At 42.5% G+C, this 143,721-nt stretch overlaps 1 protein-coding gene across 1 annotated transcript; it reads left to right on the top strand.

Moving 5' to 3' along the window:
• Positions 1-67,728: 67,728 nt before the first annotated feature.
• LOC145337414 (putative G-protein coupled receptor 139) lies at positions 67,729-118,596 on the top strand. The gene is made up of 3 exons (XM_080182188.1): positions 67,729-67,760; positions 79,572-79,645; positions 117,275-118,596. The coding sequence occupies exons 1-3, from the start codon at positions 67,729-67,731 to the stop codon at positions 118,186-118,188; spliced, it is 1,020 nt and encodes a 339-aa protein (XP_080038314.1). The 3' UTR covers positions 118,189-118,596.
• The last annotated feature ends 25,125 nt before the right edge of the window (positions 118,597-143,721 follow it).

Here is a 143,721-nt window from a genome sequence, read left to right as displayed (position 1 = left end):
ATATACTCAGTGTTACAATGCTGTGTCTATTCAGACTAGAACCACCCAGATATACCCAGTGTTATAATGCTGTGTCAATTCAGACTAGAATCACGCAGATATACTCAGTGTTATAATGCTGTGTCTATTCAGACTAGAATCACCCAGATATACTCAGTGATATAATGCTGTGTCTATTCAGACTAGAATCACCCAGATATACCCAGTGTTAAAATGCTGTGTCTATTCAGACTAGAATCACCCAGATATACCCAGTGTTATAATGCTGTGTCTATTCAGACTAGAATCACCCAGATATACTCAGTGTTATAATGCTGTGTCTATTCTGACTAGAATCATCCAGAAATACTCAGTGTTATAATGCAGTGTGTATTCAGACTAGAATCACCCAGATATACTCAGTGTTATAATGCTGTGTGTAGAATCACCCAGATATACCCAGTGTTATAATGCTGTGTCTATTCAGACTAGAATCACCCAGATATACTCAGTGTTATAATGCTGTGTCTCTTCAGACTAGAATCATCCAGAAATACTCAGTGTTATAATGCTGTGTGTATTCAGACTAGAATCACCCAGATATACCCAGTGTTATAATGCTGTGTGTATTCAGACTAGAATCACCCAGATGTACTCAGTGTTATAATGCTGTGTCTATTCAGACTGGAATCACCCAGATATACTCAGTGTTATAATGCTGTGTTTATTCAGACAAGAATCACCCAGATATACCCAGTGTTATAATGCTGTGTCTATTCAGACTAGAATCACCCAGATGTACTCAGTGTTATAATGCTGTGTCTATTCAGACTAGAATCATCCAGAAATGCTCAGTGTTATAATGCAGTGTGTATTCAGACTAGAATCACCCAGATATACTCAGTGTTATAATGCTGTGTGTAGAATCACCCAGATATACCCAGTGTTATAATGCTGTGTCTATTCAGACTAGAATCACCCAGATTTACTCAGTGTTATAATGCTGTGTCTATTCACACTAGAATCACCCAGATACACTCAGTGTTGTAATGCTGTGTCTATTCAGTGTAGAATCACCCAGATATACTCAGTGTTATAAATGCTGTGTGTATTCAGACTAGAATCACCCAGATATACTCAGTGTTATAATGCTGTGTGTATTCAGACTAGAATCACCCAGATATACCCACTGTTATAATGCTGTGTGTATTCAGACTGGATTCACCCAGATATACCCAGTGTTATAATGCAGAGTCTATTCAGTGTAGAATCGCCCAGATGTACTCAGTGTTATAATGCTGTGTGTAGAATCACCCAGATATCCCCAGTGTTTCTAATGCTGTGTCTATTCAGACTAGAATCACCCAGATATACTCAGTGTTATAATGCTGTGTCTATTCAGTGTAGAATCACCCAGATATACTCAGTGTTATAATGCTGTGTCTATTCAGTGTAGAATCACCCAGATATACCCAGTGTTATAATGCTGTGTCTATTCAGACTAGAATCACCCAGATATACTCAGTGTTATAATGCTGTGTCTATTCAGACCAGAATCACCCAGATATACTCAGCGTTATAATGCTGTGTGTAGAATCACCCAGATATACTCAGTGTTATAATGCTGTGTCTATTCAGACTAGAATCACCCAGATATACTCAGTGTTATAATGCTGTGTGTATTCAGACTAGAATCACCCTGATATACTCAGTGTTATAACGCTTTGTGTAGAATCACCCAGATATACCCAGTGTTATAATGCTGTGTCTATTCAGACTAGAATCACCCAGATATACTCAGTGTTATAATGCTGTGTCGATTCAGTGTAGAATCACCCAGATATACCCAGTGTTATAATGCTGTGTCTATTCAGACTAGAATCACCAAGATTTACTCAGTGTTATAATGCTGTGTCTATTCAGACTAGAATCACCCAGATACACTCAGTGTTGTACTGCTGTGTCTATTCAGTGTAGAATCACCCAGATATACTCAGTGTTATAAATGCTGTGTGTATTCAGACTAGAATCACCCAGATATACTCAGTGTTATAATGCTGTGTCTATTCAGACTAGAATCACCCAGATACACCCGGTGTTATAATGCTGTGTCTATTCAGACTAGAATCACCCAGATTTACTCAGTGTTATAATGCTGTGTCTATTCAGACTAGAATCACCCAGATACACTCAGTGTTTTAATGCTGTGTCTATTCAGTGTTGAATCACCCAGATATACTCAGTGTTATAAATGCTGTGTGTATTCAGACTAGAATCACCCAGATATACTCAGTGTTATAATGCTGTGTCTATTCAGACTAGAATCACCCAGATATACTCAGTGTTATAATGCTGTGTCTATTCAGACTAGAATCACCCAGATATACCCAGTGTTATAATGCTGTGTGTATTCAGACTGGATTCACCCAGATATACCCAGTGTTATAATGCTGTGTCTATTCAGTGTAGAATCACCGAAATATACTCAGTGTTATAATGCTGTGTGTAGAATCACCCAGATATACCCAGTGTTATAATGCTGTGTGTATTCAGACTAGAATCACCCAGATATACTCAATGTTATAATGCTGTGTCTATTCAGTGTAGAATCACCCAGATATACTCAGTGTTATAATGCTGTGTGTAGAATCACCCAGATATACCCAGTGTTATAATGCTGTGTCTATTCAGACTAGAATCACCCAGATATACTCAGTGTTATAATGCTGTGTGTAGAACCACCCTGATATACCCAGTGTTATAATGCTGTGTCTATTCAGACTAGAATCACCCAGATATACTCAGTGTTATAATGCTGTGTCTATTCAGACTAGAATCACCCAGATATACTCTGTGTTATAATGCTGTGTGTAGAATCACCCAGATATACTCAGTGTTATAATGCTGTGTCTATTCAGACTAGAATCACCCAGATATACTCAGTGTTATAATGCTGTGTCTATTCAGACTAGAATCACCCAGATATACTCAGCGTTATAATACTGTGTGTATTCAGACCAGAATCACCCAGATATACTCAGTGTTATAATGCTGTGTGTATTCAGACAAGAATCACCCAGATATACTCAGTGTTATAATGCTGTGTGTATTCAGTGTAGAATCACCCAGATATACCCAGTGTTATAATGCTGTGTGTATTCAGACTGGAATCACCCAGATATACCCAGTGTTATAATGCTTTGTGTATTCATTGTAGAATCACCCAGATATACCCAGTGTTATAATGCTGTATCTATTCAGACTAGAATCATCCAGATATACTCAGTGTTACAATGCTGTGTCTATTCAGACTAGAATCACCCAGATATACCCAGTGTTATAATGCTGTGTCTATTCAGACTAGAATCACGCAGATATACTCAGTGTTATAATGCTGTGTCTATTCAGACTAGAATCACCCAGATATACTCAGTGTTATAATGCTGTGTCTATTCAGACTAGAATCATCCAGAAATACTCAGTGTTATAATGCTGTGTCTATTCAGACAAGAATCACCCAGATATACTCAGTGTTATAATGCTGTGTCTATTCAGACTAGAATCACCCAGATATACCCAGTGTTATAATGCTGTGTCTATTCAGACTAGAATGACCCTGATATACTCAGTGTTATAATGCTGTGTCTATTCAGACTAGAATCATCCAGAAATACTCAGTGTTATAATGCTGTGCCTATTCAGACAAGAATCACCCAGATATACTCATTGTTTTAATGCTGTGTCTATTCAGACTAGAATCACCCAGATACACTCAGTGTTATAATGCTGTGTCTATTCAGACTAGAATCACCCAGATATACTCAGTGTTATAATGCTGTGTGTCGAATCACCCAGATATACCCAGTGTTATAATGCTGTGTGTATTCAGACTGGATTCACCCAGATATACCCAGTGTTATAATGCTGTGTCTATTCAGTGTAGAATCACCCAAATATACTCAGTGTTATAATGCTGTGTGTAGAATCACCCAGATATACCCAGTGTTATAATGCTGTGTGTATTCAGACTAGAATCACCCAGATATACTCAATGTTATAATGCTGTGTCTATTCAGTGTAGAATCACCCAGATATACTCAGTGTTATAATGCTGTGTGTAGAATCACCCAGATATACCCAGTGTGAAAATGCTGTGTCTATTCAGACTAGAATCACCCAGATATACTCAGTGTTATAATGCTGTGTGTAGAACCACCCTGATATACCCAGTGTTATAATGCTGTGTCTATTCAGACTAGAATCACCCAGATATACTCAGTGTTATAATGCTGTGTCTATTCAGACTAGAATCACCCAGATATACTCTGTGTTATAATGCTGTGTGTAGAATCACCCAGATATACTCAGTGTTATAATGCTGTGTCTATTCAGACTAGAATCACCCAGATATACTCAGTGTTATAATGCTCTGTCTATTCAGACTAGAATCACCCAGATATACTCAGTGTTATAATACTGTGTGTATTCAGACCAGAATCACCCAGATATACTCAGTGTTATAATGCTATGTGTATTCAGACAAGAATCACCCAGATATACTCAGTGTTATAATGCTGTGTGTATTCAGTGTAGAATCACCCAGATATACCCAGTGTTATAATGCTGTGTGTATTCAGACTGGAATCACCCAGATATACCCAGTGTTATAATGCTTTGTGTATTCAGTGTAGAATCACCCAGATATACCCAGTGTTATAATGCTGTATCTATTCAGACTAGAATCATCCAGATATACTCAGTGTTACAATGCTGTGTCTATTCAGACTAGAATCACCCAGATATCCTCAGTGTTATAATGCTGTGTCTATTCAGACTAGAATCACCCAGATATACCCAGTGTTATAATGCTGTGTCTATTCAGACTAGAATGACCCTGATATACTCAGTGTTATAATGCTGTGTCTATTCAGACTAGAATCATCCAGAAATACTCAGTGTTATAATGCTGTGCCTATTCAGACAAGAATCACCCAGATATACCCAGTGTTATAATGCTGTATCTATTCAGACTAGAATCATCCAGATATACTCAGTGTTACAATGCTGTGTCTATTCAGACTAGAATCACCCAGATATACCCAGTGTTATAATGCTGTGTCTTTTCAGACTAGAATCACGCAGATATACTCAGTGTTATAATGCTGTGTCTATTCAGACTAGAATCACCCAGATATACTCAGTGTTATAATGCTGTGTCTATTCAGACTAGAATCATCCAGAAATACTCAGTGTTATAATGCTGTGTCTATTCAGACAAGAATCACCCAGATATACTCAGTGTTATAATGCTGTGTCTATTCAGACTAGAATCACCCAGATATACCCAGTGTTATAATGCTGTGTCTATTCAGACTAGAATGACCCTGATATACTCAGTGTTATAATGCTGTGTCTATTCAGACTAGAATCATCCAGAAATACTCAGTGTTATAATGCTGTGCCTATTCAGACAAGAATCACCCAGATATACTCATTGTTTTAATGCTGTGTCTATTCAGACTAGAATCACCCAGATACACTCAGTGTTATAATGCTGTGTCTATTCAGACTAGAATCACCCAGATATACTCAGTGTTATAATGCTGTGTGTCGAATCACCCAGATATACCCAGTGTTATAATGCTGTGTCTATTCAGACTAGAATCACCCAGATATACTCAGTGTAAAAATGCTGTGTCTATTCACACTAGAATCATCCAGAAATACTCAGTGTTATAATGCTGTGTGTATTCAGACTAGAATCACCCAGATATACCCAGTGTTATAATGCTGCGTGTATTCAGACTAGAATCACCCAGATGTACTCAGTGTTATAATGCTGTGTCTATTCAGACTGGAATCACCCAGATATACTCAGTGTTATAATGCTGTGTTTATTCAGACTAGAATCACCCAGATATACTCAGTGTTATAATGCTGTGTGTATTCAGACTAGAATCACCCAGATATACTCAGTGTTATAATGCTGTGTCTATTCAGACTAGAATCACCCAGATATACTCAGTGTTACAATGCTGTGTCTATTCAGACTAGAATCACCCAGATATACTCAGTGTTATAATGCTGTGTGTATTCAGACAGAATTCACCCAGATATACTCAGTGTTATAATGCTGTGTCTATTCAGTGTAGAATCACCCAGATATACTCAGTGTTGTAATGCTGTGTCTATTCAGTGTAGAATCACACAGATATACTCAGTGTTATAATGCTGCGTGTAGAATCACCCAGGTATACTCAGTGTTATAATGCTGTGTCTATTCAGACTAGAATCACCCAGATATACTCAGTGTTATAACGCTGTGTGTATTCAGACTAGAATCACCCAGATATACTTAGTGTTATAATGCTGTGTGTATTCAGACTAGAATCACCCAGATATACTTAGTGTTATAATGCTGTGTCTATTCAGACAAGAATCACCCAGATATACTCAGTGTTATAATGCTGTGTGTATTCAGACTAGAATCACCCAGATATACTCAGTGTTATAATGCTGTGTCTATTCAGTGTAGAATCACCCAGATATACCCAGTGTTATAATGCTGTGTCTATTCAGACTAGAATCACCCAGATTTACTCAGTGTTATAATGCTGTGTCTATTCAGACTAGAATCACCCAGATACACTCAGTGTTGTAATGCTGTGTCTATTCAGTGTAGAATCACCCAGATATACTCAGTGTTATAAATGCTGTGTGTATTCAGACTAGAATCACCCAGATATACTCAGTGTTATAATGCTGTGTGTATTCAGACTAGAATCACCCAGATATACCCAGTGTTATAATGCTGTGTGTATTCAGACTGGATTCACCCAGATATACCCAGTGTTATAATGCTGTGTCTATTCAGTGTAGAATCGCCCAGATGTACTCAGTGTTATAATGCTGTGTGTAGAATCACCCAGATATCCCCAGTGTTTCTAATGCTGTGTCTATTCAGACTAGAATCACCCAGATATACTCAGTATTATAATGCTGTGTCTATTCAGTGTAGAATCACCCAGATATACCCAGTGTTATAATGCTGTGTCTATTCAGACTAGAATCACCCAGATATACTCAGTGTTATAATGCTGTGTCTATTCAGACCAGAATCACCCAGATATACTCAGCGTTATAATGCTGTGTGTAGAATCACCCAGATATACTCAGTGTTATAATGCTGTGTCTATTCAGACTAGAATCACCCAGATATACTCAGTGTTATAATGCTGAGTGTATTCAGACTAGAATCACCCTGATATACTCAGTGTTATAACGCTTTGTGTAGAATCACCCAGATATACCCAGTGTTATAATGCTGTGTCTATTCAGACTAGAATAACGCAGATATACTCAGTGTTATAATGCTGTGTCTATTCAGACTAGAATCACCCAGATATACTCAGTGTTATAATGCTGTGTGTAGAATCACCCAGATATACTCAGTGTTATAATGCTGTGTCTATTCAGACTAGAATCACCCAGATATACTCAGTGTTATAATGCTGTGTGTATTCAGACTAGAATCACCCTGATATACTCATTGTTATAATGCTGTGTGTAGAATCACCCAGATATACCCAGTGTTATAATGCTGTGTGTATTCAGACTAGAATCACCCAGATATACTTAGTGTTATAATGCTGTGTGTATTCAGACTAGAATCACCCAGATATACTTAGTGTTATAATGCTGTGTCTATTCAGACAAGAATCACCCAGATATACTTAGTGTTATAATGCTGTGTCTATTCAGACTAGAATCACCCAGATATACTCAGTGTTATAATGCTGTGTCTATTCAGTGTAGAATCACCCAGATATACCCAGTGATATAATGCTGTGTCTATTCAGACTAGAATCACCAAGATTTACTCAGTGTTATAATGCTGTGTCTATTCAGACTAGAATCACCCAGATACACTCAGTGTTGTAATGCTGTGTCTATTCAGTGTAGAATCACCCAGATATACTAAGTGTTATAAATGCTGTGTGTATTCAGACTAGAATCACCCAGATATACTCAGTGTTATAATGCTGTGTCTATTCAGACTAGAATCACCCAGATACACCCGGTGTTATAATGCTGTGTCTATTCAGACTAGAATCACCCAGATTTACTCAGTGTTATAATGCTGTGTCTATTCAGACTAGAATCACCCAGATACACTCAGTGTTTTAATGCTGTGTCTATTCAGTGTAGAATCACCCAGATATACTCAGTGTTATAAATGCTGTGTGTATTCAGACTAGAATCACCCAGATATACTCAGTGTTATAATGCTGTGTGTATTCAGACTAGAATCACCCAGATATACCCAATGTTATAATGCTGTGTGTATTCAGACTGGATTCACCCAGATATACCCAGTGTTATAATGCTGTGTCTATTCAGTGTAGAATCGCCCAGATGTACTCAGTGTTATAATACTGTGTGTAGAATCACCCAGATATCCCCAGTGTTTCTAATGCTGTGTCTATTCAGACTAGAATCACCCAGATATACTCAGTGTTATAATGCTGTGTCTATTCAGTGTAGAATCACCCAGATATACTCAGTGTTATAATGCTGTGTCTATTCAGTGTAGAATCACCCAGATATACCCAGTGTTATAATGCTGTGTCTATTCAGACTAGAATCACCCAGATATACTCAGTGTTATAATGCTGTGTCTATTCAGACCAGAATCACCCAGATATACTCAGCGTTATAATGCTGTGTGTAGAATCACCCAGATATACTCAGTGTTATAATGCTGTGTCTATTCAGTGTAGAATCACCCAAATATACTCAGTGTTATAATGCTGTGTGTAGAATCACCCAGATATACCCAGTGTTATAATGCTGTGTGTATTCAGACTAGAATCACCCAGATATACTCAATGTTATAATGCTGTGTCTATTCAGTGTAGAATCACCCACATATACTCAGTGTTATAATGCTGTGTGTAGAATCACCCAGATATACCCAGTGTGAAAATGCTGTGTCTATTCAGACTAGAATCACCCAGATATACTCAGTGTTATAATGCTGTGTGTAGAACCACCCTGATATACCCAGTGTTATAATGCTGTGTCTATTCAGACTAGAATCACCCAGATATACTCAGTGTTATAATGCTGTGTCTATTCAGACTAGAATCACCCAGATATACTCTGTGTTATAATGCTGTGTGTAGAATCACCCAGATATACTCAGTGTTATAATGCTGTGTCTATTCAGACTAGAATCACCCAGATATACTCAGTGTTATAATGCTCTGTCTATTCAGACTAGAATCACCCAGATATACTCAGTGTTATAATACTGTGTGTATTCAGACCAGAATCACCCAGATATACTCAGTGTTATAATGCTATGTGTATTCAGACAAGAATCACCCAGATATACTCAGTGTTATAATGCTGTGTGTATTCAGTGTAGAATCACCCAGATATACCCAGTGTTATAATGCTGTGTGTATTCAGACTGGAATCACCCAGATATACCCAGTGTTATAATGCTTTGTGTATTCAGTGTAGAATCACCCAGATATACCCAGTGTTATAATGCTGTATCTATTCAGACTAGAATCATCCAGATATACTCAGTGTTACAATGCTGTGTCTATTCAGACTAGAATCACCCAGATATCCTCAGTGTTATAATGCTGTGTCTATTCAGACTAGAATCACCCAGATATACCCAGTGTTATAATGCTGTGTCTATTCAGACTAGAATGACCCTGATATACTCAGTGTTATAATGCTGTGTCTATTCAGACTAGAATCATCCAGAAATACTCAGTGTTATAATGCTGTGCCTATTCAGACAAGAATCACCCAGATATACCCAGTGTTATAATGCTGTATCTATTCAGACTAGAATCATCCAGATATACTCAGTGTTACAATGCTGTGTCTATTCAGACTAGAATCACCCAGATATACCCAGTGTTATAATGCTGTGTCTTTTCAGACTAGAATCACGCAGATATACTCAGTGTTATAATGCTGTGTCTATTCAGACTAGAATCACCCAGATATACTCAGTGTTATAATGCTGTGTCTATTCAGACTAGAATCATCCAGAAATACTCAGTGTTATAATGCTGTGTCTATTCAGACAAGAATCACCCAGATATACTCAGTGTTATAATGCTGTGTCTATACAGACTAGAATCACCCAGATATACCCAGTGTTATAATGCTGTGTCTATTCAGACTAGAATGACCCTGATATACTCAGTGTTATAATGCTGTGTCTATTCAGACTAGAATCATCCAGAAATACTCAGTGTTATAATGCTGTGCCTATTCAGACAAGAATCACCCAGATATACTCATTGTTTTAATGCTGTGTCTATTCAGACTAGAATCACCCAGATACACTCAGTGTTATAATGCTGTGTCTATTCAGACTAGAATCACCCAGATATACTCAGTGTTATAATGCTGTGTGTCGAATCACCCAGATATACCCAGTGTTATAATGCTGTGTCTATTCAGACTAGAATCACCCAGATATACTCAGTGTAAAAATGCTGTGTCTATTCACACTAGAATCATCCAGAAATACTCAGTGTTATAATGCTGTGTGTATTCAGACTAGAATCACCCAGATATACCCAGTGTTATAATGCTGCGTGTATTCAGACTAGAATCACCCAGATGTACTCAGTGTTATAATGCTGTGTCTATTCAGACTGGAATCACCCAGATATACTCAGTGTTATAATGCTGTGTTTATTCAGACTAGAATCACCCAGATATACTCAGTGTTATAATGCTGTGTGTATTCAGACTAGAATCACCCAGATATACTCAGTGTTATAATGCTGTGTCTATTCAGACTAGAATCACCCAGATATACTCAGTGTTACAATGCTGTGTCTATTCAGACTAGAATCACCCAGATATACTCAGTGTTATAATGCTGTGTGTATTCAGACAGAATTCACCCAGATATACTCAGTGTTATAATGCTGTGTCTATTCAGTGTAGAATCACCCAGATATACTCAGTGTTGTAATGCTGTGTCTATTCAGTGTAGAATCACACAGATATACTCAGTGTTATAATGCTGCGTGTAGAATCACCCAGGTATACTCAGTGTTATAATGCTGTGTCTATTCAGACTAGAATCACCCAGATATACTCAGTGTTATAACGCTGTGTGTATTCAGACTAGAATCACCCAGATATACTTAGTGTTATAATGCTGTGTGTATTCAGACTAGAATCACCCAGATATACTTAGTGTTATAATGCTGTGTCTATTCAGACAAGAATCACCCAGATATACTCAGTGTTATAATGCTGTGTGTATTCAGACTAGAATCACCCAGATATACTCAGTGTTATAATGCTGTGTCTATTCAGTGTAGAATCACCCAGATATACCCAGTGTTATAATGCTGTGTCTATTCAGACTAGAATCACCCAGATTTACTCAGTGTTATAATGCTGTGTCTATTCAGACTAGAATCACCCAGATACACTCAGTGTTGTAATGCTGTGTCTATTCAGTGTAGAATCACCCAGATATACTCAGTGTTATAAATGCTGTGTGTATTCAGACTAGAATCACCCAGATATACTCAGTGTTATAATGCTGTGTGTATTCAGACTAGAATCACCCAGATATACCCAGTGTTATAATGCTGTGTGTATTCAGACTGGATTCACCCAGATATACCCAGTGTTATAATGCTGTGTCTATTCAGTGTAGAATCGCCCAGATGTACTCAGTGTTATAATGCTGTGTGTAGAATCACCCAGATATCCCCAGTGTTTCTAATGCTGTGTCTATTCAGACTAGAATCACCCAGATATACTCAGTATTATAATGCTGTGTCTATTCAGTGTAGAATCACCCAGATATACCCAGTGTTATAATGCTGTGTCTATTCAGACTAGAATCACCCAGATATACTCAGTGTTATAATGCTGTGTCTATTCAGACCAGAATCACCCAGATATACTCAGCGTTATAATGCTGTGTGTAGAATCACCCAGATATACTCAGTGTTATAATGCTGTGTCTATTCAGACTAGAATCACCCAGATATACTCAGTGTTATAATGCTGTGTGTATTCAGACTAGAATCACCCTGATATACTCAGTGTTATAACGCTTTGTGTAGAATCACCCAGATATACCCAGTGTTATAATGCTGTGTCTATTCAGACTAGAATAACGCAGATATACTCAGTGTTATAATGCTGTGTCTATTCAGACTAGAATCACCCAGATATACTCAGTGTTATAATGCTGTGTGTAGAATCACCCAGATATACTCAGTGTTATAATGCTGTGTCTATTCAGACTAGAATCACCCAGATATACTCAGTGTTATAATGCTGTGTGTATTCAGACTAGAATCACCCTGATATACTCATTGTTATAATGCTGTGTGTAGAATCACCCAGATATACCCAGTGTTATAATGCTGTGTGTATTCAGACTAGAATCACCCAGATATACTTAGTGTTATAATGCTGTGTGTATTCAGACTAGAATCACCCAGATATACTTAGTGTTATAATGCTGTGTCTATTCAGACAAGAATCACCCAGATATACTTAGTGTTATAATGCTGTGTCTATTCAGACTAGAATCACCCAGATATACTCAGTGTTATAATGCTGTGTCTATTCAGTGTAGAATCACCCAGATATACCCAGTGATATAATGCTGTGTCTATTCAGACTAGAATCACCAAGATTTACTCAGTGTTATAATGCTGTGTCTATTCAGACTAGAATCACCCAGATACACTCAGTGTTGTAATGCTGTGTCTATTCAGTGTAGAATCACCCAGATATACTAAGTGTTATAAATGCTGTGTGTATTCAGACTAGAATCACCCAGATATACTCAGTGTTATAATGCTGTGTCTATTCAGACTAGAATCACCCAGATACACCCGGTGTTATAATGCTGTGTCTATTCAGACTAGAATCACCCAGATTTACTCAGTGTTATAATGCTGTGTCTATTCAGACTAGAATCACCCAGATACACTCAGTGTTTTAATGCTGTGTCTATTCAGTGTAGAATCACCCAGATATACTCAGTGTTATAAATGCTGTGTGTATTCAGACTAGAATCACCCAGATATACTCAGTGTTATAATGCTGTGTGTATTCAGACTAGAATCACCCAGATATACCCAATGTTATAATGCTGTGTGTATTCAGACTGGATTCACCCAGATATACCCAGTGTTATAATGCTGTGTCTATTCAGTGTAGAATCGCCCAGATGTACTCAGTGTTATAATACTGTGTGTAGAATCACCCAGATATCCCCAGTGTTTCTAATGCTGTGTCTATTCAGACTAGAATCACCCAGATATACTCAGTGTTATAATGCTGTGTCTATTCAGTGTAGAATCACCCAGATATACTCAGTGTTATAATGCTGTGTCTATTCAGTGTAGAATCACCCAGATATACCCAGTGTTATAATGCTGTGTCTATTCAGACTAGAATCACCCAGATATACTCAGTGTTATAATGCTGTGTCTATTCAGACCAGAATCACCCAGATATACTCAGCGTTATAATGCTGTGTGTAGAATCACCCAGATATACTCAGTGTTATAATGCTGTGTCTATTCAGACTAGAATCACCCAGATATACTCAGTGTTATAATGCTGTGTGTATTCAGACTAGAATCACCCTGATATACTCAGTGTTATAACGCTTTGTGTAGAATCACCCAGATATACCCAGTGTTATAATGCTGTGTCTATTCAGACTAGAATCACCCAGATATACTCAGTGTTATAATGCTGTGTCTATTCAGACTAGAATCACCCAGATATACTCAGTGTTATAATGCTGTGTGTAGAATCACCCAGATATACTCAGTGTTATAATGCTGTGTGTATTCAGACTAGAATCACCCAGATATGCTCAGTGTTATAATGCTGTGTGTATTCAGACTAGAATCACCCTGATATACTCATTGTTATAATGCTGTGTGTAGAATCACCCAGATATACCCAGTGTTATAATGCTGTGTGTATTCAGACTAGAATCACCCAGATATACTTAGTGTTATAATGCTGTGTGTATTCAGACTAGAATAACCCAGATATACTTAGTGTTATAATGCTGTGTCTATTCAGACAAGAATCACCCAGATATACTCAGTGTTATAAATGCTGTGTGTATTCAGACTAGAATCACCCAGATATACGCAGTGTTATAATGCTGTGTCTATTCAGTGTAGAATCACCCAGATATACTCAGTGTTATAATGCTGTGTCTATTCAGACTAGAATCACCCAGATATACTCAGTGTTATAATGCTGTGTCTATTCAGTGTAGAATCACCCAGATATACCCAGTGTTATAATGCTGTGTCTATTCAGACTAGAATCACCAAGATTTACTCAGTGTTATAATGCTGTGTCTATTCAGACTAGAATCACCCAGATACACTCAGTGTTGTAATGTTGTGTCTATTCAGTGTAGAATCACCCAGATATACTCAGTGTTATAAATGCTGTGTGTATTCAGACTAGAATCACCCAGATATACTCAGTGTTATAATGCTGTGTCTATTCAGACTAGAATCACCCAGATACACCCGGTGTTATAATGCTGTGTCTATTCAGACTAGAATCACCCAGATTTACTCAGTGTTATAATGCTGTGTCTATTCAGACTAGAATCACCCAGATACACTCAGTGTTTTAATGCTGTGTCTATTCAGTGTTGAATCACCCAGATATACTCAGTGTTATAATGCTGTGTGTAGAATCACCCTGATATACCCAGTGTTATAATGCTGTGTCTATTCAGACTAGAATCACCCAGATATACTCAGTGTTATAATGCTGTGTCTATTCAGACTAGAATCACCCAGATATACTCAGTGTTATTATGCTGTGTGTAGAATCACCCAGATATACTCAGTGTTATAATGCTGTGTCCATTCAGACTAGAATCACCCAGATATACTCAGTGTTATAATGCTCTGTCTATTCAGACTAGAATCACCCAGATATACTCAGTGTTATAATACTGTGTGTATTCAGACCAGAATCACCCAGATATACTCAGTGTTATAATGCTGTCTGTATTCAGACAAGAATCACCCAGATATACTCAGTGTTATAATGCTGTGTGTATTCAGTGTAGAATCACCCAGATATACCCAGTGTTATAATGCTGTGTGTATTCAGACTGGAATCACCCAGATATACCCAGTGTTATAATGCTTTGTGTATTCAGTGTAGAATCACCCAGATATACCCAGTGTTATAATGCTGTATCTATTCAGACTAGAATCATCCAGATATACTCAGTGTTACAATGCTGTGTCTATTCAGACTAGAATCACCCAGATATACCCAGTGTTATAATGCTGTGTCTATTCAGACTAGAATCACGCAGATATACTCAGTGTTATAATGCTGTGTCTATTCAGACTAGAATCACCCAGATATACTCAGTGTTATAATGCTGTGTCTATTCAGACTAGAATCATCCAGAAATACTCAGTGATATAATGCTGTGTCTATTCAGACAAGAATCACCCAGATATACTCAGTGTTATAATGCTGTGTCTATTCAGACTAGAATCACCCAGATATACCCAGTGTTATAATGCTGTGTCTATTCAGACTAGAATGACCCAGATATACTCAGTGTTATAATGCTGTGTCTATTCAGACTAGAATCATCCAGAAATACTCAGTGTTATAATGCTGTGCCGATTCAGACAAGAATCACCCAGATATACTCATTGTTTTAATGCTGTGTCTATTCAGACTAGAATCACCCAGATACACTCAGTGTTATAATGCTGTGTCTATTAAGACTAGAATCACCCAGATATACTCAGTGTTATAATGCTGTGTGTAGAATCACCCAGATATACCCAGTGTTATAATGCTGTGTCTATTCAGACTAGAATCACCCAGATATACTCAGTGTTATAATGCTGTGTCTATTCAGACTAGAATCATCCAGAAATACTCAGTGTTATAATGCTGTGTGTATTCAGACTAGAATCACCCAGATATACCCAGTGTTATAATGCTGTGTGTATTCAGACTAGAATCACCCAGATGTACTCAGTGTTATAATGCTGTGTCTATTCAGACTGGAATCACCCAGATATACTCAGTGTTATAATGCTGTGTTTATTCAGACTAGAATCACCCAGATATACTCAGTGTTATAATGCTGTGTGTATTCAGACTAGAATCACCCAGATATACTCAGTGTTATAATGCGGTGTCTATTCAGACTAGAATCACCCAGCTATACTCAGTGTTACAATGCTGTGTCTATTCAGACTAGAATCACCCAGATATACTCAGTGTTATAATGCTGTGTGTAGAATCACCCAGATATACTCAGTGTTATAATGCTGTGTCTATTCAGACTAGAATCACCCAGATGTACTCAGTGTTATAATGCTGTGTCCATTCAGACTAGAATCATCCAGAAATACTTAGTGTTATAATGCTGTGTCTATTCAGACAAGAATCACACAGATATACTCAGTGTTATAATGCTGTGTCTATTCAGACTAGAATCACCCAGATATACCCAGTGTTATAATGCTGTGTCTATTCAGACTAGAATGACCCAGATATACTCAGTGTTATAATGCTGTGTCTATTCAGACTAGAATCATCCAGAAATACTCAGTGTTATAATGCTGTGCCTATTCAGACAAGAATCACCCAGATATACTCATTGTTTTAATGCTGTGTCTATTCAGACTAGAATCACCCAGATACACTCAGTGTTATAATGCTGTGTCTATTCAGACTAGAATCACCCAGATATACTCAGTGTTATAATGCTGTGTGTAGAATCACCCAGATATACCCAGTGTTATAATGCTGTGTCTATTCAGACTAGAATCACCCAGATATACTCAGTGTTATAATGCTGTGTCTATTCAGACTAGAATCATCCAGAAATACTCAGTGTTAAAATGCTGTGTGTATTCAGACTAGAATCACCCAGATATACCCAGTGTTATAATGCTGTGTGTATTCAGACTAGAATCACGCAGATGTACTCAGTGTTATAATGCTGTGTCTATTCAGACTGGAATCACCCAGATATACTCAGTGTTATAATGCTGTGTTTATTCAGACTAGAATCACCCAGATATACTCAGTGTTATAATGCTGTGTGTATTCAGACTAGAATCACCCAGATATACTCAGTGTTATAATGCTGTGTCTATTCAGACTAGAATCACCCAGATATACTCAGTGTTACAATGCTGTGTCTATTCACACTAGAATCACCCACATATACTCAGTGTTATAATGCTGTGTGTATTCAGGCTGGATTCACCCAGATATACTCAGTGTTATAATGCTATGTCTATTCAGTGTAGAATCACCCAGATATACTCAGTGTTGTAATGCTGTGTCTATTCAGTGTAGAATCACACAGATATACTCAGTGTTATAATGCTGTGTGTAGAATCACCCAGATATACTCAGTGTTTTAATGCTGTGTCTATTCAGACTAGAATCACCCAGATATACTCAGTGTTATAATGCTGTGTGTATTCAGACTAGAATCACCCAGATATACTTAGTGTTATAATGCTGTGTCTATTCAGACAAGAATCACCCAGATATACTCAGTGTTATAATGCTGTGTGTATTCAGACTAGAATCACCCAGATATACCCAGTGTTATAATGCTGTGTCTATTCAGACTAGAATCACCAAGATTTACTCAGTGTTATAATGCTGTGTCTATTCAGACTAGAATCACCCAGATACACTCAGTGTTGTAATGCTGTGTCTATTCAGTGTAGAATCACCCAGATATACTCAGTGTTATAAATGCTGTGTGTATTCAGACTAGAATCACCCAGATATACTCAGTGTTATAATGTTGTGTCCATTCAGACTAGAATCACCCAGATACACCCGGTGTTATAATGCTGTGTCTATTCAGACTAGAATCACTCAGATTTACTCAGTGTTATAATGCTGTGTCTATTCAGACTAGAATCACCCAGATACACTCAGTGTTTTAATGCTGTGTCTATTCAGTGTTGAATCACCCAGATATACTCAGTGTTATAAATGCTGTGTCTATTCAGAGTAGAATCACCCAGATATACTCAGTGTTATAATGCTGTGTCTATTCAGACTAGAATCACCCAGATATACTCAGTGTTATAATGCTGTGTCTATTCAGACTAGAATCACCCAGATATACCCAGTGTTATAATGCTGTGTGCATTCAGACTGGATTCACCCAGATATACCCAGTGTTATAATGCTGTGTCTATTCAGTGTAGAATCAACCAAATATACTCAGTGTTATAATGCTGTGTGTAGAATCAACCAGATATACCCAGTGTTATAATGCTGTGTGTATTCAGACTAGAATCACCCAGATATACTCAATGTTATAATGCTGTGTCTATTCAGTGTAGAATCACCCAGATATACTCAGTGTTATAATGCTGTGTGTAGAATCACCCAGATATACCCAGTGTTATAATGCTGTGTCTATTCAGACTAGAATCACCCAGATATACTCAGTGTTATAATGCTGTGTGTAGAACCACCCTGATATACCCAGTGTTATAATGCTGTGTCTATTCAGACGAGAATCAGTTAGATATACTCAGTGTTATAATGCTGTGTCTATTCAGACTAGAATCACCCAGATATACTCAGTGTTATAATGCTGTGTGTAGAATCACCCAGATATACTCAGTGTTATAATGCTGTGTCTATTCAGACTAGAATCACCCAGATATACTCAGTGTTATAATGCTCTGTCTATTCAGACTAGAATCACCCAGATATACTCAGTGTTATAATACTGTGTGTATTCAGACCAGAATCACCCAGATATACTCAGTGTTATAATGCTGTCTGTATTCAGACAAGAATCACCCAGATATACTCAGTGTTATAATGCTGTGTGTATTCAGTGTAGAATCACCCAGATATACCCAGTGTTATAATGCTGTGTGTATTCAGACTGGAATCACCCAGATAGACCCAGTGTTATAATGCTTTGTGTATTCAGTGTAGAATCACCCAGATATACCCAGTGTTATAATGCTGTATCTATTCAGACTAGAATCATCCAGATATACTCAGTGTTACAATGCTGTGTCTATTCAGACTAGAATCACCCAGATATACCCAGTGTTATAATGCTGTGTCTATTCAGACTAGAATCACGCAGATATACTCAGTGTTATAATGCTGTGTCTATTCAGACTAGAATCACCCAGATATACTCAGTGTTATAATGCTGTGTCTATTCAGACTAGAATCATCCAGAAATACTCAGTGTTATAATGCTGTGTCAATTCAGACAAGAATCACCCAGATATACTCAGTGTTATAATGCTGTGTCTATTCAGACTAGAATCACCCAGATATACCCAGTGTTATAATGCTGTGTCTATTCAGACTAGAATGACCCAGATATACTCAGTGTTATAATGCTGTGTCTATTCAGACTAGAATCATCCAGAAATACTCAGTGTTATAATGCTGTGCCTATTCAGACAAGAATCACCCAGATATACTCATTGTTTTAATGCTGTGTCTATTCAGACTAGAATCACCCAGATACACTCAGTGTTATAATGCTGTGTCTATTCAGACTAGAATCACCCAGATATACTCAGTGTTATAATGCTGTGTGTAGAATCACCCAGATATACCCAGTGTTATAATGCTGTGTCTATTCAGACTAGAATCACCCAGATATACTCAGTGTTATAATGCTGTGTCTATTCAGACTAGAATCATCCAGAAATACTCAGTGTTATAATGCTGTGTGTATTCAGACTAGAATCACCCAGATATACCCAGTGTTATAATGCTGTGTTTATTCAGACTAGAATCACCCAGATATACTCAGTGTTATAATGCTGTGTGTATTCAGACTAGAATCACCCAGATATACTCAGTGTTATAATGCGGTGTCTATTCAGACTAGAATCACCCAGATATACTCAGTGTTACAATGCTGTGTCTATTCAGACTAGAATCACCCAGATATACTCAGTGTTATAATGCTGTGTGTATTCAGACTGGATTCACCCAGATATCCTCAGTGTTATAATGCTATGTCTATTCAGACTAGAATCACCCAGATGTACTCAGTGTTATAATGCTGTGTCCATTCAGACTAGAATCATCCAGAAATACTTAGTGTTATAATGCTGTGTCTATTCAGACAAGAATCACCCAGATATACTCAGTGTTATAATGCTGTGTCTATTCAGACTAGAATCACCCAGATATACCCAGTGTTATAATGCTGTGTCTATTCAGACTAGAATGACCCAGATATACTCAGTGTTATAATGCTGTGTCTATTCAGACTAGAATCATCCAGAAATACTCAGTGTTATAATGCTGTGCCTATTCAGACAAGAATCACCCAGATATACTCATTGTTTTAATGCTGTGTCTATTCAGACTAGAATCACCCAGATACACTCAGTGTTATAATGCTGTGTCTATTCAGACTAGAATCACCCAGATATACTCAGTGTTATAATGCTGTGTGTAGAATCACCCAGATATACCCAGTGTTATAATGCTGTGTCTATTCAGACTAGAATCACCCAGATATACTCAGTGTTATAATGCTGTGTCTATTCAGACTAGAATCATCCAGAAATACTCAGTGTTATAATGCTGGGTGTATTCAGACTAGAATCACCCAGATATACCCAGTGTTATAATGCTGTGTGTATTCAGACTAGAATCACCCAGATGTACTCAGTGTTATAATGCTGTGTCTATTCAGACTGGAATCACCCAGATATACTCAGTGTTATAATGCTGTGTTTATTCAGACTAGAATCACCCAGATATACTCAGTGTTATAATGCTGTGTGTATTCAGACTAGAATCACCCAGATATACTCAGTGTTATAATGCTGTGTCTATTCAGACTAGAATCACCCAGATATACTCAGTGTTACAATGCTGTGTCTATTCAGACTAGAATCACCCAGATATACTCAGTGTTATAATGCTGTGTGTATTCAGACTGGATTCACCCAGATATACTCAGTGTTATAATGCTATGTCTATTCAGTGTAGAATCACCCAGATATACTCAGTGTTGTAATGCTGTGTCTATTCAGTGTAGAATCACACAGATATACTCAGTGTTATAATGCTGTGTCTATTCAGACTAGAATCATCCAGAAATACTCAGTGTTATAATGCTGTGTGTATTCAGACTAGAATCACCCAGATATACCCAGTGTTATAATGCTGTGTGTATTCAGACTAGAATCACCCAGATGTACTCAGTGTTATAATGCTATGTCTATTCAGACTAGAATCACCCAGATGTACTCAGTGTTATAATGCTGTGTCCATTCAGACTAGAATCATCCAGAAATACTTAGTGTTATAATGCTGTGTCTATTCAGACAAGAATCACCCAGATATACTCAGTGTTATAATGCTGTGTCTATTCAGACTAGTATCACCCAGATATACTCAGTGTTATAATGCTGTGTCTATTCAGACTAGAATCATCCAGAAATACTCAGTGTTATAATGCTGTGTCAATTCAGACAAGAATCACCCAGATATACTCAGTGTTATAATGCTGTGTCTATTCAGACTAGAATCACCCAGATATACCCAGTGTTATAATGCTGTGTCTATTCAGACTAGAATCACGCAGATATACTCAGTGTTATAATGCTGTGTCTATTCAGACTAGAATCACCCAGATATACTCAGTGTTATAATGCTGTGTCTATTCAGACTAGAATCATCCAGAAATACTCAGTGTTATAATGCTGTGTGTATTCAGTGTAGAATCACCCAGATATACCCAGTGTTATAATGCTGTGTGTATTCAGACTGGAATCACCCAGATATACCCAGTGTTATAATGCTTTGTGTATTCAGTGTAGAATCACCCAGATATACCCAGTGTTATAATGCTGTATCTATTCAGACTAGAATCATCCAGATATACTCAGTGTTACAATGCTGTGTCTATTCAGACTAGAATCACCCAGATATACCCAGTGTTATAATGCTGTGTCTATTCAGACTAGAATCACGCAGATATACTCAGTGTTATAATGCTGTGTCTATTCAGACTAGAATCACCCAGATATACTCAGTGTTATAATGCTGTGTCTATTCAGACTAGAATCATCCAGAAATACTCAGTGTTATAATGCTGTGTCAATTCAGACAAGAATCACCCAGATATACTCAGTGTTATAATGCTGTGTCTATTCAGACTAGAATCACCCAGATATACTCAGTGTTATAATGCTCTGTCTATTCAGACTAGAATCACCCAGATATACTCAGTGTTATAATACTGTGTGTATTCAGACCAGAATCACCCAGATATACTCAGTGTTATAATGCTGTCTGTATTCAGACAAGAATCACCCAGATATACTCAGTGTTATAATGCTGTGTGTATTCAGTGTAGAATCACCCAGATATACCCAGTGTTATAATGCTGTGTGTATTCAGACTGGAATCACCCAGATATACCCAGTGTTATAATGCTTTGTGTATTCAGTGTAGAATCACCCAGATATACCCAGTGTTATAATGCTGTATCTATTCAGACTAGAATCATCCAGATATACTCAGTGTTACAATGCTGTGTCTATTCAGACTAGAATCACCCAGATATACTCATTGTTATAATGCTGTGTGTAGAATCACCCAGATATACCCAGTGTTATAATGCTGTGTGTATTCAGACTAGAATCACCCAGATATACTTAGTGTTATAATGCTGTGTGTATTCAGACTAGAATCACCCAGATATACTTAGTGTTATAATGCTGTGTCTATTCAGAGAAGAATCACCCAGATATACTCAGTGTTATAAATGCTGTGTGTATTCAGACTAGAATCACCCAGATATACGCAGTGTTATAATGCTGTGTCTATTCAGACTAGAATCACCCAGATATACTCAGTGTTATAATGCTGTGTCTATTCAGACTAGAATCACCCAGATATACTCAGTGTTATAATGCTGTGTCTATTCAGTGTAGAATCACCCAGATATACCCAGTGTTATAATGCTGTGTCTATTCAGACTAGAATCACCAAGATTTACTCAGTGTTATAATGCTGTGTCTATTGAGACTAGAATCACCCAGATACACTCAGTGTTGTAATGCTGTGTCTATTCAGTCTAGAATCACCCAGATATACTCAGTGTTATAAATGCTGTGTGTATTCAGACTAGAATCACCCAGATATACTCAGTGTTATAATGCTGTGTCTATTCAGACTAGAATCACCCAGATACACCCGGTGTTATAATGCTGTGTCTATTCAGACTAGAATCACCCAGATTTACTCAGTGTTATAATGCTGTGTCTATTCAGACTAGAATCACCCAGATACACTCAGTGTTTTAATGCTGTGTCTATTCAGTGTTGAATCACCCAGATATACTCAGTGTTATAAATGCTGTGTCTATTCAGACTAGAATCACCCAGATATACTCAGTGTTAAAATGCTGTGTCTATTCAGACTAGAATCACCCAGATATATTCAGTGTTATAATGCTGTGTCTATTCAGACTAGAATCACCCAGATATACCCAGTGTTATAATGCTGTGTGTATTCAGACTGGATTCACCCAGATATACCCAGTGTTATAATGCTGTGTCTATTCAGTGTAGAATCACCCAAATATACTCAGTGTTATAATGCTGTGTGTAGAATCACCCAGATATACCCAGTGTTATAATGCTGTGTGTATTCAGACTAGAATCACCCAGATATACTCAATGTTATAATGCTGTGTCTATTCAGTGTAGAATCACCCTGATATACTCAGTGTTATAATGCTGTGTGTAGAATCACCCAGATATACCCAGTGTTATAATGCTGTGTCTATTCAGACTAGAATCACCCAGATATACTCAGTGTTATAATGCTGTGTGTAGAATCACCCAGATATACTCAGTGTTATAATGCTGTGTCTATTCAGACTAGAATCACCCAGATATACTCAGTGTTATAATGCTCTGTCTATTCAGACTAGAATCACCCAGATATACTCAGTGTTATAATACTGTGTGTATTCAGACAAGAATCACCCAGATATACTCAGTGTTATAATTCTGTGTGTATTCAGTGTAGAATCACCCAGATATACCCAGTGTTATAATGCTGGGTGTATTCAGACTGGAATCACCCAGATATACCCAGTGTTATAATGCTTTGTGTATTCAGTGTAGAATCACCCAGATATACCCAGTGTTATAATGCTGTATCTATTCAGACTAGAATCATCCAGATATACTCAGTGTTACAATGCTGTGTCTATTCAGACTAGAATCACCCAGATATACCCAGTGTTATAATGCTGTGTCTATTCAGACTAGAATCACGCAGATATACTCAGTGTTATAATGCTGTGTCTATTCAGACTAGAATCACCCAGATATACTCAGTGTTATAATCCTGTGTCTATTCAGACTAGAATCATCCAGAAATACTCAGTGTTATAATGCTGTGTCTATTCAGACAAGAATCACCCAGATATACTCAGTGTTATAATGCTGTGTCTATTCAGACTAGAATCACCCAGATATACCCAGTGTTATAATGCTGTGTCTATTCAGACTAGAATGACCCAGATATACTCAGTGTTATAATGCTGTGTCTATTCAGACTAGAATCATCCAGAAATACTCAGTGTTATAATGCTGTGCCTATTCAGACAAGAATCACCCAGATATACTCATTGTTTTAATGCTGTGTCTATTCAGACTAGAATCACCCAGATACACTCAGTGTTATAATGCTGTGTCTATTCAGACTAGAATCACCCAGATATACTCAGTGTTATAATGCTGTGTGTAGAATCACCCAGATATACCCAGTGTTATAATGCTGTGTCTATTCAGACTAGAATCACCCAGATATACTCAGTGTTATAATGCTGTGTCTATTCAGACTAGAATCATCCAGAAATACTCAGTGTTATAATGCTGTGTGTATTCAGACTAGAATCACCCAGATATACCCAGTGTTATAATGCTGTGTGTATTCAGACTAGAATCACCCAGATGTACTCAGTGTTATAATGCTGTGTCTATTCAGACTGGAATCACCCAGATATACTCAGTGTTATAATGCTGTGTTTATTCAGACTAGAATCACCCAGATATACTCAGTGTTATAATGCTGTGTGTATTCAGACTAGAATCACCCAGATATACTCAGTGTTATAATGCTGTGACTATTCAGACTAGAATCACCCAGATATACTCAGTGTTACAATGCTGTGTCTATTCAGACTAGAATCACCCAGATATACGCAGTGTTATAATGCTGTGTCTATTCAGTGTAGAATCACCCAGATATACTCAGTGTTATAATGCTGTGTCTATTCAGACTAGAATCACCCAGATATACTCAGTGTTATAATGCTGTGTCTATTCAGTGTAGAATCACCCAGATATACCCAGTGTTATAATGCTGTGTCTATTCAGACTAGAATCACCAAGATTTACTCAGTGTTATAATGCTGTGTCTATTCAGACTAGAATCACCCAGATACACTCAGTGTTGTAATGCTGTGTCTATTCAGTGTAGAATCACCCAGATATACTCAGTGTTATAAATGCTGTGTGTATTCAGACTAGAATCACCCAGATATACTCAGTGTTATAATGCTGTGTCTATTCAGACTAGAATCACCCAGATACACCCGGTGTTATAATGCTGTGTCTATTCAGACTAGAATCACCCAGATTTACTCAGTGTTATAATGCTGTGTCTATTCAGACTAGAATCACCCAGATACACTCAGTGTTTTAATGCTGTGTCTATTCAGTGTTGAATCACCCAGATATACTCAGTGTTATAAATGCTATGTCTATTCAGACTAGAATCACCCAGATATACTCAGTGTTATAATGCTGTGTCTATTCAGACTAGAATCACCCAGATATACTCAGTGTTATAATACTGTGTGTATTCAGACCAGAATCACCCAGATATACTCAGTGTTATAATGCTGTGTGTATTCAGACAAGAATCACCCAGATATACTCAGTGTTATAATGCTGTGTGTATTCAGTGTAGAATCACCCAGATATACCCAGTGTTATAATGCTGTGTGTATTCAGACTGGAATCACCCAGATATACCCAGTGTTATAATGCTTTGTGTATTCAGTGTAGAATCACCCAGATATACTCAGTGTTATAATGCTGTATCTATTCAGACTAGAATCATCCAGATATACTCAGTGTTACAATGCTGTGTCTATTCAGACTAGAATCACCCAGATATACCCAGTGTTATAATGCTGTGTCTATTCAGACTAGAATCACGCAGATATACTCAGTGTTATAATGCTGTGTCTATTCAGACTTGAATCACCCAGATATACTCAGTGTTATAATGCTGTGTCTATTCAGACTAGAATCATCCAGAAATACTCAGTGTTATAATGCTGTGTCTATTCAGACAAGAATCACCCAGATATACTCAGTGTTATAATGCTGTGTCTATTCAGACTAGAATCACCCAGATATACCCAGTGTTATAATGCTGTGTCTATTCAGACTAGAATGACCCAGATATACTCAGTGTTATAATGCTGTGTCTATTCAAACTAGAATCATCCAGAAATACTCAGTGTTATAATGCTGTGCCTATTCAGACAAGAATCACCCAGATATACTCATTGTTTTAATGCTGTGTCTATTCAGACTAGAATCACCCAGATACACTCAGTGTTATAATGCTGTGTCTATTCAGACTAGAATCACCCAGATATACTCAGTGTTATAATGCTGTGTGTAGAATCACCCAGATATACCCAGTGTTATAATGCTGTGTCTATTCAGACTAGAATCACCCAGATATACTCAGTGTTATAATGCTGTGTCCATTCAGACTAGAATCATCCAGAAATACTCAGTGTTATAATGCTGTGTGTATTCAGACTAGAATCACCCAGATATACCCAGTGTTATAATGCTGTGTGTATTCAGACTAGAATCACCCAGATGTACTCAGTGTTATAATGCTGTGTCTATTCAGACTGGAATCACCCAGATATACTCAGTGTTATAATGCTGTGTTTATTCAGACTAGAATCACCCAGATATACTCAGTGTTATAATGCTGTGTGTACTCAGACTAGTATCACCCAGATATACTCAGTGTTATAATGCTGTGTCTATTCAGACTAGAATCACCCAGATATACTCAGTGTTACAATGCTGTGTCTATTCAGACTAGAATCACCCAGATATACGCAGTGTTATAATGCTGTGTCTATTCAGTGTAGAATCATCCAGATATACTCAGTGTTACAATGCTGTGTCTATTCAGACTAGAATCACCCAGATATACCCAGTGTTATAATGCTGTGTCTATTCAGACTAGAATCACGCAGATATACTCAGTGTTATAATGCTGTGTCTATTCAGACTAGAATCACCCAGATATACTCAGTGTTATAATCCTGTGTCTATTCAGACTAGAATCATCCAGAAATACTCAGTGTTATAATGCTGTGTCTATTCAGACAAGAATCACCCAGATATACTCAGTGTTATAATGCTGTGTCTATTCAGACTAGAATCACCCAGATATACCCAGTGTTATAATGCTGTGTCTATTCAGACTAGAATGACCCAGATATACTCAGTGTTATAATGCTGTGTCTATTCAGACTAGAATCATCCAGAAAGACTCAGTGTTATAATGCTGTGCCTATCCAGACAAGAATCACCCAGATATACTCATTGTTTTAATGCTGTGTCTATTCAGACTAGAATCACCCAGATACACTCAGTGTTATAATGCTGTGTCTATTCAGACTAGAATCACCCAGATATACTCAGTGTTATAATGCTGTGTGTAGAATCACCCAGATATACCCAGTATAATAATGCTGTGTCTATTCAGACTAGAATCACCCAGATATACTCAGTGTTATAATGCTGTGTCTATTCAGACTAGAATCATCCAGAAATACTCAGTGTTATAATGCTGTGTGTATTCAGACTAGAATCACCCAGATATACCCAGTGTTATAATGCTGTGTGTATTCAGACTAGAATCACCCAGATGTACTCAGTGTTATAATGCTGTGTCTATTCAGACTGGAATCACCCAGATATACTCAGTGTTATAATGCTGTGTTTATTCAGACTAGAATCACCCAGATATACTCAGTGTTATAATGCTGTGTGTATTCAGACTAGAATCACCCAGATATACTCAGTGTTATAATGCTGTGTCTATTCAGACTAGAATCACCCAGATATACTCAGTGTTATAATGCTGTGTCTATTCAGACTAGAATCACCCAGATATACGCAGTGTTATAATGCTGTGTCTATTCAGTGTAGAATCACCCAGATATACTCAGTGTTATAATGCTGTGTCTATTCAGACTAGAATCACCCAGATATACTCAGTGTTATAATGCTGTGTCTATTCAGTGTAGAATCACCCAGATATACCCAGTGTTATAATGCTGTGTCTATTCAGACTAGAATCACCAAGATTTACTCAGTGTTATAATGCTGTGTCTATTCAGACTAGAATCACCCAGATACACTCAGTGTTGTAATGCTGTGTCTATTCAGTGTAGAATCACCCAGATATACTCAGTGTTATAAATGCTATGTGTATTCAGACTAGAATCACCCAGACATACTCAGTGTTATAATGCTGTGTCTATTCAGACTAGAATCACCCAGATATACTCAGTGTTATAATGCTGTGTCTATTCAGACTAGAATCACCCAGATATACTCAGTGTTATAATACTGTGTGTATTCAGACCAGAATCACCCAGATATACTCAGTGTTATAATGCTGTGTGTATTCAGACAAGAATCACCCAGATATACTCAGTGTTATAATGCTGTGTGTATTCAGTGTAGAATCACCCAGATATACCCAGTGTTATAATGCTGTGTGTATTCAGACTGGAATCACCCAGATATACCCAGTGTTATAATGCTTTGTGTATTCAGTGTAGAATCACCCAGATATACTCAGTGTTATAATGCTGTATCTATTCAGACTAGAATCATCCAGATATACTCAGTGTTACAATGCTGTGTCTATTCAGACTAGAATCACCCAGATATACCCAGTGTTATAATGCTGTGTCTATTCAGACTAGAATCACGCAGATATACTCAGTGTTATAATGCTGTGTCTATTCAGACTAGAATCACCCAGATATACTCAGTGTTATCATGCTGTGTCTATTCAGACTAGAATCATCCAGAAATACTCAGTGTTATAATGCTGTGTCTATTCAGACAAGAATCACCCAGATATACTCAGTGTTATAATGCTGTGTCTATTCAGACTAGAATCACCCAGATATACCCAGTGTTATAATGCTGTGTCTATTCAGACTAGAATCATCCAGAAATACTCAGTGTTATAATGCTGTGCCTATTCAGACAAGAATCACCCAGATATACTCATTGTTTTAATGCTGTGTCTATTCAGACTAGAATCACCCAGATACACTCAGTGTTATAATGCTGTGTCTATTCAGACTAGAATCACCCAGATATACTCAGTGTTATAATGCTGTGTGTAGAATCACCCAGATATACCCAGTGTTATAATGCTGTGTCTATTCAGACTAGAATCACCCAGATATACTCAGTGTTATAATGCTGTGTCCATTCAGACTAGAATCATCCAGAAATACTCAGTGTTATAATGCTGTGTGTATTCAGACTAGAATCACCCAGATATACCCAGTGTTATAATGCTGTGTGTATTCAGACTAGAATCACCCAGATGTACTCAGTGTTATAATGCTGTGTCTATTCAGACTGGAATCACCCAGATATACTCAGTGTTATAATGCTGTGTTTATTCAGACTAGAATCACCCAGATATACTCAGTGTTATAATGCTGTGTGTACTCAGACTAGAATCACCCAGATATACTCAGTGTTATAATGCTGTGTCTATTCAGACTAGAATCACCCAGATATACTCAGTGTTACAATGCTGTGTCTATTCAGACTAGAATCACCCAGATATACGCAGTGTTATAATGCTGTGTCTATTCAGTGTAGAATCACCCAGATATACTCAGTGTTATAATGCTGTGTCTATTCAGACTAGAATCACCCAGATATACTCAGTGTTATAATGCTGTGTCTATTCAGTGTAGAATCACCCAGATATACCCAGTGTTATAATGCTGTGTCTATTCAGACTAGAATCACCAAGATTTACTCAGTGTTATAATGCTGTGTCTATTCAGACTAGAATCACCCAGATACACTCAGTGTTTTAATGCTGTGTCTATTCAGTGTTGAATGACCCAGATATACTCAGTGTTATAAATGCTGTGTCTATTCAGACTAGAATCACCCAGATATACTCAGTGTTATAATGCTGTGTCTATTCAGACTAGAATCACCCAGATATACCCAGTGTTATAATGCTGTGTGTATTCAGACTGGATTCACCCAGATATACCCAGTGTTATAATGCTGTGTCTATTCAGTGTAGAATCACCCAAATATACTCAGTGTTATAATGCTGTGTGTAGAATCACCCAGATATACCCAGTGTTATAATGCTGTGTGTATTCAGACTAGAATCACCCAGATATACTCAATGTTATAATGCTGTGTCTATTCAGTGTAGAATCACCCAGATATACTCAGTGTTATAATGCTGTGTCTATTCAGACTAGAATCACCCAGATATACTCAGTGTTATAATGCTGTGTGTAGAACCACCCTGATATACCCAGTGTTATAATGCTGTGTCTATTCAGACTAGAATCACCCAGATATACTCAGTGTTATAATGCTGTGTCTATTCAGACTAGAATCACCCAGATATACTCAGTGTTATAATGCTGTGTGTAGAATCACCCAGATATACTCAGTGTTATAATGCTGTGTCTATTCAGACTAGAATCACCCAGATATACTCAGTGTTATAATGCTCTGTCTATTCAGACTAGAATCACCCAGATATACTCAGTGTTATAATACTGTGTGTATTCAGACCAGAATCACCCAGATATACTCAGTGTTATAATGCTGTGTGTATTCAGACAAGAATCACCCAGATATACTCAGTGTTATAATGCTGTGTGTATTCAGTGTAGAATCACCCAGATATACCCAGTGTTATAATGCTGTGTGTATTCAGACTGGAATCACCCAGATATACCCAGTGTTATAATGCTTTGTGTATTCAGTGTAGAATCACCCAGATATACCCAGTGTTATAATGCTGTATCTATTCAGACTAGAATCATCCAGATATACTCAGTGTTATAATGCTGTGTCTATTCAGACTAGAATCACCCAGATATACCCAGTGTTATAATGCTGTGTCTATTCAGACTAGAATCACGCAGATATACTCAGTGTTATAATGCTGTGTCTATTCAGACTAGAATCACCCAGATATACTCAGTGTTATAATGCTGTGTCCATTCAGACTAGAATCATCCAGAAATACTCAGTGTTATAATGCTGTGTCTATTCAGACAAGAATCACCCAGATATACTCAGTGTTATAATGCTGTGTCTATTCAGACTAGAATCACCCAGATATACCCAGTGTTATAATGCTGTGTCTATTCAGACTAGAATGACCCAGATATACTCAGTGTTATAATGCTGTGTCTATTCAGACTAGAATCATCCAGAAATACTCAGTGTTATAATGCTGTGCCTATTCAGACAAGAATCACCCAGATATACTCATTGTTTTAATGCTGTGTCTATTCAGACTAGAATCACCCAGATACACTCAGTGTTATAATGCTGTGTCTATTCAGACTAGAATCACCCAGATATACTCAGTGTTATAATGCTGTGTGTAGAATCACCCAGATATACCCAGTGTTATAATGCTGTGTCTATTCAGACTAGAATCACCCAGATATACTCAGTGTTATAATGCTGTGTCTATTCAGACTAGAATCATCCAGAAATACTCAGTGTTATAATGCTGTGTGTATTCAGACTAGAATCACCCAGATATACCCAGTGTTATAATGCTGTGTGTATTCAGACTAGAATCACCCAGATGTACTCAGTGTTATAATGCTGTGTCTATTCAGACTGGAATCACCCAGATATACTCAGTGTTATAATGCTGTGTTTATTCAGACTAGAATCACCCAGATATACTCAGTGTTATAATGCTGTGTGTCTTCAGACTAGAATCACCCAGATATACTCAGTGTTATAATGCTGTGTCTATTCAGACTAGAATCACCCAGATATACTCAGTGTTACAATGCTGTGTCTATTCAGACTAGAATCACCCAGATATACTCAGTGTTATAATGCTGTGTGTATTCAGACTGGATTCACCCAGATATACTCAGTGTTATAATGCTGTGTCTATTCAGTGTAGAATCACCCAGATATACTCAGTGTTGTAATGCTGTGTCTATTCAGTGTAGAATCACACAGATATACTCAGTGTTATAATGCTGTGTGTAGAATCACCCAGATATACTCAGTGTTATAATGCTGTGTCTATTCAGACTAGAATCACCCAGATATACTCAGTGTTATAATGCTGTGTGTATTCAGACTAGAATCACCCAGATATACTTAGTGTTATAATGCTGTGTCTATTCAGACAAGTATCACCCAGATATACTCAGTGTTATAATGCTGTGTGTATTCAGACTAGAATCACCCAGATATACTCAGTGTTATAATGCTGTGTCTATTCAGTGTAGAATCACCCAGATATACCCAGTGTTATAATGCTGTGTCTATTCAGACTAGAATCACCCAGATTTACTCAGTGTTATAATGCTGTGTCTATTCAGACTAGAATCACCCAGATACACTCAGTGTTGTAATGCTGTGTCTATTCAGTGTAGAATCACCCAGATATACTCAGTGTTATAAATGCTGTGTGTATTCAGACTAGAATCACCCAGATATACTCAGTGTTATAATGCTGTGTGTATTCAGACTAGAATCACCCAGATATACCCAGTGTTATAATGCTGTGTGTATTCAGACTAGAATCGCCCAGATGTACTCAGTGTTAAAATGCTGTGTGTAGAATCACCCAGATATCCCCAGTGTTTCTAATGCTGTGTCTATTCAGACTAGAATCACCCAGATACACTCAGTGTTATAATGCTGTGTCTATTCAGTGTAGAATCACCCAGATATACTCAGTGTTATAATGCTGTGTCTATTCAGTGTAGAATCACCCAGATATACCCAGTGTTATAATGCTGTGTCTATTCAGACTAGAATCACCCAGATATACTCAGTGTTATAATGCTGTGTCTATTCAGACCAGAATCACCCAGATATACTCAGCGTTATAATGCTGTGTGTAGAATCACCCAGATATACTCAGTGTTATAATGCTGTGTCTATTCAGACTAGAATCACCCAGATATACTCAGTGTTATAATGCTGTGTGTATTCAGACTAGAATCACCCTGATATACTCAGTGTTATAACGCTTTGTGTAGAATCACCCAGATATACCCAGTGTTACAAAGCTGTGTCTATTCAGACTAGAATCACCTAGATATACTCAGTGTTATAATGCTGTGTCTATTCAGACTAGAATCACCCAGATATACTCAGTGTTATAATGCTGTGTGTAGAATCACCCAGATATACTCAGTGTTATAATGCTGTGTCTATTCAGACTAGAATCACCCAGATATACTCAGTGTTATAATGCTGTGTGTAGAATCACCCAGATATACCCAGTGTTATAATGCTGTGTGTATTCAGACTAGAATCACCCAGATATACTTAGTGTTATAATGCTGTGTGTATTCAGACTAGAATCACCCAGATATACTTAGTCTTATAATGCTGTGTCTATTCAGACAAGAATCACCCAGATATACTCAGTGTTATAAATGCTGTGTGTATTCAGACTAGAATCACCCAGATATACGCAGTGTTATAATGCTGTGTCTATTCAGTGTAGAATCACCCAGATATACTCAGTGTTATAATGCTGTGTCTATTCAGACTAGAATCACCCAGATATACTCAGTGTTATAATGCTGTGTCTATTCAGTGTAGAATCACCCAGATATACCCAGTGTTATAATGCTGTGTCTATTCAGACTAGAATCACCAAGATTTACTCAGTGTTATAATGCTGTGTCTATTCAGACTAGAATCACCCAGATACACTCAGTGTTGTAATGCTGTGTCTATTCAGTGTAGAATCACCCAGATATACTCAGTGTTATAAATGCTGTGTGTATTCAGACTAGAATCACCCAGATATACTCAGTGTTATAATGCTGTGTCTATTCAGAATAGAATCACCCAGATACACCCGGTGTTATAATGCTGTGTCTATTCAGACTAGAATCACCCAGATTTACTCAGTGTTATAATGCTGTGTCTATTCAGACTAGAATCACCCAGATACACTCAGTGTTTTAATGCTGTGTCTATTCAGTGTAGAATCACCCAGATATACTCAGTGTTATAAATGCTGTGTCTATTCAGACTAGAATCACCCAGATATACTCAGTGTTATAATGCTGTGTATATTCAGACTAGAATCACCCAGATATACCCAGTGTTATAATGTTGTGTGTATTCAGACTGGATTCACCCAGATATACCCAGTGTTATAATGCTGTGTCTATTCAGACCAGAATCACCCAGATATACTCAGTGTTATAATGCTGTGTCTATTCAGTGTAGAATCACCCAGATATACTCAGTGTTATAATGCTGTGTGTATTCAGTGTAGAATCACCCAGATATACCCAGTGTTATAATGCTGTGTCTATTCAGACTAGAATCACCCAGATACACTCAGTGTTGTAATGCTGTGTCTATTCAGTGTAGAATCACCCAGATATACTCAGTGTTATAAATGCTGTGTGTATTCAGACTAGAATCACCCAGATATACTCAGCGTTATAATGCTGTGTGTAGAATCACCCAGATATACTCAGTGTTATAATGCTGTGTCTATTCAGACTAGAATCACCCAGATATACTCAGTGTTATAATGCTGTGTGTATTCAGACTAGAATCACCCTGATATACTCAGTGTTATAACGCTTTGTGTAGAATCACCCAGATATACCCAGTGTTACAAAGCTGTGTCTATTCAGACTAGAATCACCTAGATATACTCAGTGTTATAATGCTGTGTCTATTCAGACTAGAATCACCCAGATATACTCAGTGTTATAATGCTGTGTGTAGAATCACCCAGATATACTCAGTGTTATAATGCTGTGTCTATTCAGACTAGAATCACCCAGATATACTCAGTGTTATAATGCTGTGTGTAGAATCACCCAGATATACCCAGTGTTATAATGCTGTGTGTATTCAGACTAGAATCACCCAGATATACTTAGTGTTATAATGCTGTGTGTATTCAGACTAGAATCACCCAGATATACTTAGTCTTATAATGCTGTGTCTATTCAGACAAGAATCACCCAGATATACTCAGTGTTATAAATGCTGTGTGTATTCAGACTAGAATCACCCAGATATACGCAGTGTTATAATGCTGTGTCTATTCAGTGTAGAATCACCCAGATATACTCAGTGTTATAATGCTGTGTCTATTCAGACTAGAATCACCCAGATATACTCAGTGTTATAATGCTGTGTCTATTCAGTGTAGAATCACCCAGATATACCCAGTGTTATAATGCTGTGTCTATTCAGACTAGAATCACCAAGATTTACTCAGTGTTATAATGCTGTGTCTATTCAGACTAGAATCACCCAGATACACTCAGTGTTGTAATGCTGTGTCTATTCAGTGTAGAATCACCCAGATATACTCAGTGTTATAAATGCTGTGTGTATTCAGACTAGAATCACCCAGATATACTCAGTGTTATAATGCTGTGTCTATTCAGAATAGAATCACCCAGATACACCCGGTGTTATAATGCTGTGTCTATTCAGACTAGAATCACCCAGATTTACTCAGTGTTATAATGCTGTGTCTATTCAGACTAGAATCACCCAGATACACTCAGTGTTTTAATGCTGTGTCTATTCAGTGTAGAATCACCCAGATATACTCAGTGTTATAAATGCTGTGTCTATTCAGACTAGAATCACCCAGATATACTCAGTGTTATAATGCTGTGTATATTCAGACTAGAATCACCCAGATATACCCAGTGTTATAATGTTGTGTGTATTCAGACTGGATTCACCCAGATATACCCAGTGTTATAATGCTGTGTCTATTCAGTGTAGAATCGCCCAGATGTACTCAGTGTTATAATGCTGTGTGTAGAATCACCCAGATATCCCCAGTGTTTCTAATGCTGTGTCTATTCAGACCAGAATCACCCAGATATACTCAGTGTTATAATGCTGTGTCTATTCAGTGTAGAATCACCCAGATATACTCAGTGTTATAATGCTGTGTGTATTCAGTGTAGAATCACCCAGATATACCCAGTGTTATAATGCTGTGTCTATTCAGACTAGAATCACCCAGATATACTCAGTGTTATAATGCTGTGTCTATTCAGACCAGAATCACCCAGATATAAACAGCGTTATAATGCTGTGTGTAGAATCACCCAGATATACTCAGTGTTATAATGCTGTGTCTATTCAGACTAGAATCACCCAGATATACTCAGTGTTATAATGCTGTGTGTATTCAGACTAGAATCACCCTGATATACTCAGTGTTATAACGCTTTGTGTAGAATCACCCAGATATACCCAGTGTTATAATGCTGTGTCTATTCAGACTAGAATCACCCAGATATACTCAGTGTTATAATGCTGTGTCTATTCAGACTAGAATCACCCAGATATACTCAGTGTTATACTGCTGTGTCTATTCAGACTAGAATCACCCAGATATACTCAGTGTTATAATGCTGTGTGTATTCAGACTAGAATCACCCTGATATACTCATTGTTATAATGCTGTGTGGAGAATCACCCAGATATACCCAGTGTTATAATGCTGTGTGTATTCAGACTAGAATCACCCAGATTTACTTAGTGTTATAATGCTGTGTGTATTCAGACTAGAATCACCCAGATATACTTAGTGTTATAATGCTGTGTCTATTCAGACAAGAATCACCCAGATATACTCAGTGTTATAAATGCTGTGTCTATTCAGACTAGAATCACCCAGATATACGCAGTGTTATAATGCTGTGTCTATTCAGTGTAGAATCACCCAGATATACTCAGTGTTATAATGCTGTGTCTATTCAGACTAGAATCACCCAGATATACTCAGTGTTATAATGCTGTGTCTATTCAGTGTAGAATCACCCAGATATACCCAGTGTTATAATGCTGTGTCTATTCAGACTAGAATCACCAAGATTTACTCAGTGTTATAATGCTGTGTCTATTCAGACTAGAATCACCCAGATACACTCAGTGTTGTAATGCTGTGTCTATTCAGTGTAGAATCACCCAGATATACTCAGTGTTATAAATGCTGTGTGTATTCAGACTAGAATCACCCAGATATACTCAGTGTTATAATGCTGTGTCTATTCAGACTAGAATCACCCAGATACACCCGGTGTTATAATGCTGTGTCTATTCAGACTAGAATCACCCAGATTTACTCAGTGTTATAATGCTGTGTCTATTCAGACTAGAATCACCCAGATACACTCATTGTTTTAATGCTGTGTCTATTCAGTGTAGAATCACCCAGATATACTCAGTGTTATAAATGCTGTGTGTATTCAGACTAGAATCACCCAGATATACTCAGTGTTATAATGCTGTGTCTATTCAGACTAGAATCACCCAGATATACTCAGTGTTATAATGCTGTGTCTATTCAGACTAGAATCACCCAGATATACCCAGTTTTATAATGCTGTGTGTATTCAGACTGGATTCACCCAGATATACCCAGTGTTATAATGCTGTGTGTATTCAGACTAGAATCACCCAGATATACTCAATGTTATAATGCTGTGTCTATTCAGTGTAGAATCACCCAGATATACTCAGTGTTATAATGCTGTGTGTAGAATCACCCAGATATACCCAGTGTTATAATGCTGTGTCTATTCAGACTAGAATCACCCAGATATACTCAGTGTTATAATGCTGTGTGTAGAACCACCCTGATATACCCAGTGTTATAATGCTGTGTCTATTCAGACTAGAATCACCCAGATATCCTCAGTGTTATAATGCTGTGTCTATTCAGACTAGAATCACCCAGATATACTCAGTTTTATAATGCTGTGTGTAGAATCACCCAGATATACTCAGTGTTATAATGCTGTGTCTATTCAGACTAGAATCACCCAGATATACTCAGTGTTATAATACTGTGTGTATTCAGACCAGAATCACCCAGATATACTCAGTGTTATAATGCTGTGTGTATTCAGTGTAGAATCACCCAGATATACCCAGTGTTATAATGCTGTGTGTATTCAGACTGGAATCACCCAGATATACCCAATGTTATAATGCTTTGTGTATTCAGTGTAGAATCACCCAGATATACCCAGTGTTATAATGCTGTATCTATTCAGACTAGAATCATCCTGATATACTCAGTGTTACAATGCTGTGTCTATTCAGACTAGAATCACCCAGATATACCCAGTGTTATAATGCTGTGTCTATTCAGACTAGAATCACGCAGATGTACTCAGTGTTATAATGCTGTGTCTATTCAGACTAGAATCACCCAGATATACTCAGTGTTATAATGCTGTGTCTATTCAGACTAGAATCATCCAGAAATACTCAGTGTTATAATGCTGTGTCTATTCAGACAAGAATCACCCAGATATACTCAGTGTTATAACGCTGTGTCTATTCAGACTAGAATCACCCAGATATACCCAGTGTTATAATGCTGTGTCTATTCAGACTAGAATGACCCAGATATACTCAGTGTTATAATGCTGTGTCTATTCAGACTAGAATCATCCAGAAATACTCAGTGTTATAATGCTGTGCCTATTCAGACAAGAATCACCCAGATATACTCATTGTTTTAATGCTGTGTCTATTCAGACTAGAATCACCCAGATACACTCAGTGTTATAATGCTGTGTCTATTCAGACTAGAATCACCCAGATATCCTCAGTGTTATAATGCTGTGTCTATTCAGACTAGAATCACCCAGATATACTCAGTGTTATAATGCTGTGTGTATTCAGACTAGAATCACCCAGATATACCCAGTTTATAATGCTGTGTGTATTCAGACTAGAATCACCCAGATATGCTCAGTGTTATAATGCTGTGTCTATTCAGACTGGAATCACCCACATATACTCAGTGTTATAATGCTGCGTCTATTCAGACTAGAATCACCCAGATATACTCAGTGTTATAATGCTGTGTCTATTCAGACTAGAATCACCCAGATATACTCAGTGTTATAATGCTGTGTGTAGAATCACCCAGATATACTCAGTGTTATAATGCTGTGTGTATTCAGACTGGAATCACCCACATATACTCAGTGTTATAATGCTGCGTCTATTCAGACTAGAATCACCCAGATATACTCAGTGTTATAATGCTGTGTGTATTCAGACTAGAATCACCCAGATATACTCAGTGTTATAATGCTGTGTGTAGAATCACCCAGATATACTCAGTGTTATAATGCTGTGTGTATTCAGAGTAGAATCACCCAGATATACTCAGTGTTATAATGCTGTGTCTATTCAGACTAGAATCACCCAGATATTCTCAGTGTTATAATGCTGTGTGTATTCAGACTGGATTCACCCAGATTTTCTCAGTGTTATAATGCTGTGTGTATTCAGTGTAGAATCACCCAGATATACTTAGTGTTCTCATGCTGTGTCTATTCAAACTAGAATCACCCAGATATACCCAGTATTATAATGCTGTGTGTATTCAGACTAGAATCACCCAGATATACCCAGTGTTATAATGCTGTGTCTATTCAGACTAGAATCACCCAGATATACTCAGTGTTATAATGCTGTGTCTATTCAGTGTAGAATCACCCAGATATACAGTGTTATAATGCTGTGTGTATTCAGACAAGAATCACCCAGATATAAGAACATAAGAACATAAGAAATAGGAGCAGGAGTAGGCCATCTAGCCCTTCAAGCCTGCCCCACCATTCAATAAGATCATGGCTGATCTGTTGTGGCTCAGTTCCACTTTCCCGCCCTCTCCCCATAACCCTTAATCCCCTCTCTTATTGTTATAATGCTGTGTGTATTCAGACTGGATTCACCCAGATATACCCAGTGTTATAATGCTGTGTCTATTCAGTGTAGAATCACCCAGATATACTCAGTGTTATAATGCTGTGTGTAGAATCACCCAGATATACCCAGTGTTATAATGCTGTGTCTATTCAGACTAGAATCACCCAGATATACTCAGTGTTATAATGCTGTGTGTAGAATCACCCAGATATACTCAGTGTTATAATGCTGTGTCTATTCAGACTAGAATCACCCAGATATACTCAGTGTTATAATGCTGTGTGTATTCAGTGTAGAATCACCCAGATATACCCAGTGTTATAATGCTGTGTCTATTCAGACTAGAATCACCCAGATATACTCAGTGTTATAATGCTGTGTCTATTCAGTGTAGAATCACCCAGATATACTCAGTGTTACTCAGTCAGAATGTATCTGTGATATCTTCCTTGAACAGTATGTCATGGAATCTACAAGGGAGCAAGCTACCCTAGATTGGTTTCTGTGTAATGAGACGGGAATAATTAATGATCTTGCAGTTCGGGATCCTCTTGGAAGAAGCAATCACAACATGGTTGAATTTAAAATATAGATGGAGCATGAGAATGTAAAATCCAATACCAATGTTTTGTTCTTAAACAAAGGAGACAACAAAGGGATGAGGAAGGAGTTGGCTCAGGGAGACTGGGAGCAAAACTTTATGGTGGGACAATTGAGGAACAGTGAAGGACTTTCAAAGTGGTCTTTCACAGTGCTCAGCAGAAGTATGCACCAGCGATAAGGAAGGACCGTAGAAAAAGATAATGAGCCATGGATAGTGAAAGAAATAAAGGAGGATATCAAATTGAAAGAAAATACATATAAAATGGCAAAGATTAGTAGGAACCTAGAGGATTGGGAAATCTTTAAAGGTCATCAGAAAGCCACAAAAAGGTATAAAGAAAAGTAAGATGGATTATGAGAGTAAACTAGTTCAGAATAAAAAAATAGCAAATGTTTCAACAAATATATAAAATGAGAAAGAGTGGCTGAAGTAAACATTGGTCCTTTAGATGATGAGAAGGGGGATGTAATAATTGGAAATGAGAAAATGGCTGAGGCATTGAACAGGTATTTTGTGTCGGTCTGCACAGTGGAAGACTCAAATAACATGCCAAGAATTGATGAATGGAAAGCTATGGCAGGTGAGGACCTAGAAACTATCATTATCATGAAAGAAGTAGTCTTGGGCAAGTTAATGGGGCTAAAGATAGACAAATCTCCTGGCCCTGATGGAATGCATCCCCGGATACTAAAATAGATGGTGGCGGAAATAGCAAATGCACGACTGGTAATTTACCAAAATTCACTGGACTCTGGAGTGGTTTCTACAGATTGGAAAACAGCAAATGTGACACCACTGTTTAAAAAAGGAGGTAGACAAAAGGCAAGTCGAAAAAAGGAGGCAGACAAAAGGCAGGTAACTATAGGCCAGTTAGCTTAACTTCTGTAGTGGGGAAAATGCTTGAATCTATCATCAAGGAAAAAATAGCGAGGCATCTGGATATAATTTGTCCCATTGGTAAGATGCAGCATGGCTTCATGAAGGGAAGGTCATGTTTGACTAATTTGGTGGAATTCTTTAAGAACATTACATGTGTAATGGACAATGGGGAACCTGTGGATGTGATGTATTTGGATTTCCAGAAGGCACTTGGCAAGGTGCCGCAGCAAAGACTGCTGCATAAGACAAAGGTGAACGGTGTTACAGGTAATATGTTAGCATGTATAGAGGAATAGTTAACTAACAGAAAGCAAAGAGTGGGGATAAATGGGTATTTTTCTGGTTGCCAATCAGTGACTAGTAGTATACCTCAGGGATCAGTGTAGGGACCACAGTTGTTTACAATTTACATTGATGATTTGGAGTTGGGGACCAAGTGTAGTGTGCTAAAATTCACAAATGACATTAAGATGGGAGGCAGAGCAAAGTGTACAGGGGACACTGAATGTCTGCAAAAGGATATAGATAGTCTAAGTGAGTGGATGAGGGTCTGGCAGATGGAGTACAATGTTGGTGAATGTGAGGTCATCCATTTTGGTAGCAATAACAGCAAAATGGACTATTATTTAAATGGTAAAAAAATTGCAGGATGCTGCTGTGCCAAGAGACCTTGGTGTCCTTGTGCAGGAATCTCAAGGAGTTGGTTTGCAGGCGCAGCAGGGGATTAAGAATGCAAATTAAATTTTGTCCTTCATTGCTAGAGGGATGGAGTTTAAAAACAGCGAGGCTATGTTGCAGCTGTATAAGGCACTGGGGATGCTACACCTGGAGTACTGAGTACAGTTTTGGTCTCCTTACTTGAGAAAGGATATACTGGCACTGGAGGGGGTGCAGAGGAGATTCACAAGATTGATTCCGGAATTGAGAGGGTTGGCTTATGAGGAGAGACTGAGTAGACTGGGGCTACACTCATTGGAATTTCAAAGAAATGAGGGGAGATCTTATAGAAACATATAACGTTATGAAGGGAATAGATAAGATAGAAGCAGGGAAGTTGTTTCCACTGGCGGTGAAACTAGACCTAGGGAGCATAGCCTCAAAATAAGGAGCAGCAGATTTAGGACTAAGTTGAGGAGGAACTTCTTCACACAAAGAGCTGTGAATCTGTGGAATTCTCTGCTATCTCGTTGAATGTTTTTAAGGCAAGACATTTTTGAACCATAAAGGAATTAAGGGTTATGGTGAGCAGCTGGGTAAGTGGAGCTGAGTCCACGGAAAGATCAGCCATAATCTTACTGAATGGCAGAGCAGGCTCAAGGGGCCGAATGACCTCTGCCTGCTTCTCATTTCTATGTTTCACATATAACCCCCATGCAGGCAAACACTTACACACTCAAGCACAGAATCACACACACATGCACACACACTCGCACATAGGCACACACCCCTCCCATGCACATACACACACACATGCTTGCAGAATATACACACACTTTTACACACACCCAAATACACCTATGCAGACCACCTCATACCCTGATACACTGATCTATACACCAACACACACAATCTCCCATTTCATTGTTTCATCAAACAAGGACATGGCAGTTCAGAAAATGCAGTTAGAAACAGGTGAAAACTCCCTCCACATCAGCCTCTCTTTCCCACTCTCCATCCAGCTGGAGCAGGCAAGAGAGAAACAGGGATGGAGATAGAGTAACAGAGAGAGGAGAGGAATGAGGTGAGAGTCACAGAGAGGGAGAGGAAGTGATTGAGATGGAGTGTGTTAGGCAGAGTTCCTGCAACACTGAGTACAGTGGCCTTTGAAGGTACCACACAGGACACAACAAATAGGAGCAGAAGTAGGCCATTCTGCCCCTCGAGCCTGTTCCTCCCATTGATAAGATCATGGCTGATCTGACTGTGGCCTTAACTCCAATTTGCTGCCTGTCTCCCCATAACTCTCAACTTGGTCTCTGTGGAAAGTGGTTAGCACTGCTGCTTCACAGCCCCAAGGACCCAGATTTGATTCCCGGCTTGGATCGCTGTATGGAGTTTGCATGTTCTCCCTATGTCTGCTTGGGTTTCCTCCAGGTGCTCCAGTTTCCTCCCACATTCTGAAAGACATGCTGGTTAGGTGCATTGACCCGAACAGGCGTCAACTAGGGGAATTTCACAGTAATTTCATTGCAGTGTTAATGTAAGTCTGAGTTGTGACCAGTAAATGAATTTTACCTTTGAATTCTAAACACTAACCACCCCCTGAGAGAAAAAAAATTCCTCCTCATCTCCACCTTAATGGCAGCTGTATGAATTTAAAATGGTTCCCTCCCTGATACTAGATTCCCCCATGTTGGCCCTGTTCTGTGATAATTAATACAGATGTTTAAAGATGATTCAGTAGTTCTTTAAGGGTAGCAGACACAGTGAAAAAAAGAAATGTACACAACAGATATATTTCAAGGGGATATTGCAGCCAGCTGTGTCTGAGTGGGCAGTAATCTTCTCTCAGAATCACAAAGATTGTGGGTTCAGCTCAGAGCCTCAAATACTAGGCCCTGAGCATCGATCAGAGACTCTGAACACAGCATGATGGGAGAGGGGACAAAGGAAAGTGGGGTTGAATTTGTGAACCTTGCCTTGTGGAAAGCTTTAGTGCTTGGGGAGAATGTCAACTTTTCAATGGACCCACCATATATTAAGCTGATCTTTCTCTATACCCTATCGGTAACTGCAACATTATGTTCTGCATCCTCTCCTCTCATTCTCCCCTGTGTATTCTGTGTACGGTATGTTTTGTCTGTACAGCGCACAAGAAATAATACTTTTCACTGTATCCCAATAAGTGTGGCAATAATAAATCAAATCAAATTAACATGGTGAAGTTTAGATTCTGTGGGGTGACAGTTGTCTGAATACAGATTCTATCTTATTGTAATATTAAGGTACCACATGTGCTGAGCTCACCAGCATTCAGTCTGTATTGTGTGAATCCAGTCTTGAAATTTCCACTAATGTTGCTAATTCTGCCAAGACAGAAACAGAAAGTGTGTTTGCATTCTCTGTAATTAGACTCCTTAATGATAAACAACATGGTGGATGAGAAGGATAGAGAGAGAGGAAGAGATGCGAGTAACAGAGAGGTGGGGAGAATGAGAGAGAGCAATGCAGAGAGTAACAGTTGTCTGAATACAGATTCTATCTTATTGTAACATTAAGGTATCACATGTATTGAGCTCACCAGCATTTACAAAAGCCATCATATAAATACCGTTCTGTCTGTATGGTGTGAATCCAATCTTGACGTTTGCACTCATGTTGCTAATTCTGCCAAGACAGAAACAGGAAGAGTGTTTGAATTCTCCATGATTAGACCCCTTAACGATAAACAAACTGCACTGATATTCTCAACAAGGGCAAGAGGTGTCAGTGTTTAAAAATGTAAACATTTAAAAGCAAAACTAGACCGGGTTTGGTTAAAACTCACAGAACCCAGGGTGAGATAGCCAAACGGATACAAAATTGGTTGATTGTAGAGGGTTGTTTTTCAAACTGGAGGCCTGTGACCAGTGGTGTGCCTCAGGGATCAGTGCTGGATCCACTGTTATTTGTCATTTATATTAATGATTTGGATGAGAGTTTAGTAGGCAGTAATTTTGCAGATGACACCAAGATTTGTGGCATTGTGAACAGTGAAGAAGGTTATCTAGGATTGCAATGGGACATTGATCTTTGATCGAGTGGGCTGATGAATGGCAGATGGAGTTTAATTTCGATAAATGCAAGGTGATGTATTTTGGTAGATCAAACCAGCGCACTACTTAGTTAATGGTAGGGCGTTGGTGAGAGTTATAGAACAGAGATCTGAGGGGTACAGATTCATAGCTCCTTGAAAGTGGAGTCACAGTGGATAGAGTGGTGAAGAAGACATTCGGCGTGCTTGGTTTCATTGGTCAGAATATGGAATAGGAATTGGGACATCATGTTGAAGTTACACAACATTGGTAAGGTCACACTTGTAACACTGTGTATTGTTCCAGTCCCTATTATATAAAGGATATTACTAAACTAGGAAATGTGCAAAAAAGAACTATTGGGCTACTGCAGGGTCTTAATGATTTGAGTTATAAGCAGAGGCTGCATAGACTGGTACATTTTCCCTGGAGCACAGGAGACTTAGGGGTAGTCTTATCGTGGACTCGCTGGATTCAGTGTCCTTTGAGATTCAGTGTCACAGGCCTGGCTGGGTTCACTCTGTCCTTTGAGATTCAGTGTCACAGGCCTGGCTGGGTCACTCTGTCCTTTGAGATTCAGTGTCACAGGCCTGGCTGGGTTCATTCTGTCCTTTGGGATTCAGTGTCACAGGCCTGGCTGGGTTCACTCTGTCCTTTGGGGATTCAGTGTCACAGGCCTGGCTGGGTTCACTCTGTCCTTTGGGGATTCAGTGTCACAGGCTTGGCTGGGTTCACTCTGTCCATTGAGACTCAGTGTCACAGGCCTGGCTGGGTTCACTCTGTCCTTTGGGGATTCAGTGTCACAGGCCTGGCTGGGTTCACTCTGTCCTTTGGGGATTCAGTGTCACAGGCCTGGCTGGGTTCATTCTGTCCTTTGAGATTCAGTGTCACAGGCCTGGCTGGGTTCACTCTGTCCTTTGAGATTCAGTGTCACAGGCCTGGCTGGGTTCACTCTGTCCTTTGAGATTCAGTGTCACAGGCCTGGCTGGGTTCATTCTGTCCTTTGAGATTCAGTATCACAGGCCTGGCTGGGTTCACTCTGTCCTTTGAGATTCAGTGTCACAGGCCTGGCTGGGTTCACTGTGTCCTTTGAGATTCAGTGTCACAGGCCTGGCTGGGTTCATTCTGTCCTTTGGGATTCAGTGTCACAGGCCTGGCTGGGTTCATTCTGTCCTTTGAGATTCAGTGTCACAGGCCTGGCTGGGTTCACTCTGTCCTTTGAGATTCAGTGTCACAGGCCTGGCTGGGTTCATTCTGTCCTTTGAGATTCAGTGTCACAGGCCTGGCTGGGTTCACTCTGTCCTTTGAGATTCAGTGTCACAGGCCTGGCTGGGTTCACTCTGTCCTTTGAGATTCAGTGTCACAGGCCTGGCTGGGTTCATTCTGTCCAGTGAGATTCAGTGTCACAGGCCTGGCTGGGTTCATTCTGTCCTTTGAGATTCAGTGTCACAGGCCTGGCTGGGTTCACTCTGTCCTTTGAGATTCAGTGTCACAGGCCTGGCTGGGCTCATTCTGTCCTTTGAGATTCAGTGTCACAGGCCTGGCTGGGTTCATTCTGTCCTTTGAGATTCAGTGTCACAGGCCTGGCTGGGTTCACTCTGTCCTTTGAGATTCAGTGTCACAGGCCTGGCTGGGTTCACTCTGTCCTTTGAGATTCAGTGTCACAGGCCTGGCTGGGTTCACTGCCAGGTTCATAGTAGTGCCCTCTATCTCGATTTGAAGTCCCAACTATCTCAATTTGGAGAGCCCCCTATCTTGATTGTGAATGCCCCACTAACGATTAGGAGTAGCCCCATCTCGATTTTTGGAGTGTCCCTACCTGCAATAAGAGAGCCTTCTATCTCAATTAGGAATGCCCCCCTGTTTAGATTTGGACCAGTGACTATTTCAGTTAGGAGAGCTCTCTGTCATTTCTGAGTCAATCAGGAATGCTGCCTACCTCGATTAGGTCTGTCCCTCCCTCGATTAGGAGTGACCGTATCTCGAATAATAGAGCCTTCTATATCAATGAGGGGAGCCCGCACTTAGATTGGGAGCAGCAACTAATTCAATTAGAGCCCCCCCCACCGCCCCCCATCACCGTTAGCAGTGACCCCCCCTGTCACCGTTAGCGATGCCTCATTCCCCCATCATTAAGAGGGAAGGTGCTGGAACGGGAGCACCAAGAGCACCCGTGGGTGCTGCCAATGGAAGAAATAACAAGAAGCTGTTTGTGGTGCTGCCCAAATGGAGGAGAAAGTGGGACGGTGCGAATGCTGCTCTTGGGGACGGGAGGTGCTGCCTCTCGCTGGCTGGGATTGTCCCCAATGGCAGCGAATCCACGGCGAGTCGCTGCTTCATCACAATCTTGATGTGGAGATGCCGGTGTTGGACTGGGGTGGACACAGTAAGATGTCTCACAACACCAGGTTACAGCCCAACAGGTTTATTTGGCAGCACGAGCTTTCGGAGTGTGGCTCCTTCTTCAGGTGAGCGGGAGATGTGTTCACAAACAGGGTGTATATAGGCACAGACTCCATTTCCAGGATAATGGTTGGAATGTGGGTCTTTCCAAGTGTTAAAGGTGCAGACAGTGTGAGTGGAGAGAGGGTTTGAGCAGCAGCTTACAGAGGCTGTGCTGTTATCTCCAGCCAGGACACTGACTCATCACAATCTGCCCGAGTCCACTCAGACCAGCTGTCAATCATTTTGCTGGAGCGGGCTCCTATTGGCTGTCTCCATCTGATGGACAGCGCTGTTGACCAATGAAGAATGTGAACGCCGTGTGGTCCCGCCCACTGACGTGTCGGGAAGCGGCCGTTAAACGGTTTCTGCGCGCGGCGGGGGCGGGGCGGACTGGTGTCACGTGACCGGAGAAGCGGGAATCTTCTTCTTGGGCGGGAACTGACCGGCGTCGAGCGGAGCGCGCGGATTTGTGAATAACGGTAAGGAATTAACGGCCCAGAAAAAGGTTCAACATTCAGCTTCAGGATTAAAATGGTGATTTACTGTGTAAATACAGCGTGTCTCTGTATAATATTAACAGAGCCGGGGGGATGGTCAGTTACACTGTGAGGCGGCACGGTGGGGGCTCAGTGGTTGGTGCTGCGCTCTCACAGCGTCAGGGAGGCCCCGGCTTCAATTGGCGGCCTTGGGCTCAGTGTCTGTGTGGAGTCTGTACATTGTCCCCGTGTCTGCGGGGGGAGCCTTTCCTCACACTCTCCAAACATCAGCAGCATAGGGAGACTGGGCAGGATCAGGGGGATAGGATCTGTCTGGATGGACTGAATGGCCTCCTCCTGCCCTGCAGGAACTGGATATTTCATAGAAAGATCTGTTATTACAATCTAGTCCTTGTTTGTGTAAACACTGTGCTGCACCATCTCAGTCACTACAATCAAGCACTTGTATGAATAAACACAGCACCAGATTTTTCCCCATTATTTCAGTCTGGGCCCTGCTCCGGTTTCTTCCCGCAGTCCAAAGATGTGTGGGTTAGGTTCACTGGCCATGTTAAAAATCACCCTTTAGTGTCCTGAGATGTGTAGGTTAGAGGGATTAGTGGGTAAATGTGTAGGGATAAGGGGGTAGGGCCTGGGTGGGATTGTGGTCGGTGCAGACTCGATGGGCCGAATGGCCTCTTTCTGTGCTGTAGGGTTTCGATGATTCTCTGATATTAGAGGGAGGGGGAGGGATTGTTATGGGAGATGAAAAGGCCCCCAATGTGTCATATGGTCTCAATCTGATGTCTCTCTGCCTCAGAATGATTCAATACTCGGCTCGGAGTGTGTACATCACCAGAATCAAACACACGCCGCTGTTCTTTACATCCAACTCTGTAGCTGGGCCTGGTGTCCCCTTCACCACATCAGGGTGTGGGGGCTGAGTTTGGATCTCTCCATCACATTGGGACTCACCGGCAATGTCCAATTTCAGGAGAACTTTGTTCCAATGATGTTTAACCTTGGACTGCACCCGTTGTTTTAATGTAGACCTGGTCACTGACCATCACTGAGATTGACCTGAACATGTCAGTAAATGTCCCACTGTTTTATAAATAAACATTGGGACATTTGCAGCGTCTCTGCCTCTGGTTTGTGTCTCTGTTGGTTTGTTCACAGGGGAGACGGCCGTCTGCCATCTTGCCGTTGCCAGGGGAGACGGCCGTCTGCCATCTTGCCGTTGCCAGGGGAGACGGCCGTCCGCCATCTTGCCGTTGCCAGGGGAGGCGGCCCGCCGCCATCTTGCCGTTGCCAGGGGAGGCAGCCGGCCGCCATATTGCCGTTGCCAGGGGAGACGGCCCTCCGCCATATTGCCGTTGCCAGGGGAGACGGCCCTCCGCTATCTTGCCGTTGCCAGGGGTTTCAATGCGGCTGCGACCCGCACGCAGCCCTCTGGGAGAATCCCCCTCCCGCACATGCGCACCGGCAGGTAGATGTTAATTTTTTTAAAATGTTGATGGTTTTTTATACCTAATCCGCTCCCGGCAGAATTTCTGTTCCTGCTCGATTCGGGAAGGTCGCTTCTTGTTTTTTAATTTTTTTTTAATCCTGACCCGCGCGGTGCAGTCTGGGAGAACACAGCGCGCAGGCGCGGTCCCGCCCCGGCCTCTGGATATAAATATCGATTTGATTTAATTTTGATTCGGTTCCTGGCGGGGTTTCCAGCTCGGAATTTCTCTCACTTTCCCCATTGCTCAACACTCACTTCTTCCTTTGTATATAAAAACAAACGGAGGGGGAGGGGCCTCACCGTGACATCACGGCAACATGGCGGAGGCCCCGCCCCTCCACAGGCCCCAGATGTTCCACCAACGAGCAGCGGCTGGGCCAGAGGCGGCAGGAGGTGACACTGGGCGGAGCAGCAGCAGCACCGGCCGGGAGGGTTACAGCGAACCCTGGTGGCCGGGAGGTGAAACAGCAGCAGCACCGTCTCTGTCCAAAGGCTTCCCCAGTTCAGCTGCTCAGAGGCACTGGGAACCTCTTGAAATGTAAACTGCAGCTTCTCAAATTCTCCATCCATCCATCTCACCCTCCCTCTGTCCCCCTCACCCTCCTTCCTTCTCTCCATCCATCCCTCTCCTACAAGAAGAACCATTCATTCAGCACAACATCTTCCCGCTCATTCCCCCAGTCTGTATTCCAGCCTTTATCAAATCCACTCTGCTCCCAGATACTTTACACCATTAGATATTACAATTCAAACATTATCAGCTCTCCAGTTTAATGTTTGTCCAAGGCGATCACAGACAGACTAAGGAAATTTGGCATGCCCACTAGGACTCTCAGCAACTTTTACAAGTGCACCATAGAAAACATTCTTTCTGATTGTCTCACAGTTTGGCGCGGCTCAGCCTCTACGTCTGAGGTTCCGTTACAACCAATTCAGGAACAGCTTCTTCCCAGCTGAAGTTAGCTTTTTGAATGGATCTGTCTTGCAATAGTACTCTGTAGTGCATTGCTACACCCGAACTGTGACTGCAATACTACATTTTGCACTCTCTCCTTCTCTATGAATGTCATGCTCTGTTTCTCTAGTGCGTAAGAAACAATACTTTACAATAAATGTTAATATATGTGACAATAATAAATCGAATCAAAAGATAAATCAATTAAAATCCCAGTAGATGAGAAAACGACTGGAAGTTGCATCTGAATCTCCTGTTGTTAGGTTAACCATGACAGACCAATCTGGGACATTGACATGTAATAAATTACTTTATCAGCTGAGTTTTCTTGTTAACTTCAAGGTCTTTGCCACATTTAGAAATTAAAATAATTTGTCCCACCAAAACCAGGGACGTACTGCTGAAGCTTTATAAGGCTCTGGTCAGACTAGCTTTGTATTATTGTGAGCAAATTTGGGCCTGTATTAAAGAAAGAATGTGCTGTCCCTGGAGAAGATCCAGAAGAGGTTCACAAGAATGATCCCGGGAATGAAAAGCTGGACATTGGAGGAGCGTTTGTGGACTCTGGGTCTGTACTCGGAGTTTAGAAAGATGAGGGGATCCTCATTGAAACCTACAGGATACTGAAAGGCCTGGATAGAGCGGACATGAGGAAGATGCTTCCATTTGTAGGAGAGACTATGATCCGAGGGCACAGCCTCAGAATAAAAGGACAACCGTTTTGCACCGAGATGAGGGATCTCGAGTAGGGATAACCCTGGTAATTATAGGCCGGTGAGTTTGACGTCAGTGGTAGGAAAGTTGTTGGAAAAAATTCTTAGGGATAGGATGTATACGCATTTGGAGTGTTGCAATCTGATTAAGGATACACAGCATGGCTTTGTTAAGGGGAAGTCTTGCCTTACGAATCTGGTAGAATTTTTTGAGGAGGTGACAAAAACAGTCGATGAAGGATGAGCCGTTGATGTTGTCTATAAGGATTTCAGTAAGGCGTTTGACAAAGTCCCGCATGGTAGGTTGGTAGAAAAGATTAAAGCTTATGGGATACGTGGCCAGGTATCTAGATGGGTTGAAAACTGGCTAGGTAAGAGGAGACAGAGAGTAGTAGTGGGAGGGCCCTTTTCTAGCTGGAGGTCTGTGACTAGTGGTGTGCCGCAAGGCTCAGTACTGGGACCTCTTCTATTCGTAATATATATAAATGACTTGGAAGAGGGTGTACATGGTGTGATCAGCACGTTTGCAGATGACACAAAGATGGCAGGATTGGCAGATACTGAGGAGGAGTGTCAGGTGACACAGCAGGATATAGATAGGCTGGTATATTGGGCAGGTAGATGGCAGATGGAATTTAATCCTGACAAATGCAAGGTGATGCATTTTGGAAGGAATAATGTAGAGGGGAGTTACATGATAAAGGGTAGACCTATTAAGAGTATAGAAATGCAGAGGGACCTGGGAGTGCAAGTGCACAAGTCTCTGAAGGTGGCAACACAAGTGGAGAAGGCTGCGAAGAAAGCCTATGGTATGCTAGCCTTTATAGGAAGGGGTATAGAGTACAAGAGCTGGCGTCTAATGCTACAGTTGTACAGAACGTTGGTTAGACCGCATTTGGAGTACTGCGTCCAGTTCTGGTCACCTTACTACCGGAAGGACATGGAGACCTTGGAGAGAGTGCAGAGGAGGTTTGCCAGGATGCTGCCTGGTATGGAAGGACTGGGTGATGAGGAAAGATTGGGTAAACTGGGGCTCTTTTCCTTAGAGAGATGGAGATTAAGGGGGGATCTGATAGACGTGTATAAAATAATGAAGGGTATAGATAGAGTAAACAGTGGCAGGCTTTTTCCGAGATTGGAGACATAAGAACATAAGAAATAGGGGCAGGAGTAGGCCATCTAGCCCTTCGAGCCTGCCCCGCCATTCAATAAGATCATGGCTGATCTGTCGTGGCTCAGTTCCACTTTCCCGCTTTCTCCCCATAACCCTTACTTCCCTGGCTTATCAAAAACCCATCAACCCACGTCTTAAAAATATTTAGCGAGGCAGTCTCCACCACTTCGGGCAGAGAATTCCAGAGATTCACCACCCTTTGAGTGAAGTAGTTCTTCCTCAACTCCGTTCTAAACCGCACCCCCTTTATCATGAGGCTGTGCCCCCTAGTCCTACTGTCCTTTCTGAGCGGGAAGAATCTCTCCACCTCTATCCTATCCATCCCATTCATCATCTTATACGTCTCAATGAGATCTCCCCTCATTCTTCTAAACTCTAACGAGTACAAGCCTAGTTTATTCAGCCTCTCCTCATAGCTCAACCCCCTCAACTCCGGCATCAGCCTAGTAAACCTCCTCTGCACTCCCTCCAAGGCCAAAATATCCTTGCGTAAGTGCGGCAACCAAAACTGCACATAGTACTCCAGCTGCGGCCTCACCAATGCCCTATACAGCCGCAGCAAGACCTCCCTACTTTTATATTCAATCCCCCTCGCTATGAAGGCCAGCATCCCATTCGCCTTCCTGACCACCTGCTGCACCTGCAGGCTGGGTTTTTGCGACTCATGCACAAGGACCCCGAGGTCCCTCTGCACCGTTGCCTGCTGCAGTTTTTCGCCACGTAAGTAATAGTCCTTCCTACCAAAGTGGACAACCTCACATTTGCCAACATTAAATTCCATTTGCCAGTTCCTGGCCCATTCGCCCAGCCTATCTAGATCCTTCTGCAGACTCTCCACACCCTCCGCACAATTTGCCGTTCCACCAGCCTTGGTGTCATCAGCAAATTTCGACACCATACACTCGGTTCCCTCCTCCAGATCATCTATATAAATGGTAAATAACTGAGGCCCCAGCACCGACCCCTGGGGCACTCCAGTAGTCACCAACCGCCAATCCAAATAGCACCCATTAACCCCAAACTATCACGAGGGGCCACGGGCTTAAGGTGAGGGGGGAGAAGTATAATTTGGGTGCTAGAGGGGGGTTTTTCAGACAGAGGTTCATGGGGGTATGGAATGCACTGCCAAGTATGGTGGTGGAGGCAGGCACGCTGGACTTGTTTCAGGTTTACTTAAATAGGCACATGAGTGAAACAGGGATGGAGGGTTATAGGAGACAGTTTTAAATAAGGGTCAGAGCCTCAGGACATTACTGGAAATCTAATGCTACATGTGTTGATGTTTTGTCTCTTTTACTCCGCAGGTGTGTTGGTCCACCTTGTTGTCTACCGAGGGGCATGCACACGGTGGGTCGTGCGTGGGCTGTTCTTGGATGTTTCGAGAGTGGCCTAGTACTCCGCGTCGTTTGTGTGTGCTTCAAACTGGACCAGCAGATGGGCACCACGACAGCTCAGTGACTATCACTGCTAGCTGTGCAGATACATGGATTTGGGCCAGTGTCTGTGGGAGTTTGCGCATTCTCCCTGTGGTTGCGTGGGTTTCCTCCGGGTGCTTCGGTTTCCTCCCACACCCCAAAGATGTGCTCTTAGGCTGATTGGTTTTACCAAATTGTCCCTAAACTATTCTCCCCTGAATCTGATTTCCAATGGGGGTCCCATACGCATACACAGGGGTTAAGGCAGGTGTAGGAAAATACTTTGTTAAGATGGCGGTGCGGGCTCGTTGGGCTGAAGGGCCTGTTTCCTGTGCTGGGTTGTTCTTTGTTCTTTGTCACTGATCACCAACCAGAAATCCATTTGCCTCCCCCACCTCCCACGTTTTGCTTTTTGTCAGATACCCATTCCTACATCCATGCTAATACATTAGCCGTAGCACGAGGGACTTTTATACGGTTACCCTTGGTGCTGCACCCTGTCAAATGCGTTCTGGGAATCCAGATACACCCTATCCACAGGGTCCCCACTGTCCACTGCATTTGTAATGTTTTCTCAGAATTCCACCAAATGAGTCAAACGTGGCCTGCCCTTTAGGAACCCAGGCTGCTTTGCCTTCCCAGTGGGACAATGTATATAAACTGTCTCGCCCTTCCATCCTTGATGATACGTTCAAGTATTTTCCCTACTGCAGAAGTTAAGCTAACGGGCCTATAGTTACCCCCTTTTTGCTCCCCTCCTTTTTTTTCTAACATTGGCGTCACCCTTGTTGGTTTCCAATCTGTGGGAAGCACCCAGATTCCAGTGAATTTTGATAAATTACTCCTGGTGCATTTGAATTTTCTCCTGCCTTTTAGTACCCTGGGATGCATTCCGTCAGGGCCTGGAGACCTGCCCACCTTTAGCCCCATTAGTTCTCCCAGCACTGTCTCTTTCGTGATAATGATAGTTTCTCGGTCCACACCTGCCAAAGCTTTCTTGTTATCAAGTTTTGGCATTTTCTTTCTTTTTCCACCGTGAAGACCGACACAAAATAACTGCAATGACTCAGCTATATCCTTATTTCCAATGATTACACCCCCCTTCTCATCCTCTAAAAAGTCAATGTTTACTTTCTTCACTCTTTTGTTTTTGGGGTATCAAGTGTTTAGGAAGGATAGGCGGGAGGAAAAAGGGGGGGGGGGGCGTAACTCTGCTGATTAAGGATAGCATCAGGGTGGTTGCAAGGGATGATATTGGAGCCAAAGAGCAGAAAGTGGAATCGTTGTGGGTGGAGATTAGGAACAGCAAAGGGAGGAAGACGCTGGTGGGTGTCGTCTATAGGCCCCTGAATAATGATCTGGAGGTGGGGCGGGCTGTTAACGCAGAAATAAGTGCAGCGTGCAGGAATGGGACGGCCGTAATTATGGGGGATTTCAATCTGCATATTGATTGGTCGACCCATGTTGGACGCGGTGGGCTCGAGGAGGAGTTCTTGGAATGCTGCTGGGATAGTTTCCTTGAACAGTGTGTGTTGGAGCCAACGAGGGAGCAAGCTATTTTGGATCTGGTGCTATGTAATGAAGTGGGTAGAATTAGGGACCTTGCGGTGAAGGATCCTCTTGGGAAGAGTGATAATTGTATGGTGGAGTTTCTGGTGCAGATGGAGGAGGAGAAAGTGGGTTCCCGGACACGCGTCCTTTGTTTGAACAGAGGGGAGTACGGTAGGATGAGAGAATTGGCGAATGTGGACTAGAGGAGCGTGTTGGAAGGTAGGTCTGCTGAGGAGCAGTGGAGGATCTTTAAGGAGATCTTTCTTGGTGCTCAGCAGAAATTTATTCCGATGGTCAAAACGAACCGTAGGAGGAGAGGTAATAAGCCGTGGATAACGAAGGAGGTGAAGGAAAGTGTTAAATTAGAAGTGGAGGCATTTAGAGTAGCTAAGAGTAGTGGGCGAGAAGAGGATTGGGAGAGGTTTAAATGTCAACAAAGATTGACAAAGAAATTGATAAAGAAGGGTAGGAGAAACTATGAAGCTGGGCTAGCGCTTAATATAAAAAAGGATAGCAAGAGTTTTTATAAGTATATAAAAAGGAAGAGGCTGGCTAGGGTGAACGTTGGACCCTTAGAGGATGAGAAGGGGGACTTAGTGGTAGGGGATGGGGATATGGCTGAGGTCTTGAATAACTCTTTTGTTTCGGTCTTCATGGAGGAGGACGTGAATAATTTGCCGGGTGTTAGAGATGGAAAGGTGGTAGGACTGGATGGTCACAATGACATTATTGTTACTAGAGAGGCGGTGCTCAACAGACTGGAGGGACTGATTGTGGACAAGTCACCAGGACCGGATGGAATGCATCCAAGGGTTCTGAGAGAAATGGCGGAGGTGATAGTGGATGCCTTGGTGGTTATTTTCCAAACGTCGCTGGATTCCGGGGAAGTGCCGGAAGATTGGAAAATGGCTAATGTTACGCCGTTGTTTAAGAAGGGTGGCAGGCAAAAGGCAGGGAATTATAGGCTGGTTAGTTTAACATCTGTTGTAGGTAAAATGTTAGAATCCATCATCAAGTAGGAAATAGCGAGGCATCTTGAGGGGAATTGCTTGATAGAGCAGACGTAGCACGGTTTCGTTAAGGGGAAGTCGTGTCTGACAAATTTACTGGAGTTCTATGAGGATGTGTCTAGGGCAGTGGATAGAGGAGAGCCGGTGGATGTGGTCTTTCTTGATTTTCAGAAGGCGTTTGACAAGGTACCTCACAAGAGGTTATTGCAGAAGGTAAGGGGGCATGGAGTTGGGGGTAGGGTGTTAGCGTGGATAGAGGATTGGTTGTCAAATAGGAGGCAGAGAGTGGGGGTTAATGGGTGCTATTCGGATTGGAGTTGGTGACTAGTGGAGTGCCCCAGGCGTCGGTGCTGGGGCCTCAGCTATTTACCATTTATATAGATGATCTGGAGGAGGGAACCGAGTGTATGGTGTCGAAATTTGCTGATGACACCAAGATTTGTGGAACGGCAAATTGCGCGGAGGGTGTGGAGAGTCTACAGAAGGATCTAGATAGGCTGGGCGAATGGGCCAGGAAATGGCAAATAGAATTTAATGTTGGCAAGTGCGAGGTGGTCCACTTTGGTAGGAATAATGGTAGGAAGGATTATTACTTATGTGGCGAAAAACTGCAGCAGGCAACGGTGCAGAGGGACCTCGGGGTCCTTGTGCATGAGTCGCAAAAACCCAGCCTGCAGGTGCAGCAGGTGGTCAGGAAGGCGAATGGGATGCTGGCCTTCATAGCGAGGGGGATTGAATATAAAAGTAGGGAGGTCTTGCTGCAACTGTATAGGGCACTGGTGAGGCCGCAGCTGGAGTACTGTGTGCAGTTTTGGGCACCGTACTTACGCAAGGATATTTTGGCCTTGGAGGGAGTGCAGAGGAGGTTTACTAGGCTGATACTGGAGTTGAGGGGGTTGAGCTATGAGGAGAGGCTGAATAAACTAGGCTTGTACTCATTAGAGTTTAGAAGAATGAGGGGAGATCTCATTGAGACGTATAAGATGATGAATGGGATGGATAGGATAGAGGTGGAGAGGCTCTTCCCGCTCAGAAAGGACAGTAGGACTAGGGGGCACAGCCTCAAGATAAAGGGGGGGCGGTTTAGAACGGAGTTGAGGAAGAACTACTTCACTCAAAGGGTGGTGAATCTCTGGAATTCTCTGCCCGTTGAAGTGGTGGAGGCTGCCTCGCTAAATATTTTTAAGATGCGGGTTGATAGGTTTTTGATAAGAGAGGGGATTAAGGGTTATGGGGAGAAAGCGGGAAAGTGGAACTGAGCCACGACAGATCAGCCATGATCTTATTGAATGGCGGGGCAGGCTCGAGGGGCTAGATGGCCTACTCCTGCTCCTATTTCTTATGTTCTTATCCCATACCTCATCCTTCCAGACTCTATCAACTACAGATCCAGATTCTCAGATGCTGCGCATGTATCAAGTATTTCCCTGCTTTGTATTCTAGTCCTTTCAAAATGAATCCTAGCAGAGGGTCCTCTGTTATATAGAATGAATATTGAAAGATTTACAGTCTGACCCTCCATTATTTCCAATTCCCGGGCCCTCAACACCCCATCTAGGCTGTAAATGTTCTATTTTGTTTATAAGAAGTGTTGGACTGAAGGGGGTTAAGTGAAGCTGTTTGTTTAGTGACTGGAATTGATGTGAGTCTCCATGGATCTGATTAGTGTGTCTAGAGGGTTTTCCCTCTTCCATTAATAAGGGACTCCGTTCAATGTGTTGTCCCATTGAGTCAGCGGGAGAGACAACTCCAACACTAACAGAAATCAGCGGCTGTGGAGAGAGAGGGAGGGAGAGATCAGAATCTGGGAGCAATGGATTGGAACGTTCCAACAATGGATCAGAATCTGGGAACAATGGACTGGAATGTTTCAACAATGGATCAGAACCTGGGAACAATGGACTGGAATGTTCCAACCAAGGATAGGAGTTTATCCTATTATATTTTTATGTTTACTGCAGATTATTCGTGGATAACATTAGGTATTCGGATTGAATATCTACTGTACATGATTCAATACTTTTACTATCCCCTCCTGGCGATTGTTGGTGTTCCAGGTAAGTCCCTGGCTGGAATTGTACCAGTCTGACTGCCATGGGAATCGAAGCAGGCGAGGAGGGGAGTATGAGAAGGCTTGTTGAACATGGGTGGGATTTTGCAGTTTCAGGAAGAGTGAGGCTGTAAAGTCCCATTCCCTGTGTCCAGTTCCTAATTCTAGGAAGGCTGTTTAATTTTCTTGTCATTTACTGAACTGGGTTTGCTGCTCTTGTTGTTTCTGTTGAATCTTTGTATCCAGTTATTCATTCTTTCAGCAACTGACAAATGTCCCCCAGGACCTATGGACGAAGATGCCTTCTGTGACCTGTGACTTTCATAGACCTGTGGCCTCAAACACTATTCTTTTGTGAGAAAAAGATTGACACTGAATCCTTTAATCTTCCACATATAGTATCGGGTTAGTAAGTTCGCCGACGATACGAAGGTTGGTGGTGTTGTGGATGGTCTGGAAGGATGTCAGAAGTTGCAGCGGGACATAGATAGGATGCAAGACTGGGCGGAGAAGTGGCAGATGGACTTCAACGCGGATAAATGTGTAGTGGTCCATTTTGGCAGGACCAATGGGATGAAGGAGTACAATGTCAAGGGTAGGAGTATTAGCTGTGTTGAAGAGCAGAAGGATCTTAGGGTCCGGGTCCATAGGACTCTTAAATCAGCCTCGCAGGTGGAGGATGTGGTCAAGAAGTCGTATGGTGTACTGGCCTTCATTAATCGAGGAACTGAGTTTAGGAGTCGGGAGGTAATGCTGCAACTTTATAAGACCCTTGTCAGACCCCACTTGGAGTACTGTGCGCAGTTCTGGTTGCATCACTATAGGAAGGACGTAGAAGCTATTGAAAGGGTGCAGAGGAGATTTACAAGGATGTTGCCTGGATTGGGAGGCATGCCTTATGAAGATAGGTTGAGGGAGCTAGGTCTCTTCTTCCTGGAGAGACAGAGGTTGAGAGGTGACCTGATAGAGGTTTATAAAATGTTAAGAGGAATAGATAGGGTGGATTCTCGGAGGCTATTTCCCAGGGCTGAAATGGTCGCTACAAGAGGACACAGGTTTAAGGTGCTGGGAAGCAAGTGCAGAGGAGATGTTAGGGGAAAGTTTTTCACTGAGGGTGGTGAGTGAGTGGAATCGGCTGCCGTCGGTGGTGGTAGAGACAAACTCGCTGGGGTCTTTTAAAAGACTTCTGGATGAGTATATGGGATCTAATGGGATTGGGAGTTACAGATAGTTCTATGGCCTGGTAGGTATAGATATGATCGGTGCAACTTGTGGGCCGAAGGGCCTGTTTGTGCTGTAGTGTTCTATGTTCTACATATAAGACCAGTTCACTGCTAATCACCCACCCAGTCACCAGGCCACATAATCCATCCACAGAACTCTTTTTACCCTCTGCATGAATATCACTGCACTGCTAATAACCCATGCAGTCACCAGGCTGCAGCATCCATTGTATCTGTCACATTGCACAGCAAGATCTCACAGAGAGATCTTTCATGTTTTGAAAAGTTTGAAGTTTATTCATTACAAAGGACTAAGAACAGTACAGCACAGGAAACAGGCCCTTCGGCCCTCCAAGCCTGTGCCATTCATTGGCCCAACTAGACCATTCTTCTGTATCCCTCCATTCCCAGTCTGCTCATGTGACTATCCTGATAAGTCTTAAATGATCCCAGCGTGACCGCCTCCACCAGCCTCTGTAAAATACATCCTTCTGATGCCTGAGTTAAACCTCGCCCCCCTCACCTTGAACCTGTGACCCCCTCGTGTTTGTCACCTCCAACCTGGGAAAAAGCTTCCCACTGTTCACCCTATCCATACCCCTTATAATTTTATACACCTCTATTAGGTCTAACCTCATTCTCCGTCTTTCCAGGGAGAACAACTGCAGTTTACCCAATCTCTCCTCATAGCTAAGACCCACCATACCAGGCAACATCCTGGTAAACCTTCTCTGTACACTCTGTCTAAAGCCTCCACATCCTTCTGGTAGCGCAGCGACCAGAACTGGACACAGTATTCCAGATGTGTCCTAACCAACGTTCTATACAGCTGTAACATCAGACGCCAAATTAACTTTAACAACCTCACTGGGCTCATTCCCCAGTAGAGCCCCCTCTCTAGTTGGGCTATCTACATATTGTTCCAAAGAACCTTCCTGTACGCACTTTACAAATTCCTCACCGTCCAGACCCCCAGTCCTAAGCACTTTCCAGTCTATACCAAGGAAATTAAAACCTCCCACTACAACAACCCTATTTTTCTGCACCTATACAGGATTAGTGCCATAAGCCAGCGAAAATCAACACTGCAATGAAGTTACTGTGAAAATCCCCTTGTCGCCACCCTCCAGTGCCCGTTCAGGTACACTGAGGGAGAACTTAGCATCAATGCCATCTACCCAGTACAAATTTGTGAGTATGGGAGGAATCTCCAGACAGAACAGATGGAAGAGTTTATGTCTGTGTTGTGTTGTTTCCTTAATCAGGCTGGCTGCTTTTGCAGAGCAGCAGGAAGTGTAAACAGTCTCAACTGGTGGGAGGTTGGTTTGACTGATGGACTGGGCTTCATTCACAAAGCTTTGAAGTTTCTTGCACTCACGAACAGAGAAGGAGCCCATACCAAGCTGTGATACAGACAGAAAGAATGGTGCTTCTGTAAAAGTTGGTGAGAATTGTAGCTGACATGTTACATGTCCTGAGACCTCTGAGAAAGTAGGGACATTGGTGGGCTTTCTTAATTATTGGGTCATCATGGAGGGAGCAGGACAGGTTGTTGGTGATCCATATCCCTAAACATTTGATTCTCTCAACCATTTCAACTTCATCCCATTGTTGTAGACACTGAGTGGACCTGAGTCCACTCTGCTTCCTGAAGTCGATGACTATCTCCTTTGCTTTGTTGACATTGAGGAAGAGATTATTTTGGCCTCACCATTTCACCAGATTCTGTCTCTTCCTTGTTCTTGTTTGAAATCTGACCCACTGCAGTGATGTCATCAGCAAACTTGGAAATTTAGTTGGAGGGGAGTTTGGCCATCGGTGTATAAGGAGTATGGTAAGGGACTGAGGACACAGTGTTGTGGGGCACCGCTGGTCAGGATGATTGTGCAGGAGGTATTTTGACTGTCTTTACTTATTGCTGTCTGTCAGGATCAAATCACAGAGGCAGGAGCCAAGCCCCAGGCCACAGACTTTGGAGATGAGTTTCATTGGAATAATGGTGTTAAAGGCTGAGCTGTAGTCAATAAACAGAAGTCTGTGATATAGGGTTGACTGTAGGGACAGAGCGATGGTGTCTGTAGACACATTCATGGAGATAGGTGAACTGTAGTGGATCCTGGCAATCTGGAACACTGGAATTGATTCATACCATAACTAACCTTTGATACATCACATAAAATTGGATATATGTGTCACTGGACAATAGTCTTTAAGGCAGGCTGTTTGGTTTTTCTTTGGTAGCAGTCTTGGTTTGAGTTTTTCTTTTGAGTCTTGGTTTGAGTTTGGTGCATAGATCAGCAACTTTCCTACTGAGAGAGGACTCACTAAGTTTCACTGGGGCAGCAGCAAATACACTGGGCACTATGGACGGTAGCTATACTCTGAACCCTGCAGCTTTGAAAGCAAACCCTGGTACTCGTGTTCTGTGCCATTTGAGTGTGAGATTATTCTTTCTTCCTGTGTCGTGCTAACGGTGGCCACAACACCATGGTCTTCTCTCCAAGGTACAGTCCTGTGTAAACATAATAGAGTCAGAACTGTTGAGGCATCTGGATCTCCCTCTGCCAACTGTTAGTATTGTCCAGAGGAAAGGGTGAAACCTGGATTCTTTGGTATCAGCTCTGCTGCAGGGGTTGTCAGTGAACTGCCTGACAGATGGCAGACAGCCACCTCCAGGACTCCACCCTGGATTTCTGTCAGGGTTTACTCCCTTATCCTCCTTATTTCCCAAATCCTCCACAAGGTAGAGGGGCTATTTACCTGCAGCTGAGTGAGAGTCAATGTTGAGGAAAACTCTCATTCCAATGTATACCATTGTGTCGCTATCATGGAGCAGCACGGTGACAAAGTGGTTAGCACTGCTGACTCACAGCATCAGGGACCTGGGTTCAATTCCAGGCTTGGGTCAATATCTGCGTGGAGTTTGGACCTTCTCCCTGTGCCTGTGTGGGTTTCCTCCAGATGGTCCACTTTCCTCTCACACTGTAGAAGACACGCTGGATTTAAAAAATATATAGATTTAATTCTTTTGTGTGTGTGTGTGTATACATTTTTTTTAAATTTTAATCTGTCCTCAGTCTAAGTGGTAATTTCTTCCCCTGAATCATGTCTAATTTTATTCTTTATTTCCCTTCCTGACAGTGAACATAATCACAATTGCGACACTGATGAACAGAAACTGTGGTCTGTCCAAATGTGTCACTCGTTACCTGGTGGCCATGTCAGTGGGGGATCTACTGGTCATTATCCTCGACCTGATATTGAGACACATTCCCATTCTTTATGGGGAACAGTTTTATTTCCTGCTGTCACTCCCCGTGTGTAACATCCACGCCGTCCTGCTTTATGCAGCCACTGACTGTTCTGTCTGGTTCACCGTCACTTTCACCTTTGATCGATTTGTGACCATTTGCTGTCCCAAGCTGAAAATTAAATATTGCACTGAGAAAACGGCCACTGTGGTTCTGAGAACAGTGACGGTGCTGAGCTGTTTAAAAAACATTTTCTGGTATTTTATGTTATTAAAAAGATATCAGATGATGAACGTTCCCTGGTTTTGTGCTTACACGGGGTCTGTTGTGTATTCTCCGGTCTGGGTAACAATCGAGTTCCTCCACAATATTCTAACCCCATGTGTCCCAATCGTCCTGATTCTGCTGCTCAATGCTCTCACCGTCAGACACATTTTAGTGAGCAGCAGAGCCCGCAGGAAACTTTGGACTCACAGCAGTGGGGAGAATCCCAGAGATCCAGAAATGGAGAGTCAAAGGAAATCCATCATTTTACTATTTGTTATCTCAGCCAATTTCATCCTGTTATGGTCGACATTAATGTTTTTTTCTATATGGATTTGGATGTATGAATTGGGCTATCAGTCGTTATCGTTAGACCTTTTTGTTATGGAATTGGGCTTAATGCTGCAACTGACAAGTTGCTGCACAAATACTGCCATTTATGCTGTGACACAGACTCACTTCAGGCAGCAGCTAAAAGATCTGCTGAAATATCCCCTTACTGCAATTCTTCAATTCAATACACCCTGAGAGGAAACTACAACTGCAAGATCCCTGACTCTTCCTGATTGGCATTCATACGGTAAACAACAAAACAGCCTCACAGAGACAGAGGACATGACAGTAGAGAGAGTGGGCAGAGTCATTAACATTGAAAGACAGACAGAGACTGGGACAGGCACAAAGACCTGGAGAGGGACAGATTTTGAGAGATTTTCTATCAGATACAGTGAAAAAAACAGAGAGAGAAAGGACAAGGACAGAGAGAAATTCTCACAGAGCGAGAGAAACGGGGATAGAGAGTGGAGGAAATTGTGAGGGAGATGAACATGGAATGAGAAAGGGAGACATAGGAAGACAGATGGGAGGACATAATAAGAAAGGGAGAGGGAAATTAAGAGAGAAAGGGAGACAGAAAGGGAGGCAGGGGGAAATAGTCAAAAGCAGAGCAAAACAGAGATACCGAGACAGAGAGCATCAGTGAATGGGAAAGAGTGAAACTGAATGAATACAATGCTCACAGCAAGAGCAAAAAACATTGTGAGGTGGAGGGAGAAAGAGGAATAAGAAAAGGGGAGCAGAGACAGTGAGGGAGAGAGAGATGGAGACGGCATGGGGCAGGGAGAGTGAGACTGAGAGGGAGCGGGGAGACCAAGGAAGAGGATAGGGAAAGGGAGACTGAGGGAGAGGCAGAGAGACAGTAAGAGAGAAAGAGCAACTTACAGTGAGATAGAGAAAGGCACGGTTACATTTGTGATCTTCCACAATGTATTTGAAAGAACATTTGTGAATTTGCTTCTTCTCCTGACTGTAAGGAATAGAAGGGGTACATGATTGAGAACTCATGGTGAATAACATTAGTTCAAGTCTTTACCACTTTTTAACCTGAATCTGTTTCTACATGTTAGATATACAGATCATATGTATATTTTAAATCCTTTATGATCTTGCGATTTGATTGGTCTGTGGGAATAAAGTGCAGTGGAACTTGATTCATTCACACTTTTCTATTTATTTCCATGATCCAAAGTTCTCCTTTCACTCCACGGAAATTCTGTCCTCTTTCCGGGAATTGCAAACAAAATAATTAAAACTTGCTGAATTACAGGCAAAAGAAATAAAGGAGGCAAGGGAAAGGGAGCAGGAAAAACAGAGAGACTTGTTTCTCATCGGTAACTGGCCTTCAAATGTAAACGTCGGATACTGTTGGTGGAGGTAAAGGGCAAAGTACAGTCTGAGGGTAGTGATGAGGATTGTGAGAGAATGACGGGCAGAAAATAAATCAGGAGATAGAAAAGGCAATGTTACAATAATCATGGGGGATTTCAATATGCAGGTGGACAGGCAAAATCAGGTAGGTTGTGGATCCCAAGAGAAGGAATTTGTGGCATGTCTAAGGTGTTTTTGGAGCAGCTTGTGACAGAACCTAATAGGGAACAGGCAATTCTGGATTTGGTGATGTGTAATGGGACAGACTTGATTAGGGAACATAAGGTGAAGGAACCCTGAGTGAGCAGTGACCACAATAGGATAGAATTTACCCTGCAGTTTGAGACGAAGGAGCTGGAATCAGATGTAACGGCGTTAGAGTTAAATAAAGGTAACTTCAAAGACATGACATAGAACCCTATAGTGCAGGTAGAGGCCCTTTGGCCCATCGAGTCTGCACCTAACACAATCCCACCCAGGCCCTATCCCCATATCCCTACATATTATACCTACTAATCCCTCTAACCTACACATCCCTGGACAGTAAGGGGCAATTTCTTAGCATGGCCAATCAACCTAACCTGCACATCTTTGGACTGTGAGAGGAAACTGGAGTACCCGGAGGAAACCCACACAGACACGAGGAGAATGTGCAAATTCCACACAGACAGTGACCCGCACTGGGAATCGAACCCAGGACCCTAGAGCTGTGAAGCAGCAGTGCTAACCACTGTGCTACCGTGCCACCCAGTTGTTGAGAATTATTCACGAGACACAACAGAAATTCATCCCATGGAGGAAGAAACATGCGAAGGGGAGGATGAAGCATCCATGGCTGATGAGGGAAGTCGGGGCAGCATAAAAGCAAGAGACAGAGTGGCAAGGATTAGTGGGAAGACAGAGGATTGGGAAATCTAAAAAAGCAATAAGGAGGGTGAAGACGAAATGTGTATGTAAGCTCGCTAGTAATATAAAAGAAGTTAGGAAGAGTATTTTTTTCAATATATAAAGGTTAAGAGAGAGGCAAAAAAAGCCACTGGGCTACTGGAAAATTAGGCTGGAGAAGGAATATTGGGAAACAAAGAAATGACTGATGAACTGAATAGTTAATTTGCATCAGTATTAATGGTAGAAGACAGCAGTGGGATGCCAGAGCTCCAGGAGATTCAGTGGGGCACAGGTGAGTGCAGTGACCATTACTGAGGAGAAGGTTCTGGGGTAACTGAAAGGTCTGAAGGTGGATAAATCACCTGGACGGGACGGACTACGCCCCAGGATTTTAAAATAGATACCTGAGGAAATTGTGGAGACATTGATGGTGATCTTTTAGGAATCACTGGAGGCAGGGATGGTATCATGGGACTGGAAAGTAACTAATGTAACATTGCTGGTTAAGAAGGGAGGGAACAGATGGGAAATTGTAGGCCTGTTAACCTGATTCCGGTCAGTGGCAAGATTTTACAGTCCATTATTAAAGATGAGATTGCAGAGTACTTGGAAGTGTGGGAGGAAACCGGTGAAAACCCACACAAACACGGGGAGAATGTGCAGACCCTGCCACAGACAGCTCCTCAAAGTGGGAATGGGGTCCTTGGTGCTGTGAAGTAGCAGTGCCAACCACTGTGCCACCCACCTCCCCCCAGCACCCAACAGGGGCACCACAAACTGGACAATTTCTGAGCTGATTGTCACTGGGAGGGACTGTGGACACAACATGGGGACACATAAGGAGAACTTTCAAGTCTTCTTCACCATTCTATTGGATCAGGGTTGATTTGTGGGTCAGCTCCAACCCTTCCATCTTTGACCCACCACCTTTTAGATTTTTTATGGAAGAGGAATCTATATATTCTGATCTTGGGACATTTCAGTTGAAATTCCAGGAGCAGACACACAGCCTCCCTCCTTTCCCAGTGTCTCTGAGCAGCTGAACTTGGGGATTCTTTGGGGCAGAGACTCTGCTGCTGCTGCTGCTATTTCCCTTCCGGGCCACCAGGTGCTGCTGTAACCCTCCCGGCCGCTGCTGCTGCTGCTGCCGCTGCCAATGTCACCTCTTGGCGGCGCTCTCGGGGGACCGCTCTCCGTTGGAGGAACATCCGGGGCCTGTAGAGAGGGGGCGGGGCCAGCCGCCATGTTGCCGTGACGTTTCACCAGCCCCGCCCCCCAAAACCCACCGTTTATTTTATGGAAACATAAAGAGAGAGAAAGAGAAACCGACTGCTGAGAAAGTGAGAGAAATTCCGAGGCGGAAATCCCGCGGGAATGATATTAAAATTAAATTAAATATTAAAGATACTTTATAAAGTGGTGGAACTGCGCATGCGCCTTACGATCACCCACAGCACACCGCGCGGGGATGTTTTTTTTTAAACCGGGAATTAAAATTTAAAAGGAAACGGTGCTGCCGAGAACGGAGAAGGAACCGAAAGTCTGACGGTTGAGGAAGTGAATAATAATCATCATGGTTCAAAATGTAGAAAGATTCAAATCAAGCTGTCTGTGCGCCTGTGCGGGAGCGGCAGTGACGCCGCGTCTCCCCTGGCAACGCAAGATGGCCGCCGGCCAGCCCGTCTCCCCTGGCAACGCAAGATGGCCGCCGCTGTGATTGTGGCGCAGGCGCGGTGAGGTGCTGCCTGCTGCCCCATTGTCCAGACTGCCCCCCAGTGGATGTGGTGGGGAGATGCAGCAACAATCCCAGTTTCAATGGGGGGAGAGAGGCTGCAATCTGCTCCCTGTTGTTCACTCCTCTTCACCCCCAGTCCCAGCATTGCAGAGTGTTTAAACAAGAGAGGGCATGGTCACAGCAGCAGCACCTTGACCTTCAACACCCTCCCCCAGATATCAAACTTCCCCCCACCCCAAACCCCACTTTAAATCATAGGGTCTCCGACAGCGCATCGAGTCTGGGTCAACACAACATCTGACCCTATTCCTGAACTGCACACACTTACCCTCTAACCTGCACATCTTTGGAGAATTCATCCACCTAACCTTTGGGGGAGAAAACCGCAGCACGCGGAGGAAACCCACGCATAAGAACATAAGAAATAGGAGCAGGAGTAGGCCATCTAGCCCTTCGAGCCTGCCCCACCATTCAATGAGATCATGGCTGATCTGAAGTGGCTCAGTTCCACTTTCCCGCTTTCTCCCCATAACCCTTAATTCCCTTGCCTACCAAAAACCTATCTACCCGTGTCTTAAATATATTTAGCGAGGCAGCCTCCACCACTTCAACGGGCAGAGAATTCCAGAGATTCACCACCCTTTGAGTGAAGAAGTTCCTCCTCAACTCCGATCTAAACTGCTTCCCCCCCCCTTATCTTGAGGCTGTGCCCTCTAGTCCTGCTGTCCTTTCTGAGCAGGAAGAATCTTTCTACCTCTACCCTATCCATCCCTTTCATTATCTTATACGTCTCTGTAAGTTCCCCCCTCATCCTTCTAAACTCCAACGAGTACAGACCCAGTCTATTTAGTCTCTCTTCATAGTCCAACCCCCTCATCTCCGGTATCAGCCTAGTGAACCTCCTCTGCACTCCCTCCAAGGCCAAAATGTCCTTGCGCAAGTGCGGCAACCAACACAGTACTCCAGCTGCGGCCTCACCAGTACCCTGTACAGTTGCAGGAAGACCTCCCTGCTTTTATATTCAATCCGCCTTGCTATGAAGGCCAGCATCCCATTCGCCTTCCTGATCACCTGCTGCACCTGCAGGCTGGGTTTTTGCGACTCATAAACAAGGACCCCCAGGTCCCTCTGCACCATAGCATGCTGCAGCTTTTCACCCTTTAAATAGTAGTCCCTCCTACTATTATTTCTGCCAAAGTGGATAACCTCACACTTGCTAACATTATACTCCATCTGCCAGGTCCTCGCCCACTCGCTCAGCCTATCCAGATCCCTCTGCATACTTTCCAAACCCTCCATGCAATTTGCTTTTCCACTCATCTTCGTGTCATCAGCAAATTTTGTCACTCTACACTCAGCCCCCTCCTCCAGATCATCTATATAAATGGTAAATAGCTGAGGCCCCAGCACTGATCCCTGTGGCACTCCAGTAGTCACCAAGCGCCAACCAGAATAGCACCCATTATAGCGAGGCACCAAGTAGCGAGGCATCTTGTGAATTGTTTGATAGAGCAGACGCAGCACGGATTCGTTAAGGGGAAGTTGTGTCTTACGAACTTATTTGGAATTCATTTGAATTCATTTGGAGTACTGTGCGCAGTTCTGGTCGCCTCACTATAGGAAAGACGTAAAAGCTATTGAAAGGGTACAGAGGAGATTTACAAGGATGTTGCCTGGACTGGGAGGCATGCCTTATGAAGTTAGGTTGAGGGAGCTGGGACTCTTTTCCCTGGAGAGACGAAGGTTGAGAGGCGACCTGATAGAGGTTTATAAAATGTTGAGAGGAATAGATAGGGTGGATTCTCAGAGGCTATTTCCCTGGGTTGAAATGGTCACTATGAAAGGACACAGATTTAAAGTGCGGGGAGGAAAGTACAGAAGTGATGTTAGGGGTAAGTTTTTCACTCAGAGGGTGGTGAGTGAGTGGAATCGGCTGCCGTCAGTGGTGGTGGAGGCGAACTCACTGGGGTCTTCTAAAAGACTTCTGGATGAGTATATGGGATTTAATGGGATTGGGGGTTATAGATAGGTCTATGGATTGGTAGGTGTTGATGTGATTGGCGCAACTCGTGGGCCGAAGGGCCTGTTTGTGCTGTAGTGTTCTATGTTCTATTGGAATTCTATGAGGATGTGACTAGTGCGGTGGACGGAAGGGAACTGGTGGATGTGGTGTTTCTCGATATTCAGAAGGCATTTGATAAGGTGCCGCACAAAAGGTTGTTACAGAAGTTTAGGGGGCACAGAGTTGGGGGTAAGGTGTTAGCATGGATAGAGAATTGGCTGTCTAATAGGAGGCAGAGAGTTGGTATCAGTGGGTGCTATTCTGATTGGCGGTTGATGACTAGTGGAGTGCCCCAGGGATCGGTGCTGGGGCCTCGGCTATTTACCATTTATATAGATGATCTGGAGGAGGGGGCTGAGTGTAGGGTGTTGAAATTTGCTGATGACACAAAGATAAGTGGAAAAGCAAATTATGCGGAGGGTGTGGAAAGTCTGCAGGGGGATCTAGATAGGCTGAGCGAGTGGGCGAGGACCTGGCAGATGGAATACAATGTTAGCAAGTGTGAGGTTATCCACTTTGGCAGGAATAATAGTAGGAGGGATTATTATTTAAAGGGTGAAAAGCTGCAGCATGCTACTGTGCAGAGGGACCTGGGGGTCCTTGTGTATGAGTCACAAAAACCCAGTCTGCAGGTGCAGCAGGTGATCAAGAAGGCGAATGGGATGCTGGTCTTTATAGCGAGGGGGATTGAATATAAAAGCAGGGAAGTCTTGCTGCAACTGTACAGGGCACTGGTGAGGCTGCAGCTGGAGTACTGTGTGCAGTTTTGGTCGCCGCACTTGCGCAAGGATATTTTGGCCTTGGAGGGAGTACAGAGGAGGTTCACTAGGCTGATACTGGAGATGAGGGGGTTGGACTATGAAGAGAGATTGAATAGACTGGGTCTGTACTCATTGGAGTTTAGAAGGATGAGGGGAGATCTTATAGAGACGTATAAGATAATGAAGGGGTTGGATAGGGTAGAGGTAGAGAGATTCTTCCCGCTCAGAAAGGACAGCAGGACTAGAGGGCACAGCCTCAAGATAAGGGGGGAGCAGTTTAGATCAGAGTTGAGGAGGAACTTCTTCACCCAAAGGGTGGTGAATCTCTGGAATTCTCTGCCCGTTGAAGTGGTGGAGGCTACCTCGCTAAATATATTTAAGTCACGGGTAGATAGGTTTTTGACAGACAAGGGAATTAAGGGATATGGGGAGAAAGCGGGAAAGTGGAACTGAGCCACTTCAGATCAGCCATGATCTTATTGAATGGTGGGGCAGGCTCGAAGGGCTAGATGGCCTACTCCTGCTCCTATTTCTTATGTTCTTATGTTCCTCCTAAATTCTCATCCAAATCAATAACATAAATGCCAAATAACAGTGGACCTAGTACCGATCCCTGAGACACACCGCTGGTCACAGGCCCCCAGCTTGATAAACAATCCTCTTCAACCACGTTCTGTCATCTTTCATCGAGCCAATTCTGTATCCATTTGGTTACCTCTCCCTGGATCCCGCGAGATTTCACTTTATACACCAATCTACCATGAGGTAACTTGCTAAAGAACTTGCTAAACTCCATTTAGACAACATCAATAACATTACCCTCATCTACCTTCTTGGTTACCCCTTCAAAAAACCCAAACAAATTCCTGAAATATGACTTTCCACTTTTAAAGTCATACTGACTGTCCCTAATCTGTTCTTGCCTCTTTAAATGCCCGTACATCCCATCGCTCAGAATACCTTCTGACAACTTACCCAGTACAGATGTTAGGCTCACCAGCCTCTCGCTCTCAGGATTCAACAATACTTCATTTAACACAGACACGATATTTGCCTCCCTTTAATACTCAGGTATATCACCTGTGGCTCTCAATGTTTCAAATATCTTTCCACAGGGCCCACAATTTCCTCCCTAGCCTCCCAGAACGTCATGGGATACAGCACATCAGATCCGGAGATTTATCTATCTTGATGTGATTTAAGATTTCCAACAACTACTTATCTGTAATATGTAAACTCCTCAAAACCTCACAACATCTGTCCACAGGTTCTGTGAATGCATGCCAATTCAACAATAATTAGTGATAACAAATATTCATTTATCATCTCACCCATCTCTTGTGGATTCGCACATCGATGACGTTGCTGACACATACTCGGCCCTATTCTCTCACGGGTTACTATTTTGTCCTTTCCGTATTTGAAGAATCTCTTTAGATTCTCCTTTGCCTTGTCTGCCTAAACAATCTTGCACCCTGCTTTTTGCACTCCTGGTTTCTCTCTAAACTTTCCTCCTTCATGTTGTTTTTCATTGTTAAATGTAAATATTGTTCACAGATTATTGTGAATTTGCCATTCCTGTTGTTTGTTTTACAATTTAACAACAGTTTCCTTTTTTTAAATAACTTCCAACAGATCAGACCACTGTTCCTCCCTGGGTTTCATCGATTTCCTCATATTTCTTCCAAATCGCGACAATGAATAATTTAAATCCAACATTCCAGGTTTTCCTCTGCAATGGGATATGTGCTCATGAGGTTTACAACTGTGGTTTTATAGTAATGGCAAAATCAATTAATCAATTGTGGGAATAGGAGCCTCGAAAGAATGATGCTAACAAGAGACAGGAACATCACAGGGGTTGGTGTAAAAAGTGGGACTTCAGTTTATGGTGTGTAGCTGATAGATCTCGAACAGGGCAGCCTATGTTGATGTTGGACGAGTAAAAACTCGTGTTCTGAGACAGTCAGAGAGGAGTAGAGTGTGAGATTTGACATAGCAGCAGCAGGGCACTGTGTGTTAATGTTGCTGCGGTGCTCCTGATTATTTAATAAGATTTTTAAACATTAGGCATTGAGGCACAGGCGTAACAAGGAGCATAGAGTTAAATTATTCTTTCAACAAGATCATAAGCTAGCAGAGAATCGTTTACACATATAAATGCAATAAGAGATATAGACAAGTAGTTATTATTTAAAACATATATTCTCATATTTGATATGTAGCGTACAAATCCTTTTTTTCACTTTAGCCAAAGGCAAATTATCACAAGGTGTAATGGTAAAGACAAATAGTTCAGAACCTAAACCCTGGGAAGTTTAGTGTCCGCAAAACTCATCAGAAAGTTTCATATTGTAACTTCATGACTTGCTTCTTCATTGTCCAGACCTAGGAGGGAAGCTTGCCCAGATGTGGGTCCACATGGCTCTAAAGTTTGGCAATTTTCCAGGAGGAATATTCACTTTGACCCCGATAGTGAGTGTCTCGGGTGTCCTGCCAATAGGAAAGTGATAGGCGTTCATACAAGCATTTAAAGGACAAAAATATACCTCATTATACTGGATGGCAAACTAGAATTGGCTGAAGTGCATGTCAGGGATTATTGTTGATAAGTATATACTAAAGATGGTTGTTGCTAACCCCATACAAGGCAGGAATAATAACATTATTTTTCATCTGTTCTGAATTGTAAACATCAGATTTATTCAGTGTGGTCCTGCTGCTCCATTTGAGAGCTGCCTCGACCTTTCGATGATCACTTGGCAGCTGCTGGTGAAATAAAGTTTGGTCATTTGTTCGGAAACTCTGGCTTTGTGAATGTTCTATGGTCTGAGATTTCCTGACAGTTCTGGTCAACACGGCTACCCCATCAATAGGCAATCAGGAGGATATAAGATCTGAATTTGCATAATCAAAAACCTTCAGGAAAAGTTTGTAACATGTGAACTGTCTAAAGGTGTTCAGTGTTTTAAATGCTATAGGCTTTTCGTTTTTATTAACCTGTGATCGTTAATATATAACAGATTGTCATTGACTTTATGAAGTGTAAAGGAGAATATGTCCCTGTCTACATCAAGGGGGATGAAGGAGAAAGGGTCGAGATCTTTATGTTTTTAGGTGCCCAGATCACCAACAACCTGTCCTGGTCTCTCTCTCTCTCTCTCTCTGTTCCCCACCGCCACCAACCTCCCCCCCCCCCCCCCCACCCACCGCCCACAATGTCCACACGATAGTTAAGAAAGCCCACCAACACTTCTCCTTTCTCAGGAGAAGAAGGAAATTTGGCATATCAGCTACAGCTCTCACAAACTTTTACAGATGTTCCATAGAAAACATTTTTTCTGCTTGTATCACAGCTTGCTATTGTTCCTGCTTTGGCCAAGACCACACGGAACTACAATAGGTGGTGAGTGTAACCCAACCCATCCCACAGTCTCCAATCCATTGGCTCTGTCCACACTTCCTGTTGCCTCAGCAAAGTAGCCAGCATTATTAAGGAGCACAAACACCCTGGACATTCTCTCTTCCACCTTCTTCCATCGGGAAAAAAACATACAAAGACATGAGGCCATGTACGAATCGACTCAAGGCCAGTTTCTCCCCTGTTACTTTCAGACTTTTGAATAGACTTACCTTGTTTTTAGTTGATCTTTCTCCACATTTTAGCTATGACGGTAACTCTACACTCTACACTCTCTCATTTCCTCTCTATGAACGGCACTTTTTTGTCTTTATAGCGCAAGAAACAATACTTTTCCAGCGTACGATAGTACATGTGACAATAATGAATCAAATCAAATCATCATCATAATCGTTCTGAAATATATTTATCACAATTTTAGATGACTCAATGTTTTGTACAGAGTGCAAACCTTTTATGGCAGCTGATTCAAGTTTCCCTTTGGGATTAATGATACCCTGTCATTTACCCAGCTGAATTCTGTAAAGGATGCAGCTCTTTGTTTCGGGTGGGACAAACAATTCAAGTGTTAATCAGATTGATATTCTGTTTAACATAGAAACATAGAACAGTACAGCACAGCACAGGCCATCTGGCCCCCAATACGCCGAGCTATGTCCAATCCCAAGATCAAGCTATCCCACTCCCTATCATTCTGGAGTGCTCCATGTGCCTATCCATAACTGCTTGAAAGTTCCTAAAGTGTCCGACTCCACTAGCACAGCAGGCAGTGTATTTCACACCCCAACCACTCTCTGAGTGAAGAATCTACCCCGGACTTCCCTCCTATATCTCCCACCATGAACCTTACAGTTCTGCCCCCCTAGTAACAGCGATACCAACCCGAGGAAATAGTCTTTGCATGTCCAATCTATGTATCCCACTCAGTGAACTGTGTGACAAGTACAAGGGGCAGAGAGTGGGTTTAATTTGAACAAAAGTGATTCCAGCCACCATCCCCCTACACCTCCAACCCGCAACATGTACCCATTTTTTGTTCAGTTCTGAATTCACCTCTTGTTTGCGTTCGTCCATTTTCACAGCCCATCAGTTTGCACTGATCTAATTCGATATGGGATTTCCCGCAGAAAAATAGGGACCAGGAAACATAAGAGGCTTTGATTATTTTCCATATTCAGCAAACACATCACGAGTTTAGACAACTCGTGCTTTTATCTTTGCATTGAAACAAACAGAGATGATAACAGAAATAAAGTTGTACAGAGCAAGAATACAATAACAAAAAAAAACATAATGATTATAGCTTTCTTGTGAGCCTGGAGTCCATAATCATAAATCCACTGGTGTGTGCCTTCACAACTCAGAAGGCTGAAGTTGAGATGGGGCGGGGGGTGGAGGAGGATTCTCTTTTTCAGAGATAAATTCTGTTATTTGATGTATCTCTTTGACAGCAAATTCTGTGATCAATTCACAATTAATTCTAACATTGGACCATGTACAGATGTAGGTAGTATGAGATTATCTATCATTTCGACCTGGTAACACTGTGTTAGTTTATCTTTTGTTGCAATGAATTTAAAAGCAGTTTAATAGCCAATGCAGAGGTGAAGAAATCTGTGTTCCAATAGAGAAACGTAATTCTCAGTGGCAAAATGAAATACGCGTTATCAGGATATGTAAAACTTTCTAAGCACACAGAGTTGAATAAACTTTCAGGTTATTTCTACAGCGTGCATGAGTGATGCGTACATGAGCATGTTTTAGCAATTAATTGTGTTACTGAGCTCGAGATTATTGCCTGGGGTCCATGTTGGTGTTTGTTTTGATACCTTGCTGGATAATGATGCACATTGCATTTTTATTCAGTTGTTTTCAGATACCTGCCGAGGGAGATCAGCCTCACTCCCTCAGTCATTCTCACTTATTCACTCAGTCGGTCAGTCGGTCTTTCTTGTTCAGTTAGCCTCACTCTCTCAGTTAGTCTCCATTTATCTTTTGGCCTGTCTGCCTTATTCATTTGGTCGGGTAGTCGGCCTCACTGGCTTTCTTGGACATTAGTTTATGTGTTTATTCGTCACAAGTCACATTAACGCAGCAACAAAGTTACTGTGAAACTCCCTTAGTCGCCGCAGCCTGGTGCCTGTTCGGGTCAATGTGCCAAACCAACACGTCTCTCAGAATGTGCGAGTAAACCCTCACAGACATGGGAAGAAGGGGAAAACTCCACACAAACTGTGACCAAAGCCAGGATTCGAACCCGGGTCCCTGGCTCTGTGATGAGCAGTGCTGAGTATTTTGCTACTGTGCCACCCAGTAAGGTTCACTCAGCTGGATGGTCAGACAGTCTCACTCCTCATTCAGTTTGTATTACTCTCTCAGTCACTCAGTCAGACTCACATTCTCACTCAGCGAGTAGGAGTCACTCGCCATTCAGTACCTCACTCACTCAGCCGGTCAGCCTATCTCTATGCTCAGTTGGTCAGTTGACCTGTCTACTTGGTCACTCAGCCTCGATCGGTCACTCTGTCTTACCCGTTCTGTCAGTCAGCCTCGATCGCTCGGATGGTCAGTTGGTCTTGCTCACACAGTCAATCAACCTCGTTCCATCAGTCAGTCAGCCTCGCTTGTGAAGACAGTTGCCCTTTCTCACGTGGTGAGTCTCCATTGCTTGTTTGGTCAGTTGGTGTTGCTCATTCACTCAGTAAGTTGGCCTTGTTTGATCAGACAGTCAGTTCGCTTCACTCAGTTGGTTGGTCATTCGGACTCACTCAGCTGGTCGGTTTCTCAGCATTTCTTGTTCGGTTAGTTCGTCAGCCTCACTCCCTCAGATGATCAGTCAGCCTCACTCACTCACTCACTCACTCAGCCTCACTCACTCAGTCAGCCTCACTCCCTCAGATGATCAATGCACCTCACTCACTCACTCACTCGGTCAGCCTCACTCCCTCAGATGATCAGTGAACCTCACTCACTCACTCAGTCAGCCTCACTCCCTCAGATGATCAGTGCACCTCACTCACTCAGCCTCACTCCCTCAGATGATCAATGCACCTCACTCACTCACTCACTCGGTCAGCCTCACTCCCTCAGATGATCAATGCACCTCACTCACTCACTCACTCGGTCAGCCTCACTCCCTCAGATGATCAATGCACCTCACTCACTCACTCACTCGGTCAGCCTCACTCCCTCAGATGATCAGTGCACCTCACTCACTCACTCAGTCAGCCTCACTCCCTCAGATGATCAGTGCACCTCACTCACTCAGTCAGCCTCACTCCCTCAGATGATCAGTGCACCTCACTCACTCACTCAGTCAGCCTCACTCCCTCAGATGATCAGTGCACCTCACTCACTCACTCAGTCAGCCTCACTCCCTCAGATGATCAGTCAGCCTCACTCCCTCAGATGATCAGTGAACCTCACTCACTCACAGCCTCACTCACTCACTCAGTCAGTCAGCCTCACTCCCTCAGATGATCAGTCAGCCTCACTCACTCACTCATTCAGTCAGCCTCACTCCCTCAGATGATCAGTCAGCCTCACTCACTCACTCAGTCAGCCTCACTCCCTCAGATGATCAGTGCACCTCACTCAGTCAGTCAGTCAGCCTCACTCCCTCAGATGATCAGTCAGCCTCACTCCCTCAGATGATCAGTCAGCCTCACTCACTCAGTCAGCCTCACTCCCTCGATAAATAAGTTAGCCTCGTTGTCTCGATCAGTCAGCCAGTGTCACTCAGTCAGTTGGTCAGTTGGCCTCGCTCCTCAATATGTCTGTTTTCCTCAATTGCTAAGTCCGTCATTCATTCAGACCATCTTGGTCAGTCAGCCTCTCTCGCTCGGTAAGTTGATAACTCGGACCTCTCACTTGCGAGCTTACATAAGAACTAGGAGAAGGCGGAGGCCGATTGGCCCCCTCGAACCTGCTCCTCCGTTCAATAAGTTCATGACTAATCTTCCCGTGGACTCAGCTCCAGTTACCAGTCCCCTCACCATAAACCTTAATTCCTTTAATGTTGAGAAATGTATCTATCCTTGCCTTAAAAAACACCCAATCAGGAAGCCTCAACCGCTTCACTGGACAGGGAACTCCACAGGTTCACAACACTTTGTGTGAAGAAGTTCCTCCTCAACTCAGTCTCAAATCTGTTTCCCTGTTTTTGAGGCCATGCCACTGGAATTAACTTCCCTGTTTCTAGTTTATCTATTCTCCTTATAATCCTATATGTTTCTATAAGATCTCCCCTCATTCTCATTCTCATTGTCATTCCAATGAATATTGCCCCTGTTCACTCAATCTCTCCTCATAAGCCAATCCCTTCAACTCCAAAATGAACCCAGTAAATCTCCTCTGCAGCCCATCAAATGCAAGTGTAACCTTTCTCATTTAAAGAGACCAAAACTGTAGAGCTGGCCTCACCAACACCTTCTAAAGCTGCATCATAAGCTCACTGTTTTTAAGCTTCACCCTTCCAGCAATGAAGGACAACATTCAATCTGTCTTCTTAATTATCTGCTGCACCTGCAAGCCAAGTCCTTGTGATATTTGCACAAGGACACCCAGATCCCTCTGCGCATCAGAATGCTGCAATCTTTTACCATTTAAATAATAGTTCACATTGCTGTTATTCCTACCAAAATGGATGATCTCATGTTTATCAATATTGTACCCCATCTTCCAGACCCTTGCCCACTCATTTAGACTATCCAGATCACTTTGAAGACTTCCAGTATCCTCTGCACACTTTGCTCAAACACTCATCTTAGTGTCACCTGTGAATGCTGACACATTGCATTTGGTTCCCAAATCTAAATCATCTATATAAATCATAACCGATTGCAGTCCTAACACTGATCCCTAAGGCACATCACGAGCCACTGATCGTCAACCAGGAAAAAAACACACATTTACCCCCAGTCTTTGCTTTCTGTTAGTTAACCAATCAACTGCCCATGATCATACATTACACTTTTATCTTATTTAACAGTTGTCAGTGCAGCAGCTTGTCAAATACCTTCTGTACATCCAGATACACCACATCCACAGGTTCCCCATTGTCCAGTATATATGGAGTATTCTTAAATAATTCCACCAAATTAGTTAAACATGAACTTTCCTTCATGAACCCAAGATACATCTTACCAATGGGACAATTTATATCCAGATGACTCGCTGTTTTTTCCTTGATGAAATATGCAAGCATTTTCCCTATTACATACGTTAAGTTGACTGACCTATAGTTACCTGCCTTTTGTCTGCCTTCTTCTTTAAACAGTGGCATCACATTTGCTGTTTTCCAATCTGTGGGAACAACCCCAGGGTCCAGCGAATTTTGGAAAATTACCATGAGTGAATTGCTAATTCTCGCACAATTTCCTTTATTACCCTGGGATGCATTCCATCAGGACCAGGAGACTTGTCTACCTTTAGCCCTATTCATTTGCCCAACACTACCTCTTTTGTGATAATGGTAGTTTCTCGATCCTCAACTGCCACAGATGTTTTATCATCATTTTTTGGCATGTATTTTGTGTGCTTCACCTTTTATGCGTTTTCTTTCAGTTTGATACCCTCCTTCATTTCCTTAGATACCCCTGGCCGATTATCTCTTTTTCTACAGTCCTTCCTGATCGCAGGTATATAAGTTTACTGAGCACTATGAAGGATTGCTTTGAAAGTCTTACACTCTTCCTCAATTGTCCAAACATAAAGTTTTTGCTCCCAGTTTCCCTTAGCCAATGCCTCCCTCATCCATTTGTAGTCACATTTGTTGAATCACAAGGCACTGGTGTTAGATTTTACCTTCACACGCTCCATCTGTATTTCAAATTCAACCATACTGTCATCGCGGTTTCCGAGAGAATCCCTCACTGCAAGATCATTAATTATTCCTGTCTCATTACACAGGACCAGATCCAGGACAGTTTCCTCCCTCATAAGTTCAATTACATACTATTCAAGGAAGCTATCGTGGATACATTCTATGAACTCCTCCTCAAGGCTGCCTTGGCCAACTTGGTTTGTAAATAGAAATCCCCCATGATAATTGCTGTAACATTTTTACATGAAAATATCTGTTATTTATTTGTTTATTTCTCGCCCCACTATTTTATCATTATTTAGTGGCCTATACACTATGCTTATCAGTGACTTTTTCATCTTACTATTTCTAATTTCCACCCTAATGGATTCAACCATTTTTTCCAAAGAAAATATGTCATCTATCACTATCACCCTGATGTCATCCTTAAATATCAGAGCTACACCACCTCCCTCACATTCCTGTCCGTCCCTCCAAACAGTCCGATCCCCCTGGATATTTAACTCCCAATCTGGATATTTAACTCCCAACCTTGACCATCCTGCAACCATGTCTCTGTAATGACCATCAAAACATTGTCGTTCACAATGATCTCTGCCATCAATTCATTTCCCTTGTTTCGAATGCTTTGAGCATTCAGATAAAGTGTCCTGATGTTTTTTTTTAACCTTCATTTTGAATTCTAACACTTCCTGAGTTATCCTTCCTTTTAAAATATTCCCTGATTTTTGGTGTTGTTGGCCTCACTTGCTCAGTCAGTCAGCTGGCCTTGCTCAGCTTGTGGTTGATGGTGCTGTACTGCATCTGTCTGTACAAACTCAGTTACCTCACATTCTAGGTACCTCCCTCCGCTCCCCCTTCCCCCCACTCCCCCCACTCCCCCTTCCCCCCACCCCCCACCCCCACCATGAACCACTATACCTGATAGAGGATTGCTACCCAATCTGTGTAAGGGATGAAGATGATGAACATGGTGACTGGCTAATGCAGTGGCAGAAACCTCAGGAGGCTGGTGAGGGGTTTTGGAAGGAATAATGTAGAGGGGAGTTACATGATAAAGGGTAGACCAATTAAGAGTATAGAAATGTAGACGGACCTGGGAGTACAAGTGCTCAAATCTCTGAAGGTGGCAACTCAGGTGGAGAAGGTTGCGAAGAAAGCCTATGGTATGCTAGCCTTTATAGGAAGGGGTATAGAGTATAAGAGCTGGAGTCTAATGCTACAATTGTACAGAACGTTGGTTAGACCGCATTTGGAGTACTGCGTCCAGTTCTGGTCACCTTACTACTGGAAGGACATGGAGACTCTGGAGAGAGTGCAGAGGACGTTTACCAGGATGCTGCCTGGTATGGAAGGACTGGTTAAGAGGAAAGATTGGGCAAATTGGGGCTCTTTTCCTTAGAAAGACAGAGATTAAGGGGGGACCTGATAGAGGTGTATAAAATAATGAAGGGTATAGATAGAGTCAACAGTGGCAGGCTTTTTCCTAGATTGGAGACAAATATCACGAGGGGCCACGAGCTTAGGGTGAGGGGGGAGAGGTATAATTTGGATGCTAGAGGGAGGTTTTTCACACAGAGGGTCGTGGGAGTATGGAATGTACTACCAAGTAAGGTGGTGGAGGCAGGCACGCTGGACTTGTTTAAGGTTTACTTAGATAGGCACATGAGCGAAATAGGGATGGAGTGTTATAGGAGACGGTTTTAAATAAGGGTCAGAGCCTCGGGACGTTACTGGAAATCTAATGTTACATGTGTTGATGCTTTGTCTCTTTTACTCTGCAGGTGCGTCAGTCCACCTTGTTGTCTAACGAGAGGCATGCACACGGTGGGTCGTGTGTGGGCTGCTCTTGGATGTTTCGAGAGTGGCCTAGTACTTCACATCGATTGTGAGTGCTTCAAACTGGACCAGCAGATGGGCACCACAACAGCTCAGTGACTATCACTGCTGGCTGTGCAGATACATGGATTTGGGCCGGTGTCTGGGAGTTTGCGCATTCTCCCTGTGGTTGCGTGGGTTTTCTCCGGGTGCTCCGGTTTCCTCCCACACCCCAAAGATGTGCTCTTAGGCTGATTAGTGTAACAAATTGTCCCTAAATTATTTTCCCCTGAATCTGGTTTCCAATGGGAGTACCATAAGCATAGATGCGGGTCAAGGGTGGTGTAGGAAAAATACATTGTTAAGATGGCGGCGCAGGCTAGTTGGGCTGAAGGGCCTGTTTCCAGTGCTGTGTTGTTCTTTGTTCTAGATGGCAAATGTCCCATTTCTGTCCAGAACCACAATGATGGATAGGTGAAGTGATCAGTTGCAGAGGAGAGCTGATGACAATGTTCCATCTGTCCAATGAGTATAAGGATGTTTGTTGTCATATTGTTTGAATGTCCAATAGGAAAATATGGAGGCTGTGGGGGTGTGTGTCTCTCTCAGCCTTAAATGAATTGAAGAATTTTAGTGAAGGGAAATTTCAAGACGTTTTTCATCTGCTGTCTGAACTGAGTCTGTGCCACAGCATAAATTGCAGTGTTTGTGCAGCAACTCAGGAGCTGCATCATGAAGCCAAATTCCCTAAAGCAAGAGGCAAAAGGTTCAGTGTGGTACTCCAACCACGAAAGCCGTTCAGAGGTTGTATAAACCATGGTTATTGACCATAACAGAATGAAATTGCCTGATATTAGAAGCAGTAAAATGATGGAGTTCCTTTGACTCTCCATCTCGGGGTCACTGGGATTCTCCCCACTGCTATGAGCTCGGAGTCTCCTGCGGGCTCTGCTGCTCAGTAAAATATGTGTGATGGTGAAGCCATTGAGCAGCAAAATCAGGACAAATGGAACACATGGGTTCAAAATGTTGTGGAGGAACACGGTTGCTACCCAGGCCAGAGATTCCTCAACATAATTTGTAAATCTACAAAACCAGGGTAAGTTCTTCAGCCAATAATCACTGGTTAACATAAAATACCAGAAAATGTTCTTTAAAAAGCTGAGCACACTCACTGTTCCCAGAACCACAGCTGCCGTTCTCTCACTGCAATATTTAATTTTCAGCTTGGGACAGCAAATGGCCACAAATCGATCAAAGGTGAAAGTGATGGTGAACCAGACAGAACAGTCAGTGGCTGCAAAAAGCAGGACAGCGTGGATATTACACACGGGGATGGACAACAGGAATTTAAAATGTTCCCCATAAACAATGGGAATGTGTCTCAATATCAGGTCCAGAGAAACGACCAGTAGATCCCCCAGTGACATGGCGACCAGGTACCGAGTGACACATTTGGACAGACCACAGTTCCGGGTACTCAGCGTTACAATTGTGAGTATGTTCACTAGAAGGCAAAGAAATAAAAAGTAAAATCATACAGCAGGCTGGGGAATAAATAAGGCACAAAATAAACACTGTCCCAGACAAATACAGTGCCGGCGATTCTCCGAGCCTCTCCACTATTTTAGCAGCACAGCTGGCTGACAGACTCAATTGGAGCTTATCTAGTGGGGTCCCCACTGGGTGCTTAATCCTTCATGACTCTCCAGCAGCTGGATATCCAGCACCATCAGCTCCACGCCAGAACTCGGTGTGGAGCTGCATGAAATACTTAAATAGCGATGATCGTATGTTTAATACAAAAGCCGGAGGTCACATACCAAACGACTCAAGAACAGCTTCTTCCCTGCTGCTGTCAGACTTTTAAATGAACCTAAGTTGCATTAAGTCAGTTTTTCTCGGCACCCCAGTTATGACTGTGACAGTACATCCTTCACTTTCTCCTTTCCTTCTCCAGGAACGGTATGCTCTGTCTGCATAGCGCAAGAAAGACACCTTGACAAGGATTTCTACCATATTGTGTTCACTTGTCCCCTAGGATTGTCTCATAATTACATTGTCAACTAAACATTTCTCATTGCACAACACCCAGCCATGATCGTATTAAATATAGGAGTCAGCTCGAGGCACTGAAAGACCTACCCCTTTCCCTCATTTCTGTGATTCCTATGATTAACCTTTTTGTTCCAAATTGTTTTATTTATTGAATTCAAATCCCATCAGCCAGTGTGATAGGACTCAGGTCTGTGTCTCATGTGAAAAGATACATTTTCTCTGGAATACACATTCGTGGGATGCAAGAGAGAATTGAAAGACAGAAGTGTATAATGGAAATGTGGGATTGACAATAGGTTAGTTACCCAGTGACTCAGGGCAATGCTGTTGGACCAGGAATCTAATCACAGAATATCAGATTTGTTTGACCGTCACATTCCCTCTAGCGGGGCATAACAGGGCAAGTAGGAATGGACAACTCATAGTGGCCTTGCCAGTGATACCCGTGAATGAATGAAAGAAAGGTTGGTCACAATTCCATAGTGATTGGGAACACCAGGGTGGGCATGACAAACCCCCATCCTCCTCACTCTTTACAGAGCTTCCCCTCTCTGCGGCCAGTGCTCGGTTTCCTGGTCACACCACACAGCCAGACACACAGTAAATGTGATCCCTTTACCTTGCCCAGAGTTCAGTCCTCAGAGCAATTCCTCTGTCCTCCCTGAGTGTCTGCAACAGCTCACAACACCACTTCCAGACCCAGCCACAACACAGCCACTAACTTTCCAATCACAAGAGTCAGCCAGTAGCCCCTCAGCTGCATGTTCAATTCATGGAATATTTAAATTACAGTAAAGTTTATTTATTAGTAAGGCTGACATTAACACTGTAATGCATTTACTGTGAAATTCCCCCAGACGCCACAGTCCAGCGCGTGTTTGGGTCAATGCAACTAACCAGCACGCCTTTCAGATTGTGGGAAGAAAGTGGAAAGCCAGGGGAAACCCACGCAGACACGATGAGAATGTGCTAACTCCACACAGACAGTGGCCAGAGCCGGGAATCGAACCCGGGCCCCTGGCGCTGTGAATCAGCATTGCTAATCACTGTGCTACCGTGCTAGTTTCATCGTAAGAACATAAGAAATAGGAGCAGGAGTAGGTCATCTAGCCCATCGAGCCTGCCCCACCATTCAATAAGATCATGGCTGATCTGAGGTGAATCAGTTCCACTTTCCCGCTTTCTCCCCATAACCCTTAATTCCCTTGTCTATCAGAAACGTATCTACCCGCGTCTTAAATATATTTAGCAAGGTAGCCTCCACCACTTCAACGGGCAGAGAATTCCAGGGATTCACCACCCTTTGAGTGAAGAAGTTCCTCCTCAACTCTGATCTAAACTGTCCCCCCCCCTTATCTTGAGGCTGTGCCCTCTAGTTCTGCTGTCCTTTCTGAGCGGGAAGAATCTCTCTACCTCTACACTATCTCGCTCCTTCATTATCTTGTAAAGTCCCTTCATTATCTTATCGTGTTGCTGAATACACGTTGAGCTGAGAGTGACTAACATATGTGTTCAATGGACAGACCATTTTCAAGTTTTGCAGACATGTGTCAGAGCTGCTGAAACCCCCTGTCCAACATGAAGCTTCACACGGGAGATAACAGGGACAAAACACAGAGGATTTCCTTTTTTCCAGAACTCTGTCACATTGGCACCAATGATTCTCCAGAGCACAAAATACAAACCCGAGATTCAGAGGGACAAACATTCATTTTAATCAGGGAATTTCAAAGGTACTTGAATGGAACTCCTCTGGAGAACTGGAACAAAAAATGGTGGCAACACACTCGAGAAGACATTTAAACATAAGAATGTGAATATTAAATTTGGGTACTGTTAGATTGATTGAACTGGCTTGTTAATGTCACATTTGGAGCTTGCTTTCCATTCCCAGCCCAAGCTGTCACGGTATCTTCCTAACATGGAGAGATTGATTGCACACAATGGATCAGATCAGCGGTGTGGTTGCTCTATCTGTGGATCTAGATTTCCATACCATGGGTACAAGAGGGGCTGTAACAAAGAACATTGTTGTCAGGGAGAGATATGGTGTGGGACTGGGGAAGGGGAGAAGTGAAGTGGGTATTTTCATGTACTGTATGAATGTGAATGAACAGAGACAATGGATAGAGAATGGGGGAATCAGATGAAGAATCATGGAGAAATTTGATCAGGTGAGTGAATAACTTGACACTGTTCCAGAGCAGCTGGTAACTGAAGTGAGTGAGCACACGAATGATGGGTAAATGGGATTTGGTGAGAGCTGGGACATGATGTGCTTTGGTTCAGCAGCTTTGTAACTGGACAGCTGGTCATCAGAGAATTGGGATGGTTGTGTCTGGAATTCACAATGACAGCTGGGAGGGCCAGAGTATAGTATCCCGAAGGTTACAGTAACAGGATTAATGATGGAGAAGATGGGAGTCAGATATCAGCTCAGGGTAAAATAGTTAACAGAGGTTGCAATCAGTCTGAACTAGCCTTAGGTTGGTGTCAGTAGATATGGAAAAGAGATGGGGAGAGTCATTGAAGTCAGTGTCCATGTTTCCATAACTCAAATAACAAAGACAGTAATACATTGAAAGATAGTTACATATTTAATCGCTGATATAGAAGCTTACCAGTTACCACAATGGGAGAAATTCAGATAACCTGAGCTATCAAATACACTGAAACAGTTTTAACTGTTGTGTCGTATTCACTAAAGAATATAGAGACACAACAGCAATGGTATCAATAACAGCAGTGCAGAACAAATGACAAGATCAGAAATAAAAGTAAAGTAGGTTTTACAGAAGTAATTACTGGACTTGACGCTTACCGGGGACACCAACCAGAGCCAGGATGGGATAAGAAAATCCTTGAACAACATAGAGCACATCGAGAATCCGCCACGTCAATGGTTGCCATTCAAATCCATCACTTGTCATGAAATAAAGACCCATGGTGAAAGTGCCACTTGTAAAGAAATCCACAGGTGGGGGTGGGGGTGGAATGTTCCGATGCATTGTTCCCAGATTCTGATCCATTGTTGAAACGTTCCAGTCCATTGTTCCCAGATTCTGATCCATTGTTGAAACGTTCCAGTCCATTGTTCCCAGATTCTGATCCATTGTTGAAACGTTCCAGTCCATTGTTCCCAGATTCTGATCCATTGTTGAAATGTTCCAGTCCATTGTTCCCAGATTCTGATCTCTTCTCCCACTGTCTCTACAAATGACAATCTCTGTTAGTCTCGGAGTTATCGCTCCTGCTGACTTTATGGAATAACACACTGAACGGAATCCATTATTAATAGAAGAAGGAAAACCTCCAGTGACACTGCCCAGATCCGTGGAGACTGAAAAATTCCAGTGACACTGCCCGGATCCGTGGAGACATATTAGTCACAGTCACTAAATGAACAGCGTCAGTTAACCCCGTTCAATCCAGCACTTTTTGTGTCACAATTACAAGAGTAACCCGGTCTGCATGAGATGGAAAGGGTCAGGGAGGGATGGAAAAACAGAAATAACAGGGCGTCCCACCATAAACTTTCAATTTTCACTGGATGTGGGAGTGGGCTCTGAGTTATCATGTTGTGTGTTTTAGATAAGGCTATGATTTGTCAGGATTGATAAAGATTGCTGAAATCTACTCTGCTTTTAGTGCATCCAGTCTAGCACCCAAACTTATTTTAAATAAGCAGAAACAAAATCAAAAGGAAGAATGAAATTAAAAAACGTTTGGTGGTATAAAAACGAGAACTGTGATCTTTTTGTAACCTAATTGAGAGATCGGAATTAGAAATGTGCACAGTGATATTGTTTATATGAATCAATACATATGGACACAATACAATACACAGTGAGATAAGGGGGTTAACAGAGTCATCCTATTGTGGCCCTTTCTGTAATACAACGATTTGTTACTTTCCATATATTTACTCATCTGTTAATAATTTGCCTCCAACCTGGAGATGATCAATTACCAGGTGTCACCCTGTCTCACAAATGTGACCATAGATTAAGGACATGGAATTATTGATCCAACCCAGGATAGGATCTAGCAGCACAATGATGCCTCTGTGGAACATGCACAGGCTACTATTCAACAAGTTTGCAAACAACTTGTGCACACAGAATCCAGTTGTCCACCTTTGTGCATCAACCTGAAGACCTTAGTGTAACATAAGTGCATTAAATTTGCTATTAAACAAACACAGAGATCAGGAATTAATTGTTGTCCCCAGACAACTAAACATTTTACCATCCACTGTGTGTAACAGCGTTTGATAAATTTCCTAATACAATACATGGCTAGTCTTCTTAAACTATTCTCTACAGTTAGAGTTCTTAACAGGCGAATATAATTTCCCTTTTCACCCTTTTCTGATCTGTTATCACTCTGAATGTTTTATTCTATTCACTATTGAACACTGTCATTCCACAAACACAACAGGTGTTTCTCCAATTTCTACTTGTGAGTTTGGACTTGTAGTCCCGGGAACATTTCTATTCAGATCACATTGCAATCCAGTTATATCTCTCTGACATAGCGGAGTAATATGAAATGTTTTCCAGTCAAAAATTATGGTCCACGAATCAAAAATACTTTGGACAGTCCTTCCATTGTTGGGATAGAAACAATCAGAACCTTCCAGAGTTGGATGCTTTAAGTCCCATTATTGCCTCTGTGTCTGTAAATCTTCTTGTTCTATGTATGGGTGGTACGGTGGCACACCGGTTAGCAAGGCTCAAGTTGAATTCTGACCTTTGTTGACTTTCTGTGTGGAGTTTGCACGTTCTCCCCGTATCTGTGTGGGTTTCCTCCAGTTTCCTCCAAAAGTTGAATGACTTGCAAGTTAGGTGGATTGACCATTACAAATATCCCTATTATGGGCCAAATTTAAAGATGTATAAAGATTAGCCATGATTGATATTTGGGTTTAAGGGATAGGACTGCGGAAAGGCTGCTAAGTCTCAGGCCAGAAACTCCGTGATGTTTTGTGAGTTCAACTACATGCTAAGGCTTACATTTTATAGTGTCTCTGATGAGCATAAGTTGAATCACTTGGAAGCTTTTATCAAACAACTTTCATTTGAGAAAGCAGTTTGATGATAGCAAAATGGATTATCATTTTATCTTTACCACTTACAAAACTTACACATCACACAGTAAAATTCTTAAGAACTAGCTATCTATATTGTTCCAGTTGAAGTACAATCCCTCAGGCATACACACATCTTCAGATTTAGGTAGCATTGAAACAAGTATGCTCAGGTCATATTAGATTTCCAGCTTTTTAACATCTATGGACAGAAATCCAAACAACACCTTACAGAGAATGATATGTCGCTAAGACAGGGAGGGATATTAAGACCAGAACTGTGCATAATGCACCCAGTGTTGCCCAAATGGTGCATGAGGAGAACAGAACTGAACACAATTCTTCAGATTTTGTCTCAATTAAATATATGGACATTGGGAACTCTGCAGAATGCATTAGGTGGGAATGAAATGAGGGGCATGGACACTATTTGCAATGTCAAAATTGCTGACTGGATGAAGGAAGTAGGGAACAGAAGTGTGCACCGTCCTCAAGTGCAGCGAAAATGAGGGATATTCAGAACTGAGTGTATGCAGGCCTTGAGTTTGTTGTGTAAATGAGGGATATGGATAACACAACTGTACAATCTACATGTTTCCTAAACGAGGAGAATAACTGTGCAAAATGTTCCAGTGTGACCGAAATGAGGGACACGGAGAGGGAATCATACATAACATTCAAAGTGTCGTCCAAATGAAGGATATGAAGAGCAGAACCATCGACCGTGTTTCACATTTGTTCCACAATATGAATACGGGGACCAGAACTGGGCACAAAATCCCAAGTGAACTCTGAAAATTTAATACATCATCAACAACCTTACAAGGGGTCATTCTGCAGTCCAAGCCCCACATACAAAACCGAAGTTTTCCATGGTGTTTCATATGGTTCAGAACCAATTCCTAAATAGGTCAGAAAAGTGTACATTTCTGCGAGTGTTTTGTAATCCAGGGGAATGGAGTCTATTTCTTTAAGCAATGCTCACAATCTTGTCAAAATTGGTGATCTGTATGTCGGAGAAGTCCACATTTCTCAGATTGTTCTCTAACTGAATGTGTCATTTTGTTTTCTGTCCCTTTCCCTTTCTTATTTTTGTCCATCTTGTTTACTGTTTTGCACTTCCTGCCTTTACCTCTCTCTGTCTCCTGAAACAATTTTGAGTTTTACAGAATTGTTTTGTTTTACAATCATCTGTTAATTTATAAAATTGCGAGTTTTAGATTGTAAACCTCATTTAAGATAAATAAAAGTGTGTGATGTCACTCCTACCATAGTCTGCCTATCTTAAAAAAACATACTTCTGGTTGCAAAGAGCAATCTTTGGCACGCTTTAGTTATTTGTTTGTGGAGAAGGAACATGTGTATACACTAGGGGATAATGACATTCATTTAACATCCACAATGAACAGGCACAAGTCTCCCCGAGACTCAAAAATATGCTGTCGGTTTCAAGTTGATAAACAATGTTCAGAAATAAGAACATAAGAAATAGGAGCAGGAGTAGGCCATCTAGCCCTTCGAGCCTGCCCCACCATTCAATAAGATCATGGCTGATCTGTCGTGTCTCAGTTCCACATTCCTGCCCTCTCCCCATAACCCTTAATCCCCTCGCTTATAAAAAACCCATCAACCCGCGTCTTAAATATATTTAGCGAGGCAGCCTCCACAACTTCAACGGGCAGAGAATTCCAGAGATTCACCACCCTTTGAGTGAAGAAGTTCCTCCTCAACTCCGTTGATGCATTTTTTTTCATTCATTCATGGGACATAAGCATCAGTATCTGGACCAGCATTTGCTGTCCATCCAAAGTTGCCCTTTTACTGAGTGATTTCTCCTCTTTGCCTGTCCTTTCCTTTTGTGGACAATGCAGTAAGCGGGGTAGAGGGGTTGATGGGTGCAGGGCAGGAAAGGGGAGTGTTTGGACATATGGATTGTACATTTTAAAAGCTGATTGTCCAATAGCAGGAATTGCCAGGCGATCTCGAACTGCCCTTGGGCCACCTCGATCTCAGGATTCTCCATCAGACTCCACATTGTTCTCATCCAGCTCCTCCATCTCTGTCAGCAAGCAATGGTCTAGGTGAATGGTCAGTCCATGCTGGAGGGCAGTGTTATATTTCCAGGAGCTGTTGTGATGGTCAGAGATAACATTAACTCTGAAGAACGAATGAGTCATGCCTCTGTCGCTGGTTGTTTGCCTTTACAGTGAGGATCCTCATTTTTGCAGCCTACGCTGCCATAACATTTACAAAATGGAATCCCTTCCTGCTGATAAAAAGAGGCAGCGTCAACTTTTATTGCCTTCAGTTCAATATCCGTTCCATCAACCGCACCAATGACATTTGGAAAATCAGTGAAACTATGGAGTGTGATCTATCTCACCTTCATCTTTGCAGGGGATGTATCAAAATTAATTAACTGAAAAAACCTACAAAACATCACATTAAATGCCTGGTGAATGCAGATCCTCGTAGCAGTTTGGTGAAATGTTAGAAACGCCACTGATGCCAAGCTAAAAGGACCCAGATGCTGAATAATCAGTGCAGAGTGACTTCCATCTCCAGTGTTGAGGCAGTGCGGCGGATAGATTTATATTTCAGGTCTTCTGCCAACACTTTTCAGTGGCGTCCCATTGTCTCCTTACTGAATCACAGTCTCCTGGCACATATCTCCCTGACACCATTTCACATGATGTCCTTTGCCTGAACACTCTCACGGGTGGATAACTAATCTGCCTCCTGATCAGGGACAGATGGAGCCTGACTCTTTATCCACGAGATCTGCACCTACACTGATATCACAGAAGGGGAACAACAATTCTTAAAGCCATTGCTAATAGTGCCAGGCTTGTGGGACATGGATTTCCAGTCAGCTCAGGATTCTAACTTCCTGTCAGATAGATAGTTCACATCAGCCTACAGAATACTTGCACACATTAACTAAACATTAAACTTTCCTGAGGCATTTAAAGTAAATATTTCGGCATGAAAGAAGCAACACACACTACATTATTAAATTATTTATGCATTTCCTTGCTCAGGTTTATATAAAAAAAATCAGAGCATTTTTAAATTATTTATGTATTTCGTTACTGAGGCTTGTAAAAATCAACATGGATTACATTTTTAGATCATTGATATATTTCATTATTGGGGCTTGTAAGAATCAGAATAAACTGCAGCATTAAAATGTTGATGTATTTCGGAAGTGAGGCTTGTAATATCACACAACAGAACTTAAAATAAATTATTTTCCTTATCTGTAAGGATTAAAGTAAACTGCAGCATTTAAAATACTTTCAAATATACTAACCTCAAAACTACTCCGAGAGAGATCTCCTGCTCCGTTTCTCACAGATTCTAGACCAGAAGGAAAGGTGCAAATTTTAACGTAATACTTACCGTAACATCTGGCCAAGCAGACGAAGTTCGTGCTGTCTCGTTAAATTATATTCTGCTGCTTCAGCGCAGCACTGCCCATCAGAACCCACATCCGAGGTGTTAAAATGCACATTTTCAGCGCAAATGTGCATGTAGTGCTTTGTCTGTGACATCCCACCGGCATGTCTGGCACTCAATAAGTTCAACAAAGCATTTTGGGCCGGAAGTTACAAGTTGTTAGAAGGGGGAGTTAGTGATGATGTGGCTGTTGTGTTGGAGGAGGAACACAGTAGAGTCATCTCTTTCATGTCTGCTAGTCCGCCTCTGGTCAGCGAGTGGCTCTGGACATTATGTGCAATTTTTTTTGCCCGCAAAAATAAAATTAAATGCCTTTAAAAATTGTCATCAACTGTCGGTAAAATCAATTGGCCCTCGAACAGTGTTCACAATCTCCAAGCATTCTGTGACCATCTTCAGGTTAGTAAGGAAACGGTACCATTTAGACAACTTCAGCGATCCCCATTGTTTTTCAATTTTATGACCTTTCTGCAAATCTGTGAGCTATTTACCCAAAACACACTGTAATCCTTACTGTGAGAGTTATGTTTCAATTGTATCTTTTCATCAAAATCTGCTGCTGACCCTGGATTAATGCATCAAATCAGTGTGTTTGTCCTGATACTGGTTCACAGTCATCGGCACTTCACAATTTGCAGAGACAAAGTTTGGAATTTCCCTCCAGGCCATAGCTTGTATTTTCCTTCCTCCCTAAAATTTGAACTTCCTTCGGTTCCACTTGATGCATGAAGTTTTCCAAATCATGTTCAGCAAAAATCAGAGTTCTTTATTCCAGTGGCAATATTCTGAATTAAAACACAGCAAGTGGGCCACGCACACTCAAGGTTTACATCATGCAGATTTAAGGAAACACGCTGGCACAGTGATTAGCAAGGTTGCTTCTCAGTCCCAGGCTTCAGGTCAATGTCTGTGTGGAGTTTGCATGTTCTCTCCATGTCTGTGCGGGTTTCCTCTGCGGGCTCTGGTTTTGTCCCAAACTCCAAAAATATGTGCATCAGATTGATTGGCCAAGCAAAATGGACCCTTAGTGACAGCAGATTAACACGGTAAATTCATGGAGTTACACGGATAGGGCCTGGGTGGGATTGCTGTCGGTGCAGCCTCAATGGGCTGAATGGCCTCCTTCTGCACGGTCGGGATTCTATAGACGGGATTTTCCAGCCGCTTTCGCTCAGAAAATTGGACAAAAAAACCGCCTGAGGTTAACAGACCTCTCCACAATCCACCCCTTGATGTTACGACTGTAAATAGCACTTTGGCAAATTTAAAACAGTGAAAATATTTGTTTTATGGATATTAAATAATCCTCTTGTTCAATAATTAAAATGATTTTAAAAAGTACAGTTTGTGTAAGCCAATAACAGTAGTATTAACTACTTAAAGTAAATAACAACAAGTGTGAAATGCATAACTCTTATAAGAGCAAGCGTCCCATTTCCACTGCAAAGAAGCCTTTGGAACTTGGATATCAATGAAGGCTGCCTCATACGGGAATTAACAATCTCTTGCGATGCGCTGGAGGCTGGTCAGATGGTTACGCTTACATTCCAAGGCTGCTGCATACACCAGGAGTTGAGGCACTGGGTTGGGATACTAGGTGACATTATAACATCGCAGCAACCAAATATATCAAAAAGCTTGAACAAACTCTGTGCAGTCCTGGTGCTTCCAAACGAGTGTGTGACGTCGCCTGCTCTTCCCACCGCTTGTGTTTCATACCCCTTCATACCTGTGTTAAAAAAATCACTATTTGAAAGACTTACACAGACACAAGATCTACCACCGAACTGAGTGATGGTGAACAAAGTCTGAGCCACTCCGATTGTGCAGTGTGTATGAATGTGAGATGTGCTACCCCTTCTTTACAATTCTTACTCACCTGGACCATTTTACAATATGCTTCTGCACCTTCTCCAAGATGCTGACACTTGTTCATATACATACTGGGTGGTGTTTGCTAAGAAATCAGCTACAGCCTGTCTAATAATGCATAAGATTTATAGATGTGTTTATTTTTATAATCCCCATTGCTCTGTTCATTTTTTTTGACATTTGTAACAAACTAAGAGGTATTATCTACATAACGGATGACTTGTATCCATCAACTCCCTTCCCAGAAGCACAATTACATCTAAACCATTTGTTCAATTCAAATGTTATTGTAATTTTTACTGCACGTGTCCTTTCACTTCAGTAACCAGTGTTTACTCACCAACGGCCTTCAACTGTCATCTTCACTGTGTTTTGTTTTACCGCATTGACAAGTGTCTCATTTGCAAGCGTTGGAATTATTCTCTTTATGGGTAAGAATGAACTATGTATTGAATGAAATGCTTTGTTTTTAATGCGCCAGTAAAACAGCTGGATTCGTTTGGTCTGAGCGATGAACAAGACGCCACTTCTCTGATTTCTGATCAGTATCAGAGCTGATCTGTAATCTGTGGATTCAGTTTCCAGACCACAACTGTTTCCTTGCAGCTGATAACACACCTTTTCTGAGTCCACATCCTTAAAACAACAACACGATGGCCATTAACCGTTTCCATAGTTCATCTGACTTCCTTTCAGTTCGTCTCAGGAATGATTTTTCTATTAATTGAACCATACTGTTACAGTGTCTATCAGACTGTTCTCTCTTCAGTCAGGTCCCATTCCAACATCTTCATTCCTCAAACCCTGGCACCACTTCAAAACCTAAGAATGATTGACAGATTGAAGCCAGTGTGTGATGCAAAACTTGCTTCATCGGAAAGGGTTAACTGAAGCTGATTTTTCAGAGAATGAGAACGATCCTAATTGTTTCCCCTGAGGGATTCCACCTTCTTTAAAACGAGATTCCTTTCAGTGTATTTTCAGATAGTCTCTGTAAGAGACCTGTGGATATATCTAAAATCAGTGCCTGAAGACGGAGGGAGATTAGAGATCGCAATCTGAGATTGGAGTGGAATATTAAATCAGCAGCTCATTATCTGGGAACAATGGAGTTTAATATTTCAACAATGACCCCCAAAATGAGAACAACAGATTGGAATTTTCCATCAGTGGATCATAATTGGGAAATCATAGATTTGACTGTTCCAGCGATGAACAGGAGTTTATCTGGAGCTCTTTATGCACTTTCTACATATTATTATTGGCTGTCATTAGACGCACGGATCTGTTTGGTATTGCGGAGTATTCAGGCAGGTTACTATCCCTTCCTCGCTATTGTTGGCGTTCCTGGCAAGTTTTTTTTATTCCTCCATTAATCATGCTATATTTTTAACCCCAGTAATGCTCCTGTCATTTTATTTGGGAAGACCAGATGCATTTTTTTAAGTTCCTGTCACGAAAACAGCGCCCTACCCACCAATGTCCTTTCCCCCGAGCTGTCCAATGTCTGAACCTCAAGGAAAAGAATTTTCTCAACCTTCAAAATTGATTTGACATTGATTTGTATCCAGAATCCACCTTTTCTTTATTATCAAACAGGTATCTTGCCTCAGCTCTGCCTTAAGGGAACTCTGTACAAATCATCATTTGTGTTTTTGTTACTAAAATTCTCGATGATTGGAATGTCGTCTGTAGTCACAAATCTTCACAACCCACAGTCCACTCAGATAATACCTATCTGTAATCAAAATCACAGCAAACCAGTTCAGTCACTGTCCTGATGAGAACTGATTGAGACAGCTTTCAATGTCAAAGGCTCATTAAGCTAAGTGGTTTCCTTATTTCTCCAAAACATGTCCTTGAATATTGATTTAAAAAATGACTTACTCTGTATCTGCCCTTTCCTATTTTCGCTCCCTCTCTTCATTGGAGAAGGTGCTACAGAATTGCGAATGATTATGGTGATGCAAGCCGCATTTCTGTCCCGTTCGCCTTCGGCTTCACAGACCCCCTGTAGGACAACGCAGTCCGCTGTTTCCATCGCCAATGCTCCAGCAGCATGCACAGGGATCTGTGTATAAGACAGGACTGAACAATGGTCCTGATCATTTTCTTGCACCAATTTCAACTCTGCCTGTCAATATTTTCTTCACCCTTGTGTTTGTCACTTTCAAATTAACCAGTGATCTGTAGCGTCAGGAACACACTGTGCTGTTATTTAAACATATTAGCCAGCAAATGAGGCAATATCGGACCTAGAAATCCTGCTGCATATTTAGAGGAAGTGTTGTGGATGTTTTCTTTTCTTGTGGCTGTGTAGTGCCTCCCAACACATAATGAGTCTATCTCGCCCTAGGCGTGAATCTGATCTCTTTGGAAAGCAATGTGATGAATTATATTGCTACTATTCCCAAGGTGCCTATCTTCTACCTCCATGATGGCACAGTGATTAGCACTGCTGCCTCACAGCGCCATGGACTCGGGTTCAATTCCCAGCTTGGACCACAGACTGTCTGGGCTCTGGAAGTCCTCCCCGTGTCTGTGTCGATTCCTACTGATGCTCTGGTGTTGTCCCAGAGTCAGAAAGATGTGTTGGTTAGATGGATTGGTGATGCTAATATCTCTCCAGTGATCCGCACAGGCGCTGGAGTGTGGTGACTAGCGGATTTTCGCAGCAACTTCGTTGCAGTGTTAATGGAAGCCTGCTTGTGCCACTAAAATTAATTTAGCAGTTTGAGAATTCCTTCATGAAAGGCATTTTTGAATCAGTGTTAGGCAGTGCAATGCAGTTCTCCGCTCCCCTCCACCACCAGCTGGAGAATGTGGCTCCACTTTTCAAGAAGGGCAGTACATTGATACGATTGGATTACAGGGTGCATGTCATTTATAGGGGAATCATTGGAGACAAATCTGTATCAGAAAATTAATCTGCACTTGGAGAGGGAAGTTATGATCCGGGATAATCTGGATTTTCTGGAGGGAGATTACGCCAAATGAAGAGGATTGAATATTTTGACAGGGTGATTTGGTGTGTAGATGTGGGAACTTTGATGAATTTCGTTCATGTGGATTTCCATGCTGAATTTGTCTGATACACCACTGCCTTCCAAATACCGATTTATGAAATCCTTGACAATAGGCTCTTGCACCTTCCCCATTATCATTTGTAGGCCACTGGTCTACATTCCCAGCTTTCTCTCTAAATAGTGGGCTTACATTCACAACTCTCCAATCTGTAGGAACTATTCCAGACTCCAAAACATTTAAAAATAAGCACTGATAGATCAAATATTTTACGAATCCCAGAGCCACTTCCTGAAGTACTCTGCGATGAAGATTATTAGGACAAATACATTTATCCGCCTGGAAACCTATCAATTTCCCCAAGACCGTTTATCCACTAGTGCGGATTTTCTTCAGATCATCACTACAACATGTTTCTCTCGGAAGTTCTGGTACATTACTCATGTCTTCCTTTGTGAAGACTGAAACAAAGTACAAACTTAATTCCTCAACCATTCCTTTGTTTAGCGTTATGAATTTCTCATTTCTGACTGTAAACGTTTTTTGACAATCTTTCTCTATTTGCATATCTATAGACATTTTTACAGAGCTTTTTATGCTCTCCACCAATTTACTTTCATGCACTAATTTTCCCTCCTTAATCAATCCATTAGTTCTCCATTCCTGAATTTTAAACTTCTCCCAACCCTCAGTCTATTGCTTTTCCTTGTCAATTTGAATCTAATGCTCTGTCTAATTTCCCTTGTATACCATGTTTGGCTCCAATTACCATCTCACTCTTGCACCAAACACGAATAAACCACTTCAGGAGTTCACCCATTCATTATTTAAATGCCTGCCATTGTCTGCCTGCTATCTTTCATTTCAGTAATGTTTCTCTGTCTATTATGGCCAATTCCTGCCTCATGCAATCCTACTTACCATTATTGAGATACATTACTCTTATTTCAGAACCAATTACATCAGTATTCACCCTGACAATGAATTCTATCAAATTATGATCACTCATCCCCAAGGGTTCTCTGACAGGACTAGACTGTCAGTAATCCTTCCTTACTGTACAACACAAAGTCCATATGGTCTGAATCCTTTTTGGTTCCTCAATGTAAACCAGCCTTTATACACTCCAGAAATTCCTCGCTATTGTACTGTGACGGATTTGACTCTCCCAATCTATGTGCAGGTTAAAGTCACCCAAACATATAGATGCTCCTTTAATACACACATCCTTACTTTCCTGTCCAGTGTTTTTCACAACATTGCCACTACAGCCTGGAGGTATATATAGGACCCCATCAATGTTTTTGTCCCTTGTTATTTTCATAACTTTATAAATTTACATTCCAGCTCATCAATGTTAATATCTTTCATCAATATCGTATCAATATCAAATTTATTCAACAATGTAACTCCACCAACTTTCCCTTCCTGTCAGCTCAGTAGCCTTTGTGGTCTCACTGGGCGATATTCTCTCTGGTGAGGAAACACTTGTTCCCATGAACAGGGAACGGTTACGTTGCCCTCGCCAGCAGAACCGGAGGCCATTGAAGCCCCCCGGGGAGGCAGACGGCAAGAAGAGAGGATCCGTTGGCCACTACTAGCCTGATATTGTAGGCCTGCCGTGATAGCACCTTGAAAATGCCTTCTAGGCACATTGGCAATGCCTGCTGTATCGTGACAGGGGTAGGGCCTGAATGTTATGGGGAAGGGGATGGGATGGGTTGGGACAATAGGGACGGGCCATGTCGGAGTGGCACTATCAGGGAGACAGGCGGCACTGTGATTGGCGAGGGGAGGGAGGGGGCCCTGCTGCCACTCTCTGCATGATCGGTGTGGGGGGTTATGGGTCTGGACCGTGAGTGTTACTCAGAGGGGGTTATATTTATGGTCTTGTGATTGCCTGTGGGCCACCACAATTTATTTGGGTGGTGTGAGGACTGGGTTGACCCTGACTCATCTTTTTCCTAACGTTCCACCCAGAGTGCGGTGTTCAAAGACTGATTGTCTGACAAGAGGCCGGTGGCCATTGGGACCATTGTGTGTCGCACATTGACTGTGACACATGTAAACAATGTAGACCAGAATGGCCTTTGTGGTGGAGACTTGCAGATGACAGAAACATTCTGCAAAAGTGGAGAAGAAGGTTTTGTGTTGCTGAAAGATGTGGGTTGGACATACGGGCAGATGAGGGTCAGATAGAATGTAAAATTGAAAAGTATAGTGTGGTTCACTTTGGAAGGAACAAAACGACAAACTTTTACCCAATGAGTTATTGGGCGCTCGACACTGAGAACAGAGAGCTGCTTGTCCACCGATACCTGATTGTAACAAGACAGGTTATTTGGTCGTTAGCAAGGAATATGAGTCGTTTACATTTGTCAGTTGTATTTAATTTGATTTGATTTAATTTATTATTGTAACATGTATTCTCATACAGTGAAACATATTCTTTCTTGAGTACTATACAGACAACACACAGAAGGAAAGGAGATTGTGCAGAATGTAACGTTGTAGGCATGGCTCGGCTGCAGAGAAAGATAACCTTAATATAGCTTCAGTCCATTCAAAAGTCTGAAGGCAGCAGAAAATAAGTTGTTATTGAGTCGGTTGGTTCATGACCGCAGACGTTTGTATCTTTATTTCTGATGGAAGATGTTGGACAAGCGAATGTCCAGGAGCAAGAGACTCTTAATGACTGTGGCTCTTTCCAAGGCATTATTTTCAGTGGATGGGAGACTGGTGTCCTTGATGTCTGGGTGTTCCAGAGTGGAGAGTAGGGCCAGGGTGATGGTGTTGACTGTGGACCTTTTGTGGTGAGAGACGACCTGTAGTGGAATGTGCCATAGGTTATAGGAGCAGAAAGTTTAATGCTAGAACTGTCCATACATTGGTTAGGGCACAAGTGGAGAACTATGTGCAGTTCAGGTCACCTCACTACCAGAAAGATTTCTTCATACTCGAGAGGGTGCAGACAATATTGACATGTATGTTTTCGGATGGAACATTTAGAAAGGTTGATTACGCTCATTCTGCATTCTTTAGAGTAGAGAAGATTGAGGGGAACCTTGTTGTAATGTAGACCATTATGAGGGTTAGAGATAGTGTGGATCTGAATCTGCTTCCCCTTAGCTGGAATGTCAGTAATGAAAGGACATCATTTTGAAGTATTAAGCAGGGAGTTTAGAGGTAATTGGAGGTTAAATATGTTAACCCAGAGGGTATGAGTTGCTCTCCCTGGGAGCATCACTACCACCGCTGATAAGTACATAGATGAGCAATTGACATGGCAGAACACTCAGAGCTTTGGGCCAGGTTCTGGAATGTGGTACTGGAGTAGGTTTAGTGCAGTTTTGTTGGTGTAGATTCAATGGGCTGAATGACTTCTACTGAAAAGGATAAATCAATTACTAAGACTTCTGAACATGTAACTGCCTTTTCCAATGCTGTTTTATTGCTTTTCATATGGTCTGAAAACTTCAAAGTTTTACAAAGGAAACACCGTGCACCAGAATAATAGAGTACACTGTCTTCACCCAAACCATTCCACTAAAATGAAAAAATAACAAGCCAATTTTGCATTTCCACTATTTCTTGCAACACCAATTTTCAAGCCACGATGCAAGAGAAATTTACTCACACAGTTTTCACAATGGCAGTAATTATTTTGAATTGTACTTAATCAAACACTTTTTAGAAAGACTCTGACACTGGAAAGTTGTAAGGCAGCAACTGTCATATAACCAGGTAATAATCAGCATGCAAATACAGTCAGGATCTTTACCGTCTCGCTCTTTCCTATATCTCTGCATTGTTTATCTTCAATTGTTTTACCAATTCAAAATTTGACTCCATCAACATAGCTGATTCTAGCAACTGATCAGTAATTCCATTCCAAATCCGCTATTTCAGCAATTGATAATATTTACTCTTCATTCGATTTAACATCTTGAAAATGTTACTCCCGGTATCAAACTTCCCACTGATCTCAACTGCTTAAAGCAGGAAAGCCCCAGATACTGAAATTACCCCACCTAAACTTCCATCTGACAAATTCATACCCAGGAAAGTCTATCCCTTTTGTTTATCGAACAGGATACACGATCTGCATTCAAAATGATGCAAGGGAAATTTTGCTTGACAAATCTATGAAAATGTTTTGAGGATGTATCTAATAGACTTGATGAGCAGGGGACGTGGTTTGTTTTGGCTTACAGAAGACTTTTGTTGGAGTCCCACACACACAAGATTAGTATGTTAGCTTAAAGCACATGCAATGGAGGGTAGTGCATTTAGATCAATAGAAAGTGGATAGTGGACAGGAAAAAGAAAGAATAAAAGGCTGGTATTATTTTTACTAAATGGCAGGCAGTGACGAGTGGGGCACCACAGGAGGCTGGTTTGGGGAGGGTGGGGGAGGGTGGGGGAGGGTGGTGAAATGCAGGATCAGGATCTTTAGTTAATGTTCCACAATGAGCCTAATGAATGCTGGAGAGGATTCAACTGACTGATTGACCTCCTCCTTTCTTAGCTTCTCCCTGAAATTCTTCTGGATGTTGTATTGTGTTAATGTTGCCCTAATATTATGTGGTATTTGAAAATTCTGAACTGGAATGCCAGAACAGTCAGAAGATGAGCAGAATTCAGGGCTTATTCTTGTGGCCGATCAGTGGGAACTCTGCAAATTTTGAGGATTGAATAGTGGGTCACCTGTTCTTCTGGTGACCAACATAAAGACACATCTGGAAATTGCAGTCAGCTGGATTCCATGGTATTTGTTGCACTGGGATTTGTCAGTCGGGAAATTAGACTGGATTGTGGAATGAGAACATTCCCTTATTGTTCCAAAGGATGCTGTAACCAGATCATTTATCAAGAAACAGGACTTTCCAATCAGCAGGGAATATTGTGAGGTTACCCTTAATCCAATGATTCCTCCAGAGCGGCCACACAATGTGACGGTTATGTTGGCTGCATAAACTCGTCAATGGCACGGCTACTCACACAATCTCGGCACTACTTCAATTTCTGGTAACCAGACCCCATTTCCGGCATGTATCCCACGGTGTTCTCATAGCAGCATCTTACCAAGCGTAACCCACTCACTTTTTACAATACACGGCACCTGTAAAAGGCCGTCCCAGTCAAACTGAACTCCTGCTCAACAGCAGCACCTAGGGTTCCACACGTGTCATTACATGCTCTCTGCACCCTCCATCCCAGACTCGTCAGCCAAAGACTCCGAGGTTTCATCCCCAACTACAATACTCACCTCTGTCTGTCACTGACTGCCACTGCTGTAGCAACCATCCCAGGCTCATTTAACACTGACTTGTTCATTGTTGATTTGACATAACCACGTGACAACACTCCCCTGTCACACACACACACACACTCACACACACACACACACACATAGACACACAGACACACACACACATACACACCCTGCGTCATTCACTTCTGGGTATCTCCCCGAGAGCTCAAATACAAAGTTTTGATCATTGCTTTTAAATCACCACTGAATGATAGAGATTTTTCAAAGCTGCCCTGATGTCTCAGCGCCTCCCCGGTACCCCCACCTAACTTCACACCATCAAAGAGCTGCAGTACCCCGGGGTCAAAGACTCTTTCTCTCTCACCATGAAATCAAACACCACCTGATATGTATACTAGAAACCCGTCCAACACTCCTGTCTCTGCTTTCTTCACACTTCAACCCGCCCTATCGAGAACCTCAACAGAAAACACTGCCTCCATTGACAACTGCATAATCAAACAACAAACCCACACCCACTGCTTCTCAGCTCTGTCACAATTACCAGTTTGCTTTGTGTACAGTTGAGAGTTGGCACATGAAGGCTCGAGGGAACTAAGAATAAAAAACAAATCCTGGACTGTGGCGACGAAACCATTGTATGTGTCACTTTGGGTGAGCCAGATGTAGTAAGCCAATAAGGAATCTGTGTGAGAAGTATCGAGGAAATATCAGAGGTGAATGATTTTCATTAAAAATGAGTGAAATTACACGTTGTAGAGAATCAAGAAAATTCGCCAGTACTTTACCATGGTGCAAATATCCAAAACGTACTTAGCTCAAAATATTAAATGGGGAAATAGCCTCGCCTATCACTTTCCAAACAGAACATAAGAACATAAGAACATAAGAAATAGGAGCAGGAGTAGGCCATCTGGCCCTTCGAGCCTGCCCCGCCATTCAATAAGATCATGGCTGATCTGTCGTGGCTCAGTTCCACTTTCCCGCCCTCTCCCCATAACCCTTAATCCCCTCTCTTATCAAAAACCCATCAACCCGCTTCTTAAAAATATTTAGCGAGGTAGCCTCCACCACTTCAACGGGCAGAGAATTCCAGAGATTCACCACCCTTTGAGTGAAGAAGTTCCTCCTCAACTCCGTTCTGAACCGCCCCCCCTTTATCTTGAGGCTGTGCCCCCTAGTCCTACTGTCTTTTTTGAGCGGGAAGAGTCTTTCCACCTCTATCCTATCCATCCCATTCATCATCTTATACGTCTCAATGAGATCTCCCCTCATTCTTCTAAACTCTAACGAGTACAAGCCTAGTTTATTCAGCCTCTCCTCATAGCTCAACCCCCTCAACTCCGGTATCAGCCTAGTAAACCTCCTCTGCACTCCCTCCAAGGCCAAAATATCCTTGCGCAGGTGCGGCGCCCAAAACTGCACACAGTACTCCAGCTGCGGCCTCACCAATGCCCTATACAGCTGCAGCAAGACCTCCCTACTTTTATATTCAATCCCCCTCGCTATGAAGGCCAGCATCCCATTGCAACCATGCTGCAATAGGTGTAGCAAGATACTGCTGTAAACGGGAGGTGGGGGGAGGGAGGGGAGATGGGAGTGGGAGGAAATGTGGGAGCGGGGGTGGTAAAGTAATTCTCTTCATGAAACGGTCATTGGCCAATAGCGGTTGATCAAGACACAACCATTCAGCAATTGGAACTCGATGAGTTCCGGGAGGGAACCAATTTAAACAAAACATGGAAGGAACAGAATGGACAATGATGTTTGACATCAAGTTCAACAACTTCAATACCTTCCACTTTGTCGATCAATCCAACCTGAATTCTCCCATGTAACTGACTTTTCAGTTCATTCAACGTAAAATGCCATTATGTTACTGGATTAGGGAACATATTTGAAGAAAGTGAATAAGTCTTTGGACAACTTCACGCACATCACATCCTTATGTATAATCTCTCTGTTTTTTGTTTCCTGCAGCTAACTTATCCACGATTGCGATCTTAGCTTTTCGAAAATGTGGTCTCTCTAATTGTGTCACACGCTACCTGCTGGCCATGGCAACAGCAGATCTACTCATCATTATTATCGATTTGATATTGAGACATATTCCGATTCTTTACTGGGAACATTTTAACTTTCTGTGGCCCATGCCTGTATGTAATATCCATGCAGTTCTCCTGTATGCAGCCACTGACTGTTCTGTTTGGTTCACTGTTGCTTTCACCTTCGATCGGTGTGTTGCAATTTGTTGCCAGGAGCTGAAAAATAAATATTGTACAGAGAAAACGGCTGCTGTGGTTCTGGAACTGTTGCTGTGCTGAGCTGTTTCAAGAACATCTTCTGGTATTTTATGTTGTCAAGCAGGTACTTGGTGAGGAACACACCATCGTTCTGTTTACTAACATTTGGTGCTCAGGTGTCTCCAGTCTGGATAATTGTCGAGTTTCTGCATCACATTCTAACCCCGTGTTTACCATTTGCCCTGATTTTGTTGTTCAATCTTGTCACCATCCGGTACATTGTAGTGAATAGCAGAGCCCGTAGAAGACTTCGAGCTGTGAAAAGTGGGAATAATTCCAAAGACCCAGAGATAGAGATTCGACGAAAATCTATAATTTTACTGTTTGTTATCTCTTTGAATTTCATTTTGTTGTGGGCTGTTATAATGGTGTATTCCATATGCAGGCGGATGTTTTATTTATTGGATAATTTTGTACTGATAAGTGATTTTGTGCAGGAAATGGGTTTCATGTTGCAGCTCCTGAGCTGCTGCACAAACACTTGCATTTATGCTGTGACCCAGACTATCTTCAGGGAACAATTGAAAATTGTGCTCAAGTATCCATTTATTTCTGTTGTTCAATGCATTCAAAGATATAAAGAAATGAATCACTGATCAATCGATAATTTTGTCATCATATGTTGATTTTCTAATGGAGTCACAAGCTACCACGTCATGACAGAGCAGGAAGTGAGGTGCCCATATGGTTAAAAAAAATGTGGACTGGTCTGCCACTGCAACAACAGACTTCTGTGTATATCTCACTGTGAGGACAGGGAGAATGACCAACTCTGTAGCTATCATTAGAGAATGTGAAATTGGTGCAATTCAGAGAGACAAGAAAATAAATATTGGCCAAGCATATAGCGAGAAAGGGGGCAGGTGGAGCGAGGAATGGAGTTATTTGATATGCATACGGGGAGGGAGAGAGAGAGAAATTGACAGAAATGGAAAAGAGAAATAGAGAGAGAGAGGGAGAGAAAGAGAAATAGACAGAAAGGGAAGAGAGAAATAGAGAGAGAGTGAGAAAGGAACAGAGGAAAACTAAGGAAAGAGAAGAGAAAATTGAGAAAAAAAATGCCCTTACATATAGTGAATTAAATTCTTGATTTTCTTTATAGCTTCCGAGAATCTCCCTCCCGTCTCCTGTTACAACCCAATCCCCGAGCACAGGCACTGAACTTTTATTGAATTATAACTATTGTTAGAAACCCCAACATCAGTTATTGGTATAAACTCGAATGAGCAATGACAGATTGGCCGGCGATTGCTTGTTACTGATATCTGTTATAGATAAAATTCTATCAGACCACGAGGGAGAACATTCCAACTCCTCTTCAGATATCATTTTGAAAAGTTTGATCCTGGGATGCTCAGTTACAGCTCTGCTAACCACAGGGGTGGTAGTGTTCTGGGAGTTTCAGTATATGAGTTATCCAGGGATCCCGGCTCATGTTCCCGGGATGTGATTGAAAATCCACCATCGCTGCTGGAATTAAAAGTCAATAGATACAAACCTCAATTAAAATTTATTCTCAGGAATGCTGAGCACCAACATATTATTGCTTTGATGAAAAAAACAATCTCGCTGAAATATCCCCTTTGTGGAGAAAGAACGACGACAACAAAGATAAAATATAATAAAACAGTAACTTTAAAACGGTGTTTCTGGCTGAGAGATAAGCATGCTGGGAATTTTGGTTAACATACAGATTAAAGCCAATTGTAGGTCCTAAAGAGGGTCTGGTCTGGAAGCTGTGACCTGAAGCTTCCTGTGTGGGTCAGATCAGAGATGTTTACGTTAACTGAGGCAGTGCGTCTCCGACTTTCATTGCTGCTATAAATGGGACATGAAAAATGAGGTAAGCATCATGGCATCGTTCAGAAGAAATTTCATTGTGTGTTCCTGCCATGTGATCAGTTTCTGGATGCACAGTTGGCTGATTGATAGATAATCTGTGGGTGCTGAATCATGGATAAAATATATGCTTAACTTTTGTTTGGTGGTGATAATTCAAAGCGGCCAACCATCTCAAGTAGAAGCCTGTATGCTAAAAGATGCTTTAGAGAGAAGAGGATTCATTCCACATCGAGGATGTTTCTTGGCAAGGTTTTCCTAAACTCAAGAGTATCTATATTTCAGTTAAATAGTTAAAGTTGTTGTTTAGTTAGAGTCGCAGTGCAATTTAAAAGCTAAGCTTCATTCGAGTTAATGAGTTGTAACTGTTTATGTTTGAGTTGGTGCTGGAAGTGTTCAATAAATAAATTATTGATGTGCTGTCCTTGTTTGTCTCATTAAACTGCAATGTTTGGAAGTTGTTGAGATTAAAAGTTGTATGATACCTCAATGGGCTGAATTGTGTCCAGTTGGCTCAGCTGGTTTACATGCGATTCGGGTCACACATCAATCTGGTTCACACTCAAACTCCCTCTGAAATGGCCAAACCAGTCTCTCAGATCAGCGCTATTGTTAGACCACAAATTCTGGCTCCTTCAGCCACGTCCAGCTCCCATGAAATAATGAAAACTCAGTATAACCATGCCGAAAATAACTCACTGGCAGTAACCCACCTTTTGAAAACCACTTTTTTTGTGAGTTGGACTTTTTGGCTGTAAGGATGAAGGAAAAGATTTGTCTGTATAGCATGTATGTTTTGTCTGTATAGCATGTATGTTTTGTCTGTATAACATGTATGATTTGTCTGTATAGCATGTATGTTTTGTCTGTATCGCATGTATGATTTGTCTGTATAGCATGTGTGTTTTGTCTGTATCACATGTATGTTTTGTCTGTATAGCATGTATGTTTTGCCTGTTTTGCATGCAAGAAACAAAACTTTTCACTATATCCCAATAAATGTGACAATATTAAATGAGATAATTGACCAATCGTTTAATGCTTCATTTGGAGCTAATTCCAACAGCCTCAGCCACTACATTCAGATAAAGTATTTTCTGTTCATTTCTGTTTGGCTGTGTTTTCCTATCACTCACATCTGTCCCCATTGACGTTTGATCCTTCCCCCAACGGAAAAAAGTTATCTCCATCTGTCCATGTCCTTTGTGATGATCGCAAATTTCCTCCCTTCCTCCTTCAGAATACTCAAAACTATCTTCATAGCTAAAGATTCACAATGTTGGATCGAATTTCTCCAAAGAATCTCAAGACAATTTCTAACACCTTCCCATTCTTCCTAAAATGTGGTCACCAGCACTGTGCGCAGCAGTCCAGCTGATACCTGGAAATGTCTCAAGCAAGATCAAAGTCACCTTCTTGTTGTTGTTGTTGTGAATACACCCGCGATATGGTATATTTCATGATCAGTTCCTGCACCTCTCCTGCAACTTTTAATATTTTGTAAACATAAATACCAATCGTTCTCTTCCCGCATCTCCATATATTTCTACAAGCTTTTCTCGATTTTATTGCTAGAACAATATAGTTTCCACAATTAACTTCACCTTCATTGTCACATTAGTGCCAATTCCAGCAACATTTCTCCGATGTTGTTTGAAGATTCTCACTGTGTTCCTGGTAGTATCCGTATATTCCGAGTGTTTCTTTGCTTTGATTCCCTGTTTTACTCAGACGAATGTCTATTCATGATGTTCATTTCATTACAAATGCTTATTTTTCACAAGACCATGGAGCTTCAATCTCAAATGCATTTTGAACTCTTGAATCACTCAGTTAATAGCATTAATAGAATGTCCCCCAAATGGAAACCGAGCAAGTTATTTCAATATGATTATTCCAGAAACAATCCACGCTATCCAGGTTAGTGGACCCGCAGTTATCAATATGAATACCAGTTCCGTGGCGAAATATAACTTGTTGAGATGGCAAAACAACTGATTTATAAGCCCTGGAATTATCCTTACAAGAGTTTTGAACGATGTAAATGTATTCAAGGTGTAATGATTAAAATACTCCAGTATTCTGACACTACATCTGAGTCAACTGAGGGAATCGTGGCGAGTGTCTCTGCACTTGGAAACTCCTCTTTCTGAACAGAAAGTTCTCTTATCCTGTGTTCCAATCTTGGCTCCATCACAGCTAACTGCCAGCAGTCTAATAAGTGTGTCCACCTTATGAAATATTGCTCCTAAATACCCTTGTTTTCACTGTAGATTGAAGAGAATTTCTTGTTTTTTAACATCTCAGGTAAATTATTATTCAAATTCCCCACTTCACCCTAACCCTGTTCAGGAATAATTCATGCCCTTTTGCTATGAATCACCTCCCCCCCCCACCAATATTGCCGCTTTTACGTTACTTTTTCAATGCCTACCTTGAAACACAATTTAACATTTCATTTATAATAGCTTCATATTTGGGGGAACAGAGGAGATTCACTTGATTGATTCTGGAGTTGAAAGGGTTACCTTATGAGGAGAGACTGGATAGACTGGGGTTATACTCATTGCAATTCGGAAGAATGAGGGAAGATCTTATAGAAACATATAATATCATGAAGAGCATGGGCAAGATAGAAGGAGGAAAGCTGTTTCCACTGGTAGGCAAAACTACAACGAGGGAGGCATGGCTCTGAATAAGGGCGAGCAGATTTAGGACTGAGTTAATGAACGACTTCTTCACACAAAGCATTGTGAATCTGAGGAATTTCCTGCCCAGTGAAGAGGTTGGGAGTGCCACATTGAATGTCTTTAAGGCAAGGAGTTTTTTTTGAACAGTAAAGGAATTAAAGGTCAATTTGAGCAGGCAGGTAAGTGGAGCTGAGTCCAATGAAAAGATCAGCCATGACCTTACAGAATGGTGGAGCAAGCTCGAGGGGACCGATAACCTACTCCTGCTCCTAGTCCTCACGTTCTTACGTTCTTATTTTCCTCATATTCTATTCACCCTCTGTTGAGGCGTCCCAGGATACAATTTAAATATTTCCCATAAACTTGCTTTATTTAGCGTGATTGTTAGTGCCACTTTCCAGAAGACATCTGCTGCATTAAAAACAATTCCTTGAACTAAAATGCACCCTCCTTTGCATCCCAGAAGTAATGGGGTTTCGCACTCGCTCCCCGTTTTTAGACAATATGCCTCAAATGTTCAGAGTCAAAGTAGAGGAGGAATATTTCTGATCAGCAAAAAAAACCTGCCGACCTTTAATACCTATTTTTCATTCCAAAAAGATCTTACCACATTGAAATTGTTGTTCACCCAGATAAGTAATCTTACTCGATTTTGTAAATGCTTCATTTATTTCCTTTTTTATCACATATGACACTATGATCACTGGGATTCCCCATTGGGAAATTATCAAACTGACCCACTTCATTTCGAGAATTCAGATCAAAAGTCCATTTTTTATTGAGCAACAAATACACAGCCACAAAAAATGTTCCTGAACACTTTTGGAACTCATGACACTTGTTACTGATTGGACTGTAGATGTCCCAATCCACATTAGAATCATTATTTTCCCTAATTCTAACCACTGCATATATTCCTGCGCCAATCTATACTTATCTTGTAATTACTTTCCTTTGTAACCTGACCACCAGATGTCATCAATGGACTCCATCGATCACTATAATTGTTGCTGGTTTGTTTAATAGACACAACCAAATCATTTTCCCTCACCACATACGCACACACATACATGCAACACACACAAACACACACACAAACACGCACACACACACACACGGACTTGCATGCACACATGCAGACACACACACACACACACATGCCCACAAACACACACACACACACTCACAACACACAAACACACACACACTCACAACACACAAACACACACACACAAACACACGCACACGCACACATAGACTTGCATGCACACACAGACTTGCATGCACACACATGCACACACATGCCCACAAACACACACACACACACACACACACACACAGAACGATTTCTTCTATTAGCAAAGCTTCATGAATTAATTAATGACTCACTACAATCATTTTGCTGGATGCCCAACATTAAAGTGATCAAATCTAATAATACAATGACACTGTCCTGACAGAAAGTATTATGTTTGGAAAGTAATTACTGAATAAGCACAGCGAATTGAAATGTACTATTGAAAGTAAATAGACAAATGACCTTTTATGGTGTTTGCTTGGACCGATCCATTGTTGGGTCAATGCAGCTTTTATGATTAAATTGTTTAAATGGTTTTCAGGAGAAGGCACCGTTTGTACAGTGGCTGTCCGCTCTCTGAAACAAACATCGTGTAGACCTGAACCTCATGTCGTCATCTGTTTGCTTAATTGAAAACAAATCTCAATGTGGTAACTGCAATACCCAGAGGGGATTCTGTGGGCTATAAATGAATGGCTTTGGGAATGTATCATCACAGGGTTTAAAACATACACATTAACTGGAACTCGAAGGACACATCTCTACACGCTGGAAATAATGGAACCAATTGATTTGATGAAGAGAATATTGTATATCTTCCTTGCTGTACTTGGTGTTCCTGGTAAGTGGTTACAACCATCAATTATATATGAACTGTGTTTTGTAGCTTTACCGTGACTCGCATTGTGTGGCTACACCATCACTATTGATATCTGCTTCATAAACATGTGAAGTACTGCATTTTGGAAGGACTAATATAATATTGGATAGGAAATATACAGTAAATGACAGAACCCTTCAGAGTATTGATAGGCAAAGGGATCTGGGTGTACAGGTACACAGATCACAGAAAGTGACAATACAGGTGGAGAAGGCAGTTAAGAAGTCATATGGCATGCTTTCCTCCATCGGCTAGAGCATTGAGTTTAAGAACTGGCAAGTCATGCTGCAGCTTTATAGAACCTTAGTTAGGCCACATTTGGAATATATGTTCAATTCTGGTTGTCACACTACCAGAAAGAGGTGGAGGCTTTGGAGAGGGTACAGAAAAGGTTTACCAGGATATTGCCCAGTATGGAGGGCATTAGCTATCAGGCAGCTTGGAGAAACTTGGTTTGTTTTCAGTGAATCGACGAAGGTTGAGGGGCGACCAGATAGAAATCTACAAGATTCTGAGAGGCACGGCCAAAGTGGATAGTCAGAAGTTTTTTCTTCCCAGATTGGAAGAGCCAATTACTAAGGTGCACAGGTTTAAGGTGCAAGTAGCAACGTTTAAAGAACATGTTGGAGGTGGATTTTTTTTACACAGAGAGTATTGAGTGCCTGGAACTCATTGCCGGGGGAGTAGTGAAAGCGGATACGGTTGTGACTTTTAAGGGGCGTCTTGACAAATACACAGATAGGTTGGGAATAGAGGGATGTGGTCTCCAGGAGGGTGGGCAGTTTTAGGTAAGTTGGGCAGCATGGTTGGTGCAGGCTTGGAGGGCTGAAGTACCTGTCCCTGCACTGTAATTTACTTTGTTCTTGTTCATAGGAATGTATTAAATGGTCTCTGCGGTTTTATCTCAACTCCACAACAGCTAAAAACTGTGTTTTGCAATTTACCACTTTTCCAAATATCTAACCACAATGATCATACATATATGGGGTTATGTATTCATAAAATATTGAACAGACTGTGTGTATTAATCAATGGAATTAAAAACGAGTCTATTTTCTGTTTTGTTCCTTCTTGGTGAGGGATTTTTGTATTCATAGAATTGTTTAAGCTTTTTTTGGGATTGTGAGACAGAAAATGAAATGAAAAGCAAATTTGTCTTCTGTTTTGTTCCTTGTTGGCGAGAGATTAATTTTTTGATCCATGGAGTTGTTTAAGTGGTTTTAACATTGTGAGACAGAATGCATTTTGCTTTTTTTTGAAGAAATTCTCTATTTATGATGAAAGGCAAAATGTTTGCATACTGTTCTGAATTGTAAATAACTGTTCTATCGCAATCACAGACAAACTAATTCCTGTCATTCAGAAAAGAATTGGTAGGAATAATAGCAAAGAGGACTATTATTTGAGTGAGAAAATATTGCAGCACGCTGCTCTGCAGAGGAACCTATGTGTCCTTGTGCATGAATCATAAAAACAAATGGTTTGCAAGTGCAGCAGGTAATTTTTAAGGTAAATGGATTTTTGTCCTTCGTTGCTAGAGGGATGGAGATTTCTTTTTTTAAAGAAGGTTATTTTGCAGCTGTATAAGGTGCTTATGAGGCCACAACTAGAGTAACATGTACAGAGTTCCCTCTTACTTGATAAAGGATATACTGTCACTGGAGGGGGTGCAGAGGAGATTCACTAGTTGGAACCCGAAGTTGAGAGTGTTGGATTATGAGCAGAGACTGAGAAGACTGGGACTATACTCATGGGAATTCAGAAGAATGAAGGAGATCTTACAGAAACATAAGATTATGAAGGAAAACGTTAAGATAGAAGCAGGGAAGCTGTTTCCATTGGCAGGTGAATCTAGAAATAGCCGCCATGGCCTCACAATAAAGGGGGGGGGGATGCATTTAGGACTGATCTGAGGAGGAACTTCTTCACACAATGGGTTACGAATCTGTGGAATTCCCTGCTCAGTGAAACAGTTGAGCGTACCCCAATGAATAGTTTTAAGGCAAGTGCATATTAAATTTTTGAACAGTAAATGAAATAAGGGTTATTGTGCTGAGTCATGGAGCTGAGTCCATGAAAAGATCAGTTATGATCTTTAGAAGGCGGAGCAGGCTCGAGGCTCACTACACCTCCAATTCTAATGTTGTCTTCTTCACATCTGACAACACGCTTGCCCTACGTCAACACAGTTTTTATTTCACTTTCATTCCCCTGCAAAAGACACACAGTGCTTTATCTTTATTGTCGTCAGCCGTGCTTTGTTTTGTGATTTTAACTGATGTGTGAATTTGTACAGCTGAATTTATAATCCCCAAACAGATTCATATTTTTAATAGATTATTCTGAATATATTTCTTCCATTAAGATGCAGCATCTGATTCTTCGTGATGCCTAAATTAACTTACCCTCGATTTGTCAACTGGACACGTTTGTTCATTGTGGCTGTTGGGTGCAGATATAATTCCTCTCTATTCTCTCAACTCGAAATTTGGAAGTTGTCTTTTTACAAACTGATTTCATTTTGCATTTGGACATGATCAAGGGCAGAGAACGTGGCAGTGATGCTTGTGGAAAACCATTTCCCATATTCGGTATATCTGATAAAACTCTCTTTTCATCCACGCTTCCTGTTTTTTTTTCTCTAACAAGCATAATATTCATTGTGCTGTTTGCCAGTTAAATGTTTTGAACTGATATTAGAATGGGATTGTTATGTTACAGACTAGATCGGCCTTTGGAAATAAAAGCAAACTTCTTGACATGATTTTTGCAAATCTAATCTACAATTACTGATTATTATTTATCGATAACCACACAAATACTTTTGGAATGTCTGCTGATGCTGTCTATCATGTTCTCAATGTTTATTATATGTTTGTTCTAGTTATTCCACCACTCAAGACTGATTGACTGTCTTTTAGTTCTTTCAATTGTTCTAGCTTTTATAAACATGAAGCAGCATTTTCTGCTTTCCAAAGATATGCTGATGATATGGTGGTGTTATGATGTCAAATGTGGATATGAGGAATGGTCATAGTTCTCAGTGTGGGCTCTTGGAGTATGGGTTCCCCTACTGAGCAAGCAGGGGCTCCTCAATAGGGATAGAGCAGCAGCAGTTTAATAACTGCAGTCTCTGCAAGAGCCTCACAGTGTTGTTCTCGGGGATTTGAATTGTAAACTGTAACTGCAAATGCAGAAACCCATTCACTGTGTAAATAGAGGGTATTGGTGATGGAAAACTGGCTTCATTGAAATCATTACATTCAGAAGACGAAAAGTTTTTTTTTTCCTATTGACAAACTTCAACATCAAGGCGTGTAATTCTCTTCAGGAATTGATATAAAGTGTCTTTCTTTGTGAAATTAAGCCGATGATATCAGCACAGAATATGACAGCCAATAAGCAGAGAGCAGGTAAAGTTTTTCTTTACAAGCAAAATGTAACCATGCTGATGGCATGTGGGGTCTCAGTCGCCTGATGAACACTTTGACCTATCCAGGTGCCTTTGACTTTAGGACGTTTAAGGATTTGGTAGACTTCATTTTCTCTATGATCTGACACCCTATATTTACCCTAAAAATACCTTTTTAACAGAGTATCACTGGATAATCTGCCAATGATTATTTGACTGGCTTGTGAAACATTTCAGAGCACTCCGAATTTGTTCACCCATAAACGATATGTTTCTAGATTCATTGGAATTAACAGCATTATAGCTCAAAACATATTATTGAGAAAACCCAACCTCGATCTAACAAAGATCTTTCAGATAACTGTATCACTAGAAAACGCAGAGAATATCGCTGGGGAGAGAGAGAGAGAGAGAGAGAGAGAGCTATCTCCGAACATGGCAGAAGAGGTTCCCAACCTAAGACTGAACGTTGAGTCCTGGAATGCACCTCAGTTATGAATTGTGAGGACCAATTTCCGTATTGGCTGAACTGGTGTTTGGGATTGCGCTCATTAAAAGTGCAGGGGGATCTCATCCAATTTCAAACTATCGATCTGTAACTCAAGAGTTACTGAGTTGGTTTGACAAAACTGACCTTAAAGGAGGGTGGCCTGTTATTGGGTTGCTTCTTGTGTGATGTAATGTCTAAGCTGAACGATTTGCTGATGTTATTGACCATGTTGCTTCTATGGTGCCAGGATTACTAACAGCGTATGTTTCAATAATAGAGGTGATTTATGATGAAGGGAGCGTATGATGAGCTGTGCAAACTGATCCTGAGTGAATCCAATTCTTGTGTCTTATTTAAACACATGGAGTGTTATGGTAAAGTTATATAAGGCATTGGTGAGGCCTAATTTAGAGTACTGTGTACAATTTTGGTCACCTAGTTACAGGAAGGATGTAAATAAGGTTGAAAGAGTGCAGAGAAGGTTCACAAGGATGTTGCAGGGACTTGAGAAGCTGAGATACAGAGAGAGATTGAATAGATTAGGACTTTATTCCCTGGAGTGTAGAAGAATGAGGGGAGATTTGATAGAGGTGTATAAGATTTTGATGGGTATAGATAGAGTGAATGCAAGCAGGCTTTTTCCACTGAGGCTAGGGGAGAAACAAAAACAGACAGCATGGATTAAGGGTGAAAGGAGAGAAGTTGAAAGGGAATATTGGGGGGGGTGTGTGGCTTCTTCTCGCAGAGAGTGGCGGGAGTGTGGAATGAGCTGCTGGATAAAGTGGTAAAGGCGGAGTCACTTTAACATTAAAAAAAAAACTTGGACGGGTTCATAGATGAGAGGAGTGGGGAGGGATATGGTCCAGGTGCAGGTCAGTGGGACTAGGCAAAAAAATGGTTCAGCACAGACAAGAAGGGCCAAAAGGCCTGTTTCTGAGCTGTAATTTTCTATGGTTCTATGGAATTTGTTCCTGTAAAAGTGCAGATGCTGAGCGGGAGAGTAGGTGCTGAGTGTCAATCTGTCTCCGATCAGGAATCTGTTGATGCAGCGAGCTCTGACACCAGTGGCTTTCTTGATCCTGAGGGCTTCTGATTCCATACAGACTTGTAATTCTGTTCAGTGGGATTGATGCTAAGGGGGTTCTGAGTGTGTGTCATTAATCCGGCAGGGAGTGTGCAAGGCAGTTACTGATCCCAGGTGGAGGTCTGATCCTGTGAGAAATCAGATTCATCAAGATTTATTAGCCCATTGGATCTGAATCTGGAGAGTAACACTTCTTTCAATGCATTGGAACTAATCTTGGACCATGTAGCCAAAACCGACAGGCATGTTTAGATCCGTATATATTCTGATCCTCACCGGGATCAATCATACAGGATGTTGGCACCCACCATCTGCCTGATGCTGTGGGTGAAGCTTTTGATAAACGAGCCCCACGGATTATTCAGAATGTTTAAATCTCCCTGTGTCGTCAGCCCAGTAGAGAATATATCGCTGAGGAGAATGTGTTCTGCGCACCAGCTGTATCGTGTTTTCGTTTCCATCTCTATCTAGTTAAGAACCTGACCACTGATACTGATGATTACAAAGTTTAGTTGCAATCGTAATCCTGCTGGGGAGTCAATGGTGTGAAACTACCCTCTGTGGGATTATGACTGAACGCCTCTCAGTCAGAATCCCTCCAAATAGTTATCTGTGTGGATTACAGTAATAGTGATGTGTGTTCCAAATCCATCCATCGTCTAATCCCAGTAACTCAAATAGGATTGGATAACTGGGTGTTCAGGTGAATGACGTTTCTGATTGTATGAATTGGTGTCTTCATGTAAGACAAGTTCATTGGTAAAAACGTGACCTTCCAGCGTTAAAACCGCTTGACAGATCTGGTCAGAGATCCAATATTTTCAAAAAGATTAAGTCATCAAGTTGCCACACGGGAGTGACTGTGTGTGTGATGCTGAAAACAAGTCCCTTAAATTGGCAGTTGAACTAACTGTAAATGTATTTGTTTCACGTACAGAGTTTGTAGATTTTTGAACTCTGAGGATGCCGAATCCCCACCCTTTTGCTGTGACAAACCTTTCCATTATGCATAAGTCAAATAATAAGAACATGTAATTCATAATTGAGTATATTTTCCTGTCTTTTTTTTATAGTTAATTTACTCGGAATTCTGATCCTGTCCCGGAGACAGTGCGGTCTCTCATTCTGCACTACTTGTTACCTCATCGCCATGGGAGCAGCAGATCTGCTGGTCATTATCATTGGCATCATACTGAACTACATCAATCGTTATTATTTTCCTGTGAGTTTTCTGTACATCACCCCTGTGTGTTCTTCCCGTGTTGTCTTAATGGGTGCAGTGAGGGACTGTTCTGTCTGGTTCACCGTCGCATTCTCATTCGATCGATTTGTGGCAATTTGTTGCCAGAACCTGAAGACAAAGTATTGCACTGGGAAAACTGCAGCTGCCATTTTAACAACAGCAAGCATTTTACTCTTCTTAAAAAACGTCCCCTTCTATTTTACAAATAAACCTGTATTTATATTCCAAAACGTGCCCTGGGGCTGCAAAGCAATGGTACGCACGTTTTATGATCCTCGATGGGTTGGGTTTCAATGGTTTGATCACGTTACGAATCCATTGCTGCCATTTGTTTTAATTCTGCTGATCAACACTCTGACAGTCAGATACATATTACGAAGCAGTCAAGTCCGTAAGGGACTGAGGACTCAATTTAACAGAGAAAATAACAAAGACCCAGAGATTGAAAACAGAAGGAAGTCTATAATTTTACTCTTCGCCATATCTGGCACCTTCATACTATTGTGGTCAATCAATGTCATACAATTTGTATATGTTAAAGATGTAGGAATATTTTCCCTTAGCAATGTTGTATATGTATTAGAAGATGTTGGAAATATGCTGCTCAATTTGAATTGCTGCACCAACACTTTTATTTACATGGTCACTCAACCCAAGTTCAGAGAACAAATCAAGTTTGCATTGAAAAATCCAATCACATCAATGGCAGCGAGACTCAGGTCATCCCGGAGTTTGTGTTACTGAATGACAGCGGCTCAGTGAATCAGGAAGCTTCATTTCACCTCTACCACCCCCTTAAACCAGTCAAGTGATGATCCCAGCAGGAAACATTCACCCTGGACACTCCTTCACTCCCCAGCCTCAGGTTAAAGGCTCCCGAAAGAATGATTGTGGAATCCCTTCTGGAATCTGTCAGGAAATGTTTTACTGGACAGGAGGGGAACTTTCCCTGAAGAGTTTGTCTGCGATGAGAACTGACTGACAAAGTGATTCAAATCATTAATATTGAACTTTCTTGCTGGTTTAACATTCTCACTGCCCTGAAAACCATCATCTGCCTGTGAAATTATATCGCCCTGTGAATGGAAAACACCCGAAAATGCTGAACAAGCAGCTCAATGCCCTCAATTTCCCAGTGGTGGGGAGACCGAATTTTTGAATAACAGTAATAAATTAAATAAGAGGAAAAAACATCTCAACTTTACCGGAGCTGCCTCTCGCTGTCTGGGATATGGTGCTCGACTCATAGATCGACAGTTCCGATGTGCCACAGCGAAAAACCGCACCGATCTCCACAGGAGGCAAACACGGGACACAGTGGACTGAGTACCCTTCATCGTCCAGTACTTCCCCGGAGCGGAGAAGCTACGACATCTTCTCCGGAGTCTTCAACATATCATTGATGAAGACGAACATTTCGCCAGGGCTATCCCCACACCCCCACTTCTTGCCTTCAGACAACCACGCAACCTCAAACAGACCATTGTTCGCAGCAAACTACCCAGTCTTCAGGAGAACAGTGACCACAATACCACACAACCCTGCCACAGCAACCTCTGCAAGACATGCCGGATCATCGACATGGATACCATCATCGCACGTGAGAATACCATCCACCAGGTACATGGTAAATACTCTTGCAACTCGGCCAACATTGTCTACCTGATACGTTGCAAGAAAGGATGTCCCGAAGCATGGTACATTGGGGAGACCATGCAGACGCTATGGCAACGGATGAATGAACATCGCTCGACAATCACCAGGCAAGGCTGTTCCCTTCCTGTTGGCGAACACTTCAGCGGTCACGGGCATTCAGCCTCTGAATGCCCGTGACCGCTATATATATAAATAAAGTATTCGACATGGAGTTCAGTTACGAGTGGTGTGCCTCAAGGATCTGTTTTGGGGCCACTGCTGTTTGTAATTTTTATAAATGATCTGGATGAGGGTATAGCTGGGTGGATTAGTAAATTTGCTGACGACACCAAAGTCGGAGGTGTGGTTGATAGTGAGGAAGGGTGTCTTAGTCTACAGGGAGGCTTGGACAAGTTGCAGAGCTGGGCCGAGAGGTGGAGGATGGAGTTTAATGCGGAAAAGTGTGAGGTAATATAATATATAATATAATATAATATATAATTATAGGGCTAACGGGAGGACTTTGAATAGTGTGGATGAACAGAGGGATCTAGGTGTGTGTGTACATAGATCCCTGAAAGTTGGGAATCAAGTAGATAAGGTTGTCAAGAAGGCGTACGGTGTCTTGGCGTTTATTGGTAGGGGGATTGAATTTAGGAGTCGCAGTGTAATGTTGCAACTGTACACTACTCTAGTGCGGCCGCACTTGGAGTACTGTGTGCAGTTCTGGTCCCCGCATTACAAGAAGGATGTGGAGGCGTTGGAGAGGGTGCAGAGGAGGTTTACTAGGATGTTGCCTGGTATGGTGGGGAGGTCCTATGAGGAGAGACTGAGGGATCTAGGGTTGTTTTCGTTGGGAAGAAGGCGGCTAAGAGGGGATCTTATTGAAACATATAAGATGATTAGAGGTTTAGATAGGGTGGATAGTGATAGCCTTTTTCCTCGGATGGAGAAAGCTAGCACGAGGGGGCATGACTTTAAATTAAGGGGGGGTAGCTACAGGACGGATATCAGGGGTAGGTTCTTTACCCAGCGGGTGGTGAGGGATTGGAATGCCCTGCCTGCTGCAGTTGTAGATGCGTCTAGTTTGGGGGCGTTTAAGAGATCTCTGGATAGGTTTATGGACGAAAAGGGATTGGTATAGGCTAGTGGGTCATTGTTTTTGTAACTGGTCGGCGCAACATCGTGGGCCGAAGGGCCTGTTCTGCGCTGTAATGTTCTATGTTCTATGTTCTATGTTCTATGTAATTCACTTTGGCAGGAATAACGGATGTGTAGAGTATAGGGCTAACGGTAGGACTCTGAGTAGTGTGGATGAACAGAGGGATCTAGGTGTATGTGTACATAGATCCCTGAAAGTTGGGAATCAAGTAGATAGGGTTGTTAGGAAGGCATACGGTGTCTTGGCGTTTATTGGTAGGGGGATTGAATTTTGGAGCCGCAGCGTCATGTTGCAACTGTACAAACCTCTGGTGCGTCCGCACTTGGAGTATTGTGTGCAGTTCTGGTCCCCACATTATGTGGAGGCTTTGGAGAGGGTGCAGAGGAGGTTTACCAGGATGTTGCCTGGTATGGAGGGGAGGTCCTATGAGGAGAGTCTGAGGGATTTGAGGTCGTTTTCGTTAGAAAGAAGGCAGCTGCAAGGGGACCTTATTGAAACATATAAGATGATTAGAGGTTTGGATAGGGTGGACAGTGTTAGCCTTTTCCCTCAGATGGAGAAAGCTAGCACGAGGGGGCATGGCTTTAAATTAAGGGGTGGTAGTTATAGGACGGATGTCAGGGGTAGGTTCTTTACGCAGAGGGTGGTGAGGGATTGGAATGCCCTGCCTGCTGCAGTTGTAAATGCGCCTAGTTTGGGGGTGTTTAAGAGATCCGTGGATAGGTTTATGGATGGAAAGGGTTTGGTTTAGGTTAGAGGATCATTGTTTTTTAACTGGTCGGTGCAACATCGTGGGTCAAAGGGCCTGTTCTGCGCTGTAATGTTCTATGTTCTATGTTCTATAAATGTTAATATATGTGACAATAATAAATCGAATCAAAAGATAAAACAATTAAAACCCCAGCAGATGAGAAAGCGACTGGAAGTTGCATCTGAATCTCTTGTTGTTAGGTCAACCATGACAGACCAATCTGGGACATTGACATGTAATAAATGACTTTATCAGCTGAGTTTTATTTGTTAACCTCAAGGTCTTTGCCACATTTAGAAATTAAAATATTTTGTGCCACCAAAACCAGGGTTGTACTGCTGAAGCTTTATAAGGCTCTGGTCAGACTACCTTTGGATTATTGTGAGCAAATTTGGGCCTGTATTAAAGAAAGAATGTGCTGTCCCTGGAGAAGATCCAGAAGAGGTTCACAAGAATGATCCTGGGAATGAAAAGCTGGAGATTGGAGGAGCGTTTGAGGACTCTGGGTCTGTACTCGGAGTTTAGAAAGATGAGGGGATCCTCATTGAAACCTACAGAATACTGAAAGACCTGGATAGAATGGAATTGAGGAAGATGCTTCCATTTGTAGGAGAGACTATGATCCGAGGGCACAGCCTCAGAACAAAAGGACGACCGTTTTGAACCGAGATGAGGAGGACTTTCTTCAGCCAGAGGGTGGTGAATCTGTGGAATTCATTGCCATAGAAGGCTGTGCATGGCCAGTTCATTGAGTGTATTTAAGACAGAGATAGATAGGTTCCTGATTGGTTAGGGGATCAAATGGTATGGGAGAAAGACAGGAGAATGGGATTGAGAAACTTATCAGCCATGATTAAATGGCGGAATGGACTCGATGAGCAGAATAGCTGAATTCTGCTCCTGTATCTTATGGTCTTTTCAGTTTCATGCTCACTGTTAGTTACAGTATTTATACTAGTCCCCCACTCTTTATTAGCTTGTGTACATATTAGTTTCAGCATTCCAATGGTTCCCAATTAGAATTTAACGAATTAACCAACTAGCATTTGATTTCAAATACCTACAGTGATACAGATGATAAAATTAGGAATATCCATTACGATTATAGAGCAGCAACATTAACCCTTTCTCTTTCAAAACTCAATAACATAGATCATGTCACATACTGAGCAGTGTTCAGTTCAAACTAGCACTGACCAGACAACACAATAAAGTTAGTTTAAATTGTAATAATAGATGATATGAATAGTTTGTTCTGAAGAAATGATACTAATTTGAAAGTGATTGAATCAGGGAAATTCTTCAAAGACTATGAATTAATGTGATGTTTTTAATGGTATAGAATATCTCTCCACTTTTCAGCGCTGACATCTGCAACTGCAGATGGATGAAAAACAACAATCTGACAAACCCCAGGACTGAGATTTCTGATCTCTTATAGAGTGAAGGGATATGAGGAGCAGCTGGGAAACTGGATTAGACACAGGAGAGCAATAAGAACATAAGAAATAGGAGCAGGAGTAGGCCATCTAGCCCTTCGAGCCTGCCCCGCCATTCAATAAGATCATGGCTGATCTGAAGTGGATCAGTTCCACTTTCCCACTGTCTCCCAATAACCCTTAATTCCCTTGACTATCAGAAACCTATCTACCCGTGACTTAAATATATTCAGCGAGGTAGCCTCCACCACTTCAACGGGCAGAGAATTCCAGAGATTCATCACCCTTTGAGTGAAGAAGTTCCTCCTCAACTCCGATCTAAACTGCAGCCCCCCCTCCCCCACCCGTTATCTTGAGGCTGTGCCCTCTAGTCCTGCTATCCTTTCTAAGCGGGAAGAATCTCTTATCTCTCTTACAACACGATTGTATTCAATGCTGAGCAGGGGCAAGGGGTCATGGAGTCTACAACTGGCACTATTCCTGATGCTTTTCAATTAAAAGCCAGACATTTTCCAACTGTTACAAATTACCACTTAAAGTTCACTGCCTGGCAGTCAGGAAAATAAGATATTACAGTCCATGGAGAAGTAGTCAGGGTCAAAGTGACAGTCAAGTTCACACATTTAGCCAATTAGGAATGGCTGGAATAGAAAAGAGACAGATCTTACAATGGAGCATGGACAGTCTTAAAAACCATCAGCTTCTCTGAATCTGTAATCACCAGCTTCTCCATTTCCCAAAATAAAAATGAAGAAAGTATCTGCCTGTTACTCTCCACTTATTCAATTGCAGCTCCCAGCTTCACTTTCAATTGAAATCCTTCATGATAATTTGTGGTGCAATTTGAAAGGGAGCCCAAAAACAGAGAGACTTGGGAAAACGAGCAGATTTTTGAAAAGCTGGGAATAATTCCAAGCGCCGAATTCGCGTAAAAACTGGAGGAATTCCCGCTGGGGTTTATTTTAGTGGGATTTTCAAACCTCCCATACTCTGCGCACTGCAGGGTGCACTCGCGTGAATCTCCTTAAAAATCCAGGGTGGACCCTAACCCAGCTGGAGAGGCCGGTGGCACAGCACTGAGAGGGCCCCTGTGCAGGCACTGATTTGTCAGAGCAGAGACTGGCACTGGCGCAATAGTCCACACTGCCAGCCTCCCGATTGCTGTCCAGCCCCATGATCCCACGCACACATTGCTGACCGTGCCACCTCCCAGCCCTCCCCCCGTGCGCTGTAATGTCTGGTCTCACAGACACGTCTGGGCCAGCCATGACCTCTTTCTACACCCCCGCAACCCCACTTCACCAGCCCGAAGGGGGACTAGGGACAGGTTGAGGGGGAGATGCTTGCAGGCCCAAAAGTTTCAGTCCCAGGTCAGCTATGCAGATGGTCATCAGTATAATTTATACAGCTCCGCACTGATTTCTGGCATAAAGTTGACTGCACCAAAAATCTGGCCAGGGATACAGGGAGGCCATGGCACCCAGTGGGAAGCCTGTCACACAGCCTTTGCTTGTGTCTCTTGGCTCACTGCGCTGCTAGTGGACTGGGGGAATCGCCCCCCTGGACTACAAAAAGCGAGAGGTTTTGTTTATCATTCACCAGTTCAGCCTCAATTACAGCAATACATCTAATTTGAGGTCTCTGGAAAGAATGTAAAGCAGCATTACCAGCACAGGAGCAAGAATCAGGATCTTTACCAAATGAATGAAAAGGTTCATGAAGGTGACTCGTCGCCAACTTATCGACAATTAGGGATCAGCAACAAATGCCAGTGATGTCCCGACTCCATTGACAGACAATAAAAATTTCAGTTGTTTTTAGACCATGGAGAAACTGGCACTATCCTCCAAGGGCAAAGAATAAAGAGAGTCTGAACAGGGGGGGTTCAAAATGAGGAGGTTTTGATAATGAGAAGTGTTTCCACTGGCAGAAGGGTCAGAATCAGATAAGGACAGATTGATTGTGATCTGTAATTGGCAAAGAAGTCAGAAGAGAAATGAGCTGTTTTTAAACAGCAAGTTCTGATCTGGAAAGAACTATCTGAAAAAGTGAGCCCACAAATAACATCGCCCTCCAACTGTCTGCTCTGAGGATTTTAGGGTTTTGAATGGAATTATCAGTTGACAGAAATTTTACTCACTGGTGTGAGAGCCCCGGACAAGGGGACAAATATCTCATTATCAGATTCAGGAGATACATTTAGGAAACACTTGCTCACACAAAGGATGGTGGAAGTGTGGAACTCTCTCCCACATCTAGCTGCAGATACAAGCTGTTGAATATTCTCCCCCTGTCTGCGTGGATTTCCTCCGGGTGCTCCGGTTTCCTCCAACAGTCCAAAGATGTGCTCTTAGGCTGATTGGTGTAACAAATTGTCCCTAAATTATTCTCCCCTTAATCTGGTTTCCAATGGGGGTGCCATAAGCATAGACACGGGTCAAGAGTGGAGGAGGAAAAGCACATTGTTAAGATGGCGGTGCGGGCTCGTTGGGCCAAAGGGCCTGTTTCCCGTGCTGTGTTGTTCTTTGTTATGTGCAGGTTAGGTGGATCAGTTGACTCTAGTGTCAGGGGATTAGCAGGGTAAATATGTGGGTGTTATTGGGATAAGGCCTTGGTGGGGTTGTGGTTGGTGCAGACTTACAAACACATGTACTCACACATACAGGCTAGGAATTCGCACATGTTCACATGTGATTTCAAGAAGAAATTAGATAGCTCTTAGGCTGATTGGTTTACCAAATTGACACTATTCTCCCTGAATCTGGCTAAGTTAGGGGTTCCACTCGCATACACACAGGGCAGGGTAGGTGTAGGAGGATGCGGCGGCGCGGGCTCGTTGGGCCAAAGGGCCTGTTTCCCGTGCTGGGTAGTTCTTTGTTCTTGTTTGTTTGTATAACTTCTGGGGCTAAAGGGGTCGAGGGATTATGGAGGGAAAGGGGGAACAGGATATTGAATTTGATGATCAGCCATGAGGAGGAGATCATCGAATGTATCTGCGATATCTTCCTTGAACAATATGTAGTGGAACCCTGCAAGGGAGCAAGCTATCCTAGATGGGTTCCTGTGTAATGAGACAGGAATAATTAATGATCTTACAGTTAGGGATCCTCTTGGAAGAAGCAATCACAGTATGTTTGAATTTAAAATACAGATGGAGTATGAGAAGGTAAAATCCAATCCCAGTGTCTTGTGATTAAACAAAGGTGACTATAACGGGATGAGGGAGGAGTTGGCTCAGGGAGCAAAAACTTTATGGTGGGACAATTGAGGAACAGTGGTGGACTTTCAAAGTGATCTTTCACAGTGTTCAGCAAAAGTATATTCCAGTGATAAGGAAGGACTGTAGAAAAAGATAATCAGCCATGGATACCTAAGAAAATAAAGGAGGGTATCAAATTGAAAGAAAATGCATACAAAGTGGCAAAGACTAGTGGGAACCTAGAGGTTTGGGAAATCTTTAAAGGTCAACAGAAAGCCACGAAAAAGCTATAAAGAAAGGTAAGATGGATTGTGAAAGTAAACCAGCTCAGAATAAAAAAAAAATAGCAAAAGTTTCTACAAGCATATAAAATGAAAAAGAATGGCTAAAGTAAACATTGGTTGTTTAGATGATGAGAAGGGGAGTGTAATAACTGGAAATGAGAAAATGGCTGATGCATTGAACAGGTATTTTGCGTGAGTCTGCACAGTGGAAGACACAAATAACATGCCAATAATTAACGACAGGAAGCCTATGGCAGGTGAGAACCTAGAAACTATCATTATTATGAAAGAGGTAGTGTTGAGCAAGTTAATGGGGCTAAAGTCTCCTGGTCCTGATGGAATGCATCCCAGGGTACTAAAAGAGATGGTGGGGGAAATAGCAAATGCACTAGTGGTAATTTACCAAAATTCACTGGACTTTGGTGTGGTTCCCGCAGATTGGAAAACTAAATGTTTAAAAAAGGAGTTAGACAAAAGATGGGTAACTATAGGCCAGTTAGCTTAACTTCTGTAGTAGGGAAAATGCTTGAATCTATCATCAAGGCAGAAATAGTGAGACATCTGGATATAAATTGTCCCATTGGTAAGATGCAGCATGGATTCATGAAGGGCAGGTCATGTTTGACTAATTTGGTGGAATTCATTGAGAACATTACATGTGCAGTGGACAATGGGTTCAGTTGGGTCACTTGAGAGTTACAAGGTAGCTAGGAATGAGTTAAAAAAAGGGCTTAGGAGAGCTAGGAGGAGGCATGAGAAGTCCTTGGCGAGTCAGATAAAAAAAAACCCAAGGCTTTTTACTCTTATGTGAGAAATAAAAGAATGACCAGGGTGAGATTAGGGCCAGTCAAGGATAGTAGTGGGAACTTACGCATGGAGTCCAAAGAGATAGGAGAGGCGTTGAATGAATACTTTTCTTCAGTGTTCACTAAGGAGCAGGCCATGTTTGTAAGGATGAGTGTGTGACACAGGCTGATAGAATGGAGGAGGTAGATGTTCTGATGGAAGATGTATTAGCAATTTTGAAAAACCTGAGGGTCAATAAGTCCCCTGGGCAAGATGGGATACTCCTAGGATACTTTGGGAGGCAAGGGATGAGGTTGTGGAACCTTTAGCTTTGATCTTTGGGTCCTCACTGTCCACGTGGATTGTGTCAGGGGACTGGAGAGTGGTGAATGTTGTTCCTCTCTCCAAGAAAGGAAATGGGAATGACCCTGGTAATTATAGACCAGTTAGTCTTACTTCGGTGGTTGGTAACTTAATGGAAAGGGTCCTGAGGGATAGGATTTATGATCATTTGGAAAGATGCAGTTTAATCAGGGAGGTTTTGTGAGGGGTAAGTCCTACCTCACAAGTTTGACTGAATTCTTTGAGGAAGTAACTAAGTGTGTAGACAAAGGTAGAGCAGTTGGTGTCGTACACATGGATTTTAGTAAGGCGTTTGATAACGTTCCCCCATGGTAGGCTCACGAAGAAAGTAAGGAGGTGGGGGATAGAAGGAAATTTGGCCGATTGAATAAGTAACTGGCTGTCTCATAGAAACAAGTCTCTGTCCTTTGAGATTCAGTGTCACAGGCCTGGCTGGGCTCACTCTGTCCTTTGAGATTCAGTGTCATAGGCCTGGCTGGGTTCACTCTGTCCTTTGAGATTCAGTGTCACAGGCCTGGCTGGGTTCACTCTGTCCTTTGGGGATTCAGTGTCACAGGCCTGACTGGGTTCACTCTGTCCTTTGGGGATTCAGTGTCACAGGCCTGGCTGGGTTCACTCTGTCCTTTGGGGATTCAGTGTCACAGGCCTGGCTGGGCTCACTCTGTCCTTTGGGGATTCAGTGTCACAGGCCTGGCTGGGTTCACTCTGTCCTTTGAGATTCAGTGTCACAGGCCTGGCTGGGTTCACTCTGTCCTTTGAGATTCAGTGTCACAGGCCTGGCTGGGTTCACTCTGTCCTTTGGGGATTCAGTGTCACAGGCCTGGCTGGGTTCACTCTGTCCTTTGAGATTCAGTGTCACAGGCCTGGCTGGGCTCACTCTGTCCTTTGGGGATTCTGTGTCACAGGCCTGGCTGGGTTCACTCTGTCCTTTGAGATTCAGTGTCACAGGCCTGACTGGGTTCACTGCCAGGTTCATAGTAGTGCCCTCTATCTCGATTTGAAGTCCCAACTATCTCAATTTGGAGAGCCCCCTATCTTGATTGTGAATGCCCCACTAATGATTAGGAGTGCCCCATCTCGATTTTGGAGTGTCCCTATCTGCAATAAGAGAGCCTTCTGTCTCAATTAGGAATGCCCCCCCGTTTAGATTTGGACCAGTGGCTATTTCAGTTAGGGTGCCCCCCCCCACAATCACTTCTGAGTGTCCCCGGTCAATTAGGAATGCTGCCTACCTCGATTTGGTCTGCATCTCCCTGGATTAGGAGTGCCCTGCATCTTGAATAATGAAGCCTTCTATATCAGTTTGGGGTATTTAGATTTGGAGCAGCAACTAATTCAATTAGGAGTGTCCCCCCGTCGCCATTAGGAGCACCCCAAATTCGATTGGGAGCTCTCCCTGTCTTGACTGGGAGCACCCCCTGTCTTGAATAAGAGACTTCTATCTGGATTAGATGTGCTTCCATTCAGATTTAGGGCAACGACAGTTTCAATTATGAGTGCCTGCACATCTGCCAGCAGTGCTCCTGTCAATTAGGAGTGCCCAGGTGAATTAGGAGTGCCCCCTGTTAATTACAAGTGCCCCGTCAATTAGGAATGCTCCCTATTTCGAGTTGGAGTGCCCCCTATTTTGAGTTGGAATGCCCCCCATTTCGAGTTGCAGAGCCCCCATCTTGATTATGTGCGCCATTATCTCGATTAGAGGGCCATGGACCAAATCCTGAATGGAATGACAGGAGTCCAGCCTTACCTGGATGATATCTTGGTCATGGATTCGACTATTTTCCAAGTACTTGGAGAATCTCTTAAAGAGGTTGCAGGAGCAGTGCCAGCAAGTCAAGAGAGTAATATGACTTCTTCAAGGGCCGCATTGAATGCCTGGGTCATGAAATTGACGGCAATGGATTACACAAGGCGTCATCATGAAGGCCCCAAGACCAGACAATGCTTCCCAATTAAGGTTGTTTTTGGGTCTAATCAATTAATATCGCAAGCTCATTCTGGATCTGGTGACAGCGTTGAAACTGATGCTCCAGCTACTGGTGAAAGGACAGCGTGGAAGTGAACAAAACAAAAGGAGGCTTCCCTAGCGGTAAAGCAGGCTTTGAAGAGATTGGAAATACTAGTTCAACTTAAAAAAGTTACTGCTGCAGCTTACGTGTTACTCCTCACCCAATGGGATTGGTGTCATCCTGTCTCACGTTATGTTAAACGGAGAGGAAGATCCATAGTATTCACTTCTAGATTGTTGACAAAAGCTGAGGAAAAGTCTGCTCGGGTGGAAGAAAGCGGCTTAGGCATCGTCTTTATGTCAAGAAATTAAAAGCTCTGCCATGATGATGTTGTATGACGGAGCGAGCTCGAAGGGCTGAATTGCCATCTCCCACTCATAATTCCTATGTTTTATCTTCCATCCTTGGACCATAGACTGGGATAGCGTCCATGGCAGCAGTTTGATTGTAGAGTTGGGTGTTGGTGCTGTCAGTCAGAGAAACACGGCAATGTGGATGCTCTGTCCAAGCTGCCTTTGCCTGGAGATAAAGATGTTCTCGGCTGGAATGTGAAGATAATGTATTTCACACAAGAAGATAAAGTTCTGGTAACCGCTAACCAGGTACGGAAAGTCACCCGGAATGATCCGGTTATGAGGCAGGGAGTGGAACTTGTCCAGAGAGGGAGGATGAGTAGAAAGCACCCGGAGTTACGGCGATAAGTGTGTGGAAGCTGGGAGTTGTCGGTGTTGCTGGATGTTTATTCTGGGCGATGGGAGCCTCATTCCCCCATCAGTAAGAGGGACGGTGCTGGAACGGGAGCACCAAGAGCACCCGTGGGTGCTGCCAATGGAAGAAATAACAAGAAGCTGTTTGTGGTGCTGCCCAAATGGAGGAGAAAGTGGGACGGTGCGAATGCTGCTCTTGGGGACGGAAGGTGCTGCCTCTCGCTGGCTGGGATTGTCCCCAATGGCAGCGAATCCACGGCGAGTCGCTGCTTCATCACAATCTTGATGTGGAGATGCCGGTGTTGGACTGGGGTGGACACAGTAAGATGTCTCACAACACCAGGTTACAGCCCAACAGGTTTATTTGGCAGCACGAGCTTTCGGAGTGTGGCTCCTTCTTCAGGTGAGCGGGAGATGTGTTCACAAACAGGGTGTATATAGGCACAGACTCCATTTACAGGATAATGGTTGGAATGTGGGTCTTTCCAAGTGTTAAAGGTGCAGACAGTGTGAGTGGAGAGAGGGTTTGAGCAGCAGCTTACAGAGGCTGTGCTGTTATCTCCAGCCAGGACACTGACTCATCACAATCTGCCCGAGTCCACCCAGACCAGCTGTCAATCATTCTGCTGGAGCGGGCTCCTATTGGCTGTCTCCATGTGATGGACAGCGCTGTTGACCAATGAAGAATGTGAACGCCGTGCGGTCCCGCCCACTGACGTGTCGGGAAGCGGCCGTTAAACGGTTTCTGCGCGCGGCGGGGGCGGGGCGGACTGGTGTCACGTGAGCGGAGAAGCGGGAATCTTCTTCTTCGGCGGGAACTGACCGGCGTCGAGCGGAGCGCGCGGATTTGTGAATAACGGTAAGGAATTAACGGCCCAGAAAAAGGTTCAACATTCAGCTTCAGGATTAAAATGGTGATTTACTGTGTAAATACAGCGTGTCTCTGTATAATATTAACAGAGCCGGGGGGATGGTCAGTTACACTGTGAGGCGGCACGGTGGGGGCTCAGTGGTTGGTGCTGCGCTCTCACAGCGTCAGGGAGGCCCCGGCTTCAATTGGCGGCCTTGGGCTCAGTGTCTGTGTGGAGTCTGTACATTGTCCCCGTGTCTGCGGGGGGAGCCTTTCCTCACACTCTCCAAACATCAGCAGCATAGGGAGACTGGGCAGGATCAGGGGGATAGGATCTGTCTGGATGGACTGAATGGCCTCCTCCTGCCCTGCAGGAACTGGAGATTTCATAGAAAGATCTGTTATTACAATCTAGTCCTTGTTTGTGTAAACACTGTGCTGCACCATCTCAGTCACTACAATCAAGCACTTGTATGAATAAACACAGCACCAGATTTTTCCCCATTATTTCAGTCTGGGCCCTGCTCCGGTTTCTTCCCGCAGTCCAAAGATGTGTGGGTTAGGTTCATTGGCCATGTTAAAAATCACCCCTTAGTGTCCTGAGATGTGTAGGTTAGAGGGATTAGTGGGTAAATGTGTAGGGATAAGGGGGTAGGGCCTGGGTGGGATTGCAGTTGGTGCAGACTCGATGGGCCGAATGGCCTCTTTCTGTGCTGTAGGGTTTCGATGATTCTATGATATCAGAGGGAGGGGGAGGGATTGTTATGGGAGATGAAAAGGCCCCCAATGTGTCATATGGTCTCAATCTGATGTCCCTCTGCCTCAGAATGATTCAATACTCGGCTCGGAGTGTGTACATCACCAGAATCAAACACACGCCGCTGTTCTTTACATCCAACTCTGTAGCTGGGCCTGGTGTCCCCTTCACCACATCAGGGTGTGGGGCTGAGTTTGGATCTCTCCATCACATTGGGACTCACCGGCAATGTCCAATTTCAGGAGAACTTTGTTCCAATGATGTTTAACCTTGGACTGCACCCGTTGTTTTAATGTCGACCTGGTCACTGACCATCACTGAGATTGACCTGAACATGTCAGTAAATGTCCCACTGTTTTATAAATAAACACTGGGACATTTGCAGCATCTCTGCCTCTGGTTTGTGTCTCTGTTGGTTTGGTCCATCACCAAATGTGAACAATGTTAAATGGACAGTTTATTGGGGTTGGATAAACATTTGGAGTCGTTGCCAGGGGAGACGGCCCTCCGCCATCTTGCCGTTGCCAGGGGAGACGGCCCTCCGCCATCTTGCCGTTGCCAGGGGAGACAGCCCTCCGCCATCTTGCCGTTGCCAGGGGAGACGGCCCTCCGCCATCTTGCCGTTGCCAGGGGAGACGGCCCTCCGCCATCTTGCTGTTGCCAGGGGAGACGGCCCTCCGCCATCTTGCCGTTGCCAGGGGCTTCAATGCGGCGGCGACCCGCGCGTGGCCCTCTGGGAGAATCCCCCTCCCGCACATGCACACCGGCAGGTAGATGTTAATCTTTTTTAAATGTTGATGGTTTTTTATTCCTAATCCGCTCCCGGCAGAATTTCTGTTCCTGCTCGATTCGGGAAGGTCGCTTCTTGTTTTTTAATTTTTTTTAATCCTGATCCGCGCGGTGCAGTCTGGGAGAACACAGCGCGCAGGCGCGGTCCCGCCCCGGCCTCTGGATATAAATATGGATTTGATTTAATTTTGATTCGGTTCCTGGTGGGGTTTCCGGCTCGGAATTTCTCTCACTTTCCCCATTGCTCAACACTCACTTCTTCCTTTTTATTTAAAAACAAACGGCGGGGGAGGGGCTACTGTGTGTAGTTTTGGGCGCCGCACCTGCGCAAGGATATTTTGGCCTTGGAGGGAGTGCAGAGGAGGTTTACTAGGCTGATGCCGGAGTTGAGGGGTTTGAGCTATGAAGAGAGGCTGAATAAACTAGGCTTGTACTCGTTAGAGTTTAGAAGAATGAGGGGAGATCTCATTGAGACGTATAAGATGATGAATGGGATGGATAGGATAGAGGTGGAGAGGTTGTTCCTGCTCAGAAAGGACAGTAGGACTAGAGGGCACAGCCTCAAGATAAAGGGGGGGCGGTTTAGAAGAGTTGAGGAGGAACTTCTTCACTCAAAGGGTGGTGAATCTCTGGAATTCTCTGCCATTGACGTGGTGGAGGCTGCCTCGCTAAATATTTTTAAGACGCGGGTTGATGGGTTTTTGTTAAGAGAGGGGATTAAGGGTTATGGGGAGAGGGCGGGAATGTGGAACTGAGCCACGACAGATCAGCCATGATCTTATTGAATGGCGGGGCAGGCTCGAAGGGCTAGATGGCCTACTCCTGCTCCTATTTCTTATGTTCTTATGAGTCCTCTGATGGTCCATATCACTACCTGCAATTCCATCAATCTTTTGTGACATCTGCTAAGTTACTAATGACAACATTTACATTTTCCTCCAAATCATTTATTTATTTTTTCAAACAAAAAAGATTCCAGCACTGATCCCTGAGGAAAATCGCTTGTCACAGCCCTCCATTCGGACACACACCCTTCCTCTGCTACACTCTGTCTCCTGTCACTGAGCTTGTTCTGTATGCATCTTGCAACTCATCTGTGATCCATCGCAACTTAACCTTCTGTACCAATCTTACATGAGGGACCTTGTCAAAGGCCTCAGTGAAGTCCATATCGATAACATCTACTCTCTTATATTCATCAATCATCGTCGTCACTTCCTTGAAAAAACTCCATCAATTTAGTGAGACACGACCTCGCCTTCGGATAACATGTTGCCTCTCGATAATGCATCCACTTATTTCCATGTTGGAGTAAATCATGTCTCGAGGAAACCTAGGATGAGGTCAAAAACTGTAACTGTAAACTGTCTGTGCTTTACATGCTCTGTCTGAGGCCAGAACTCTCCATTCACCTGACGAAGGGGCTAACCTGAAAGCTAGTGAATTTAGTGTCAAATAAATCGGTTGGACTGAAACCTGGTGTTGTCAGACTTCTTACTGTGTTTACCCCAGTCCAACGCTGGCATATCCACATCATGACTGCTTTCCATCCCATGCAGACCGGGTTACTCTTGTATTTGTGACACAAAAAGTGCTGGATTGAACGGGGTTAACTGATGCTGTTCAGTCACTGTGACTAATATGTCTCCACGGATCGGGGCAGTGTCACTGGAGGTTTTCAGTCTCCGTGGATCTGGGCAGTGTCACTGGAGGTTTTCAGTCTCCGTGGATCTGGGCAGTGTCACTGGAGGTTTTCAGTCTCCATGGATCGGGGAGGTGTCACTGGAGGTTTTCAGTCTCCACGGATCGGGGCAGTGTCACTGGAGGTTTTCAGTCTCCATGGATCTGGGCAGTGTCACTGGAGGTTTTCAGTCTCCATGGATCGGGGAGGTGTCACTGGAGGTTTTCAGTCTCCACGGATCGGGGCAGTGTCACTGGAGGTTTTCAGTCTCCATGGATCGGGGAAATGTCACTGGAGGTTTTCAGTCTCCACGGATCTGGGCAGTGTCACTGGAGGTTTTCAGTCTCCACGGATCGGGGCAGTGTCACTGGAGGTTTTCAGTCTCCACCGATCTGGGCAGTGTCACTGGAGGTTTTCCTTCTTCTATTAATAATGGATCTGTTCAGTGCGTTTTTCCATAAAGTCAGCGGGAGCGGTAACTCCGAGACTAATCGAGATTGTCATTTGTAGAGACATTGGGAGAAGAGATCAGAATCTGGGAACAATGGACTGGAACGTTTCAACAATGGATCAGAATCTGGGAACAATGGACTGGAACGTTTCAACAATGGATCAGAATCTGGGAACAATGGACTGGAACGTTTCAACAATGGATCAGAATCTGGGAACAATGGACTGGAACGTTTCAACAATGGATCAGAATCTGGGAACAATGGACTGGAACGTTTCAACAATGGATCAGAATCTGGGAACAATGGACTGGAACGTTTCAACAATGGATCAGAATCTGGGAACAATGCATCGGAACATTCCACCCCCACCACCACCACCCCCACCACCCGTGGAGTTTGATACCAGCGGCACTTTCACCGAGGGTCTTTATTTCATGACAAGTGATGGATTTGAAAGGCTACCATTGACACGACGGATTCTCCGTGTACTCCACTTTGTTCAAGGATTTTATTATCCCATCCTGGCTCTGGTTGGTGTCCCCGGTAAGTGTCAAGTCCAGTACTTACTTCTGTAAAACCTACTTTTATTTATTTCTGATCTTGTCATTTGTTCTGCACTGCTATTATCGTTACTGTTGCTGCTGTGTCTCTATATTCTTTAGTGAATACAACACAACAGTTAAAACTGTTTCAGTGTGTTTGATAGCTCAGGTTATCTGAATTTCTCCCATTGTGCTAGCTGGTAAGCTTCTATATCAGTGATTAAATATGTAACTATCTTTCAATATATTACTGTCTTTGTTATTTGAGTTATGGGAACATGGACCCTGACTTCAACGACTCTCCCCATCTCTTTTCCTTATCTACTGACACTAAGCTAAGGCTAGTTCAGACTGATTGCAACCTCTGTTAACCATTTTACCCTGAGCTGATATCTGACTCCCATCTTCTCCATCATTAATCCTGTTACTGTAACCTTCGGGATACTATACTCTGGCCCTCCCAGCCGTCATTGTGAATTCCAGACAGAACTATTTTACCCTGAGCTGATATCTGACGCCCTACCTTCTCCATCATTAATCCTGTTACTGTAACCTTCGGGATACTATACTCTGGCCCTCCCAGCTGTCATTGTGAATTCCAGACACAACCATCCCAATTCTCTGATGACCAGCTGCCCAGTTACAAAGCTGCTGAACCAAAGCACATCATGTCCCAGCTCTCACCAAATCCCATTTACCCATCATTCGTGTGCTCACTCACTTCAGTCACCAGCTGCTCTGGAACAGCGTCAAGTTATTCATTCACCTGATCAAATTTCTCCATGATTCTTCATCTGATTCCCCCATTCTCTATCCATTGTCTCTGTTCGTTCACATTCATACAGTACATGAAGATACCCACTTCACTTCTCCCCTTCCCCAGTCCCACACCATATCTCTCCCTGTCAACGATGTTCTTTGTTATAGCCCCTCTTGTACCCATGATATGGAAATCTAGATGCACATATAGAGCAACCACACTGCTGATCTGATCCATTGTGTGCAATCAATCTCTCCATGTTAGGAAGATACCATGACAGCTTGGGCTGGGAATGGAAGGCAAGCTCCAAATGTGACATTAACAAGTCAGTTCAATCAATCTAACAGTACCCGAATTTAATATTCACATCCTTATGTTTAAATGTCTTCTCGAGTGTGTTGCCACCATTTTTTGTTCCAGTAAATGCATTGCAGTGTTAATGTCAGCCTTACTAATAAATAAACTTTACTGTAATTTAAATATTCCATGAATCGAACATGCAGCTGAGGGGCTATTGGCTGACTCTTGTGATTGCAAAGTTAGTGGCTGTGTTGTGGCTAGGTCTGGAAGTTGTGTTGTGAGCTGTTGCATACACTCAGGGAGGACAGAGGAATTGCTCTGAGGACTGAACTCTGGGCAAGGTAAAGGGATCACATTTACTGTATGTCTGGCTGTGTGGTGTGAGCAGAAAACCGAGCACTGGCCGCAGAGAGGGGAAGCTCTGTAAAGAGTGAGGAGGATGGGGGTTTGTCATGCCCACCCTGGTGTTCCCAATCACTATGGAATTGTGACCAGCCTTTCTTTCATTCATTCACGGGTATCACTGGCAAGGCCACTATGAGTTGTCCGTTCCTACTTGCCCTGTTATGCCCCGCTAGAGGGAATGTGACGGTCAAACAAATCTGATATTCTGTGATTAGATTCCTGGTCCAACAACATTGCCCTGAGTCACTGGATAACTAATCTATTGTCAATCCCACATTTCCATTATACGCTTCTGTCTTTCAATTCTCTCTTACATCCCACGAATGTGTAATCCAGAGAAAATGTATCTTTTCACATGAGACACAGACCTGAGTCCTATCACACTGGCTGATGGGATTTGAATTCAATAAATAAAACAATTTGGAATGAAAAGGTTAATCATAGGAATCACAGAAACGAGGGAAAGGGATAGGTCTTTCAGCGCCTCGTGCTGACTCCTATATTTAATATGATCATGGCTGGGTGTTGCGCAATGAGAAATGTTTAGTTGACAATGTAATTATGAGACAATCCTAGGGGACAAGTGAACACAATATGGTGGAATTCCTTGTCAAGGTGTCTTTCTTGCGCTATACAGACAGAGCATACCGTTCCTGGAGAAGGAAAGGAGAAAGTGAAGGATGTACTGTCACAGTCATAACTGGGGTGCCGTGAAAAACTGACTTAATGCAAGTTAGGTTCATTTAAAAGCCTGACAGCAGCAGGGAAGAAGCTGTTCTTGAGTCCTTTGGTATGTGACCTCAGGCATTTGTATTAAACATACGATCATCGCTATTTCAGTATTTGATGCAGCTCCATGCCGAATTCTGGTGTGGAGCTGATGGCGCTGGATATCCAGCTGCCGGAGAGTCATGAAGGATTAAGCGCCCAGTGGGGACCCCACTAGATAAGCTCCGATTGAGTCTGTCAGCCAGCTGTGCTGCTAAAATAGTGCAGCGGCTCGGAGAATCACCGGCACTGTATTTGTCTGGGTCAGTGTTTATTTTGTGCCTTATTTATTCTCTAGTCTGCCGTATGATTTTACTTTTTATTCCTTTCCCTTCTAGTGAACATACTCACAATTGTAACGCTGAGTACCCGGAACTGTGGCCTGTCCAAATGTGTCACTCGGTACCTGGTCGCCATGTCATTGGGGGATCTACTGGTCGTTGTTCTGGACCTGATATTGAGACACATTCCCATTGTTTATGGGGAACATTTTAAATTCCTGTTGTCCATCCCCGTGTGTAATATCCACGCTGTCCTGCTTTTTGCAGCCACTGACTGTTCTGTCTGGTTCACCGTCACTTTCACCTTTGATCGATTTGTGGCCATTTGCTGTCCCAAGCTGAAAATTAAATATTGCAGTGTGAAAACGGCCACTGTGGTTCTGGGAACAGTGGGTGTGCTCAGCTGTTCAAAGAACATTTTCTGGTATTTTATGTTTAGCGGTAAATACTTGCTGAAAAACATACCCTGGTTTTGTGTGTTGACAACATCTGGAGATGTTGAAACATCTCCAGCCTGGGTAGCAATTGTGTTCCTCCACAACATTCTGAACCCATGTGTCCCATTTGTCCTGATTCTACTGTTCAATGTTTTCACTGTCAGACATATTTTAGTGAGCAGCAGAGCCTGCAGGAGACTCCGAGCTCACAGCAGTGGGGAGAATCCCAGAGACCCTGAGATGGAGAGTCGAAGGAAATCTATCATGTTACTTTTTTTTCTATCAGTCAATTTCATTCTGTCATGGTCAGTAACCATGGTTTATGACTTCTGAACGGCTTTCATGGTTGGGGTACCGTACTGTATATTTCTCTCTTTTTGTTAATGAATTAGGCTTCATGCTGCAGATCATGAGTTGCTGCACAAACACTGCAATATACGCTGTGTTACAGACTCAGTTCAGACAGCAGATGGAAACTGTACTGAAACTTGCCTTCGTTACAATTCTTCAATTCATTAAATGCTGAGAGGAAAACCCACCCACACAGACTCGTTATTTTCTATTTGGGCATTCAAGCCGTCTGACACCAACCACACTAATACTGACCGAATAAATGAAACACTGCTGTCAGCTTTGATCTGCAGCTGGTCACTCCACCTACACATCATTGTGGTTCTTAACACTGACTGGACGTAAATGTGCTACACGCCATTACTCCTCTTCTGTTGGTCAGCCAAATTACCCATTCTTACAATCTCTCACCAGCTTCCCCATATCTCTGCCCTCTCATTGGTCTGTTCATCATCTTCAACAATTACACAGATTGGATATCAATCCTCCAATCAGGAATAGTGGGTCAGGTTAGAGGACGTTGCTAGAATGTGAGGTCTCAGGGGTTTCACAGGCAGGTGAAGCACAGCAACACCACCTGCAAGCTGAGCGAGGCCAAATGTCTGACCGAGCAAATGAGGCCGAAGGACCAAACAAGGGAATGTGTTCTGGTCTTCAACTGACCGAGCCAACGAGACTGATTGGCCAAGCTAATATAACTGCATGACAGACTGAGCGATTGAGAAAAACAAACTTATTGAGTGAGTGAGAATGACTGACTATGTGGGCAAGAGAGGTCAACTGACAACCGAGTGAGCGAGGCTGACTGACAGATCGAGTGACTGAGGCGAACTGATCAACAGAGCGAGGGAGCTGACTGATCGACTGAGTAAGTGAGGCTGACGAACCAATCAAGCATGCAATGCTGAAATCGTACAAACTGAGTCAGACTGATTGACCAAGCAGTTAAACAAAGTTAACTGACCAAGCAAGACAGACCAACTTACTGACTGAATGATCAATGCTGACTGACCAGAAAAGCAATGGTGACTCATTGAGTGAGCAAGGCCGAGTGAATTCGCAAGTGAGTCTGACTGACTGACAGAGAGCTGTTAACTCACCGTGTGAGAATGGCCCGGTGACTTTCCAATCGAGTGAGTCTGACTGACTGACAGAACAATGTTAACTCACCGTGTGAGAATGGCCGGGTGTCTTTCCAAACGAGTGAGTCTGACTGACTGACAGAGAGCTGTTAACTCACCGTGTGAGAATGGCCGGGTGACTTTCCAAACGAGTGAGTCTGACTGACTGACAGAACAATGTTAACTCACCGTGTGAGAATGGCCGGGTGTCTTTCCAAACGAGTGAGTCTGACTGACTGACAGAACAATGTTAACTCACCGTGTGAGAATGGCCGGGTGACTTTCCAAACGAGTGAGTCTGACTGACTGACAGAACAATGTTAACTCACCGTGTGAGAATGGCCGGGTGTCTTTCCAAACGAGTGAGTCTGACTGACTGACAGAGAGCTGTTAACTCACCGTGTGAGAATGGCCGGGTGACTTTCCAAACGAGTGAGTCTGACTGACTGACAGAACAATGTTAACTCACCGTGTGAGAATGGCCGGGTGACTTTCCAAACGAGTGAGTCTGACTGACTGACAGAACAATGTTAACTCACCGTGTGAGAATGGCCGGGTGACTTTCCAAACAAGTGAGTCTGACTGACTGACAGAGAGATGTTAACTCACTGTGTGAGAATGGCCCGGTGTCTTTCCAAACGAGTGAGTATGACTGCCTGACAGAGAGATGTTAACTCACCGTGTGAGAATGGCTCGGTGTCTTTCCAAACGAGTGAGTCTGACTGACTGACAGAGAGATGTTAACTCACCGTGTGAGAATGGCCGGACGACTTTCCAAACGAGTGAGTCTGACTGACTGACAGAACTATGTTAACTCACCGTGTGAGAATGGCCGGGTGTCTTTCCAAACGAGTGAGTCTGACTGACTGACAGAGAGCTGTTAACTCACCGTGTGAGAATGGCCGGGTGACTTTCCAAACGAGTGAGTCTGACTGACTGACAGAGAGCTGTTAACTCACCATGTGAGAATGGCCGGGTGACTTTCCAAACGAGTGAGTCTGACTGACTGACAGAACAATGTTAACTCACCGTGTGAGAATGGCCGGGTGTCTTTCCAAACGAGTGAGTCTGACTGACTGACAGAGAGATGTTAACTCACCGTGTGAGAATGGCCGGGTGTCTTTCCAAACGAGTGAGTCTGACTGACTGACAGAGAGCTGTTAACTCACCGTGTGAGAATGGCCGGGTGACTTTCCAAACGAGTGAGTCTGACTGACTGACAGAGAGCTGTTAACTCACCATGTGAGAATGGCCGGGTGACTTTCCAAACGAGTGAGTCTGACTGACTGACAGAACAATGTTAACTCACCGTGTGAGAATGGCCGGGTGTCTTTCCAAACGAGTGAGTCTGACTGACTGACAGAGAGCTGTTAACTCACCGTGTGAGAATGGCCGGGTGTCTTTCCAAACGAGTGAGTCTGACTGACTGACAGAACAATGTTAACTCACCGTGTGAGAATGGCCGGGTGTCTTTCCAAACGAGTGAGTCTGACTGACTGACAGAACAATGTTAACTCACCGTGTGAGAATGGCCGGGTGTCTTTCCAAACGAGTGAGTCTGACTGACTGACAGAGAGCTGTTAACTCACCGTGTGAGAATGGCCGGGTGTCTTTCCAAACGAGTGAGTCTGACTGACTGACAGAACAATGTTAACTCACCGTGTGAGAATGGCCGGGTGACTTTCCAAACGAGTGAGTCTGACTGACTGACAGAACAATGTTAACTCACCGTGTGAGAATGGCCGGGTGACTTTCCAAACGAGTGAGTCTGACTGATAGAATGAGTGCTTCAGAATGACCGAGCGAGGCCGATGCACCAAGTGAGAGATGCCACCTGACCGCCCGGGTGTGTGTGTTAATGAGCGACTGAGTAAATAAGGCAAACTGAATGACGAGTGACTGCAGCTGATTTGAGCCAGCGAGCGAGGCTGAGTGAGTCTTGCAGACCGAATGAGAAGTGAGGCTGACTGACCAAGAAGGTGAATCATGCCTAATAATCGATCTACCGAGTGAGGCTGAATGCTGCAATGAGTGAGTGAGACTGATTGATGTACTGATCCAACAAGGCTGACTCTCTGAGTGATTAAAGCAGGCAGACCGAGCGATATGGAGTATAATGTTAGCGAGTGTGAGGTTATCCACTTTGGCAGGAATAGTAGTAGCAGGGATTACTATTTAAAGGGCGAAAAGCTGCAGCAAGCTACGGTGCAGAGGGACCTCGGGGTCCTTGTGCATGAGTCACAAAAACGCAGCCTGCAGGTGCAGCAGGTGGTCAGGAAGGCGAATGGGATGCTGGCCTTCATAGCGAGGGGGATTGAATATAAAAGTAGGGAGGTCTTGCTGCAGCTGTATAGGGCACTGCTGAGGCCGCAGCTGGAGTACTGTGTGCAGTTTTGGTCGCCGTACTTACGCAAGGATATTTTGGCCTTGGAGGGAGTGCAGAGGAGGTTCACTAGGCTGATACCGGAGATGAGGGGATTGGACTATGAAGAGAGGCTGAATAGACTGGGTCTGTACTCGTTGGAGTTTAGAAGGATGGGGGGGATCTTATAGAGACGTATAAGATAATGAAGGGGATGGATATGGTAGAGGTAGAGAGATTCTTCCCGCTCAGAAAGGACAGCAGGACCAGAGGGCACAGCCTCAAGATAAGAGGGAGGTGCAGTTTAGAACAGAGTTGAGGAGGAACTTCTTTACTCAAAGGGTGGTGAATCTCTGGAATTCTCTGCCCGTTGAAGTGGTGGAGGCTGCCTCGCTAAATATATTTAAGTCACGGGTAGATAGGTTTTTGATAGGCAAGGGGATAGGCAAGGGAGAGGGCGGGAAAGTGGAACTGAGACACTTCAGATCAGCCATGATCTTATTGAATGGCAGGACAGGCTCGAAGAGCTAGATGGCCTACTCCTGCTCCTATTTCTTATGTCTTTTAAATGAAGACTGGTGCCTTCCCCAGCTGCAGCAGACCCAGTCTCCCAGTAATATCCTTAGGAGACAGCCAGCTCCATCAGCAGTGCTGCTGCCGTGCCACTTTTGGTTCTGTATATTGAAAAGCCCCGCCCAAAGTATATTTTGCACACTTGCCTCACTCAATACGTCCTCCAAGTGTTGTTCAATGCAGAGATAAATGATTCACCGATGGAAGAAGGACAGCTAACCAGTAAGATGTTTCCTTGCCCATATTTAACATGAAGCCATGAGAATTCATGGGGCCAGGAGTCACTATTAAGGACAACCCCCTCCCGATGTATACAGGAGTCTGCTGGGTCTGTCCTGCCGGTGGGAGAGGACATATCCAGGGATGGCACTGTTGGAATCTGGGGTAAGGCATGATTCCGGGAGAATGGCTATGTCAAAAATTGCTTGATTGGGCTGTGAGACAGCTCTCCCACTTGTGCGTAAGGTGTATTTGCAATGTCGACAGGGCTTTTTGTTTTGCTGTTATCTTTCCCAGTGCCTAGGTCAAAGCCAGTTGGTCTGTCCAGTTTCCTTTCTTTGTTGAGCCTTTGTAGCGATTGTTACAATTGGGTGGCTTGCTGGGCCATTTCAGAGGACATTTGAAAGTCAATCACATGACTGTGTCTCTGGAGTCACATGTAGACCACACCAGGTCAGGATGGCAGGTTTCCTTCCCTGAACAACATTAGTGATCATACTCGTCTGCGATGTGAGACCTTGTCGAAAGTCTTCCAAAAGTTTAAATGATACTCTTCCCATGGTTCTCCACAGTCAACTCTGTGAGATACACCCACAAATATCATAAAAAGATTCATCAACATCATTTTCCAATTGAACTTTGACTGAGTTATCAGGAGAAGGTGCATAGACTGGGATTTCTTTCTCTGCAGTGTAGGAGGCTAAGACACGATCTTGTCGAGGTCTATAAAATAATGAGGGGCATAGACAAAGTGGATAGTCAATATCTTTTTCCCAGATGTACAGGAGTCTAAAACTAGAGGGCACAGGTTTAAGGTGAGAGGGGAGAGATACAAAAGTGTCAAGAGGAGCAATTTATTCACACAGAGGGAGGTGAGTGTGTGGAACAAGCTGCCAGATGTAGTAGCAGAGGCGGGTACAATTTTGACGTTTAAAAAACTTTTAAATATTTACATGGGTATGATGTGTTTAGAAAGATATGGACCAAATGTGGGCAATTGGGATTAGCTTAGGTGTTTTAAAAAAGAAAGGGCAGCATAGACATGTTGGGCTGAAGGGTCTGTTTCCATGCTGTAAACATCTATGACTCTATGATTATACAGCTTCCTTCCAAATGCTGAGTTATGAAATCCTTCATTATGGACTCTGCCAACTTCCCCGATGGTAAACTCACTGATGTCCAGATCCCTGTTTTCTTTTTTTCTCTGTGTTCCTTTTTGAATACTGGGCTTACATTGTCTACCCTCCAATCTGTAGGAACCAGCATAGAGCCTAAAACAGTGTTGAAAATGACC

The sequence above is a fragment of the Carcharhinus amblyrhynchos genome, unplaced genomic scaffold (assembly GCF_965287045.1).
Source record: "Carcharhinus amblyrhynchos unplaced genomic scaffold, sCarAmb.v2.hapA scaffold_48, whole genome shotgun sequence".
NCBI lineage: Eukaryota > Metazoa > Chordata > Chondrichthyes > Carcharhiniformes > Carcharhinidae > Carcharhinus > Carcharhinus amblyrhynchos.
This window is presented reverse-complemented; position numbering and strand designations above follow the sequence as displayed.

Excerpts from the sequence above, each read along its gene's own strand:
- LOC145337414 (XM_080182188.1), top strand. The coding sequence starts at position 67,729 with ATGGCCGCCGCTGTGATTGTGGCGCAGGCGCG. Across the intron at positions 67,761-79,571 it reads GTGATTGTGGCGCAGGCGCG|TTTGATACCCTCCTTCATTT; the intron begins GTGAGGTGCTGC and ends GTTTTCTTTCAG. Across the intron at positions 79,646-117,274 it reads ACAGTCCTTCCTGATCGCAG|TTAATTTACTCGGAATTCTG; the intron begins GTATATAAGTTT and ends TTTTTTTTATAG.